Source organism: Sminthopsis crassicaudata, chromosome 6 (assembly GCF_048593235.1).
Source record: "Sminthopsis crassicaudata isolate SCR6 chromosome 6, ASM4859323v1, whole genome shotgun sequence".
In the NCBI taxonomy this organism is placed as follows: Eukaryota; Metazoa; Chordata; class Mammalia; order Dasyuromorphia; family Dasyuridae; genus Sminthopsis; species Sminthopsis crassicaudata.
Genome location: NC_133622.1, coordinates 179,058,674 through 179,202,852, shown reverse-complemented (window position 1 = coordinate 179,202,852; position 144,179 = coordinate 179,058,674). Strand labels below are relative to the sequence as shown.

At 41.5% G+C, this 144,179-nt stretch overlaps 3 protein-coding genes across 10 annotated transcripts in view; 2 read left to right on the top strand and 1 right to left on the bottom strand.

Moving 5' to 3' along the window:
• Positions 1–39,268, top strand: part of RBPMS (RNA binding protein, mRNA processing factor) — a 162,871-nt gene extending 123,603 nt beyond the window's left edge. Inside the window, exons 6-9 of one of the 5 annotated variants that reach the window (XR_012483498.1) lie at positions 14,538–14,668; positions 26,423–26,492; positions 32,683–32,788; positions 38,162–39,268. Coding sequence is in view for 3 of the 5 variants with exons in the window: in XM_074275402.1 (XP_074131503.1) it covers positions 14,538–14,668; positions 23,280–23,419; positions 26,423–26,492; positions 38,162–38,167 (347 nt within the window). In the remaining 2 variants the exon portion in view is untranslated. Of the gene's footprint in view, positions 1–14,537; positions 14,669–23,279; positions 23,420–26,422; positions 26,493–32,682; positions 32,789–38,161 lie in introns of all 5 variants that reach the window. The other 4 variants (XM_074275402.1, XR_012483499.1, XM_074275403.1 and 1 more) reach the window with 4 other exon arrangements.
• Positions 39,269–49,835: 10,567 nt separating this feature from the next.
• GTF2E2 (general transcription factor IIE subunit 2) lies at positions 49,836–140,625 on the bottom strand. Of its 4 annotated transcripts, none has more exons than XM_074272979.1 (8): positions 140,333–140,625; positions 134,831–134,994; positions 95,723–95,817; positions 78,134–78,241; positions 73,635–73,817; positions 72,023–72,116; positions 53,603–53,718; positions 49,836–50,272 (listed from the first exon to the last, which is right to left on the bottom strand). In XM_074272979.1, the coding sequence occupies exons 2-8, from the start codon at positions 134,988–134,990 to the stop codon at positions 50,153–50,155; spliced, it is 876 nt and encodes a 291-aa protein (XP_074129080.1). In that variant the 5' UTR covers positions 134,991–134,994; positions 140,333–140,625; the 3' UTR covers positions 49,836–50,152. The 4 variants fall into 4 exon arrangements, with proteins under 4 accessions (XP_074129080.1, XP_074129079.1, XP_074129077.1 ...); XM_074272978.1 differs by lacking the exon at positions 140,333–140,625 and adding an exon at positions 139,989–140,233; XM_074272976.1 differs by lacking the exon at positions 140,333–140,625 and adding an exon at positions 138,753–139,067.
• Positions 108,774–118,614, top strand: SMIM18 (small integral membrane protein 18). The gene is made up of 2 exons (XM_074272985.1): positions 108,774–108,884; positions 118,142–118,614. Exon 2 carries the CDS (start codon positions 118,166–118,168, stop codon positions 118,499–118,501), a length of 336 nt encoding a protein of 111 aa, XP_074129086.1. The 5' UTR covers positions 108,774–108,884; positions 118,142–118,165; the 3' UTR covers positions 118,502–118,614.
• Positions 140,626–144,179: the final 3,554 nt, after the last annotated feature.

Here is a 144,179-nt window from a genome sequence, read left to right as displayed (position 1 = left end):
CAAAAAAGTGATGCTGTAACATGCCAATGAATTGGATTTAAACGAGGGAGGGCTGTGTATCACCAGCCTCACTTTCCTCCCCAGAGCCATCTGGGTCCGGGGGCCAGATATAGATCAGGATGACTCAGGTTGCTCTGGATGCAGTGGGAGACCTCGGTCTTTTTTAAGTTAAGGTCTTCACCAAGTCTCAGTCTGATTGAGGTAACACCCATTCAATCATTAAGGGTACGTAGCAATTAAGGTAAAGAATTTCTCTTTCACCAAGTCCAAAAAAAAATATCAGTGAATGAACCTAGTGAAGGGAATACCCTCAGGGTTTCTGGCCAAAGCAGAAATCACTGACTGCTATTTACATTCAGTCTGAGTCCATCCAGACCCCAAACTGTGACCCAAGGGGCTTGGCTTAGGACCTATTGGTGGTCATTTAGAACTGGATTGATTTTGGTTTAAGGCGTGCTCCTTAAGAAAGAAATCTAGCCAAAAAATCCCAAGATATTTTGGGAGATACTACCTTGGGAAGGTTCAGAGATGCAAAAGAAGTAAGGGTATGATATCTGTGTGGGTAGAGGGAGGGAAGGAGCGAATATGTACAATCAACAAGCAGGTTAAAAGACTTGGTTAATGGATAGAGTGCTGGACCTGGAGTCAGGAACATCCAAGTTTAAATATAGCTTCAGAGACCTTTTCTGTCTGGGATACAATGAGCAAGTAAAAAACTCAGTTTTTTTGGAAAAAACCAAGCAACCCCCCAAAAAATCACCTTTTTCTTCCTCGCTGGCAGCTAGATCAGAGAATATCTAGAGAATGCAGAAACTATTGGACTTTTTGTTGTACGTTTCTTCCTTTCCTCTTGCTTGCTTTGATGTATAGTGGAAATCCTATTGGGGATGTCTGAAAGGCATTTGGAGATGTGAGATTAGAAGTCAGCAGAGAGTTTGGTGCAGAATAGGTAAATTTGAGAATCTTCAGCATAGAAGTGGTAAATTCAAATAAAATCATCAAGTGATCTAGAGGGAGAAGGGAAGAGGACCCCTGAGCAGAGAGCCCTGAGACACCCACATGAGCATGATCTATATTCCCTGTGATCCAGGATCCTCATTATAATGATTGAACTTCATTCCAGAGGTGAGGGCGAGAGATGTGGAACATCACATGTGCTTTTAGAGCTGTTGTTATGGTTTTATGGAGCTGTTTTCTTTCTCTTTCTCTCTCTCTCTCTCTCTCTCTCTCTCTCTCTCTCTCTCTCTCTCTCTCTCCTCTCTCTTTCTCTCTCTCTCTCTCTCTCTCTCTCTCTGTCTCTCTCTCTCTCTCTGTCTCTCTCTCTGTCTCTCTGTCTCTCTCTGTGTCTCTGTCTCTCTCTGTCTCTCTCTCTCTCTCTCTCTCTCTCCTCTCTCTCTCTCTCTCTCTGTCTCTCTCTCTCTCTCTCTCTGTCTCTCTCTGTCTCTGTGTCTCTGTCTCTGTCTCTCTCTCTCTCTCTCTCTCTCTCTCTCTCTCTCTCTCTCTCTCTCTCTCTCTCTCTCTCTCTTTTTCCTATTTTAATACCTGTTTCAATGGAAGGCCCACTGGGCCGGAGAGGCGAACAAAGGGATGTATTCAGAAATGAAAATGATATGAAATCAAAAGTTATCACTTCATTTCCTTTTTTAAAAAGAAATATCCCCGAGTCTTTTGTCAGATTTCTTGGCCATTACAGGCTGGGTGTTAGGTCTGGCTCTGTCTGTCAGAAACCAGAGAGAAGAGAGGTTTGACAGCAGTGTGATGTGGGATGGACTGGGGCCTTCCAGGGGGGAGACCGTTAGATTTCACATTGGAAGCATCTGGTCCTATGGGGTGCATTTGTCTATTCTTGGGGTGTGTTTGCTGGTGAACTCATGCTCTGATGATGTTACTGGTCAGCCTTGTTTTTCTATTACATATATTTATAAAGACACCCCTTCCCCTGGAGACACAAAGGAGGTGGGGTCTTCCCTTCCAACAAGGACAAAGACAGTGGGACAAAACACTTGGGCAAAACCACCAGCTCCCCCATGGATCAATTTGGACATGAAATGTAATATTCCACCCTCACAAGCCCCTATAACTCCAGTGGGGAAAAGATGCACTTTTTTCATCTCCTTTGGGGACAGATTTAGTCCAACGTGATCCCCCCCGCAGCTGTTTACTCACCATACCAGAGACCATCAGCCCAGCCCAGCCTTCAGTTGGCTTCAGATTTGTGAAGAGTTAATATACTTTATATCTCTAAATGTTTCTTGTGAAGGGTGTGGCTCTACCCTTTGCCCTGTCCTGCCCCAGCCTCTGTTTTATTCCATGTCTTGGGCAGGGGGCATCCAGGCCCTGATGAAAGTGTGGAGCATGGGCCTGGGCAGACAGAATTGGCTTAAATCATGCATGATCCCTCAGGTTCAAACCGGGGCCTGAAGGAATGGGGAAATGGCCACAAGGCCAAATTAGAATTGAGGTCAGAAAAGCTTCCTTTGGCTTTTAAAATTCTAAACTCCTTCCCCCCCTCTACAGACTCCCCCTTGCCCCCCATTCACCCAGCAGGATACCAAAAGCAGATCATCTCTGACTGACCCCTCCCCTGCATGGCCACTTCCTCTGCTTGCTTTTAGGAAAAGCTGAGTGGTACATGCAGACCTGAGAGTTGTCTCCAGGTCACATGGGCACCCTGTCGGGGGCGAGCTCCCCCACAATGGCAGTCTCCAAGCAGAGGCTGGATAACTCGATGGGGGGGGTGGTTATCATTGGGGAAAGCTGCCCGATGCTGGGATTTCTTCTTGGAGTTTCATTTCAAGTCCACATTCTTGGGAAATTAATAAAATAACCATTTAAAAAACCAAATCTCCATGTTGTTCTGTGGGGAAGGAGCCATCCAGAGCCAGGCTGTAGATCAGGTTGCTATCCAAACAACCTCTTGAGAACACCTGGGTAGAGGGAAGGGATAATGGGATCAAGTCTCTCGGCCTCTTAATTTGTTATCCCAGGGAGGTCGTTGGGGATTGGGCTTGCCAAGCCTTTATAGCTATTGACAGGAAATTGCATGTGGGTGGTGGGATTTTATAGCTGAAAGGGACTCCATTTTGCAGATCAGGACACTGAGGCCCAGGGAGGGATCACCCAGGGGGTCTGCAAGCCCCGTGGGCTCCCGAGTCTGCATCCCTTCCATTGTACCGAGCTTCCTCCTCGGTTGCCCCTTTTGGTATCAGATGCATTCCTGGGACCCCGAGTGCCTTGGACCCCCCTTTGACTCGATGGTCAACTGTTGGAGCCCATGAGCTTTTTCTCAGAATCATGTTTGTGAATGAGTGAAAGCACATAGGTCACAGAGGAAAGCAATTAGATTGAAGTGCAATTGTCCAAATATTTTAAGAACAAGTCCACAGCCCCCGGATTAAGGACTTTTAAGCTTACTCTGCGTCTCTCAGCGTGGCCTCTCATGAAACTGGGTTTGGGTTGGATGTGGGAGCTCATGGGCCGCTAAATACCCAGGATATCCAAAGCAGTGGAGTTTCCGGGAGGGCAAAGGTGAAGAAGAAGCTCAGCAGTTCCCAGAGACTAGCACGGATAAAACAGCCGATGGGCTATCGCCCGTAGCATCCATCTTTCCCTCCTTCCCCATTCTCCCTCCATGATTTGACCAAGGAGTGAACGCTCCCCTGGCGTCCGTGACTTCCCTCACGCTGTAATGAGCTCCGTGGCACTTCACTTTATGAAGCTTATATTATTTGGATCTGCTCTGTGTGTTACACTAATTCCTTGTTTTCTTGGGAGGAAAACCCCAAGTGAGCCAGGGAAGATGGATGCATGTGGGGTGTAAGTGAACAGGGAAAGCCAGGACTCTCCAGGGGTCCGTTTTCTGCTGAATTGTCCAGGTTTTAATGAAGGGATATTCTGTTTGGGAGAGGGGGGAGCTGGAGGGGTCTTCTCATTTGAATCCTACCTCTCCAATTCATTTCACTTTCCATTTGACCTCCCAGAGTTGGAGTCGGGAAAATCTAGATTCAAATCTTGTCCCCCTGTCCATTGCTAGTGAATATGAGCAAGTCACAGTGCTTGGGACTTGGTTTCTTCATCTGTAAAATAGGCTTACTGATGTCTGTAGGTTCCAGGAGCCTACAGGAGACTGATTTCTTTGGTTAAAGGGAACTTTTTTGGTTAAAGGGGACTCTTTCTGCCAGTGCAGGTTGGTACCCTTGCTATATGTTACAGTCCTCAGGAGTTGCCTAGGGCATGGAAAGGTGACTGCTAGGGTCACATAGCCAGAATGTGTCTGAGACGGGACCCTGCTACCCTCCCTCTCTAAATGATGAGAATGACAGAGATTTACAGAATGTCATTCAGAGAGGGAGTGTCTGCCTCCACGCAGAGGAGCATCCTCGCTGTTACTGCTGGCGTCTGGGGGTCGAATGATACAATCTTCCTTTTGAGCCCCCCACTTCCAAAACACATCCCTCTCTCCTTAAGCAGCAAGCACAAGAGTCAGTACGAAATTGGGGTTTTGGGTCTCACCCAGATCATAGGCCCATTGCAGCCAGGAGGGAACAGTATTGTACATGGACGGGGCTGTTCCTGAGACTAAGAGATGGCTCCCCACCCAGGCAGCCCAAAACAGATGCCTTGTTCTGTCTTTCCTGTAGAATAAGTGGGGTCACATTTCAGTGCCCCCCAAAACCCAGATCCTAGATGGACAGGCAGCGTCACGAATTGGGAAGAGCTCTAGAAAGACTCTGTATTTGAATTCTGGTTTTTCATTTGCTACCTGTGCAAACATGAGGCAAATCAGCTTCTCAACCTCAGTTTCCTCATCCGTCAAATGAGGGAACGAGCCAGATGATCTTGGATGAACTTTGTAGCTCTAAAGCCATGACTTCATGTATACAGTGAATGTTTGAAGTATTGTTATAGTGCAGATTGTTTGAAGGAGGTAGACCTCAGGCTTTATTTTTTATTAATTTATTTATTTTAATACACATTGCTTTTTGAATCAGGTTGGGGGATAAAAATCAGAACAAAAGGGGGAAAAAATAGAAAAAAGAATGAACAGAGGATGTGACTTACATTCAGTCTCCTTAGTTCTTTTTCTGGATGCAGATGGCATTTTCTGTCCAAAGTCTATTGGGATTGTTATGGATCACTGAACCACTGAGAAGAAGCAAGTCTTTCACAGTTGATCATGGCACATTCTTGTTATTGTATACAATGTATTCCTGGTTCTGCTTGTTTCACTCAGCATCAGTTCATGTAAATCTTCCCAGGCCTTTCTACAATCAGCTTCATCATTTTTTATACAGCGATAATATTCCATTACCTTCATGCACCACAACTTGTTCAGCCATTCCCTAACCAATGGGCATCCACTCCTTTTCAGGTGTTTGTCACCACAAAAGGAGCTGCTAAACATTTTGCACATGTGGGTCCTTTTCCCTCCTTTACGATTTCTTTGGGATATGAGCCCAGTAGCGACACTGCTGGATCAAAGGGAATGCACAGTTTGATAGCCCTTTGGCCATAGTTACAAATTGCTCTCCAGAATGGCCGGATTCTTTCACAACTCCACCAGCAATGTATCAGTGTCCCAGTTTTCCCACATCCCCTCCGACATTTATCATTATTTGTTCCTGTCATCTTAGCCAATCTGACAGGTGTGTAGTGGTATCTCAGAGTGGTCTTAATTTTCATTTCTTTGATCAGTAGTGGTTTAGAGCATTTTTTCATATGACTATAGATAGCTTTGGTTTCGTCATCTGAAAATTGTCTGTTCGTGTCCTTCGGAGGAAGCTTTTTCAGAGTGTTTTTCGCTGTTAATGGGCTTGAGTAAGTGGAACATGAAGGAAATGCTCTCTCGCTCTCCCCCCTCTTCCTTTTTCTCCTTTTATCTCTCCTCTCAAAAACATGGGGCCCGCTGCTGCTGCTGCTGCTGCCCTGGAGCCTCCCTCTGCGTCCTGGGGCTGTCGGATGAATAAGCAGATGAGTTAGGACCATATATAGCATCGTGTCCTCACATCCCCTGGCATGGTCTGAGGAGCAGCAGGAAACCCGCCACGAAGTCAGGCCGCCTGGATCCCGGGCCCGGCTCCTTCCTCGGTTCTCTGGCGGAGTCTCCCAAGCTCTCCATCACCTCAGGGATCACACGAACCCTTGGGAATGTGGCAGCCGTCCCTGTGGGGCTCCGGCCCCGTGGTGGCCGAGAGGAGGAGGGACCTGCTGGGATGGAGAACCCCAGAGACCCGCCCGGTGTGCCTAGGAAGGAGCCTGGGTGTGGGCTGCCCTAGCTCAGATGCTTGGTCCTGAGGGACATCGCCATCGGCGGATAAGCGAGCGGTGTCCAGAGCCAGGATGTGCTCCAGGCCGCCGCAGAGCCCCCACGCTGGTGGGCGTGCAGGCCGGGGCCCGGGCCGCCGGGCAGAGCCGGACTCGAGGCCCTGCTCTCCCAGCAGAGCTTCAGGAATCCGAGGGGTGGGAGCAGGGCCGGGCCGGGGGGGGGGTGTGGATGTTGGCTGGCCCTGCCAAGCACTCGCTGTTTATCTAACTGGAGAGTGAGCGGGGCAACCTATTAATCTTCTGCATGATTCCCGTGAAGCTCCGGGCCTCCTGAGGAAGCCCTTCGGAGTTGGAAGGAACTTCAGAGACCTTCAGGTCAGCCTGCTCCTCAGCAAAAATCCCCCCATGATGGAGCCAACAAGTGCGCCTCCTCCCTCGCTAAACCCTCTCCCCGTGAAATCAGATTTACGGTGAGAGCTGGCTAGCATTTAAGATTTGCAAAGCTTTTTTACAAACATTGGCTGGCTCATTTGATCTTCACCACAATCCTGAGAACTGGAAGGTGTTAGTATCCCCATTTTACAGATGAGGAAACTGAGGCAGGCAGAGGTTAAAAAGGACTTGCTTAGGGTCACTCAACTGGGAAATCTCTAGGGCTGGATTTGAACTCTGATCATCCAGAGTCCAGGCTTTGTGGTTTTCCAAAGTCGGGGTCATCATGTAGCTTTGGAGCTGGAAAGAGCTTCCTTTCCTCCCCATTTTACAGGTGAGAAACTGAGACCCAGCAGGTTAAGTCACCCAGAAGAAGAAGGAAGTCTGACACTAAGCAAGACTAGAGGGGTCTGAGGGCTGACAGTCAGTGCTGCCCCCTTGAGCCCAGATCTCCCAGGAGGCATAGCACGAGTTCTGGGCCCGGAACGCCCCTCCCTGCAGCTCCCCCGTGATGTTAACTAGGAGGCAGCAAGCCCTAGTCTCCGTACTTAAGGGACCAGACTGTTTCTTACAAAAATAAACAAGCCGATCCCTTCTCCAGGAGCCAGTGCACCACATTCCCAGAGCCCTCCACCTGGCACGAGCCCGCGGTGGATGCCAGGGCTGGAGGAGGAGGAGGAGGAGGGGCTGGCATTCTTGACCTCCAGCTTCCCACCTCCTGCGTGACCTCTCATCCCGGGAGGTCTCCCCCTCCTCTGGGAATTTGATGATGCTAAATGCATTCCAGGGCCCTGAGAGCAGAAGCCGGCTCCCCGCGGCCCTGCTCCTGGGCCCTGCTCATGCCAGGCCATGGCCAGTTTTCGGCAACATGCGGGCCTGAAAAGGAACCAAGGGCAGTCCCATTGGACCGTCAGCTCACCATGCACAGGTTTTGAATTATTTTCCCTTCTGCCAGGTAATTTATGTGGAACACAATTCTCTTTTCATTTTATTTTAAAACTTCTTTATTTAAAAATGATTTCCCTCCAAATTATATAACCTTTCTAGAAGCAGTGTGCTGCAGTAGGCAGTCGGCCTTGGAGGTATGAAAACCTGTGTTCGAGTCCAGCCTCCGGATGAACTGTCCCCCTCCTGTTTTTGCTGACGGGGTTCCCTTACTAAAGACACAACAAGTCTCCCCTAAACACTACAATACACTGAGAGCTCCTTTATCAAAAGCAGTCTAATCGGTTAATATTCCGTTGGAAGCCGGAATCCCCCCCCTGGTGAGAGGTAACTGCTCTTCCCCCCCCCCCCTTTAATAATATCCTTAGGATATAGTGCACGTAAAAAATAATCAATGATTAAAGGATATGATCAGTTTTCTCACTGCCGTGGCACAGTGCCAGATTGTGTTCCAAGCAGCTCCACCAACAATGTACTTGTGTGCCAGTGTTTCTCTAAGATGAAGCTATTCACTTGTTTTCCTACGATAGATATAAATTTCTGTAGGAAGCATTTCCAGTCGTGCTATAATGTGATGAAAGACAGCCACTGGTTCTTCTGTTCTTCTTATGCATCAATGAGTTGAGAGCCGACGTTGGGCCCTTTTCACTTAGTCAGGAAGCATTTATTATTGTCATTTTCCAGTCCTGTCCAACTCTTCATGACCCATTTGGGGGTTTCTTGGCAAGGACACGGAAGTCGTTTGCCATTTTTTCTCCGGATCATTTTTTACAGAGGAGGAAACTGAGGCACACAAGCGAAGGACTTGGCCAGGGGTGCCTGGGCCGATTGAACTCAAATCTTCTGGGCTCCAGGCCCGAGCCTCCATGCACTGCACCGCCCAGCTGGCCAGGACCTCTCTGCTAGGCCCCAGCAGTTGGGAGTTGCACGGTGAAGGAGTTCCCTGTACTCTCCAAATCTCGGTTCTTTTTTTAATGAGAACCCCTGTTTGTCTACTATAATGAGTACTAGTGATTTCCAGTCATTACGTTCTGGGTACAGACAGAGAAGAGAATGAATCTCACCCTGACACTGTTGGCCAGCTCCATCCTGGCTCTAACAGTAGCTCTCGGGAAGCGCAGTTAGGTGGGGACTGGGCTGGGCCCATCAGCCACCATCTCTCCTCCTGCAGGAAGCCTTTCTCCATCCTCCTCCTCGTGCTGCCCCTCTGATGAGGAGCTCGGGGGATGCTGTGTCTGTAGCTTGTTCATACGAAGCTGAAGGCTTGTTGTTCCCTGCCAGACTGGGGGAACTCCTCGAGGGCACGAGGTTTGTGTTTGTCTCTCTAGGGTAGGAAAACGCCTTTCTATGGGCCTGCAGAAAGAACGCTTGGATTGGACTCTCAGGGTCTGCATTCAAATCCCACTCTTGTGTGACCCCAGAAAGGCTCCCCTCCGGGGCCTCAGTTTCCTGATCTGTAAAAGATGACGAGCCCTAGCAATGGGACCAGATGGTGCAGCTCCATCCTGTCCCGATGGAATCCCCTTTGGTAGGCGCGGGAGCGTGGCCTGAGGGAAGATGCTGGTCACAGACTTCCCCATCTCTGACTGCCGTCATGTCCCCAGAAGCTTGGGCCCGCCTCAGTGGAGATCTCCAGCTGGGTTCCTTCCCCCTGCTCCCTTTGTTTCCCTCGGGGCTCCCCTGTGGAGGAGAGGGAGCAGTTGGATCATCTCCACATGGAGTAGCAAGTGGGCACATGCCCCGGGCACAGGGTGGCCAGAGCCTAAAGGGAGCCATCCCAAAGCCTGGGCCTTTGACTTAAAACAGTAATAGTCCAAATCCTGGAAGTGCGTGGGCCCGTTGTCTCGTTTGACCTGTCGATGTATTGACTGCCGTTTCCCTCTGTGTAAACTGAGTCTGTGGGTCTCAGTGACTTCAGAGCCCCTTCTGGCTGTGACTCCTTGGAGCCTGCAGCCTATCCCCCCTCCTGAGGAACCATGATTGCCCCCAGGAGCCGTCCAGCGCTTTCTGAGGCCTTGTTCAGGGGGCAGGCCCGAGACCTCCCCTGGCTAAGAGGCCAGTTTGTTTTTCTAATTTTACGATGGATTCTTTTTTCATTAAAAATAATTGGAGTGGAATTTTTCATCCGGCCCAGGCTTTCCCAGCCGTTGCTGTTACTGTTTGAGGAGAGGGTTTTTTCCTCCGTTCATCTGTGGCTGTCTTCACGTATCCCCTGTTTTCAGGAGCTTGGAATGTGTTTTGCAAAATGTCACCCACGAATTCCCAGTCTTATTTTAGCCTGCGATGTGTAAGAAAGTGGGGGTACTTAGTAGGCAAATGGGCGGATGCAGGCCCCCAAAGAGAGAATTGCTGTCTCCAGTGTCACGCAGCCTGTGGCTGAGGGGCCCACTCGGACCCCCCTTTTCCTGGGTGGGTGTGAGGACATCGCCAAAGTGGCTCATTAAAGGTCCAGGTGAGGGTCACAGGGCCGTGTATCCCTACAGTGACTCCTTCTGGGTTGATCCAGCCGATTTAACGTAGCCAGACAAAGTACCATGTGCCGGTGGGGTGAGAAACAAGAAGTGGCCAATACCAGCCCCGGAAGGACGAGGGGAAGTGTGAGGGCGAGGAAGTCATTATAATGGGGTGGAAGCAGCGACAACCAGGTTATACAATGATCAGTTCTGATGGACGTGGCTCCTGTCAACAGTGGGGTGATTCAGGCCAGCTCCAATAGACTTGTGATGGAGAGAGCCATCTCAACCAGAGAGGGGGCTGTGGGACTGAGTGTGGACCACAACATGGGATTCTCATCTTTTTTATTGTTGTTTGCTTTTTTCCCTTTTTGATATGATTTTTCTAGTGCAGCATGATAAATTTGGAAATACGCTTAGAAGAATTGCACGTGTTTAACAGATATTAAATTACTTTTAGGGGAGGGAGGGAGAAAAACTTGGAACACAGGGTTTTGCAAAGGTGAATGCTGAAAATCATTTTTGCACGTACTTGGAAAAATAAAAAGCCATTAAAAAATAATAATGGGATAGAGGGGGCAGTGAGGTGGCGCAGTGGATAGAGCACAGGGCCCTGACGTCAGGAGTTCAAATCCAAACATAGGCACTGGGCAAGTCCCTTAACCCCACTTGCCTGGGCAAAACAAAGAGCCAAACAGGGGGCTCGAGGAGAGGGGTTAGATCTGGAGGACTGCCTGGAGGAGGTGGCCTTTGGATTGGGCTTGAGGCCAATCCAACAAGCGAAGACGTTCCGGGCACAGGGTGCAGTGCAGCCGGTTACCCAGCTGGGAAATGGGGCTTTCCCCATGATTTCTGCGTGTCCTCCGATATTACGCATAAATTAGAAAGTTAAACAGCTACATTTTCCCCCAGTGGAACACTTGCACACACTTAGCCAGGCCAGTTTGACGGGACTGAAGTTAACTAGAGACCACATTGCGTGTTTGCGGGCCTTTATCTCCACGTGAAGAAAACAAACTGTAGGAGGTCATGAGACGGTGGGAGCCGAGGCAGGATTTGAAGCCGTGAGAGGTGTCCCTGTGAGCCCGACCTTGAGGGCTCTCCTGTCACCTCGTTTTCAGTTCTGGGGCAGAAATAGACTTTCCCGAAGACACTGGAGCCGGTCAGGGCTGGGTTAAAGATTGGCTCTCGGTTTCTCGTTAGAGACCAAATATCCCAAAATAGCAGGGAGGCTAAAATTAATAATCTGTAGCTGGAATATCTTTGTTTTGGGAAGCAGGAGACTTGGCTCTCCCAGCTGGTTTCCACTGGATGCAGCTCCCCTGAGAGGAGCCTGCCCCGCTCGGGGTGCTGGCTGTGTGGGACTGGGACCGAGAACACGATGTCCTGGGCGCCGGCCCCGCCCCCGACCAGTGCTTCAGCCCGGCGGGGACCCGGGCCCGGAGCGGAGAGCCGAGCTCCCGGGAGGTGGAGGCCCTCCCCTCCTGACTGCCCGGCCTTCCCAGACACACTGGCCTCGGGCACTCCGGTCCATGAGCCGGGGCTGGTCCTGACAGACAGTTCTCAGCCCCCGGACCGATGACTCTGACACTGTGGGCTCCTGAAAGGCGCAGAGAAGGCTAGGGGGCTGTCCCTTCACTCCACGACTGCCCTGGCTCGGTCTCCTGCTTTCCTGATAGACCAGCACTGGCTGGCTGGCCGGCCCCCTCCAGGCCTCCCGTCCAGCCTCCCCGGGAGCCTTGTTCATTCATTCGGCCCTCCAGGCTGCAGCCTTCCCAGTCATACGCCCACCCATTGATTTCTTCCATGTGGGTTCCCTCTGAAAATCCTGCTCACCCCAGACAATTCCAGCCTGGAACGGGGCCCCGGATAATGCGAAGTCCTCGGAAAGTGGAAGACTTAGTTGACCTTGAGGGGTGTCCCTCTGAAGTCCTCTGGTCCAAAGTCACGTAGCTTGACCCAAGTCCCCGCCCTCTGCAGACCTGCTCAGGTTCCCTCGTCTAAGCCGGGGTCTGCCAGGTGACAAGAGCTCGGCTGGCCCCCTCTGCCCGGAGTGCCCGCGTCCAGAACCACAGACCCGGCCTTGCTCTTGTTGAGTGGTTCAGATAGTAACCATGGTGTTACAGCTAAAAGACCTACTGTGTGTCAGGCTGCGCTAATTGTATCATGCGTCTCATTTAACCCGCACAACCACCCAGAGAGCTCCGTCCTGTTGCGATCCTCATTTTGCAGTTGAGGAAACTGAGGCAGGTGGAGGTACTGCTGGGAAATGTCCGAGACTGCGCCCTTTCCTGCCTCAGTTAATTGAGCGCCTCTAACAGGCTCTGGAGCCCCCGCCCTTCCCCTCGGCCTTGGCCTTGTCCCGGGGCAGCTCGTACAGGCCTTGGGCCTTTCTGGGCCGCATCCAGACCAGCAGCGGGCAGCGAGAGCAGCGCCGTGCTCCCTGTGCCACGCCAGCTTGGCAGCTGCTGCCGGTCACTGCTGCCTGTGGCCCAGGCTTCCCCACAGATGCCCGCACTTCTCCCTTGCTGGCCGGAGCTGCCGGCCGGTGTGCTGCTGCAGGACAGAGTTCGGTCAGTCAGGCCTGTCTCCGGCCACCAGACTGATCTCTCCTGATGCCATTTCCTGCCCTCTCTGTTCCAGCTGGGTCGGCTTGCTCGTCCCACACACCCACATTCATTCCCTTTGCTCGTCTCCCCCTTTCCTTCTCCTCTTTTTGAGATCCTTCACTCCATCCTCAGCAGCTTCAGAACCACATCGAGGCCCTGCCCTCCCCTTCAGATTACCTAGTATTTACTCTGAGTCACACGGCCTAGTACATAGTAGGTACTTAATAAATGTTTAGTCCGTAATTACTTAACTTTTATTAAGTACCTACTATGTGCCAGGCACTTGATACAAATATGAAGAAAGAAAGACCATCTCTACCTCAGAGAGCTTACAGTAATGGAGGAGGCAGCACATCAAAGTGGAAAGGAGGAGGGAGGACTGGGGGGAAAATCGGGCAAAGAAGTCCCAAAGTGCAGCATCTGGGGAGAGATGAGACTGAGCTGAGTTCTCCCTGTCAGGCTCGTACACCCCAGGAGAGCAAAAATGGTTTCTTTTTTTGCCTTTGTGCTCTAGGGCCTTGCACCGAATTGCCTGCCTCAGTTTCTTCGTCTGTTAAATGGGGATAATAGTAGCTCCTTCCTCCCAGGATGGTTGTGAAAAATCAAATGAGATACTTGACAGTGTTTTGTGATCCTTTAAGTGCTATGTAACCTCTAGTTATCATTGCTGTTATTATTATTGACTACTGGTTGTGACCTGGCCACTCAGTCCCTCCATGAGGGACTCCACCCCTTGGCCCTCAGTGTCCGGAAGTCGTGGGGGTCGGATGATGTCCCTTAGGTTAGGGACCCCTCCTTGGGCTCTGGCCATTCTCTCCGGCTGCCCCCGGGCCTAGAATGCTGGCCCGCTTCCACTCCAGCTACTGACCTCCCTGGCTTCCTTTAAGTCGCACCTACAATCCCCGCTTCCATATAGGAAGCCTTCCCCGGTCCTTTTAATGCCCAGCGTCCCTCTGTCGGCTACTGTTCCGTCTACGTTTTGCCGTTGGACCACCGGCTCTGAGGAGAAGGGAGGCGGGCGGCTTTGCCCAGCCCTCCCTCACTCGCGTGTCATGGCAGCACCTCCCTGAGGTCCTGGCCCTCCTCGAAAAGGACAAACAATATTTTTTCCTGTATCCACCGTGCCTTTTTCTGACCCTAAGATCCTTGAGGGTAAGGGGCCCTCTTTTGCCCCTTTTTGGTGTCCCCAGCACTTAGCGGGGTTATGGCATATAGAAGGTGATCAATACATGTGGACCGATTCATTAATTAAGTCCCTTCAAACTCTAAATGGTCCAAATATCAAATATGGCGGCAGTAAGTGGGATGGTCCTCCTTAATTTTTAAAACAGAATCGATGCTTTTGGGTTTTGTGTGCAGCTTTCCCTGCTCCATACCCCTCTCCCTTCCCAGCCTGTGCCTTAGGAGGCCTCCCATCATAGAGCCAAGGAGGACAAATGGAGCGTCACTGGGTCCGATGGCAGCATCCCACGCCCATGGGCCAGGGCTGGCCTCCAGGACTGGCTTCCGTATGGCCGGACTGCTCCTTGTGGCTCCCCCTGAGACCTCAGCCCTCCTCTCTCCTGGTCCCCCGAGTCGTTCTTCCTCTTCTTTCTCTCTTGCCCCATCCGGGGAGACTCCGTCTCCTTGCTTGGTACCTCCAGGGGAGCTGAGAGGAGGGGCGCCTGAGAGCTCGAGCCTCTGGAGGCTGGCGGTTGGCAGGCCCCTCGTGGCCAGAGAACCTCTCGCTCCCGAGGGTTGCGGTCGGGCGGGCCTTGGACTGGGGAGGCTGGTTCTTCTTTGGCCCTTGCTACCAGTGCCCACTAACCCTGTCCTCCTTCTTCTTCTCTTGCAGATGAGCTCACAGTGCCTGCACTTTATCCCAGTACCCCCGAAGTGTGGGCCCCGTACCCTCTGTACCCAGCGGAGTTGGCGCCTGCTCTACCCCCTCCTGCTTTCACCTATCCCGCTTCACTGCATGCCCAGGTAATTCGGACCCATCGCCACGACCTGACTCACTCAAGCACCGGTCCCCTCAAACTTGCCTCCCTCGAGTGCACAGTATACAACTAACCCTGTCCCGCTAACAGATCCACCTTCAAGAAATGATGGCCTTGCCCCTGGCCTGAAGCCATCCCCCTCCCGGGGCTTGGGAGGCCGGGCCGACAGAAGGGATGTCTGTCACCCACTGCCTGATACAGTTTCCGACACCTTCTTCTCCCTAATGAGCTCACCTTCATTCTCACCTGAGGGGCTGGGACAGGGAGGAGACTGCCAGGGAGCCCGAGGCCGTCCCCAGGACAGGAGCGTCGGCCACACGGGGTACACGCACATGAGGTCCCTTCTCCTCCCAGACCATTTCCAGAGCCATTGAGGTCCAGAAAGTGACTTGGCTGGAGAAGGATAGGACTTGGGAGTGCCCCTTAGGTTATTTCACAGAGTTTAAAGGCCAGGCTGGTGGTCATGATGATTTTGGGGTGCCCCTTAGGTTATTTCACAGAGTTTAAAGGCCAGGCTGGTGGTCATGATGATTTTGGGGTGCCCCTTAGGTTATTTCACAGAGTTTAAAGGCCAGGCTGGTGGTCATGATGATTTTGGGGTGCCCCTTGGGCTATTTCAGAGTTTAAAGGCCAGGCTGGTGGTCATGATGATTTTGGGGGGATTCTCTGAGATACTGTAGACATGTCTTCTCAGGGCTGCAGTCAGACCACTTTCCCTTCCATTTCCTCTTTTTTAGTTTGAAACGACCCACTGGTGGCTCTCGTTAGTAGCCAGATTGCAGTATCTCACCAAGGCCCCTGTCCCCTCCCTCTGAGAGAAACCTAGCCCTCCTGGCCCCGTGAGCACACTGCCATCCCAGGAGGAAGGACTTCCGTGGGTCACACAGGGAGTGTGAGGTGGGCCAGGCGGAAGCCCCCCGATCACGGCCTGCCTTCCCTTGTCTGCTGACCGCCTCAGAGGGAAAGCTCAGAAGGTCCTCAGGCCCTCTTTCCTCCTTGGCCCAGCCCTCGATCCCTCTCTGGCCCACCTCTTTGTCCTGGGGGATGACTCCAGGCTTGCCCCCCATGGGTCACTGACTCACAGAATCCTGGGAAGAGCCTTAGGCCTTGGAGTTTTCCTCCTGCAGTTACAGATGGTTGTACAGACAGCAAAGCCTGGTCTCGGCCCCTGGGGGCTCCCCAGGCCTTTGGGGGGCTATCTCAGCACCGTTACTTTCCTGGCTCCCCTGCTCTGCTGGAGCCCCTAGCCTTCTAGGATGCTCAAGGCTTCTCTCCTGGCACCCACAACCCCCCAGTGACAGAAGACATAGGGCTCTTCTAGAGGGAGGGCTTACTGACCATCAGAGGAAGCCCTCAGAGGCCCGTGAGCTCTCCCTCAGAACTGTGGCTTGTCTGTCTCTAGGGACTGTGGGAGGGCTTTGGATGAAAAAAATCCTAATTTGGACTGGAAACATGCACGGCGCAGCCATCCCAGCAGCTTCCGGGGCCTGTCCTGGGCCCACTGTTTGTTTTCTCCAAGTAGAGATGGTTTGTGTGGACAGCAAAGGGCCTGTGCCATGAGTCAGGGATGGACTGGCTCCCCCCAAACCGCCCTGAGGTTCCTGGGCCTTGGAAGCTTGCTGAAAGCGGCAGTCTGGTGCCCTTCCCCACCCAGCCCAGGAGAGACGTCCTAGGAAGGACAGAAGCGGAGGCTGGGAGGCCCCTCTTTATTTACCTGGAGGTTCGGATTGACCCCAACCAGGCCAATCTGCGCTCCAGTTTTTCCATCTGTGAATAGATGATGGTCCTGGGTACCGACTCGGGTGCCGTGGATCTGGACTGGAAGCTGCAGCTTCCTGGGAGGCCTAAGGTACTAGGAGCATCTTGTTCTTGTATCAGTGCTGAAATACAGACCCCCCCAGGCCCTGCCCCAGAAGGTCCCCCCCTCCCCCCCCCCCCGTATGCCCAAGCCCTGCCCTCTCTACAGATGACCCCTCCTCACTTTCCTGAGTCTAACCTTTCCTCTCTTCAACTTCCCTTCATTTCCAAACCTTCTTTTCCGTCCCCTTCCCTTTACCCTTGAGTCAGGTGAGAGCCCCCTCCTGCCTGTCCAAGCCGGCCCCTCCATATCTACAGCTGATCTCCCCCCCTGCTCTCCATCATCCCCCTTTCCTCATGCTCTTTGAATCTTGCCAGCCGATGTTCCTCCTCCTCTCGTCCGCTGCCAAACTCCTTGAAAGAACTGTCCGTACTCTTTATTTCGGAAAAATTTTCCATGTTGTCTGTGTGTTTTGTTTTTACATTACAAACATTTCCAGATTCCCGCATTCCCCAAGAGTTCTCTTGTAACAGAATAAAACAATTAGGCAAAAACTAATAATACGGTGCCCTCATCTGAACATCTGTCTTAGCCCTGCTCACTTTCTATTTTTTGTGTTTTCTTTAATTAGCAGAAATTTATTTACTCTTCCTCCCACTCCACCCCCACCCTTACCCCGTTGGGAAAAAGAGGAAAACAAATTCCTTGTTTAACAAATAAGCCCAGGCAGGCAAAAGCAGTTCCCTGGGAACCTGTCTGCCCCATACATGTGTCACGTTCCGTGCCCTACATCCATCCCGTCTCCATTGGGAGGAGGAGGCACGTTGCATCACTGGCCCTTCAGAGTCCTGGGTGGTCACTGTGCTGAGCACTTTTTGCAACTTCCACGATTATTTGTTGAGATTGTGACCAGCTGTGCTTCTGGTTCTGCCCATTTCATTCTTCATCAGTTTATGCAAGTCTTCACAATGGTTCGTGTTTATAATATTATAGTAGAAATTCATCTCTTGATTTTGCCCCTCCGTTTGGTATCAGTTCCTACAATCTTTCTAGATCTTTTTGAAATCATCCTTTTTCCTTATTTATTAGCACAGAGTACACCATCTCATACATCCTCTTAGGCCATTTATCTGCGTTCATAAAATGCGGCCTGCAAGAGTTCTGGAAGCTGTCGTGAGCCGAGTGAGTGACCAAAGTTTCAGTCTCTTCCTCCATAAAATAGAAGAGATAATGGTACCCTGGTGATACCCGTGGCCTCTTCCCCCTTTGGGTTATTAGGAGGCTCAAATGGCAAATTATACACCAGGTATAATATACCTGTATATAGAATGATGTTGCTTTGATCGTCACTGCCTTGATTTCCCCACAGGCTTATTCTGGCTTTTGTGTCTTACCAGTCTGCCAGGGCTACTTTCTCCAAGGTGGCCTGTGGCTTCCAGTGGCCTTGTTTGTCTCTCTCTCCTCCCTTGACATCTGGGACACTGTTTCCCCGATCTCTTCGTAGCGTTCTGATTCCTTATGAAATCTTATAATCCTGTCTGTCTGTCTGTCTGTCAACAATCTGTCTGTCCGTCTGTCTGTGTCTCTGTCTCTCTCGCTTCTCCTCATTAGAACAAGAGGGCGTTTTTCTTTCTTCAGTGCATACCTTATCTGAAATAAGACTACTCTCAGGGACTTTTCCACAAGCACATTCTTATCTAAGATTGCTCAAATATACACAAAGTCTGAGATTATCCATTATTCCATTTTCCATGTGTGTGTGTGTGTGTGTGTGTGTGTGTGTGTGTGTGTGTGTGTGTGTCTGTGTCTGTGTCTGTGTCTACATGGAAAATGTATATATATGGAAAACACACACACACACGTAAATAACTTTTCCCTATATATGAGCTGTCGCCTTACTCTGGTAACTCCTTCCAGGAGTACCTCTGGGGATGTATCTTCATTCACTGCCTTGACTTCATTTGGGAAATGACCTGAGTCATTTTTAAAGTGGCCCAAGCCCTCGAGATCCGTCTGCCTCTAGACTGTTTCCCCAGCCTTATTTCATGATGACCTCTTCCCCCTGGCCAGACTATTTTATTTGCTCTTTTCCACCTTGGACGTCCCATCTCGAACCTCCCTGTATTTACCCACGCTGCTCTCCTTTGTCATCTCCGTGTCTCGGGATCTTCCTTCAAAGCTCAGCTTAGGTACCACATCTCTTGTGAAGCCTTTCCTGATTCCTGCCTTCCCCTCAGTTGTCAATCTTATGCTCTCTCTTTCTCCCCTTTTCCTTCTTCCTTCACCTCTTTCCTTTCTCCTTCCCATCTCTCTCCCTTTTCTTTTTTCTCCTTCCTGCTCTCTTCCTCCTTTTTCTTCCTCTTCCCCCCATCACCACGCACTGACTTAGCTCCTTTCCCAAGGAGAATACAATGGCCTCACGGGCAGCTCTGTACTTTTCGTGCCATCTCTGGCACCCCGCTTAGGGTCTGACTGCAGTAGGTGCTTAATAAGTGTGCATTGACACGAATTGAGTTAAAGCCTCGAAGGGAGACTTCTTTTTGCCTCGGTGAAATGGGATTCCAGCATCCTCTGGCGTTCAGGCGGGACAGGGCTGGCCACAGGGCGCGTGGGCTGTGACACGGTCTCTTCGTTGCATCACGCTGTTTTCCGGGCATCCGAGTATATTTTATTGGCCTCCGTTCACGGGCACACAAGAAAGTCCCTGGAAGTTCCCGAAGTCTTTTTGCTACTTTTGGAAATTGGAGCTTGAGGGAAATGGAAGCAGGCTGTGAACTCGCCTTTGAAGAAGAGTGATGGTGACAGGGTGGAAAAGACAGCTCCCCTCCCTGTGGAATCATGTTTTATTCAGGCCCCGTGATGCCGTCCGCGCCCGCCCAGAGAGCCGAGCGGCGGCCTCCGAAGTGGAAGGCCGCGGTGGCTGCCGGGGCTTCCTGCTCCCAGGCACTTCTTTCCTGCTCACTGAGCCCGGCTCCCCGGCCCCGCTAATGGCCCTCGACAGCAAACATAGTTAAAAATTAACCAAGGAAAATATTAAATATGGATAACCAGCACCGAGCACGGCCTCCGTGTGCCACAGGGGCTTACACGCTCGGGTGCGCTCAGCCGGCACGCCTCGTTCCTGGGTCTCTGTCACGTCCTCATGGATTTTCTCCGCTTCCGTGCAAGCTGCTGCTGGGTCAGCGTGTCCAGCTGGGGCGGGCCATGAGGCGAAGGGCTCCCGAGCCAGGCTCCTGGGACAGGTCCGGGCCCTCGTTTCTCAGAGCAGGAGAAGGAGGCACAAAGCGAGCAGCCGAGTCCATGGTCAGTGCCCTTCCCGCTGTACCCACCACCTCCGTGGATCCAGCCTCAGGGATGGGAACCCTGGAGAGGAAAAGGAGTCCTCAAGGCCCTTCCTCGTGTCCTCATTCCTGGAGTTGAGGACAAGGCAGCAAGGGAAGTCTGGGGGCTGGCTGGAGAAGGGATGTTTGGATGTGAAAATGCCGCATTCATTCTGAAGGAGCAGAAAGGGTTTGGTTCAATCCAGCAAGCATTTATTTAGCACCCTCTGTGTTCCCAGCTTAGCACTAGATGTACAAGCATTACTGAGGGCTCGCTCTGTGCACAGCTTATCCTAGGTTAATAGGAGCCGGCGGAGGGAGTTGCTCCAGATGTTGCTGGGGGAGCAGACTCAGGACGGGGAGGACCTGGCAGTTCAGGGCTGGAGCCGGAACTTGAGGCCAGGTTTTCGTCCCTGCACTGTGCCCCTGCTCTCTTTTTTCATTCTTATTCCAGTGACAGTAATGACACCGGCTAGCATGTGTGTAACATGGGAAGGTCCGTAAAGCACTCTGCAAAGATCCTCTTATTTGGCCATTCGAGCTGCGTGCACCTTGTTTTATTCACGGCCCGTGTGTGAGGGAAGCAGGCCCTAGAAGCAGAATGAGGAGAAGTCAAGTACAGTGCCTCCGAGGGCCGGGCTGAGATGTCCGGGGGCGGTGAGAGAAGGGGACGAGCCTTGACTGCTGGGAGGACTCCAGTCACTCAGTGCGGGGTTAATGAGGGAGGTCTGTCGAGAAGAAGGGGGAGGCCTGGGTCAAAACTAGGGAACACGAACAGCGGAGGCGTGGAATCGGGAGGAAGCAGCAGCCCGAGTTTGGTTTTTTCAGACTGGCAGGACCCAGTGCCAGTTCTCCTGGATCACTTAGAGAGAGGGCCACCGTGCGGTTAGTAACAACGGCTGATGCACTTGCAGGTTCCCAGGCAGAGGACCCAGGGCAGGCGGCATCCTTTCCCTTACACCTGGCTGGTTACAACAGTGCTGTCTCGGTGCGCCTGGGGGAGCAGTGCATGCTGGGCCTAGAGCTGGGAAGTCCTGAATTCACATTTAGCCTCAGACACTTAGAAGGAGGACTGTGGGCAAGTCCCTTAATCTGAGCTGCCTCACTTCCTTAATCCATAAAACGAGGATCCTCCCAGCACCTCTCCTAGGGTTTTGTGACGATCAAAGGGGATAATAGTCGTAGAACCCTTCACACCGTGCCTGGCACCTGGTAGGTTCTTAGTAAGTGCTTGCTTCCTTCCCTCACTGCAGCGAGACCCGTGCGGGTGGGACTAGAGCTCTTCCCCTCGTCACCGTGAGAACCGGGGCCTGCTCGAGGCCGAGAGAGAAAGCAGGGAGGGAGGAAAGGGCCTTTCTGGGCCTCCTTTGCTTTGCCCTGCCAGGTCAGGGTTGAGCTGGCCCCTTGGTTTCCCCTTGGGAAGCTCGTGATGGGTGGAATCGATTCCCTTGGAGGGGAGACGTGAGCAGCACAGTTCAGTCCGCGAGGAGGGCAGAGCAGCATTTGCTGTGAGTTCTTGGGCATTGGCCATTCCTAAAGAAGCGGGTCTTTCCCGGGGGTGACTGCCCTTCCGGCCTAGACCGGGCCTCCCTGCCCTGGGGCCGAGTCTCCCCAGTCTGTCCATGTGGCCCTGGATGTCACAAACACTGGTCCCTCCATTGACAGACCTACAGAAGCAGCATCTCCTTGGAGGCAACGGGGACGGCAGTGGAAATGTCTCCTCATGGGGAATGGACGTTTTTAGATGTTACTTCTACCTGGATGTGAGCAGGTGAGAAAAGGTCGTCCACCTCCCATGCATACGGCAGCCGGTGGTTTCCTCCTCGGGAGAAAGGCGTGGGGCAGTGGGTCTGAGGAGGCGGGAGCCCGGCCCCGGAGGAGAGCCCGCGGCCTCGTGCGCCGACGGAAAGTGCCCGCACAGCGGGGACCAAGAAGCTCCTTCAAGCACAAACCAGCCTCGAGTCCCCGTTTGGACGAGTCCGAGCCTCCCAGGATCCCCAGAAGGAAAGGCACCTCGAGGTCACTGAAACACCAGCTCCTGACTCGGTGTGTGCTGAGCCATTCGTGTTCCACCCCTGCCTGAAGACGACTTCTCCTGAGGGAGAACTCGACTCTCCCAAGGACATCCGCTCCAGGGGTGGGCAGCCTCTACTCATTGCCCCTAGTTTGGCCTTGGCAGCCGTTTGGAAAATCTGTTAAATGGGTCTAGTGTTATGTTCCAGGGCCTCTGGGGAACTGCAGGGACAGCGAAAGTATGCCTTGTTTTGGACAGGAGAAGAGACTAGAGCTCAAGTGTCCTTGGTGTGGTCATTCACACGCCCTCAGGACAAGGGGCACGGACTCCTCTGCGCAAACCCTCTTCCTTCTTGCTGCTGGCTTCCAAAGCCCCCTCTGGCCCTTCCACCTGGCAGCCCCCACCTGCGCGACGTCCCCTCCTAGGCCTCCTAGCCAGGTGCTGCTGGGAGAACTGCAGGGACCAAGAACAGCCCTTCTACGCATGGGCAGCAGAGGTGCTAAGTGCCGACAGCTGGAGATGAAATCTATACCCATAAATCCCACCCACTGCCCCTGGAGATTTTATAATTGTTGGAGGAGGCCTCTGTTTAGCCCATTCCTGTTCCTGAGGAGGGGAAGCCGAGGCCCCTCATGGGGTCCCAAAGACCATCTAGTCTCGGCCTTGCATCTTACAGAGATGGAACCTGACCCAGAGAGTGTGCCTGAAGTCACACGGCAGCCCATCCCTGCCCTGCCTGGAACACCGCCATCTCTTCGGCAAATGTCTCCTCACCCGCCCCCACAAGGCACCGATAGAGAAACCCTGCGGTCCCATTGTGACATAGGTGGTCCCTTTTCATCTTTTCATCCCCGTACGCCATTACCTTCTCTTTCCCTCTGGACACCCGGCCACCAGCGTGCTGGCGTGCTTCCCCAAGCTTCGGGGATTCCAGGAGGAGCTTGTAGGTCAAACCCTGGCGCCCACTCCCAAATAAAACTCCTGACCCTTATTCGAGGGCCACCCTCAGCCTTCCTGCGGCGCGTCCCTGCAAGGGCAGAGGTCCAGCAAGCGTTTTCGTCAGCTGCTCTGTGCTGCTCACTGGAGGGACGCTGGTAAAAAAGGAAAGGTAGCCATTCACCATAGCAGACGTGGTGCGGCTCAGACCCGGCCCCTGAGAGCCATCGCGTCTCCTGTCCCCGAGACCCCTGGGGCTGGCGGCAGGGAGGCAGGGGCACCCCCAAAGGGCATCGTGACCCAGGAGGGCCAGGCGGGGACGGTCAGGTAAGAGTGCCCGGGATCACACTTCCTCACACAGAAACAAGACCGTCTTCTTCCTCCTTTCTCTCTCTGATGCCTTGATCACATCTGGTGCGGGGCACCTCAGCCATTTCTCAGGGAGGCACCAGTTATCACAGCCCTGCACCAGCCCTGCCCTCCGATGCACCTAGAACCCCGTCCCCATTCTCCTGTGTGTCACCCCTAGGTCCCCTGGCCCCAACCTACTGTAGTAGGGGGTCTGTCCCCTCTCCCCTTCCTTCACCACCTGTCCCAGGAAGGCCACTCCAGCTCTGCTCTTTGCTTAATGAGCAAGTGGATTCAGATGCACAAAGCCGTGAACCACGGGTAGGTACTCGCTTTCTTTCTTTCTTTGGTTTTAGCCTTCATGGGAGACTCGGACTCTGATTCCTGTGGGGTGCCCTCTCCAGAAGTGTTTAAAACCTGCCCATGATGGTGTTAAATGGGCGTGGGTCTCTACAGGTGGATCCCAAGGGAAAGAAAGGCCAGCTGTGGGCCTCTTCCGGGGCCACTGTTTGGCCTCCTTCTCTGGTCCTGTTAAGGTTTCACTGCCATCGTGAGGCTAGAACCAAGCCCAGAGGCTCATCTCGGCTGCAAATGAAAGAGCGCCTCCATTCTTCCCCCGGGAATTGTGGCTTAGCTCAGGATGCAGAGAAGGGCCAGCCCAGCTCTGACCTCCCCTGTTCTAAGAGCCCCACTTCTACCCAGGATCCTCCAAGGTTTAAGAGCCCTCCTCAGCTCTGACCTCCCCTGTTCTAAGAGCCCCACTTCTACCCGGGATCCTCCAAGGTTTAAGAGCCCTCCTCAGCTCTGACCTCCCCTGTTCTAAGAGCCCCACTTCTACCCGGGATCCTCCAAGGTTTAAGAGCCCTCCTCAGCTCTGACCTCCCCTGTTCTAAGAGCCCCACTTCTACCCGGGATCCTCCAAGGTTTAAGGGTCCTCCTCAGCTCTGACCTCCCCTGTTCTAAGAGCCCCACTTCTACCCGGGATCCTCCAAGGTTTAAGGGTCCTCCTCAGCTCTGACCTCCCCTGTTCTAAGAGCCCCACTTCTACCCGGGATCCTCCAAGGTTTAAGAGCCCTCCTCAGCTCTGACCTCCCCTGTTCTAAGAGCCCCACTTCTACCCGGGATCCTCCAAGGTTTAAGGGTCCTCCTCAGCTCTGACCTCCCCTGTTCTAAGAGCCCCACTTCTACCCGGGATCCTCCAAGGTTTAAGAGCCCTCCTCAGCTCTGACCTCCCCTGTTCTAAGAGCCCCACTTCTACCCGGGATCCTCCAAGGTTTAAGGGTCCTCCTCAGCTCTGACCTCCCCTGTTCTAAGAGCCCCACTTCTACCCGGGATCCTCCAAGGTTTAAGGGTCCTCCTCAGCTCTGACCTCCCCTGTTCTAAGAGCCCCACTTCTACCCGGGATCCTCCAAGGTTTAAGGGTCCTCCTCAGCTCTGACCTCCCCTGTTCTAAGAGCCCCACTTCTACCCGGGATCCTCCAAGGTTTAAGGGTCCTCCTCAGCTCTGACCTCCCCTGTTCTAAGAGCCCCACTTCTACCCGGGATCCTCCAAGGTTTAAGGGTCCTCCTCAGCTCTGACCTCCCCTGTTCTAAGAGCCCCACTTCTACCCGGGATCCTCCAAGGTTTAAGGGTCCTCCTCAGCTCTGACCTCCCCTGTTCTAAGAGCCCCACTTCTACCCGGGATCCTCCAAGGTTTAAGAGCCCTCCTCAGCTCTGACTTTCCTTGCTCCAAGATCCCTCCCTTTCCTGATGTTCTGTAAATTCCGAGTGCTAGACTATACTTTTGAAAGACGGCTCTAACCAGTTGAACCAAGTCAACAGGAGGGAGCAGTCATTTTTATTCCTGGCCTCCCCACAGGAGGATTCTCCATCCCCTCCCAGCTTTCTCCACTCCCCTTCTCTAACTTGGGTTTCGGTCAGTTCATTTATCCCACCACCTCCCAGAGCCGCTTCCTGTTCTCTTTGTTCCTCCAGCTGGTTCTTTGAGGAGGCTCTGGTTGGGCAGTCAGAAGGGGGCTACCTTTCCTCCAAGGGCAGACTGACAGGGGGTCTGCAGCCCCTGACCCATGGCTCACACAGATAATGGAGCAGTTAGGGAAAGTGCCCTTGCCCTCGACTCCCCCCAAATCTGCTGACCTGAGACCCCTCCTATGGAAGGTCGAGCCCCACTAGGAGTGCTGTCCCAGTCCAGGAAGTCAGTGGGCTTCCCCTAATAACCCTTGGTGGACTCAGAGGTCCCTTGCTGCAGAGTGGGGAAGGACAGAGAAAATTCCCTTTAGTCTCCTAGCCCTGGAGCTGGCCGCCTGCTGTCCGTCTTTAAGATTGTATTCCTTTCAAACCCCATGAGATGGGATGCTGCCGACATCAGTGGGTGGAATGGACATCCTGCCAAAGGCAGTAACTGCTTCCTTTTCAGGGAACAAACGACCCAGGGAGTTGGGGGCTGGGGTCAGAGAGAAAGATAGTCACAAATCCCAAGACAGGAGCAGTCCTGCAGAAGGACCTCTGGCTCCGCCCGCCGCTGGCTGTCTGGGCGACTGACGGACTGCCTCTTTCCCGGTTACTTACTTGGGTCCCTTCCAGGAAGCCCTAGCTTATCAAAGTGGATGCATTTTTCCATGATAAAGCAACATCCTGCTTACAGAAATCCCCTCACTTCCCTCCTCCAAACAGGCAGCCCCCTGGTTCCCTGCCAGGCCATCGCTTTGGGAAAATGGTTTACGTGAGCTAGCTGTCAGCCCTTCTATTCCTCAGTGGTGACTCGGGAAGTGGATAATTCCCCTTCTCTTAGGATCAAGGATGCCTGTTTTTCCAAGACAGAGAAGGGGCACAGATAACTCTGAGAGTGCTTTACCACCCTGTTAGGACCTGTCTGGAGAAACAGATGAAGAAGCCCCCTCCTCCCCATTGCCCTTGGTTTGGCTAAGAGAGCCGTCCCAGAATTTGAGGGACTCCAAGGTGCCAATAGGAGTTGGTGGAAAGAGGCCTGGGGTGGCAAATCAAGAGTTCGGGGTCCAAGTCCTTCCTCTGACTAACTAACTACTTGTGGCTATAAGTCCTGTCATTTCTCTGGCTCAGTTTCTATCTGTAATAAGGTATAAAAATAGTTCCCCTGCCTCTCTGCCATGAGGGAAGAGCTAGGGGAGCCTTAAAATACCAGGGAAGCACAAGGTGCAATTAGTATTGGGGGGGGGTCGCTCCTGGCTCAGGGCTGTTTCTCCCCCTCCCACCCTGCCAGGGACCCAGCCGGGGCAGGGAGGCTGGGCAGGGGCTCCGAAAGGTAGCACAGCCTGGCTCACGTTTCACTCTCTTTGCCCCTTCAGATGCGCTGGCTCCCTCCCTCCGAGGCTACTTCTCAGGGCTGGAAGTCCCGTCAGTTCTGCTGAATACTGTGTAAGTAGTGCCCTTGCCTCCTGGGCCAGCCTCCCTGCCTCCCTTTGGCCATCTTGTCCCTTTTCTTGAAGCAGAGGCGCCTGGGCAAAGCCAGGCCTGGATGCTTCTCATCTAAAAGATATGGGTGGGTGCTTGTGAGTGCAGCCTGGTGGATGCCAGCTGCCCTGTCTGGTTCTGGGCCCAGGGCACAGGTTGTAGGGGAGGCTGTTAGGGATGCCCATCAGCAAAGAGGGAAGAGCTAGGCAGCTGTCCCAAAGAACCACGGTTGCCCTTGAAGAGGTCTCACATGGCTCAGCCATTCATTTGGCCAACCTTACTTGAGCTCTGGGCCCCTGGGAATGGAAAGCAGCAATGAAGCTGACTCTCCATTCAAGAATCTTCCGGTGCACAGAGTCCTAGTACAGGTCTTACTGTCCATTTTTGTTGGGGTTTAGTCTGGTTAATGTCCCATGAGCCGATCTTCATGGGGTGTAATTGGTTCTGGGTGTGTCCCTTTTTTGGGAAATGGATGCAGTCAGCAGACTCTGCTGGTCCTGTTGCCAGGGCTTTATTACTAAGTGACTTTAAAGTATTAGCCATCATCCCAAAGAGATCACTCGGGTCCCTTCCCCACGCCCCTCATCGGGCCCGGCAAATGGTGCTGTGGAAGTCCAGTTAGCCAGATCAGCTAGGAGAGGTAAGAGAAAAGTCAGCAGTAATTCCAGATCATAAATCGGGGTCACTGAAGGAGGATGGGTCCCCGACAGAAACAAAAAATGTTCAGGTGGAGTTAGAAGGAATTCATTTTTTATGTGTTTTTTAAGTGTTGGAGGAACCAATGAGATAAAGAGAAAGAGATGCAACCAGATATTAGTGATGGACTGGAGCTTGGGAAAGATGTGAGGGCCAGGTGTATAGATTTGGGAACCATCTGAGAAGAGAATAATCAATCCGTTTCCATGGAGCCGACCAAGGTGATCCATGTAGAGAGGCAAGTGAAAGACAGGTTGGAACAAAGTTTTGGGGTAAACCCTCTTAAGGGGGTGGAAGATAGGTGATGATTCAGCCAAAGAGACTAAGAGGAGGCAGTCAGGGCAGTAGCAGGAGAATCAATCCAATCGAGGATGGATTTAATAAAGGCCAGTTATGTGCAAGGCACTGAGGGAACAATGTCAGAGAAACCAGGAGAGAAGAAGGGGTTGGTGGGCTTGATAGCGGGCCAGTATGATGAGAAAAAAAGAAATCAGACTTCACAGTGGAGGGTGATTCTTGATAACCATGGAGTTAGGGCCAGCTTAGTGGTAGAAGTCAGAACATAAGGGATTAATAAGGGGGAGGTGAAGAAATAAAAGCAGGGTAAGTGTCATGAAGGAGCAAAGTTTATTTTGAATTGAGCTAGTGTAAAATATGTGTCTTATGTAAAATATCTTGTAAGTTATGGGTGACAGGCTGTTTGTATATCCTCTCAAATCCTGATTTTGATCTGCAAGGACTGAAAATGTTGCTGGGGCAAGGAAGCAAGCATGAGGTACAGCTGCTTTCTTTAATGGGCATTTTTTTTTTTTTTTTTTTTTTTTTTTTTTACTAAAAGGGCAGGAAGAGCACATTTTGCTGTTTGAGAAGGAAGAGCAGTGGTTCTGGGAGGACCAGAGTTTTCATTCAGCATGCCCCAGGGAGAACAAGAGTTCTTACTTCTGATGGGAAAGAGGACTGTTTTTAGCCTTTTTCTGTTGAGAAACACTGAATCAAAGAACTGTTTTGGGACTGTGAGACTGTTGTATACTGCATGTGTCTTGTCTGAGAGAAATATGCATTCGGAGTTCTCATCCCAAGTTAGAAATGAGTCATCACCTCTGAGGATTACATTTCATTGGAATTGGGATGTAAAGGATGGGCAGGAATTCTGTAGGGAATGGCCAGGAGGGTGGGGTGCAGTTTCCAGGTGTTGGGCACAGAGGCAAAAAAAGGCACATAAGGATGGGCTTGGCCAATGTATGGACGTTGAGAGAGGAAATGGCAGCTGGATTCTGGGAAAGAGTAGTCCAGTTTGGTGGGAGCTACTTCATGAAGGGGAGGAGAGCAAACTTAATTTGAAAGGTACAAGGAGACAAGTTGGTAAGGACAAGTCTAGGGAGTTTCTGCAGGGAATCTCAACAACTGTGCGGGTAAGAAGATGAAAAGAAGGGAGATACTGGAGTCAGGGAGGCCATTAAGGCCAGTTCCTTTACAGATCCACAGATGTGGAAAACTCCATGAATTTTTAGATTTCTTTTTTCCTCTATATTTATCCATTTTTCTGGTTGTTTTTTCTCTTCCTCTTCTTTTTTTCTTAGGAAAAAAAAAAATATTTGTTATAGGAGATGCTGCAGGGCGGGAGATACAAGAAAAAAGTCTAGGTGATGTAAAACAAAAGATATATATTTTAGAAAAACTATTTCATACTCTAGGAGAGAGGTGAAGGCCAAGAAGTAGGTGTGAATGGAGAGAGAAGGGTGCATACAAGCCATGAAGTGAATAGAGAATCAATAAGACTCGGTACCTGATTGGATAGGGGGGAAAGGTATGAGTTACAGTGAAGGATGGGGAGACTTGTGGTGCCCCCGCAGAAACAGGGAATTTTGGAGGTGCTTTTTAGTGAGGAAGAAGATGATATCAGGTTTTCCAATCTGGCTGCCTCTTGATCCGAGTTCCTTTCCCATGAGGGATAAAATTTCTCTTTCACAAATCTAATTTAGTAACTGCAGCTGAAACATAAATATTCTGGTGGAGCTGTGGGAAGACAGGCATGCTAAGTCATGGCTGTGAATGGGTCCATCCAACTATTTTGAAAAGCAATATGGAATTATTCAAGAAAAGTTACCAAATTGCATCCTCCCCTTTGACCTAGTGATCCTACTAATGGGTTTATGGCCCAGGGAACATGCTAGCAGGAAGACCGGGTCCATCTGTGCAAATACCTTGACAGCTGTTTGCTTGGGAGTAGCAAAAGCGGGAGACATGCTACGTGACCAACCATTAGGAAAAGACTAAACTAACCGGGGCATGGGAATATAATGAAATCCTGCCTTGCCAATAGGAATGACCAGCAAGAGCGTTTCAGACGAAAATAGAAAGATTTGTGTGAACTGAAAAAGCCAAGAAAACTGGAGAACTGTGAATATCCCGGCCAGCACCACCTTGAAGTCACAGCCCACAGCCTTCCTTTAGCTCAAAAATCGCTAAACTACAGAAATGCCCTGGGCTCTATCAGTCTCAGTACTTGGCATTTGTACTTAGGGGTTTTTTGGAGTGTTTGTTTAGGGCTGTCCACTCTGGGAAAACAAAGTTTATCAATTAAACACAATTCCTAAATCAAGACTCATTAGGATGAGTTGGTGCTTTGGTCTTAGTGACTCAGAGGAGTTTTTCTCATTCCCCTCTCCTTGTCCAAAGCATAAAGCCATGGAAAGAATGTTGGGTTTGGAGTCCAAAGACCTGGGCTTGAATCTCAGCTCTTCCACTTAGTCTTTGATCGTGAGCAAGCCCCCTAATCTCTTGGGCCTCCTCTATAAACTGAAAGGGTTGGACAGTGTGGAGCTCTGAGGTATCTTTCCAGAATATCTCTGCCCCCTTTTCCTGATAATTTCAAAAAATGGAGAAACTAACCTTTTGGGGGCATTCTCTACAATGTCCAGCCTGTGCTGACATTTATACCTGTGAGTTTCTGGATTTTCAAGGGCAGGGTGAGTTGGAGAGGAGAGATATTAGAGGAAGCCATTGCTTATAGTTCATTAAGAAGTGCACAGTGATGACGTGAACGAAGGGGACAAATACAACATGACTGGCAATTGCAACAGCCTTTGCAATCTCCATTTCCCCCAAAGTCAAAGATTTGAGGAATGAAGCCTGAAGAAAGGCCTGTTCACTAAATGATGCAGAGAGCACCTTCAGTCCTGTCATGTTAAATGACTTTCATGAGCCTTAAGGCACTGAACAGTATAGAGGATGGGAAAGGTGTGGTCAGATAAAAAATTCCCCTGGATTGATTATTAGTAAGAATTATTGATCTCTGGGAGTCCTAGATGACTACAAACTGACGTCCTTTTAAGTTGCATTAAAAGAGGAAGGGAAGTGGTTGCTTCCACCACTGTTTTCCTTGATTTGACCTCATCTGAATTTTTGTATTGAAATCTAAGCATCACTATTTTTTCAGAAATTTATCTAGTTTTCCAAATCATTGATCAGAGTAAATTCTGAGTGAATATTATTGCCTTTTTTTTTTTTTTTTTTTTAACTTTAATTTTACTTGGTTGCTTAATGCAAAATGCCTGGTATGGAAATATATTTTGCATAATTTCACATCTATAAGGGCTATCATTTCTCATCTTCTCAGTGGGTAGGAGAAGTGGTGAAAGGGAAAAGGTAGGGGCTAAGAAAATTTTGAGTTGAAAATAATTTTTTAATTAAAAAAATCAAAGTGACAGAGAACCATAATGGAATATTATTGTGTCATAAAAATATAATGAATATTGATTATCCAGAGAAGCAGATAGGAAGATAGATAGATAGGATAGTGAATTGATGTGGGACAAGAAAAATCACATGCACACTGACACCAACAGTTTAGTAAGATCAACGATAACAAAGAATTGAATGCGGTATTATTATAGTAGCCAAGCTTGGTCCTAAGGAGACATGGAAAAAGTCTCATATACTTCCCTTCTTCCTTTACAGAGATGGCAGACTTTTGGGGTAGAACGCTGCATTTAATTTTATTGTACTATAGTCAGTTAAGGATGTGTTTAATATTGCTGCTTTCTTCTTTAGTTGTTTTATTTTTTCCCTGAGGCTGGAGTTAAGTGACTTGCCCAGGGTCACACCTAGGAAGTGTTAAGTGTCTGAGACCAGATTTGAATTCAGGTCTTCCTGACATCAGTGCGCTATCCACTGCACCAACTAGCTGCGTCTGATGCCATGTATATCTAAAAAAAGTATACTCCTTTCTAGTCCCATTTAATCATTACCAGAGATGCGTCCTATTAACTGAAGAATTCTGTTCAGTTCCTTTTTTCTTATCTTTTGGTTAGATTTGTCTAGGTCTAAAAGGAATACAGTTGTATTATGGAGACCCTCAGCTATTATAAGTTTCTTATACTTTTACTTTCTCTGAGATGATTGACAACTAAGTCTGTGGTTCACACCTTTATTAGATTGTATGTTGTTTTTTTATTATGGTATTGCATTTTTAATATATTTTTCAACCTAATAGTATTTCATTTTTTCCAATTACATGTAAAAATAGTTTTTAACATTCACTTTTGTAAGATTTTGATTTCCATTATTTTTCTCCTTCCCTGCCTTCCCTCCTCATTCTCTAAGACAACAATCTGATATGTGTTATATATGTACATAGGTTGGATGCTTTTGAGGGCAGGGGCTCTTTTATAACTCCTCACATTTGCTTATAAACATATGGGACTTTTTGTTAATTTCAAGTAAAACCAGGAAAAGAGAAAGTGGATTACCTGAAACTGGTCTTTTTCCCCCTCTGATCTCACATTTGACCTATAGGAGCTAATAGATATTAAGGAATTCCAGATATATTGGGTTGTTTCTTTATATTTCTTTGATAAGTTTCTTTGTATTTAACTTGAAAATATTTTGTATTGACTTCTCTGTGTCCTTGTCTTCCCACAGTAGAATGTAAACTTTCTGAAGGCAGGGAATGTTTCATTTTTGTTCTTGCTTTCCCAGAGCCTAACGTAGTTTGGGACACACAGCAGGTGCTTAATAAATGATTTTTAAAATTGAATTATGACACAGTGCAGTAGAAAGACCGCTAGATTTGGAGCCAAAGTACTTGAATCCAATTGCTAGCTTAGAGACATAGTCTGAATAGTATGTATACTCCTCTATGGCCTATGTGACTTTTCCTCTTCTGAGTCTGTGACCTTATAAACATGGGGCCCAACTTCCTCACTTTACAGAAAAGCAACCTAAAAGCTAGAGAAATTATTTGGCCAACGGCACAGAGGTTCTCAGTGGCCCCTCTGGGATTCGGACTCGTGGTTCTCTGACAGTAAATGTAGAGTGCTTCCCCCATGCTTCGGGAGTGTTTTCAGACCCCTCCAAATGTAAGCATCCCTGGTTTAAGACCAGGGGATCCTGTGGTGCCTGGAGAGGATTGCCCTGGTGACTTACGTTCACAGGTACATCTCTTCCTCCTTCCCAGGTACCAGGTGTGTGATGGCGGCTACACTTTGTCTTGTGGGTATTGATACAATCTTTGGCAGTGGCTGCTGGTTTCATGAGCTGTTTTGTAAGACTGCAGCTTACTGGTGAGTATTTGGAGCGACCAGCCAGACCATTCCAAAAGGTTTTATGAAGGAGAAACTTTTTAAGCTGACTTCTTTCACACAGCCCTGCACTTGGTAAAAAAGGATACGAATATTGCCTCAAATGCTTTCTAGCAAGATGTTTAACAGCTTTTTAGCCTTGGTATCTTCATCTATAAAATGGGGATAGTAATAGCACCACCTTGGTTGTCATAAGGCTAAATTGAGATATTTGTAAAGTTCTTTGCCAACCTTAAAGTGCTATATGAATGCTAGTTGTTATTAGACCTGAATTTGAATCCTGCCTTACTACTGGCTAGCTCTGTGACCCTGGCAAGTCCTTTGTCTCCTCTCAGCCTGCTTCCTCCTCCTGTACTGATGCTCAGAATTCCTATCAGGCCCCCCTCTCAAAGATGCTGCGATAGTTAACTGGAGTGAGATAGCGCTGGCTATTATTATTATTATTATATTAGATTATATATTAAATTATTATATTATGTTTCTTCTTGTTATCTGGTAGATTGGACTCAGACTTGTCCCCAACTGCACCAGTGCAGGTCCCCCTCCAGCCTGCTTAGGATTTTCCCATTGCAAAGACAGTTATACCTTACTCACCATAGCCCAGGGACTTCTGGTAGCCAAAGTTCCATGGTTTGCACACTTTGATTCACAAAATACTTAATACCCGGAATCTTATTTGATCCTCACAATCACCCTGGGAGGTTAGGACTGTGGTTATCAGTGCCCTTTTTGCAAGTCAAGAAACCTGAGCCGTGGAGGAAGGTGAGTGATTTTTCTCCGGGTCTTACAGCTAGTAGTTTTTCTTCTTCAGTTCTGCTCAGAATTGCAGCCAGTCACCATCGCTGTGGATTTGGACAGTGTCATCCTGCATTACTCTCCCTCCCAGCATCATAGAACTCTGCCAGTTTGATAAGCATTCTGTTGGTGCCTTCTTCCAAGTTATTGGTAACTGGGTAGAACAGCACAGGGCCAGGTGCTAGTTCCCTGGGGCACTCCACTGGAGACCTCCCTCCAAGAAGCCACGTCCTGGAGCCATTACTGGCAGCGCTTTGGGCTGAAATCATTCAGTCAGTCCCAAATCCATCGGGGTTTTTTAAGCTTTTTTAAACTCTTTACTAAAAATCTGGTTGAATATTTCCTGTGGCATTTTGCCAGTTTACTGTTATAGTTACCCTGAATGAGAGGGAAGTGGGAGTGCAGTCTGGCCCAAGGTGGCCACCAGGCTGAGCCTTAGTGGGTGATGCTGCCCTTCGGGAGATTTGTTCAGCCCTTCCCGCCATCCCCACTTCCCTTACAGGAATACACTCTAGAACTTTGCCAGTTGTGCTACATTTCCCATCCTTCACGTTCCCTCTCACGTCCTGGATAGCAGATGGCTGATTGTGTCTGTGTGCTCTTTCAGTACTTGAGGGTGGGGTTCATCCGCATTCCTTCCTGTGCTGGGGAGTATATTGGGAGTGGGGTGCTCAGGGAGCAGGCAAGGAGTCTGCCAGAAAGGAATGAACTCCAAAACATATTAGCTTTATAACTGTAGATGTTGGTGGAGAAACCGCTGATGGCAAGCCGCTGTGACTCCTCAGGCCTCAGTTTCCTTCTCTATAAAATGAAAAGGTTCCACCTCTGGATGCTATGACTTCTCTAGCTCTCAGTTTTCTCCTCTGTAAAAGAAGGGGTTGAATGCTAAAATCAGTATTGAACTAGAAGGCTGCTGAGGTCTCCTTGTACCTCTGTCTGTGAATCTTTGATTTCTTTCTCACCTTCAAGAGAAAAGGCCTCCTAAACACTTGGGAAGACATGGCTTTCAGGAAGCCAGATGGAGCAAAACCTCTCCCTGCAAGAGAAGAACAGTCTCTTCCCAGGTTAACATTCACAGTGTGGAAAGGGTTTAACAAGAATTGATCCTAAGTTATCAGGTGCTTGCTGTGAAGCAGGTGGGAAGAGCCCTCCAGTCACCCCGAGAGTGACCTCCATGGGATCAGGTGTGCAAGGGGCTGCTGACTCAGGCCACCTCACTGGGACAAGCAGGGACAGCTACCCGGCCACAGTCTCTTCCAGCCTGAAATCCACAGAAGACATGTAGCATTTTTTAAAAAACTGACCATCCTATTTGCTTTTAAGTCAGAAAATTGAAATGGGACTTTGAGGATCCTTCCAGCTGGAGAGTGTTGGGATTACTAGGTGAGAACTGAGGTTGTCTGGATGGTGACAAGGTGAGAATTCAGGTTTTCTGGACAATTACAAGGTGAGAACTCAGGTTGACTTGATAGAGGGGGCAAGCTCATTGGCTGGGGTGGTTCTTCCCAGAAGCCCTTGCATTATCCCACGCCCATTCTCTGGGAGGATAAAAAGAGACAGCACTGGGCGCAGAGAGCAGATCGGCCTGAAGAAGGATAAGAGTTGGAGGAGATTCAGAGCCAGGATTCAAGAGAAAGACTCTGAATTGCATCAGGCTTGACGGGGCTCTCTGCAGGAAGGGAAGTCACTTCTTTGGACAAGAGTTAACAGCAACTGCCTGGAGACAACGGTTCGCTACAGGAAGAAGAATCTGTCTTAAAGATTTGAGTAGACACAGCAGATCTCTTCCCAGAGAGCGATCCAGCAGCTTCTAGAGACGACAGCTCACTACAGGAGAGAGCTTTGCTGTTTGGGCTGAGAATCAAGTCTTGAGTATAGAAGGTACAGAAGAAAAGAAGAGAGAGTGAAGCTGATGACCTTGTACAGCTCTTCCTCATTTAAATCCAATTTATGTGCAAATCCAAAGACATCACCCAGACCATTGGATCATCTTTACCTACCTCCCAAAGTCCAAAGACAAGCACATGATGAAATAGCAGGTATGGCACAAGGAGCTATAATCATCATCCTGCCCACAGGTAGCCCAAACTCTAGCACAGACTGAAGCAGCAGTAGGATTCGGCAGCCCCCTGGGTGACTGAGGAGCCTTTTAAGGATTGCTGCTCCCCTTCTGACTTGAGAAGGGGGTTAGAAAACTTGCCCTAAAACAGTCTCCTTTACTCAACCCATGGCAGGAGTCTGTCCCACCCTATGGTCAAAAATAGTACAAAAACTTTTGTTTTTGTTGCATGTTTCCATGCAATGTGTTACACAGTCATGGGCAATATGAAATCCAGTAGATCTGAAGGATGAACGACTCTTACTGCTGGAGAACTGAGCAGGTATAATATCTGGGTATAGCAGCCCCAAGTGAAAGGAAGCAGGCAAATGAAGGCCAGCTGACTCAAGTCACAACTGGCTGCATGTGTTTCTGGAGTGGTTGCAGAGAAGGGGACTGCCACGAAGCTGATGTAGGTTTTGCAATCAAAATTTAATCTAGTCAGCAAGCTTGTATGTCTACCAAAAGGAGTGAATGACAGTCTCCTGATAATGCAATTGCCACTTGCAAGGAAGACTCCACACCACCACCATTAATGCCTATGCTCCCACTATTGCAAATCCTGATGAAATCAAATCAAAATTATATAAAGACCTAGAACCCCTCATCAGTGTGCCAAAGGAGCACAGGCTGATAATTCTGGGTAATTTTAATGCAAGAGCAGACGTGGCAGGGAATCCTTGGGAGGAATGGAATTGGAAACAGCAACAATCAAGACTTACTTCTGAAGTTTGTACATCTTCTGTTTATTAAAATGCATAAAACTTCACAGTTGCACCCTCACAGAAAACCTTTGCTTTTACACTTTTTCATTGTAAGGAGAAGAGACAGAAAGGGGATATGTGAGTGAAAAAGGCAATATGTGATAGAATGATGAATACATGACCACTGGAGGGAAGAACAGCTGTGTGCTTGCTCAGTGCCTTTCGTATGCTACATTCAGCAGTGGGGTCAGACACCTTCGACAGGGACGACAGGGTCATGCCGGCAAATTTAATGGCTGCTGTTTGAGTTGTCTTACCGAGATTCTGAAGACTCCTTGGCAGGGTAAGAGATCAGACACTGAAGCCCTTTCTTGACTGAAGTGCCAGGCATTCGAACCCTACTGCAGGGATGCAGGAGGATCTCTGATGGGCTGGCCCTGTTGTTCGGATGCCAGACGTGCTTGCCTAAAAGACTTTTGTAGAGAGCTCACACAAAGGAAGCACTCAGATTATGGCCAGAAAAGCAATACAAGGAATTCCTAGGGTTTCTGAAGAAATTTGCAATAAATTGTGAAACATGGGAGACAACAGGCATAGGACCTCTCAGCTTGTCATACATGTATGAAAGACGGCGCTGTGCTTTGTGAATAAAGCACAATTGCAATAGTTCAAAAGACATCTGAGATGTGCAATTTATAAATTCCCCTTCCAAATGGTTGAATGGACTATTTGTGCCCAACTTATATTATTAGAGCCTTCTGAGCTCCTATTGATCTGATCAGGCACAGTCAGACACACTGCACTGGCACTTCAATAGTGATTTCATTTTGGTCTTCTTCGAGAATTAAGGACAACTATTGTCATCTTTTCTATTTATAGTTTGCCTTTGCATCCCCAGTGTTTAACAGTGTTAAACCATGGCAAATAGTAGGCCCTTAATAAATGCCTATCGACTGACTGATAAAATTGTATTCCTTGTATGTGTATATATACATATATACACACACATTATTTGTGTGTGTGTGTGTGTGTGTGTGTGTGTGTGTGTGTGTACACTCTTTTCTTGATTCTCTATAGGCAATGATAGTATGTTAAAAAGACCTCCATTCAAATTCAGTTTCAGACACTTAATAGCCATGCGACCCTGTTATTTTCAGTTTTATTTTTTTATTCTGATGATGTTTTCATGTATTCATTCGTTCATCTCCTAATTTCTTGAACCATAAATGTACCTCTTAAATTTTCTCTTTCTTAATAAAAGTGTCCTCTGATACAAATTTGCCTCCAATTGCAGTTTTGGCTGCCTATCCTATAATGTGATATCATATATTTATGTTATCTTTACCATTTGTTATCGTTCTTGTAATTTTTTGTTTGTCCTGAACATTTCTCATAGCCTTTATATAGCATTTGAAGGTTTGCAAAGAGCTTCTAGGAAGTTGGTGCCATTATTATCCTCATTTTACAGACAAGGACATCAAGGCTGATTTAAGTGATTTACTTGTCCAATGTTGTGTGTTTCTGATAAGAGGATTTGGATTCAGGTCTTTCGGACTCTGACCTTGCCCAGTGCTCTGTTCTGTTTCTTGTGTGATCCCTTGAATGCTTACCTTGTTTTCTGACCAACCCCAACCAACACCAGAAAGGAAAGATGGAATAAATGTCATCTCCAAGCAGGTAGCAAAAGGAACACTGGGTGGACGAGCAGGCAGCGATCTGCAACTTCTTCCTAACGTGATTCTTGCTTTTCTATTTCAGGCTTGAATGAAGCACCACCTGGTTTTGATTCCTCCAAGACTTTGCCACAGCCTCTATCACACATCTGTACTTGTCGAAGAAAAAGTATAATAATAAATAAAAATGTTTTTTCTCTTTTACACTGTATAATGTAAGAAATAGTGTTTCTGTGAATGCGTGGTCTGCCATCCATTGCTGTAGAGTTTAAAAAGAAATTTTAAACATCACGTAAACACGCAGCAGGAGAGAGTGTTTTTTTATGCTGAATATTATAAGGATGCCTGGATTTTCATACACTGGGTTGGATCACAGTTTTTGTGTTTGACTTTTGAATGCTTAGAATAATAAGAATTTTTATTTTGTACCCCTTTTAAAGCTGCATGTTTGGGGGAGTTTTTAAAAATCTTATCAAGCTCTTTTGTATTGTGAGTTTATGTATTTTTGTTGTTCTGGCTCAAGTCTCGGGGAAGATCCCACATGGTGTGCATGTCAGACACAGAGTTGTATATAGTTACGGAGTTAGCTTTTAACTCCCAGTCCTGTTAGCATATTTAGGTAAGGTTGTCTGGATCCTTGGCCAGGGGAAGTTTCTTTTCTTGGTATATTCCTGGCTAGCTGAGCTGAAGTTTTCTGGGTCTGGGTCTGAGAGTGAGGGACCTGTGCCAGTAACAAACCACAGGGCCAGCCAGACTGAATTGGGGGTGAGGGCAGGAAGTGCCTTGCTCTTCCATGTGCTATCACACCCCTTAAGGAGGAGCACCTGGGGAAGAAAGGGAAGAGCTCTTGCTTTCCTTAGGATCAGAAATCTTGCTCAGGTTGGAGAGAAGCTGACCCAGCCCTGTCAAGTCTCCTGCAGCAAGGTTCACAGCTCTGCAAAGGGATCCTGCAAACACTAGGCTAGGCTTCTGGGTCTTTGGCAGCCCGAGCCAAACATAACTGTTTTCTATTCATAAGAAAATGTCAGCTCAGTAAAGGAGGAGCCGCTGTAAACTGTACGGAGCTCCATGTCTTCACACTCTTGTCAAAAGAGACCTCAGAACCAATTCATCTGCTTTTGGTCCTACGTTTGTTTTGCATTACTTGTCTGATACTTTAGAGGCTAATAAACGTGTTCACCATTTTATCATAGGTGTGTTCATACTTGCTTTATTATTGGGTTGTTGGTTTTTCCTAGCACTGCAAGCAAGGGTTGGGAATTATAAGAATGACAGTCAAGAAACCCAAGCTTTCTCAAGTCACAAAAATCACAGTGGGGAAGAATGAGGAGGTGGAAGGTATCCTTCCTGTGTTAAAGGAAAACTCAGAAACTAAGGATACCTCACTGCTCTGCAAAGATCTGCTGGGACCTTCATGGATGGATCAATGGCTCATGGGTCATAAGCCTGCCTCCATAGGAAGCTAGCTGTCACCCCCCGCCTGTTACACTCTCTTCATAGCATGTTTAAAGGCACTTTTCAATTGTGACTTTTTTTGAAGAAATAAAATTTTGCTTCTAGCCGTCACCCAGTTGCCTTAGCACATGTTTTTGCATGGGACGACACTCCAAGGCAGCCTGCCCTGTGGACAGATCAGCAAAGCTTGGAGTGCCAAGGAAGGGTTGGGTACCAGTGCGCACTGGCAGCACAGGCGGGGTACAGAATGCAGAGAGAGCATTCTCTACAAAAGCTTCCTCAGGCTGGGGCCACTTAGCAAACGTGTCTTTGTCGGGTAGCGGGAGCTCACCCATCTCCTTAAATGCAGCATCTCTGCCGATCCTCAAAACAGCCTGGCAACTCGGAAGTACAAGGGCTGGTCTCTCTTCACGGGAAAAAATGCAAGCCGCAGCAAGTTCAGTCCTGAACAGTCCTGCTGTTGCAGTCACATAGTGTAGCTGTTGCTGCTTTTGTCACAGACCACAGTTCCTAACCCAAAGTTTGGACGATGATCTCAATATTATTGGTTTCCTTTGTGGCTCTGTTTACGGTGTTATCACCCATTTGAAAAATGTTATTCTGAGATGGCTCCCTACCCTTCAGAACTCTCAGGGGTCCATGACAGAAAAGGTTCATCCCTAACATCCACCCTAGAAACGAAAGGGTCACCAAAGCGGCCATTCAAAGCCAAAGGATGCCTCATTGCTGGCTCAGATGCATGGGTGGAGCCAACCTCCTCCTCCGTGGAGCAGGCTTACCCAAGTCTCGTGTGGTGATGTTTCCATCCATTTGTACAGAATAAATTTCACTTGCTGATAAAAACGAGGCTCTTCCTTTGTAGGGATGACCACTGCCACATGGCTCACTTAAAGAGCACCAACAAGTCTTGGGCACCTGTTCTATTTCTGATAGTCTCGGACCAGGTCCTTCTTGCTCCAGATGTCTGCTTGGAAGCTCATTCCAGTTCTCTGGACACGTGGGACCCTCAAAGACCCGTCTGCCATGCCGGGCCCTGCTTGGCTCGCTTAGCTGATAGCACACAGGCCCCGGCCTCCCCCCAGCTAAGCCTGCTGAACATGTGCTCCCCATCATCAGCTTGCGGCCTTGGGTCAGCAGAAAGTCAGAATGAAACATTGTCCCTGAGCTGTGGCCACAGCCGCAAGTACAAGGCCCCATCTGTCCCCTTGAGGAAAGCTGAGGGCAGGCGAGGTCCCAGCTCAGGGACCTGCTCCTTTATATCCTCCCCAAGCCGTCTCACTAACCTGGCCCGGCTACCATGGGTGCTAGCCTAAGTGACCTCTGGTCAGATCCCCAAGCATCCACTACCACACTGAACGCACAAATCCTCGGGCCAGTGGTGGGGACATAAAAGCAAGCTAAAGATTGCCTGGGCCCCAAGGAGCCCACTGAAGGACACAGGATTTAAAAAAGGTAAACCTTATCCCAGGAATGGGGGGCACGGTTAGCAGTCAGGACCGGGGTTCTTCACATAGGGCTTCAATATAGAAATGTAGTCCCACATATTGTATGCATTTAAAATCCCAAGATTTTCTCAGGCTTCTATGTCTGCAGCAGACTGATTGCTCAAGGGGCCCTGCTGAAACCCAGCACCAGAAGCTGACCCAAACTCTTTTTACCCCAGAGCGGGTCCGGGAAGGACGCTAAGGAAAGCTCTGCCTGGCTCTAGCGGACCAACCTCATCACACCCCTCCCATGGCCAGAGCCAGTCAGCCCAGTCTGGATGGGAACCACACAACTAATGAACTGTGACGGGGAGGAAGGTGCTTGGTGGGGAACCAGGAACTTGAGCCCAGAAGGGAGGCCTGTTGTGGGCATCAGATATAGTTAGCTACGTCTCTATTAGCTGGAATAGGCGCCTTGCTCCGAAGGCTGATGAAAGCTGCTGTCCTTCCACACAGTCCCCATTATTCCAGGTCATTTTCACCCACATCCCTCTTCCCGGTCTTGGGAGTTTTTTACAAACAGGGCATTCCTCAGGCTGTTTGTGGCCCTCCTTTTCCCATCACACTTTTTTGGGGAGGTGCTTTCTGTGACATTTCTTACATGCAGCTCCCATGCTCTCTCCCGCCCTATAATTTGGGTTCCTTAGAAATTGTTTCATAATCATAAAGCATTGGCTGAGAGAATAATTGGCTTTGAGAAGTCTGTGTGTCAGAGAGCAAGCAACTTGGGATAATGGAAGGCATGGCAGAACTCCCCAACTCCAATTCTGAAAGTGTCTTTGGTTCAGATTTCCTTCTAGTTTGTCTCAGAATTTTTGCTCTTTATTTAAGCAGAGGACCATCTTTGTGTTGGGGGAGGGGTTTCAAGCTCTCTGCTTTAGGGAGCACCTTCTCAGTCTATTCCATTACACTGGGAGTTCTTTGGGAGATGACACCGTTTCCTTGCTATCTTTGTGTTCCCAGCACCCCGTACAACACATGATGTGACTGGTCCCTTTTAACCCTATCTAGAGTTCTGAGACGACCCAGTAGTGTGGCTGACAGTACTGAACTTAAGCTTGGCAGCATCGGGATAGCTCCAAATTCTTTATCCTGATTCAAACAACATACTCCAGGTCCATGATACGATTCCTTTCAAGATGTCCACAAAAGACACAGAGCCTTTGTACCAGCAGTGTGAATGAGCACTGATCTTTCCTTGTCCTACCATAACTGGAGATTCAAGTTTCACCAAATTGGGGAGTTGGAGATTATTTAGATTAATTGCCTTAGTGCAGAGTGCTGGAAGATAAATTTACATCTAGCCTTGGGCATTTTCTACCTCTGGAACACTCAGCAAGTCACTTAATTGCTGTTTGCCTCAGTTTCTCCATCTGTAAAAAGGGGATAACAAAAGTACCTACAGCCCTGGATTGATACAAAGATGAAATAACATTTGAAAGTGCTTTATTATAGCTAATAATAGTTCCTATTTCCATCGTGCTTTAAAATGTGCAAAATGCTTTCCTTAATCATCCTATGAGACAGTCTATAATTCAGTCATTTTAATTTGCGACTGACTTTAAGATCCCATTTAGAATTTTCTTATCAAAGATGTGGTCTAGCTTTTCATTTCTTTCTTCAGCTTATTTTGCAGACCAGACAACTGAGGCAAATAGGGGTGACTTGCCCAGTCACACAGCTGTTAAGTGACTTTAGTCACATTTGATCTCTCCAGGCCAGCACTCTTATCTACCTGCACCACCTCATTAGTAAAGTGTTAATTCTCATTTGGAAGGAGAAAGTTACAGACCAAAGTGAATGCCAGAGCAAGCTGGGATCTTCCCAGGACCCAATTGGGGATAAATAAGCTCTGACAGAAGGAAGACGGGATAGCAGGCCATGAGGCAAGCTTAGCTGATTTCTGGTGGCCTCTGTCTTTAGTGATTTTTCGTAGAAAAACTTGAGGGTACTGTAAGACAGGAATTCTGCACTCTCCACTGGAGGGGGTAGCCCCCCAGTATGCTTGGTATTCATTCACTCCAGACATCTTGGATGCTTTGCCATCCATCCTGCTGCTGCATTCCCCTCTGCTCCTTGCAGTTCTCATTCAGGAAACACTGAAGAGATGCAATACTACCACTGCTTCTAGAATGGCCGTGACGCTGGACTACTACAATCTTACTCACCATTCCTTGAACTCCTTCCGTGACTGTTTCTCCCCACATAGATTGTCTCTATCACAGAATGCGAACTCTTGAAGACCGGAGTCTAGTGTCTAACCGCAGGACTGAGGGAGTTTAACCACAGTTTTTCTATTCCAAGACATCATACAAAACCTCAGCTACCTCCAGAGTGCTTTCCTATCTCTCATCTTTAGATAACTGCACCTACGGGGCATCTCAAACTGGATGTCCCATAGATACCATCAACTTCTTATGTCCAAAACCGGAACCCCTTCTATGTTCCCCAAGCTTTCCTATTACTGTTAAGGGGACCACCATCTTTCTGTCACCGGGCCTGCCACCTGTTTTTGTGGGGGGTTATTTGTGTGTGTGTGTGTGTGTGTGTGTGTGTGTGTGCGCGCGTATTTTTTTTTATTAATTTTATAACATTTTTTGATAGTACATATATATAGGTAATTTTTTCTTTACATTATCCCTTGTACTCCCTTCTGTTCCAAATTTTCCCCACCTTCCCTCCACCCCCTCCCCTAGATGGCAGGCATTCCCATACATGTTAAATATCTTATAGTATATCCTGCACAATATATGTGTGCAGAACCGAATTTTGTTGTTGTTGTTGTTGTTGCAAAGGAAGAATTGGATTTGGAAGGTAAAAATAACCTGGGAAGAAAAATTTTAAAAATGCAAACAGTTTACATTCATTTCCCAGTGTTCCTTCTCTGGGTGTAGCTGACACCTGACTGTTTTTGACCCCTTTCTCATCCACTATATCCAGTTATCAAGTGTTACCAATTCTGCCTTCCTAATAGCCCTTGTATGTGCTCTCAGATTGTGACACTGACAACTCCCTGGGGCAAGCCTTTATTGCCTGCACTAGCCAACTACAGTAGCTGCGATTAAGATGGTTTCCCTGCCTCAAGTCTCTCCTCATTCCAATCTCTCATTCACTCAGTTGTGCTCATCTCACATGCCAGTAAATGCTTTCTGCAAATTGGACTTTAGCAAAGAACAAAGAAATCACCAGAAAAATGGGCTGGTTTTCAGAGGCAGAGGAACTAGAAACCAAATTGCCAATTAATTATGAAGCAAGCTGAGAGAATTCCAGAAAACCATCTACTTTTGATTCATTAACTAAAGCCTTTGATCACAACACAATGTGTCAAGTTCTCAAAGAGATGGGAGTCCCAAGTTACCTTACCTATCTTCTGAGGACTCTGAAGCCAGTTAAAATGGAACATGGAACAAATGATTGTTTTAAGACTGGAAATAGAGTATGACAAGGCTGTATATTGTCATCATATTTAACTCATATGCAGAGTTCATAGCGTGAAATGCCAGGCCGGATAATCACAAGTTGGGAGGAATATCAACAATCTCAGGCGTGAAGAGGAATTAAGAAGCCTCTTGATACAGTGAACGAAACTGTAAAAGCCAATTTGAAGTTTAACCTCAAAAACCCCCAAGGTCTCGGCAACTGGCCCCATCATTTCTTGGCAAAAAGAGGGAGAAGAAATGGAAGCAATGTCAGATTTTATATTTATGGGCTCAAAGTCACTGTAGATGGTGACTACAGCTATGCCATTAAAAGACACTTTCTCCTTGAATGGAAAGCACTGGCAAATCTGGACAGCAGATTGAAAAGTAGAGAGATCATTTTGTTGACAAAAATCTGTATAGTCAAAAGTATGGTTTTTCCAGCAGCAATGTATAGTTGAACACTGCAGAATTGGAGCTTTCAAACTGTGGTGCAGGAGGAGATACTTGAGAGTTCCTTGGACAGGGATCAAACCAGTCAATATTTAAAAAGTTAATTTAGGCTATTCAGTGGAAGATCAAATCCTGAAACTGAAGCTTCAATATTTTGGCTACATAATGAAAAGACCAGACTTCCTGGAAAAGACCCTAATGTTGGGAAAGACTGAAGGCCAAAAGAGAAGGGAGAGTTGCTATAAGATGGATAGACAGTGGACAGACTTGAGAGATAGTGGAGATTTTTTGAAGGGCCTGGAGTACCCTGACGCCCAAGAGATCATAAAGAAGTGGACAGGACTGAACTTCTGAGCAACAGTGACACGATGAGACCTGCACATGAGGATTATCAGCTAGGGGCCTAGGCACTAACAGAACAGTTCAAGGAAATGACCTTCTGGTAACCATGGGAGTTGGGGGAGCGGACAGTTGGAAGACATGCCCTTAAGGAAGAACTGATGGGATCTAAAATATTATGTAATTATCTCCCTCATTTGGTAGATGCTGAAGTCCACAGAAGAAAGATGAGTTAGTATCTTGAGGTGACTGGGGTAGTAATAGGTAACAGAAGTCAAATTCATATCTAGATCCTCCTACACTTTGGTCCACATTGGAGAGTTGTAGTAAGGAAGGCAATTAAGATTGGCTCTGCTGGTTAGGCAGAGATAATGGGCAAGAAAGGGCAGCTGAAAACATATTGATTTGATTCCATATAAAGGTAAACTAATAACTAGGCAGAAGTTCCCCTTTCTAGAAGACTAGCCGGCTAAACAGCCAAATTCATCAGATGCCCTATGAGTCCTAAGATTCTGAAGTCTGTATAGATTGTCTTGGGGCCAGTCCTTGATGGACTTCTTACAGGAAACTGGGATGAGTCAGTCTTCCTGGCCACATGTCATCCTGAGTCACATGGGGGAAGGACATCTGAAAAGAAATGATTCAGACAGGATTTGTATCCCTCAGTCTATATTCAATGATCATTTCAAGGGCTGCTGTTTAGCAATGATTAGTGGTACAACTTTAATTAGCCTGGCTTCCTCCGGAGAGAGTACTCATTGCCCTTCCTTCATTATCTGTCAGCAGCTACTCAGCGCACGTAAACCAGTTTTAAGGTAAATTGAAAAATTTAAGGGTGGATATACTTGCAAATGATTAATAGAACTGCCTGTCTCTAGTCTCTTCACCCTCCATTTCTCTACTAATGCTGTTAAAGTGTTCCTAAACAAAGCAACACTCGTCCTGCTCAGAAAATGCTATGGCTCCCTCTTCCCTCTACAAGATACAAGTTTCTTTGTTTTAAGGACATTTAAGGTCTGATTCCAGACTACCATTTGAGTCTATTTTGCATTATCCCAGTCCAGGAAAGATTTAAATAAAACAGAATTCAGGGAAACCTGCAATTCACTTAAACTTAACGTTTCATCTCCTACCTCCGTGCTTGAAGGGCACTCCCCCCTTCCTTGCTTCTGGAATTGTGTCCTTCGAGGCTCAGTTTGGGTGCCAGGTCCTGCAAGATCTTTTCGACCCAGTTGTTGGTGCCCTCCTCCCCCCTCCGATACCTTCCAGGAGAAGGCACATTCTTGGAGTACAAGGAGTACTTTGCACCTTTGTTTTTATACTCTAAAGCCAAGCATATTACCTTGTACAGTTCCCTATTGGTCCTCTCCAAACATGTCATCTTCCCAAAACCTGTATCTCTGAAAGCTACCTTCCCTGAAAGGCAGATGACATAAGGAAGAATAACACTTTAATACCCTGCGTGCAAACATCTGCTTTGAGAAAAAGGAAGGATCAAATTAAGCCAAGACTTATTGAGGACTTGTATGTCAGGCCTCAATCTAAAAGCTGAAGAATGGGGCTTAGGAAAACTGAAAGCTGCCTCCTTTAAGTGTTCCATCCTGCAAACAACAGGAATGTCTGTGCTCCTTGGTATTCCGAAGTACTTTCCTGAGGGGAGGTCTTTGCTCTGCCGAAAAAATGACTAAAACTCATTGAAAAAAGCCAGGAAATGGGCTTTGCTCTCTCTGCATAGCTCAGCTCCTTTAGGGAATGAAAGTCCAATATGAGCAGCCTCCAAGAAACAAAAGAAATGCCAGTGACCTGAATCCAAGCAGCAAAGCTGGAGTAATGGGCTGCCGGAGGCCCCCCTCCCGCACCCCCAGCCTTTTAAGAGCACTTCCTCAGCAGGTGTGGGATGATCTTGCTTTCCCCTGTGCCCCCACCACCACTCGGCTGCACTGACGGGAAGCGACAGCCACGGCCCCCATATGCTGGGCTCAAGCACATTCTCCCTCCTGTAAAAGCTTGGAACAGCCAGAATGAATTATTAATCCAACTAAAAAAAAAAATAATAAAAAAAAAATAAACCACTCTCAGGCTTGGTTTTCCAGTCGGCCACCCTTCAAATGGCTGGAGAGATTAAGGACAGTTCAATAGTAGCTTTTAGTGGCTGCAGGGCTTCGAATGTGGTGCGCCACCCAGAGGAACTGGAGGCGGCCCTCACCTGTTAGATTTCATCCTAAAACACAAGGGCTGTGTGGGTGGGTGTGCGCATGTATGTGCACCGTGTGACCAGCATGGCGTCAGCTCTCCCTCCCAGATCCACAGGACCCTGGGCCAGTTCTCTGACCCTTCTAGCTCTGTTTTTCTCCTCTCCCCCCACTGCTCCTGTGTGGAGGGCAGGACTCAGAAGTGCAAAGCCAGATGATGCCTCTGAGATGCAAAGACACAGAAGATGACAGTAGAGACAAGATTTCTCTATGGAAGAGTGAGTTTCCACTTACCACCTTATTTAAAACCACATTACATTTAAGCACATTACAAATTCTATTCTAGAATTAGATTTGGTGGGGAAGTTTTGGAAAAAAAAGGGAAAAAAGGAGCCGGGGGATACCTGAGTGAAGCTCAGTTTTGCCTTGATGAGCTCACCTATAGTAGGCAGTCCCTGTAGGAAACTTTCTCTCTAAAACAAGGGGTTGGACTGGCTCATCTGCTGTAGAAGGTTTTACAAAGGACAGAGAAACCGTTTGGGCACAGGATGAATCGAGCTGTTCCTTGTGGTCTGAAGGGTCCCGGCTATCTGGAGGACCACATAATAAAGCTGGGGATGCAACATAAAGCTGGCAGAGCCTCTCTGGAGTCAAACTGAACAACACAGAAATGCTTCACCTTTTCAAGGAGAAGAACTATCAGGTTAAATAGGATGCAAACAAGTCCTTCTGTAGTAATGTCTTCACAGTCATTCGTTTGGAAGGGTATTTTGATTTTTAAAAATGGGTGCAAATAAATCTGATTAAAACAATGTCCAACGTATCTCTAGAGGGTCTAAGATGAAGCATGTCTCTTCCCTTCCTCCTAACAGAGAAACCACAATGGATCACACCCACATTTCTGCATGGACCACTTTTCTCTAGAATATTTTATTTGTCTGTTTTTAACTGGGGGAGAAGTTGATGGGAGTGGGGGTAACCAGGTAGTGCCAGTTCCCTTTATCCCTCAAAAAAAACCCCACCTAAAACAAGCAAACAAAAAAAGAGAAAAGCTGTTTGAAACATTCACGGAGAACAGAAGGAAATTCAAAAGAAAGAAAGGACAACAAAGAGGACCACTTCAAAAGTAATGTTAAATTTATTATCTGCATTTTTAAAAAGCATATGGAATGCAATAATTCATGGCTTCATGGACAAACATCTTTTTTTGTTTTACTTTGTATATGGATTTTGTGTTTTTGATGCTTGTTAAATTTAAAATTAAAAAATAAAAAAATAGAAACCCAAGAAAAATACATACAAAATACAAAATAGTCATCACTTCCTTTGAATCAAGAAAAACCATCATAGTATGCAGAGATTTAGAGTTCAAGGATCTGGGTTAGAATGCCGGCGCTGTCACCCACAACCCATATTACTTTCACCAAAATGAAGTCGTTAGATTCAATGACCTTTGGGATTCCACTCATCTTTAAATCTACAGTTCTGTGATTCATGCATGCTTCCAGTACAAATTCTTCATGTGGAATGACTACAAAAGTTTGGGTGCTTTCTTCATTAAGCTATGCTGTTTCTATAAAAAAAGTGGTTAACTAATTCAATATCCCATACAAACCTGAATGATAAATTCCCGCTTTTGTTTAGCTCAGAAAATTCATATGAATACAATGTCACTTGTCCAGAATGTTTCCACTTTCTCCTTCAATACAAGAGAACTTAACCCCAGCAGACTCTAGGAAGTGACCTGTGGCAATCCTAGTCATACCATGTCACCAGAATTGCAGTACAAAGCACCAGCATGTGGCTTTTGAATTAGGGGCCACAGAAACCAAAGTCTTCTTACAAGTGGCTCAAATTCCTTCTTTCTTCAACAATCATCTCCTCGTGTATCCTTAGGAATCCCAAATAGCATCATTGCCCACAAAGCTTCATTAACAGTATTGGAAGCAGGGCCACGGCTAGTGAAACAGAGACCAGGGAGAAAGTCTAAGGAAGAATCCACAAGGAAAGTAGGAACAGTGAGGTCAAGACACAAAGCAGAAGGGAGCCCTGAGCCTGCCCAAGGGCCAGTGAAAACCACTTTTTTTAGATACAAAACTGGACACAGTGATCATTGACTAGACAATGCTACATCAGACCATGAAGTCCTAAGCCTGAAACATCTGAGGAGCTGTGGTTCTAATAATCCAGTCCTTTGGAAATAAAATCCAAGGGTTTCAGCAATGCCTTCAAGTTGTCTTTATTGCTTTAATTTTCCAACAAGCAGCAGTGCTTGGGTCACTGTCCTGTTCAAACTGGACTGGACAATGAGGCTTTCCCAGGACTGCAGTTTCCCCATAAATGGGAACCCTTCCTAGAGTTTAACTAATGCTGGAAAGAAAAAAATAAACAAACAGAATTCACTACTCCCTCAAACATGTTTCTACAATGATTTTATTATAAATAGGTTCTCTTATCAATTCTAAAAACAAAAGGGATAAAAGGAACCATGAGCAGAAGCAGTTAAACATCAGGTGTTGACAATGCCAGCAGGCATGCCTTTCAAAGGTGAACAAGGAAATTACCTTGCAGTCAATCAGAGCAAGGTCGGAGGAGGCTGGTATCTCACACTTGTTCTGTAAACAGTTGTTTCCTCTCCACAGTCAGGGAAGAGGGGCCACCTGCCAGCCAACACCAGCCTGAGCATCCTCAGTCAAGATCCTCTGTGAATGCAGCTGATGAGAAGGGAAACCATTCACTGTTTTCCAGGAGCAATGTCAGAGTAATCCTTCAAGACACCAGCCAAGTGCTCATTGTGAGTCTTGAACCTTCGTTTCTTCTGGGATACTGGCTTCTTCCTCCGCTGAATGGGAGCCTGTGAAAAAAATGGAGATTGATAGTGGCTCTCATTAGCATGCAGTCAACCTGTGGTGGAAGAGGGGTTACAGTCTGCTCAGGATCCCCTTTAGCCTTGAGAGCCACCGTGCTTCATCTCACTGTATCTCAGAAAGCTCCTGGGCAGTATACTAGATCTCTTTTGAGATAGACATACTAGTCTGTATGCCATAATGGATACACCAGGTCCCAGAGTGAATTAGCCAGAGAAGTGGAAGAGGAAGGGCCAATCAGAACATCCTGTTTTCCACCACTAAAAGATGAAGTTAAAGCTATGAGCAATTTCACTGCTGGTACTTTGACCTCTGGTAGTGTGAGTGTATGGTGGTAGGGATTCTCTCTGCCTTCCCCAAATATTTATTTCTTGCTCATAAGCTCTCATGAGCTACATGACCTCAGTCTGGTCCTTTTACTTCTTATTGCTTCATCTCTTCGGTCATCCATTACATCACATGACATGTCATTCATTCTCACACTAGGACGAGCCCTTCTCTTTTTCTTGTCATTGTCCTCTGCTTATCCTGCTCCGACTTACATAATTTACCCATGCCTACACATCTCCCTAAGGCTTGTGGTGTGAACTCGATTCTTTGAGATTGTAGATGTAGGCCATATCATGACCCCTGTGAACACTAGTCTTTGAGAGAGAGGATTTTACAAGCATTTAGGAATTCTGGAAGTCCTATACCCTTTCCCAATTGTAATGCAGTCTAGGCCAGGTAGTCACCCACCAGACACATTAATGAAGCTGACAGGTTGCCAGGCTCAACAGCATGCCCCTGGAGGAATCACTGTCCTTCACACTGGCCAGGAGGAGCAGTCAGTTTGGCTTTATTCCTCCTTCCCCTGTCAGACTCACCAAGGATGTTTCTGTCCTTGGTTAAAGATGGGTCCCCTCACTTTACACCTTCCCAGCGATCAGTACTTGGCATGTCTCTGCCTTTGCACAACACCTTCATCCATACAATTAAATGTATGGCAAGACCTGCATGGGTTCTGTTCTGACTCCTCACTGGTGTGCATAGATGACCCTGAATTCTTGGAGCTAAGGCCCAAGCACTGTGAGCTCTGGCTCTCCCACACTAGAGATGCTCAGAACAGGATTCAGTGGGTCAGTCCTAGGCAGCACCCTGAGGCAGGCACATTGGTGAGAAGACTTGCCCTGGGAGACACAAGTTCAAGGTTGTGCCTTGGATCTGGGCTGAATCTGGTCAAGAAAGGCCCTCCAGGGATGTAGGAAAACAGGGACACTGATACATTGGTGGTGGAACTGCGAATCCAGCCATTCTGGAGAGCAATTTGGAACTATGCTCAAAAAGTTATCAAACTGTGCATACTCTTTGACCCAGCAGTGTTACTACTGGACTTAGATCCCAAAGAGATCTTAAGGGAAAGGGATCCATATGTGCAAGAATGTTTGTGGCAGCCCTCTTTGTGGTGGCCAGAAACTGGAAACTACGTAGATGCCCATCAATTGGAGAATGGCTGATATGAATATTATGGAATATTATTGTTCTGTAAGAAATGACCAACAGAATGATTTCAGAAAGGCCTGGAGAGACTTACATGAACTGATGCTGAGTGAAATGAGCAGGACCAGGAAATCATTATATACTTCAATAACAATACTATATGATCAATTCTGATGGACATGGCCCTCTCCAACAATGAGATGAACCAAATCAGTTCCAATAAAGCAGTAATGAACTGAACCAGCTACACTCAGTGAAAGAACTCTGGGAGATGACTATGAACCACTACATAGAATTCCAATCCTTCTAATTTTGTCCCCTTGCATTTTGGATTTCCTTCACAGACTAAATGTACACTATTTCAATTTCTGATTCTTTTTGTTCAGCAAAACAACTGTTTGGTCATGTATACATATATTGTATTTAATTTATACTCTAACATATTTAACATGTATTAGTCAACCTGCCTTCTGGAGGGGGAGGGGAGAAGGAGGGGAAAAATTGGAACAAAAGGTTTGGCAATTGTCAATGTTGCAAAATTACCCATATAAATATCTGGTAAATAAAAACTATTAAAAATTAAAAAAAAAAAAGAAAAGGAAAGAAAAGAAAAGGCTTAAAAATAGACCCAAAAAATAGTCTATAGACAGCTCTTAAGTTTAAAAAAAAAAAAAAAGAAAGAAAAAAAAAAAAGAAAGAAAGAAAGGCCCTTTCAAGTCAGACTACCAGACACATGCATATGCCAATGCCCTCCTAATCAGAGTGGGAATGGAGAGGCTAGTGAAAATGTTTAAGAGATGAGAGAACCACATCATGAAGAGTAAAGATGTAGACATGGCAACTAACAAAAAAGGAAACATTCTATATTTACAGACATGAAAAAATGTGCTGATGGGAGAAAACTACTTTCATTTTTCTTCTTTCTGGTTTATTACAAAATCACTGCAAACAGCTAGTGAAAATAAGGCCAACAAAGGGATCATGAGTTCATCTTTCAGTCCAATAGACAATCATCTGAGCCCCAATCAAAACAAGGAGGGAGTGGGCTGGGTGGCTCTTGGGATACTGCCCAGTACTTTTGAAAAACCTATCCCTGAAACAAAGTATCATTTTTTTAAAAAAATGTAATAGTTTTTATTTACGAGATATATGCATGGGTAATTTTACAACACTGACAAATTGCCAAACCTTTTGTTCTAATTTTTCCCCTCCTTCTCCCTCCCCACTCCCCGATGGCAGGTTGACCAATACATGTTAAATATGTTAAAATATAAATTAAATACAACATATGTATACATGTCCAGACAGTTGTTTTGCTGTACAAAAAGAATCGGACTTTGAAATAGTGCACCATTAGCCTGTGAAGGAAATCCAAAATGTAGGTGGACAAAAATAGAGGGATTGGGAATTCTATGTAGTGGTTCATAGTCATCTCCCAGAGTTCTTTTGCTGGATATAGCTGGTTCAGTTTATTACTGCTCTATTGGAGCTATCATTTTTTTTTTAAACAATAATATTCTTTGGATGATGCTACTAATCTATTGTTGGCAAAGGTATGAACTGGCTCAATTATTCTGGAAAACTATCCAAGATCAAGGAAGAAAATTCAATGAATGGAATTCAAAATTCCATTCCTGGGCATAATGGGCAATGTGGTCAATCATGAAGAGTCCTCAGGTAGCTAAAAACAACTTTTCATCCATCCATCCATTACTTTCTCCAGAGAACATTTTAAAATACCTTTTGGAGGACATGAACTAAGGCTTCACTGATGCTTCTTCACCAAAAACCCACCTGAATTTAGTGCTACTGAAATACTTCTTGTAGATTATACATACCACTTTCTTTGGTCCAGACTCCTGCATAGAAGAAATACCCTGTCGCTTCAGATATTCTTCAATTTTCTCCTCATCCATAGAATCCACAGTGATGCTCCTCCAAAGTTTCTGAAATTCTGCATGAACAAAGTAAGTATCATTTTACATCTAGAGACTGCAGGCTGTATTCAGGACATGGTGAAAATCAAGATTCAGACATAATCATTCAGTTCAGAGTTGAAATTAAAAGAAAAAATTTTTTTTATGGAAACAAAGAGGCATTGATAGGTCTCTAATAGCTACAAATTGGGATACTTGAATAGAAAAACAGAAAAGAGCCCAGAGTGAGGAAAATCTTGGTTCTCTAGAAAAGAAATGCTTGCAGGAGACTACCCAAAATGGGAGAAGAAAAGGGAGCAATCAAACCTTCCCTATATCTAGAAATCGGCTCAGACTAAATTCTAATCAGGAAACCTAAGGGAAAAAACCCTCAGTAAGTTATTTTTCCAACCCAAGCTAGCAGAAGGAGATGAAGTCAACCCAGGAACACATGTATAGACTTCCCACACAGCATGGGAAGAGGTTTGGCAGAATCCAAAGGGCCTGACCTTGGGCAGAGAGCAGGAACAGGTGACAGCTCTGCTGCTTATCACCCAATGCTTGGGCACAGAATCAGTATGGATTAAAGGAGGAGACCTCCAACTATGGGTGGTAATCAAGGGCAATTTGTGGCAGTGGGCCCTCAGCCATATCTGAAGGGTTAAGCACAGAAGTAAGTACCAGCTGTGCGGCTCTGATGTTGGGAGAGTAGTGGAATAGTATATCCAGCCCAGAGAGGGAAGGAGTCCCAAACCAAAGGGAAATCTCCAGTTATCACTATGAACCAGCAGAAATTTCCAGCTGCCTGACAAGAGCTGGAGACAGCTTTAGTCTACTGGCATGCCAATCAAAGACAAGCCCACAGTAATGTTGCTTAGATTCAAATGCATGTCAGAATCTTCTCACACTCACACTAGAAGGGCAGCAGTCCCTACTATGCCTGTATGAGATTGTTTTCAGTACACTAAAAGCTTATAGATCCCCATCCTGACCTGGCCCTAGAATGTAGCACAACACACTTAATACCCAAGGAAAACAGTAGCAAGAAGGAAGACGCAAAACAGGTCCAAATACAATTCTAAGCCATTCCCTACAGAAGTGTTTAGAGCTTGGCCCTAATTAAAACAAAGGTAGGAAATAAGGATGGAAAAATGAGCACTCTCTCCCTCTTCCCTCCACCAAACCACAACTATTGGCCAGAATGAATAAATTTAAGTTCCAGGAGCCAGTCAGGATCACACAAGATTTAGTGGACCCAACTAGCAAGGAATGGAGAGCTCAGAATACAATCTTTAAGAAGGAAAAAAGAAAAAAGCTTATAATCAAGATTAATTTATCCAACAAAAGTATAATCCTACGGGGGAAAAGTGGATCTTTAATGAAATTGAGGGTTTCTAAGCATTCCAGATGAAAAGAAAAGAGCTACAGAAAAATATGAAATATAAACACAGGAATCAAAAAGATAACAACATAAACTTAAAAAGAGTAATCACAGAAGGAACTAAAGAAAAATGAACTATTTACACTCATAGGGGAGATGATTCATGTATCCCCTCAGATCCCTATATTCATCAGGGGTCTTGAGGGAATCTAATACAACAGAGAATCTGGGAATAGAATTTTCTTTTTATGGGTTAATGACTCTAAAACAGGAAAGAAAAGGGAAAGGAATATTGGAGAGGGAGGAGAGTGGGAAAAATTATTTCATATAATTTGGATGTACATGAAATGTTCACCCTATCAAACAATGAAGAAGCACAAACCTGAATTTCATCAGAACTTCTCAAAGGAAGAACACACATGCACACATGCACACACCCCCCCCCCCGACCAAACAAATGCCAAACACACATATGATACACTACACATACACATACAGAGCTGGGTGCAGAAATAAATTTCATTCAACAGAGAAATAGGAGTAAAAGGGAAAATAAGGAAATGGGAAAATAAGAGGAAGATTAGATGAAGAGAGAAATTAGTTACAAGCAAAAAAAAAAAAAAAACCTAACCACAAAGATGCTTAAAAGGAAAGAAATAAAAGACTGGATTCTGGGTGGGGGAGAAAGAAGAGGGGCAGGGGACTAGAAGCAAGCTGTATCTAATCTAGGACTGACAACTCTCCTCTCTCACCACGCTCTTTTTCTTTACAAAGAGTGGAAAGGTAATTCTGACCACTGCAATAACCAAGCTTGATTATAAATGAGTCATATTGAAATATATTCTCCTCCACTCCTTAGTTCTCCCCCCTCCCCACCCCTTGAAAGAGAGGAGTATACATGCTTTTTGGACATTTTGCTCGACTATGCATATATAAAACAAGGATTTTACAGTTTGTTTTCCCACCCCAGAAATAAGGGGTGTTTTTCATTATCTGAAAACAATTATTTAAATTTTAAAAGAAGAAACACTTGCTCTACCTTTAAGTTCTGCTAAGTAGTGTATCAGCAGTAGTCTATTTTCAAAGGTTAAAGCCAAAGCTCTTACTTTAATTCCATCAAACAACTTTTTCAACTTAGTAAAAGTGGCAGGCTTCTACCAAAACACCAAAACCAAAAACCAAAATAAAGTAAACCCTCCAAATCCTGGTACATGTGTATTACATCCCCTTTCCCTTTTGCAATAGAACTTAGTATTGCATGGTTAAATAGATGAAGTTAAAGTACTTTTGAGGGAGCAGAAGACTCTTAAAACTATTTGGCACATATCAGGATGCTTAATAAATGAGTATTGACTGATAAGGAATAGAATCTGGGCTCATTTTTGAAGATAGGATGGGGAAACAGAATCAGACAGTATGTTTTCTGACACAGAGATGTATGAAATGGTGAGGAAGAAAGGCTGAGTTTTAAAGATTTTAAAAGTGATAAATGTACAAGAAATAAGAATACTGCTTTGTTCACCCCCAATTTATTATAAAGTCAAGTAGGAAGCAGACATGTTTATTGTGTCTACAAGCTGGTGTACTTCCTTTAAAGCTACCAATGACCTCTTAATGGCAAAATCAACAGCCTTTTCTCAACAATTCTCCCTCAACTTCAGCTCTCTGCAGCCCCAGACAAGCTGATTACCCTTTCAGGAAACTTTTCTCTCTAGTTCTGGAGAGACTCCTGAATCTTTTCTTATCAGACTGAATATTCATTGCTTAATTACCATTGCTGGATCAGTATCCAGGTATATCCCTTAAGTCTCAAACCAGGACCCTTAAAAAGGGTCTCCCCCTATAGTACCTCACTTCTTGCTTTCACTACTATTCATGGGTCCAATTATTTCCATATAGGCAATTACTCAATCCATACATCTAGTCCAAACTCACCCTGGAACTCCAGTTTTTATTATCTCTTGGAATTTTTGAACTGGATGTCCAAAAGGCATCTAAAAATTCAGTATGTCCAAAGCAGAACTCAACTTCCTGTCCAAACTGCCCTTGACCTAAATTATGCTGAACTTTCGAGTATATCATCATCTTTCCAAAATGTAGGTCACAACCTTAGTATCAACCTCAATTGCTTGATTCCACTCACTTCAGATAGCTAATATAGTGTTGAGTCTCATCATTTTCTTCATAATAACTCTTCTTTCTGCCCCCTTTCTGCTCACAAACCACCATTCTGGAGCAGGCCCTCATGACTTCATACTATATTGCCTGCTGGTTGGTCTCCCAGCTTCAAGACTCTCCATATTCCAGTCTTTCAGTTAGCTACCAGTAATCTTTCTAAAGCGCAAATTGCAGGTATAGTCCCTGTCACTTTCCCTACCTGATGCACTGTTCATATATGCTACCTCCCCGATCAGAACATGAGGCCCACAAAAGGTGACTTTTCTTTCTGCATCCCCATCACTAAGCACAGTGCTTGGCACAGAGGTGTTAGTAATTGCTTTGATCACTAATTCACAACCTCCAGTGGCTTCCTAATGCCTCCAAAATTAATATAAAATCTTGTTTGGCCTTTAATGCTCTTCAGGACTTACCCCTTCTTGCACCTCACCTTCCTCCCCTCCATGAACTCTATGATCCATCACTCAACAATGAATTTTCATTGGTTGTCCATCTTACCTGGACCAGTTTCCCTTCTTCTCTCTGCTGTCCAATTCAAAAGCCGTGATCTGCAGGCCTTTCCTGGCCCAGCTCTCACCACAAGGTCTACCCTCTAAGATCACCCTCCATCTTGACAATGCTTCTATCTTTTACCTAAGTAGATGTCTGAAAGTTGTTTCCCCCTTTAAACTGTGAGCTTTGATATTGGAGACCTGAATTTTGCTTTTCTTTGTATAACCAGGGCCTAGCACAGGGTAAGCTTAAATGCTTGTGAACAAATGACTGCAACTAAAAAAGAATTTACTCTGGCCATGTGTCCAAGGCAAGATAGGGTTATTTTAAAGAAGACCACTGGACATTATTAGGCCACTTTCCATTTTGGCTTTTGCTTTCACAAAACTTTCTTTTTCTGAAACCTTCTGAGAGAAGAGTTTCCTGAAACCTCCCCAACTACTATATAGACATGTCAAAGAAAAAAAATCTACCTGTAAAGAGAGCTAAGCAAGTTTTTCACTCCGAACTATCATCCATAATGAGCCTTGAAATCAGATCATTCCCTGAATCTTCAGGAATGTCTTATCCAGGCAGTGACTGGTACAACTCACTCCTCCTTTCATTCCAAAGTTCCAACTTTATAATCAGCAGGTTTTAGTGCACAAATTAAATATAAATACAACAACACATTTTGCTGGGACAGACTCTTCCTTCTTTTATTTTCCAATAGGTCTCAAATGAAGCCTAGAATTGTCAAATTACTCAGATTACGTTTAACCTGGAAACTTCTATGTTTCTTACTGGATTAATGCATAACACTGAATGTTACATTGATTGACATAGGCCCCATTGAAACACAGCCTTTACAAAATCTAAGATCAAAAACACTGTAAAATGAACATGCTGGCCCTTTTAGTAGTGGCTAGAAACTGGAAATTGAATGAATGCCCATAAAATGGAGAATGGCTGAGTAAATTGTGATATATGAATGTTATGGAATATTATTGTTCTGTAAGAAATGATCAGCAGGAGGAATACAGAGAGATTTGGAAAGACTTACATCAACTGATGCTGAGTGAAATGAACAGAACCAGAAGATGACTATATACTTCAACAACAATGCTGTATGAAGATATATTCTGATGGAAGTGGATATCTTCAATATAAAGAAGATCCAACTCCTTCCAGTTGATCAATGGACAGAAATAACTACACCCAGAGAAGGAACACTGGGAATTGAATGTAAACTGTTAGCACTACTGTTTATCTACCCAGGTTACTTATACCTTCGGAATCCAATACTTAACGTGCAACAAGAAAATTGGATTTACACACATATATTGTATCTAGGTTATACTGTAACACATTTAATATGTATGGGATCGCCTGTCATCTAGGGGAGGGAGTAGAGGGAGGGAGGGGAAAATTTGGAAAAATAAATACAAGGGATAATGTTATAAAAAAAAATTACTCATGCATATGTATTGTCAAAAAAATTTTATAATTATAAAATTAATTTTAAAAAGAATATATATAAAAAAAAGAAATGACCAACAGGATGAATACAGAAAGGCCTGGAGAGACTTACATGAACTGATGCTGAGTGAAATGAGCAGAACCAGGAGATAAACTTCAACAACAATACTACATGAGGATCAATTCTGATGGACATGGCTGTCTTCAACAATGAGAGGATCCAAATCAGTTCCAATTGATCAGTAATGAACCGAACCAGCTACACCCAGTGAAAGAACTCTGGGAAATGAGTGTGGACCACAACTTAAGCCATTACACTCTTTCTGTTATTGTTTGCTTGCATTTTTGTTTTTCTTCCCAGGTCATTTTTACCTTCTTTCAAAATCCGATTTTTCTTGTGCAGCAAGATAACTACATAAATATGTATACATATATTGCATTTAACATATACTTTAACATATTTAACATGTATGGGACTACCTGCCATCTAGGGGAGGGGGTAGAGGGAATGAGGGGAAAAACTGTAACAGAAGTTTTTGCAAAGGTCAGTGATGAAAAATTACCCATGCATATGTTTTGTCAATAAAAGCTATAATAAAAAAATAATAGTAAAGAAAAAAAATGAACATGTTGTTATAAAAAGCCAGAGGGAACAATGGTAGGATTATGGGACTCAGGAGCCCAGGGTTCAATTTCCAACTGTTTCAAATAATTTCTGTATTACCTTGAGAGATCACTTCTCATGATGCAGCCTCATTTTACTAATATGGAAAATATAGAGGCGAAACTAATGATTCAAAAGGTACTAAGTCTAAAGTTCTATATTTCTCAAATAACATAACTGGACACCTAAATAACCTGCTTCATAAAAAACTTGTCTCTAGTGCACGATGTTATGTCAGTTTAAGGAATTAATATCATGTTGATCCAATCTATTCAAACATTTATTAATCACCTATTATTGTGAAAAGAACTGGAGATGGGGCAGCTAGGAGGCGAAGTGGATAGAGCACCAGCCCTGAATTCAGGAGGACCTGAATTCAAATCTGGTCTCAGACACTTAACACTTCCTAGCTGTGTGACCCTGGGCAAGTCACTTAACCCCAGCCTAAAAAAAAAAAAAAAAGAAAAGAAAAGAAAAGAAAAGAAAAGAATTGGAGGACAATAAAAGGGCAAATAATATTGGGTTCTTTCCCTCAAGAAGTTTATAATCTAGGAGAGATGTTAAGATATAGTGCAGATAAAAAGATATACCTAAAAATATGAGATATACATACATAAGAAGAATAAATGAATAGTCTGAAAAAGTATTTCATGTGGTTAATAATTAGAAATCCTTCTTTTGACAGCAGTTGATATTCTTTGACCACTTATCTGCTTGTTGCGGATTTCTATATAGAGCCACGTATCTTAAGACGGTAGATTCTGATCAGAGCTATTTGATATATATAAAATTTCTCCCAATTGACCACTTCTCTTTATATCTTGATTGCAATTATTTTTGGGGCAGAAACATTTCAATTACACAATATATATATATATTAATCTTTTTGATCATTTCTAGCCTTTGGTTAAGGATTCACTCTTTGACCATGGCAGTGATAGGCACCTTGATCTTGTTCCCTTCCCATTTAGTACTGGGGTCAGAGTTTACTGTGGCTTGTGATCAAATGAAGCTGCTAGTCTTAACCTAATTTCTACCTATTATTTTCAAGTTTTCCCAACAATTCTTATCATAGTTCTTCTGTAGAAATTTCCCCCCCAGGTTTATCAAATATTGTAAACAATTATTTCTGACTCTTCCTTTTTTGGTTTGTTTCACTGACTTGAATCAAATTGTTTTGAGGGAAACTGCTAGCTGGAGATTGGCCTATTAGTGTTCTCCCTTCAGACCACCTAGTTTGCACTGTTTTCCTAGGTCATTTAGACCTTATCTTCCAAACTAATCTTGTTCTTCTTTTGTTTAACTCTGTAAAGTATCCCCTGACACAGCACTAAATCTGTTTAGTCATTTAGGCAGCACAGTGTTTATCATATTCATACAGGCCAAACAGTGAGGGTGACTTTCTCTTCAGTGATGTAAGTTTTTCTTCCTTTCTTGAAGGAGCATTTTGTACCCTCTAGACCCTTAAGACAGGTCTTAAGTTTGCCTAGTTAGATTAACTCCCTGATATTTTATTCCTTTTGTCATTCTTGAATGGAAAGTCCTTTCTCTATCATTCTCTCTATCATTGCTCTTCAAAAAAGCTATGGGTTTTTTGTTGACTTGCTTTGTATCCTAAGATTTTATTGGAACAATTATTAACTATCTTAGTTTTCTTTACTGATTCTCTGGTAATTCTGTAATGGAATATTACTGTGGTATAAAGGAGGACAGATAAGAGGAATACAGAGAATTATGTGAAAACATAGGACAAGATACAAAATGAAATTAAGCAGAACTAGGGAAATACATAATGATATCAACAAAATGAATGGAAAGAACCAAAAGCAATCAAAGCTATGAGATTATGATAACATAATTTGGCCCCAAAGAAGACATGAGAAAATATACATTTGTGCTTTCTTTCTAAAGGCAGGAGCATGCCCCTTGATCCAGCAGTGTTTCTACTGAGCTTATATCCCACAGAGATCTTAAAGGAGGGGAAAGGGACCCACATGTTTGTGGCAGCCTTTTTTGTAGTGGCAAGAAGCTGGAAACTAAATGGATGCCCATCAATTGGAGAATGGCTGAATAAGTTAGGGTATATGAATATTATGGAATATTATTGTTCTGTAAGAAATTACCAACAGTATGATTTCAGAGGCCTGGAGAGACTTGCATGAATTGATGCTGAGTGAAATGAGCAGAACCAGAAGGTCATTGCATATGGCAACTTCAAGATTATATGATGATCAATTTTGATGGAAGTGGCTCTTTTTAACACTGAGATGATTCAGACCAGTTCTAATCTTGGTTTTTTTGTTTGTTTTTTTCCTTTAATTTTTTTATTATAGCTTTTTATTTACAAAATATAATTTATTTACAAAATATTTACAAAATCATGGGTAATTTTTCTTTTTTCTTTTTTAAAATTAATTTTATAATTATAAATTGTTTTTGACAGTATACATGCATGAGTAATTTTTTTATTACATTATCCTTTGTATTCATTTTTCCAAATTTTCCCCTCCTTCCCTTGACTCCCTCCCCTAGATGACAGGCAATCACATATATTTTACATGTGTTACAGTATAACCTAGATACAATATATGTGTGTAAATCCAATTTTTTTGTTGCACATTAAGTAATGGATTCCGAAGAGAATTCCGAAGCTGGAAGTGAGTTGGATCTTCTTTATGTTGAAGATATCCACTTCCATCAGAATACACCCTCATACAGTATTGTTTTTGAAGTGTATAGTGATCTTCTGGTTCTGCTCATTTCACTCAGCATCAGTTCATGCAATTCTCTTCAAGCCTTTCTGAATTCATCCTGCTGGTCATTTTGTACAGAGCAATAATATTCCATAACCTTCATATATGGGTAATTTTTCAACACTGACCTTTGCAAAACCTTTTGTTCCAACTTTTCACCTCCTTCCCCCTCCCCCCCTCCCCTAGATGGCAGGTAGACCAATACATGTTAAATACAATATATGTATACATATATATATATATATATATATATCTTGCTGCACAAGAAAAATCAGGCTTAGAAATAAGGTAAAAATAACCTGAGAAGGAAATAAAAAATGCAAGTGAATAAAAACAGAGGGAGTGGTAATGCTATGTAGTGGTTTACCCTCATCTCCCAGAATCTTTTTGCTGGATGTGGCTGGTTCTCTTCATTATTAAAGAAATGGAACTGATTTGGTTCATCTCATTGTTGAAGAGAATCATGTCTATCAGAATTAATCATCTTATAGTATTGTTGTTGAAGTATATAATGATCTCCTGGTCCTGCGCATTTCACTCAGCCTCAGTTCATGTAAGTCTCTCCAGGCTTTTCGGAAATCATCCTGCTGGTCATTTCTTACAGAACAATAATATTCCATAACATTCATATACGACAATTTATTCAGCCAATCTCCAATTGATGGGCATCTACATAGTTTCCAGTTTCTAGCCACTATAAAAAGGGCTGCCACAAACACTTTTGCATATGTGGGTTCCTTTCCCTCCTTTAAAATCTCTTCGGGATATAAGCCAGTAGTAACATTGCTGGATCAAAGGGTATGCACAGTTTGATAACTTTTTGAGCATAGTTCCAAATCGCTCTCCAGAATGGCTGGATGTATTCACAATTCCACCAACAATGTATCAGTGTCCCAGTTTTCCCACATCCCCTCCAGCATTCTGCATTACCTTTCCCAGTCATTCTGACAGGTGTGTAGTAGTATCTCTGTTGTCTTAAGTTGCATTTCTCAGATTAATAATGATTTGGTGCATCCTTTCATATGGCTAGAAATATTTCTTCATCCAAAAATTGTCTGTCCATATCCTTTAACCATTTATCAATTGAGGAATGGCTTGATTTCTTATAAATTAAAGTTAATTCTCTATATATTTTGGAAATGAGGCCTTTATCAGAATCTTTGACTATAAAAATGTTTTCCCAGTTTATTGCTTCCCTTTTAATCTTGTTTGCATTAGTTTTGTTTGTAAAAAAGCTTTCTAATTTGATATAATCAAAATTTTCTATTTTGTGATCAATAATAATAATAATTAAGTTCTTTGGTCACAAATTCCTTCCCCTCTCATTCTTCATGTCTAGATCATGAAACCATTTTGGTATATGATGTTAACTGTGGGTGCATGCCTAGTTTCTGCCATACTAATTTCCAATTTTCCCAGCAGTTTTGATCAAACAGTGAATTCTTATCCCAAAAGCTGGGGTCTTTGGGTTTATCAAACATTAGATTATTATAGTTATTGACTATTTCACTAATCAACTAGTCAGTCTATTTCTTAGTCAATACCAAATGGTTTTGGTAACCGCTGCTTTATAATATAATTTTAAATCAGGTACAGCTAGGCCACTTTCATTTGATTTTTTTTTTCATTAGTTCCCTTGAAAGTCTTGACCTTCTGCTCTTCCAGATGAATTTTGTTGTTATTTTTTCTAAGTCATTAAAATAGTTTTTTGGAAGTCTGATTGGTACAGCACTAAACAGATTAGTTTAGGTAGCATTGTCATTTTTATTATATTCACTCGACCTATCCAAGTGTACTTAATATTTTCTGATTGGTTAGATTTGACTTTATGTGGAAAGTGTTTTGTAGTTTTGCTCAAATAGTTCCTAACTTTCCCCTGGCAGAGAGATTCCCAAATATTTTATATTATTGGCAGTTAATTTAAATGGAATTTCTCTTTGTATTACTATTGGATTTAGTTAGTGATATATAAGAATGCTAATGACTTATATGGGTTTATTTTGTATCCTGCATCTTTGCCAAAGTTGTAGATTATTTCTAATAACTTTTTAGTAGAATCTCTGGAGTTCTCTAAGTATACCATCATATCATCTGCAAAGAGTGATATTTTGATTTTCTAATTACCTACTTTAATTCCTTTAATCTTTCTCAACTCTTATTGCTGAAGCTAGCATTTCTAATACAATATTGAATAGTAACGGTGATAGTGGGCAACCTTGTTTCACTCCTGATCTTATTGGGAATGGTTCCAGTTTATCCCCATTACATATGATGCTTACTGATGGTTTTAAATAGATGCTACTGACTGTTTTAAGGAAAAGTCAATTTATTCCTATACTCTCAAGTGTTTTTAGTAGGAATGGATGTTGAATTTTATCAAATGCTTTTTCTGCATTTATTGAGATGATCATATAGTTTTTGTTAATTTGGTTATTGATATAGTCAATTATGCTAGTAGTTTTCCTAATATTGAATCAACCCTGCATTCCTGGTATAAATCCTATTTGGTCATGATGTATTATCCTGGGATGATTTTCTGTAATCTTTTTTGCTAATATTTTATTTAAGATATTTGCATCAATATTCATTAGGGAGATTGGTCTATAATTTTCTTTCTGTTTTCAATCTACCTGGTTTAGGTATCAGTACCATGTCTGTGTCATAAAAGGAATTTGGTAGGAATACTTCATTCTCTATTTTTTCAAATAGTTTATATAACATTGGAGTTAATTGTTCTTTAAATGTTTGGTAGAATTCACATGTAAATCCATCTGGTCCTGGGGATTTTTTTCTTAGGGAGTTGATTAATAGCTTGTTCTATTTCTTTTTCTGAAATGGACTATTTAAGCAATTTACTTCCTCCTCTGTTAATCTGGGAAAATCTACATTTTTGTAGTAATTCCTCCAATTCACTTAGGTCATCAAATTTATTGGCATAAAGTTGGGCAAAGTAATTCCTAATTATTGCTCTAATTTTCTCGTAATTGGTGGAAAGTCCTCCCTTTTCATTTTTAAGACTAACAATTTGATTTTCCTCTTTCCTTTTTCTAATCAAATTTACCAAAGATTCATCTATTTTGTTGTGTTTTTTTTTCTCATAAAACCAATTCTTAGTTTTATTAATTCAATATTTTTTTGGTATTTTTTTTTTTACTTTCAATTTTATTAATTTCTCCTTCTAATTTTAGAATTTCAAGCTTAGTATTTGGGGTTTTAAAATTTGCTCTTTTTCTAGCTTTTTAAGTTGCAAGCCCAATTCATTGATTTTTTTTCTCTATTTTATTCAAGTAAGCTTCTAGAGATATAAAATTTCTCCTTATTACCACTTTGGCTGCATCCCACAAATTTTGGTATGTTGTTTCATTGTTGTCATTCTCTTGGGTGAAATTATGAATTGTGTCTATGATATGTTTCACCCATTCATTCTTTAGGATGAGATTATTTAGTTTCCAATTACTTTTTGGTCTATTTACCCCTAGCTTTTTGTTGAATGTAGTTTTTATTGCATTGTGATCTGAAAAGAATGAATTTACTATTTCTGCCTTTCTGCATTTAATTTTGAGTTCTTTATGTTCTAATATATGGCCAATTTTTTTATAGGTTCCATGAACTGCTGAGAAGAAAGTGTACTTCTTTCTCTCTCCATTCAGTTTTCTCCAAAGATCTATTATACCTAACTTTTCTAGTATTTTATTTACCTCTTTAACTTCTTTCTTATTTATTTTGTGGTTTAATTTATTTAGTTCTGAGAATGCAAGGTCGAGATCTCCCACTATTATAGTTTTATTGTCTATTTCTTCTTGCATCTCTCATCTTCTCCTTTAGGAATTTAGATGGTATACCACTTGGTGCATATATGTTTAATATTGCTACTGTTTCATTGTCTATGCTTCCCTTCAGCGACATATAGTTTCCTTCCTTATCTCTTTTAATTAGATCAATTTTTGCTTTAGCTTGATTTGAGATCAGGGTGGCTACCCCTGCTTTTTTTTTTACTTCACCTGAAGTATAATAGATTTTGCTCCAGTCTTTTACCTTTATTCTGTATGTGTCACTCTGCTTTAAATGTGTTTCCTGTAAGCAACATATTGTAGGATTCTGACTTTTGATCCAGTCTGCTAAATGGCTCCGCTTTATGAGAGTTCATCCCATTCAACATTTACAGTTAAAATTAATAATTCTTTATTTCCTACCATCTTATTGTCCCCAGATTATAATTTTCTTTTTCTTTTTCCCCTTACCTTCCTCCTCAGTATTAAACATATGAGCACCACTTGCCTCATGAAGCTCTTCCTATTTAGAATCCCTCCCACCCCCTTTGAGACCCTCCCCCTTTTCTTATACCTTTTCCTTATTTTGCAGTATTCCCTTCTATTTAGCCTACTCTTTTCCTTTTCCCTTTTCCTCTCCCACTTTTTAATGAGGAGAAAGAAGCTTCTCTGTAAATCAAATATGTCTAATATTTTTTCGTTGAGCCAAATCTGATGAGTAAGATTCACACAATGTTCTTTCCCCTCCCTTAATTCTCTCAAAAATAATCTGTTTCCTTTGCTTCTTCTAATGATCTTGTGATGAAGAGAGCCATCTACCCCAGAGAGAAGACTATGGGAATTCAGTGTGGATCACAACATAACATTTTCACTCTTTTTGTTGTTGTTTGCTTGCATTTTTATTTTCTTTCTAATTTTTCCCCTTTTTGATCTGATTTTTCTTGTGCAGCAAGATTATTGTACAAATATTTATGCCTATATTGGATTTACATATATTTTTACCATATTTAACATATTTTGGATTACTTGTCATCTAAGGGAGGAGGTGGGAGGAAGGAGAAGGAAAATTGAAACAAGGGAAAATGTTGAAAAACTATCCATGCATATGGTTTGTTTTTGTTTTTTTTATTATAGCTTTTTATTGACAGAACATATGCATTGACAATTTTTCAACATTGACCCTTGCAAACACTTCTGTTCCAATTTTTCCTTTCCTTCCCTCCACTCCCCTCCCCTAGATGCCAGATAGTCTCATACATGTTAAACATGTTAAAGTATATCTTAAAATACAAGATATGTATACATAGTTATACAGTTCTCTTGTTGCACAAGAAAAATAACCTGGGAAGAAAAACAAAAATCATGCATATGTTTTGAAAATAAAAAAAACCTTTCATTTAAAAAAGTAAAAGCAGGAGCTGAAATTTGTGGGATACTGAGTCTATATGTCAGAAACAGGTGGGAGTTTTTGATTTAGCTTTTCTGATTTTTTTTTTCCCCTTTGTTATCAGAAACAACTCTCTGGGGGAGGGGGAGGTAATAAAAATGTAAAGCAGTATTTGAAAATGAAAATGATATTAAAATCACTGTACACCAAGGTCAGGTCAAAATGAGTTCATGACCTAGGAATAAAGAATGAGATTACAAATAAATTAGAGGAACATAGGATAGTTTACCTCTCAGACATGTGGAAGAGGAATGAATTCATGTCCAAAGAAGAACTAGAAATCATTATTGATCACAAAGTAGAAAACTTTGATTATACCAAATTGAAAAGTTTTTGTACAAACAAAACTAATGCAGATAAAATTAGAAGGGAAATAAACTGGGAAAACATTTTTTACAAGTCAAAGGTTCAGATAAAGGCCTCATTTCCAAAATATATAGAGAATTGACTAATATACAAGAAATCAAGCCAATATCCAATTGATAAATTATGGTCAAAGGATGTGAATAGACAATTCTTGGATGAAGAAACTGAAACTATTTCTAGTCATATGAAAAGATGCTCCAAGTCATTATTAATCAGAGAAATGCAAATTAAGACAATTCTGAGATACCACTACACACCTGTCAGAATGACAGGGAAAGGTAATACAGAATGCTGGAGGGGATGTGGGAAAACAGGGACACTGATACATTGTTGGTGGAACTGTGAATACATCCAGCTATTCTGGAGAGCAATTTGGAACTGTGCTCAAAAAGTTATCAAACTGTGCATACCCTTTGATCCAGCAGTGTTGCTACTGAGTTTGTATCCCAAAGAGATCTTAAAGAAGGGAAAGGGATCTGTATGTGCAAGAATGTTTGCGGCAGCCCTCTTTGTGGTGGCCAGAAACTGGAAACTATGTAGATGCCCATCAATTGGGGATTGGCTGAATAAATTGTGGTATATGAATATTATGGAATATTATTGTTCTCTAAGAAATGACCAACAGGATGATTTCAGAAAAGCCTGGAGAGACTCACATGAACTGATGCTGAGTAAAATGAGCAAGACCAGGAAATCGTTGTATACTTCAACAACAATACTATAGGATGATCAATTCTGATGGATGTGGCCATTTTCAACAATGAGATGAACCAAATCAGTTCCAATGGAGCAGTAATGAACTGAACCAGCTACACCCAGCAAAGGAACTCTGGGAGATGACTATGAACCACTACATAGAATTTCCAATCCCTCTAATTTTGTTTGCCTGCATTTTGGATTTCCTTCACAGGCTAATTGTGCACTATTTCAAAGTCCGATTCTTTTTGTACAGCAAAACAACTGTTTGGACATGTATCATATATTGTATTTAATTTATAGTCTAACATATTTAACATGTATTAGTCAACCTGCCATGGGGGGGAGGAGGGGAAAAATTAGAACATAAGGTTTGGCAATTGTCAGTGTTGTAAAATTACCCATGCATATATCTGGTAAATAAAAACTATTAAAACAAAACAAACAAAAATGAAAATAACGTTAAAACAAAGAATATCAATTTTTCCCCCTGAGGCAATTGGGGTTAAGTGATTTGCCCAGAGTCACACAGCCAGGAAGTGTTAAGTATCTGAGACCAGATTTGAAAATTCAGGTCCTCCTGATTTCAGTGCTGGTGCACCACCTAGCTGCCCCTATCAATAAAATTTTAAAATAAATTTAAATGTATCTTTTCAGAGAGACTATGGCAAAGTGGACATAAAGCACTGAGGAATCAGAAACTATAAAAAATGAGAATACTTATGGTGCCTATTTTAAAAGAATGTGCAAATTCCATCCTGCAAGGGGGCAAGGAATGATAGAAAGGGCGGGGGCTGATACCCCAGACAGAAGAGATCATTGTTGGGCTCTTCAGTACCTAAGTGAGATATCTGAAGCCAGTTTGTGGCTGGCACAAATTGGGTAACTGACATTTATTGTGCATTGCAAAAACATCCCCTATAACTCTAGGTCCATTCCTCCTCCCCCTTAATCACTTCAGATATACCCAGGTTCCTTCTAGGAATGATGCTTCTGCCACCTGCAGGTCAGAAAGGGGCCCACATGTGCCCAGCAGCTCTGGGGATGGATCCCAGGAGACTTGACTTTTTAGGAGGAAGATGGAAGTGAGCTGTGACAACAATGATGCCAAGCTTCCCATGCCTAGGCAGATCAGTGGCACCTAGAATTGACTGTAAAAACTGAGCTGTGTGTTGGTGAACATAGCATTGGAAAATGTGTCCATGGTGACTTGACAAATGCTTCACAAGAATGATGAAAACACTTTTCTTTACATAAGAACAGATTTTCCAGTAGCTAGGAGTGAGTTCGGTGATCAAGTTAAACACATTCATTTTACAGAAAGAGAAACTAATTTAATTACATTTGCATAAATGTAAAAGTCCATTTAAAAAGGACACACACATTCTCATTATAATAGAAGCTTTATGAAATGCTATTGAAGCATAAGAAATTATGTTTCTGAAGTACACAGAGAAGCAAAGATATGTCTACATGAACAAATTAAAAAGCAAAGGTAGCAGCACCCATTTTGTAAACAATTACTACAACAATCACACAACAATCAAAAAAGAAGATGCAGAATTGTAAAGAACATGGTCCCAGAAAAGAGTTACAATAAGTAAACACACCTTCTCTCTTCTATACAAAAGTATATAGTGGTACGAGAGGTACACTGAATACTCCATATATTCAGATTCTATACATGTGTATTAGGGTCAGTTTTGCTAATTTTTTCCCCCTTTCCTCCTTTTCTTAAAAATATTCTTTATTATATCTGGCCATCTGGCTCTTTGAGAAGAGACAGGACACTGGGGGGAATTTGAGCAATGTAAAAACAAAAATACTATTTCATAATAACTTATGAAAAATGGAAACTATTACTATGTAATATAGAAAAGACATTTGTTTATATGAAAAAATAAGATGCATATAGTACTGCAAATAATAAAGAGAAGAAAGAATAGGTGGAGATATTCTGCCAAGAGATGTTTTTCTTCATTTGATGAAGCCTACCTTGAGAGGCTAAATACTGTTCTGCCTTTCTGTTATTGCTGTATTTGCATGAAATAACAAGTTCTTAAAAAGAAATTTTAAAAATTAAAATAAATTTTTTAAAAAAAGATTAAGCTATTGCTAATAACATTTGATTTGCTTTTCAAAATGCTGTCAGGAACAAGAAGATTTCTCAATGAAGAGAATTACTTTTTGATTTCTGATCAGCCAAGTACTTTGTGTGGGACAAAACACAATCATGGTATTTGTGAATGGCAGACTTTACTTGCATAGCATAATTCTTCCCTTCCCCTTGAAAGCCCATCCTCATCATCCTCATCCTCATCATTATATTAAGGATTTCAAATAAAAATAGAGACTCCAGCTGTCTAACCTTGAATGAGGAAGCAGAATATAGGCAGGTAGAACACATAACCAAAAAATTGTAAATGTAAATGCCACAAGGATCCTGAAGTCCTTTTCAAATTGAAGATTTGCCAATGCATCTGCAATGCTCCTTCAATGTCACAACAAAGGTGAAAAATAATTACCAATGTTCTTTAAGAAAGTCTTAATGTTCACTATAAAGTAGTCCTTTCCTCAGTGATTCCTAATTCTTCCCAGAAGTTATTATTCCTGCATACCAGCCAACAATCTAATTTTCTGTCCATTTTTCTTTATGTCAAGAGTTTTACAATTTTTGTTGTAATCAGACAGCTAAAATTAAAATGATAAAGAAGTTATGCTTATAACAAACGGCAGGGAAAGAGAGTTGGAGGCAGAGTACAAAAAACTGGTTTGAATCCTACTTCTGACACTTGCTGACCCTAATGGGAAAATTCATTAAATTCTGTAACCTCAGCTTGTTCATCTATTCTATCTAAAGATAGTGATACCTACAGACAGAAAGATGGTATTCTGTGGATAGAGGGAAATGTGAGCTCCTCTGTGCACTGCCTCCACTACGAGGATCTCCAACTTGACTACCTATGTGGTCACAATCACCTGGAAGTTAAAATCTTGAGAAATGAACTATGCCCGGTAGTTGGAGCCACATGTGTCCATGACAATGAAGAAGACAGTACAAAAAGGTCAGCATTCCCACCTATGGTGCACAAAGCCCAACTCTGACCCCCATGCCCTTTCCCCAAAGGCTAGCTTACCTTCATCCACTGTGAATTGACAGCTCTTATCATTAAAGAAGAGGATCTTCTTCTTATCAGGACGAGTGACAAAGATGATCTGGTCCCCTAAGGCCTTCAATTTAAAAATACAGAAAAATTATTCTCTCATGCAGTCAAGGTGAGCAATAGCACACTTCAATCCCAATGCACCCACTGGTTCAAATCTAGGCATATTTGATCATCACCCATCTCCCACCTCCACAGACCTTGAGTGTGTAAAACTGACAGGGAGAACCTAAAGGTCGGTCAAGGTGTACAGCACAGTCCTCTTAAAAGCTCTATGAAGAAGAAGTCCTAGTGTCTAGAACCACCTTGTACAGACAAGGAATAGGAGCCTGAGGATGTTGAGGGATCTGCACAGACAACTACCCTCACAAACATCAAGACACAACTCATATGTTAGCATCAGCAATAACACTTCCTGAGGCTTTAAGGCCCAGAGAGTATATTCTACAGATATTATCTTTTGATCAGTGCCCAGGGTGGCATTTTAATCCAGGCCTCCCTCCTGACCCTAGGCCCAGGGGTCTTCAATATTCTCTGAGAGGAAATATTCCAATTCTTCCAAAGAATTGCAATAAATATTTTTGTTCATATGAATTCTTTTTTCCTTAGAGGTAGAGACCTAGAAGTGTACTGCTGGGTCCCAGAGTCTGCACAATTCCATAGCTCTTTGAAGAGAATTCCATATTGTTCTCCAAGAATGTATGGACTAGTTTACAGCTCTACCAATAGTTTATTGGTATTTTTTTCACATCCACTTCAGCATCTGTCATTTTTCTTTTCTGTCATGTGAACTCATCTGGCAGGTGAGAGGTGGTATCTCAGAATTGTTTTAATGTGCATTTCTCTAACTTATTATTTAGAGCATTTACTCAAATGATCAGTGATAGCTTAGATTTACCTGAATACTGCTTGTTTATCTCCTTTGACCATTTATAAATCTATGAATGGCTTGTATTTTTGTAAATTTGACTCAATTCCTATAGAGCAAGTATGACTTTGATTAACTGAAAAATATTCTTTGAATTCTAGCCAAACTGGTTTATTAAGACCTTTCCTACTTCTGAGCCTTTTCTCCCTTACTGTCCAACGATTTACCCATTCTTCTAGGCCTGATCATATAAGCAACTCTGTCAGAGCCCAGAATGCAATGTACATAAAGGTTTCCTCTGATCAAGAATGCCCACCTCCTCCTCCACCTGTTATGCTCCCACTTTGACTTCCTTGATAAAGAGCCCTTCCTACCACTAAGAGGCCAGATTCTTATTCTAACCAGCAGCAAAGAATAGTTTGTGCTAAGAGGCGACTCTAGTGTGAACTGAGTGCATTCCAGTCCTGGTCCAAAGGCTCTGAAGTCATGAACTTTCAATGTCTGTCTCCTCCTCACCCCCACCCCTTACCAGGTATCTGGCATAAAGCACTGTCACCAGAATATTCCCTGTCCATCCCTTCCCCCTACACACCCTCAATAACTTCTATCCCCTTCAATGGAAGTGTGATTAAAATCATGAAAACCAAAGCATCTATTATCTCTGACAATCAAGTGCATAATCATCACATCATCATGCAGACCCAGCAGGACAATTACCTTGATGGCTTTCTGGGCATTGGGCAGCCCCTCCTCGATGTCTTCAAGAAGAATTCCTCCTAATCCTCTCTGGTCATGCTTATCTAGGAGCCGAAGCAAGGCTTTTTTGTCTTTCAGGTTATACTTGGGCTTGAAGGCATATTTCCCATCAACTACCTCAATTTTGGGATTGTTGACTAGTGCCTATAACAATGAAAAGAGCACAAGTATGTGCAATGCACACATGGACTCTTCAGTTCTGCTCAGGACAACATGTTATAACTAAGTAGTAGCATGGGCCATTCAATGGCAGACTGCCCGGCACACACCTCCAGGGAACCAGCCCACCACCATCACTGCTTGGCAGCCGATTTTGAGAATGCTGACCTCTGTCCATATTCATTTTGGAAGACTGAAAGACTCAAAAGGAAGTATTTCTCATGCTCCCACCCCCCATAATAAGATGCTGATCTCTTATGGACATTTAAAATGCGAAAAACATGACTCTGCGAGTCTTTCCTCACTAGTCAATTGGTACTAACAGCTGTAGAAAAACGGGAGAAGAGTAAAGTTCCTGGGATACCTCACTGATGAGGACACTCCCTCTAAAAGTGCAGATCTCAATCCAAGCTCATCTTCTAGTTTAGCACTAAATTAAAGTTTAGCCTGTAGAGTACTGTCACTAGACACTATATGATACTAATCTAAGTTCATACCAATTTAAGGCTGTACCTTAGTTTAAGACAAACCCAATTTTTTTAGGAATTTGACCTTCTAAGAACAACTCTGTTTCAGAATCAGCAGGTAAGAAGTGGTCCTTGAAGTACTCTATCACCTGTTCATAGAATTGCTATTCCAATACTGGATCAGATATTTAAAAGTTCAAATTATGTTGTTTTCAGTTCTAGATTTCCTTCCCCTACCCTCCTTCCTCACCCACTGAGAAGGCAACAAATATAAAGTCCATTACAAATATGTATGTCAAGCAAAACAAATTCCTGCATTAGTTATTCCTTCCCCTTTACCCCTATCCGCAAAAGAAAGAAAAAGAGAAGATAATGTGCTTCAGTCTATAAAGTCCATTAGTTCTCTCTCTGGAAGTGGACAGCTTCCAATACCAAGTCCTTTAGAGTTAGAGTGCGTCACTGTGTTGATCAGTTACTAAGCCTTTTCCAAATTGATTGTCTTTAAAATATTGGAGTTACTATTCTCCCAGTTCTCCTCATTTTACTTTGTGTCATATTATACAGGTTTTCCCAGGTTTCTCTGAAACAATGCCCCTTCTTCATTTTTCATGGTACAATAGTATTCCATCCCATTTATAAACTAAAATTTGTTTAGTCATTCTTAAATTAAGGAGATTTCCAATTTTTAGCCACCACAAAATGAACTGCTATAAATATTTTTGTATCCATGGGCCTTTTTCTTCTTTCTTTGATCTCTTTAGGATATAGACCAAGGAGTGATATTGATAGATCAAAGGGCATGTTTTATAGTCCTTTGGATTTGGCTCCAAAATATTCTCTAGAGGGAAAACCAGTTCACAACTCCATCAATAGCAAATTAATGTCTGTATTTTCCTTCATTCCTCTAGCATTGTCATTTTCCTTTTTTGTCATCTTCGCCAATCTGATGGTACTTCAGAATTGTTTTAGTTTGTCTAATTTATATGATTTAGAACATTAAAAAAAAATATGACTACTGACCGATTGCTTTTTTTCCCTCTGAAAACTGTTTATTCACATATGTCCTTTGATCATTTACCAAATGTAGAATGGCCCATTCTCTTAGAAATTTGAATCTGTTCTCTCTATACATCTTTGAAATGAGGCCATTTTCAGAGAAACTTACTGCAAGATTATCATCTCCTTTAGTTTCCTGCTTTTCTTCTAATTTGAGATGTGTTGGTCTTACTTACATAAAACCTTTCTGACTTTGTAATAAAAAATGAATCATTTTAACTCCTGTAAACCTACTTCTTCTTTGGGCATGAATTCTACCCTTTTCCATAGATCTGATGGCAATTTCTTCTCTCCTACTCTGCTTATGATTACCACCCTTTATGTCTAAGTCATGTACCCATTTTGAGTTTATCTTGTACATACAGTGTGAATATTGGTCTATATCTAATTTCTGGAAATGTCATTCTAATTTTCTCAGCAATTTTTGTTAAACTGTGAATTTTGTTAATTTTGTGAATTCTATAGGTTTATCAAACACAAGATTACTACGGTTATTAATTTTTGAATATTTTGTAGCTAATCCATTCCACTGGTCTACCTCTTTGTCTTATCCAGTGCCAAATTGTTTTAATGATTACTGTTCTGTAATATAGTTTTGAGATCTAGCACTGCTAGCTCTGCTTCCTTTACATTTCTTTTCATTAATTCTCTTGATTGTCTTGACATTTTTTCTCATCCTCACATCCCCCAAGGAGGATATAATTAAGCACAGATATAGATATATAATATACATACATATATACACATATATTAGACAAAGACATCTATAATTATACACACACATTCATATTCATCTATTTAAGGCTGTACTATGCTTGTTTGTCCTCATTTTCCACTTTAAAAAAATTCCTAAGTCCTCACATGATCTATGTTTCTGAAAGTGTTATATTCAACTGAGAAATAGGTATGCTCCTTTCTATTCGTATTCAATATTCTCCAGGTAGTTAGCATATCCAACTTTTCTAAAATGTATCTCTTTTACTTTCTTATTTATTTTTATGGTCAGAATTATGTATATCTGAAAGGAATACTGAGGTTCTCCATTATTATAGTTTTTATTACCTCTATCTCCCTGTAATTTATTTAAGTTCTCCTTTAAGAATTTACAAGCTATAATATTTGTGGAAATACATATAGAAGAATTGTATATGTTTGACATATATTGGATTACTTGCTGACTGGGGAAGGGGGTAGGGAGAAAGGAGGGAAAAAATTAAAATACAAGGTTTTGTAGGGGTGAATGTCAAAAATTGTCCATATATATATTTTGAAAATAAAAAGCTTTAATTAAAAAAAAATGCTACATGCCATTTGGTGCATGTGTTCAGTATTGATATTAATTCATTTTTGCAAAATATAGTTTCCAGGTTTATCCCTTTTAATCAGGCCTATTTTTGCTTTGTTTGAGATCGTGATTGCTATCCCTACTTTTTTTTTTTTTTTACTTCAACTGAAGCATAACAGATTCTGTCTAGCTCCTTGTTTTAACTCTCTCTGTCTCTTGTAAATGAAATATTGGTGAATTCCGTTTTCTATTTTAAGACTGAGTTAACCATCAGAAATGCTAGAGAGTCCTCTGTTTCATTAAATATATATTTCTCCTCATAGGATTATACTGTTTTGCTAGCTTTAGCAATTGCATATTCTAAGCTCTTTACTCCTTATGGTGGTGGCTGCTAAACTCTGTGTAATCTTGATTGTGACGCCTTAATACTTGAATACTTTCTTCCTGGTGGCATGGAGCATTTTTTCCTTGATCTAAGAGCTCTAGATTTTGGCTGAGTTTCTGGGAATTTTCATTTTGGATTTGTTTAAGGGATGGCTGGTAAAATCAATTTCTACTTTGTCCTTTAGTGGTAAAAGATCTAGCTAAGTTTTATTTTTTTTTTCCCCTGAGGCTGGGGTTAAGTGACTTGCCCAGGGTCACACAGCTAGGAAGTGTTAAGTATCTGAGAGCACACTTGAACTCGGGTCCTCCTGAATTCAAGGCTGGTGCTCTATCCACTGAGGCACCTAGCTGTCCCATCTCCAATTCTTTTCACAATAATAGGTGATTAATAAATAGCTGCCCCCTCTAGCTAAGTTTTAAAAAATAATTTCTTGAAATATAATGTCTAGACTCTCATGGCTTTCATGTAGTTCAGTGATTCTTAAAATTATCACTCCTCAATATGTTTTCCAGGTAAGGTGTTTTTTCTATATTTCACATTTTATTCCTTTTTTTTTTTTCAGTCTTTACTTTGTCTCATGAAGTCATTTAACTTCCATAGTCAGTTTCTTTGCCACTACAAAAAGGGCTGCCACATACATTTTTTGCCCATATCATTAAGTTTTTTAAAAAAAAATTTTTTTCTCTTTAGCTCTCCTAGAAATTTTTATTGGACTTGTGTCCAAGCTGCATTTTTTTCTGAGGCTGTGCACAGTTTTTTTGAATTATTCTCTTCTGTCTTTGTGTCTTGAGATTCCCTATCAGCATAATAGCTCTTTTTGGTAGATTCTGTTTTTGTTTGCTCACTTTAATAGTTCATTTATTAGATGGAGATCTAGTACCTTTGTTACCTTTCTTTTTCTTAAGTTTTTATGATCATGTAAGAACCACAGAAATTACAATATTTATTTACCTATAAATCAATAACCTTTGAAATGTTCCTTACAAAAAAATCTGTAACATTTATTTCAAGAAAAAAGCAAATATTTGCATCAAAATCATATACTTGGTTATGTCAAGGATTTCCTATTTGTTTCTGACTTGCTTTCACATAAGCCTGTTCCACTTACCTCAGACATCAGCCATTGTTTCTGCTTGAGTCCTATGTCCAAATGCTGGGTTTCGTCCAAAATTTCTTCCAGAGTCAGTGGATGTGTGTCACCTCTCTGGTGTCGGGTCTAAAGGGATAGAGAGGAAAAAAATAGCTTTTAAATACATGATGTATTCTATTGGATTTGTTTCCTTTTCACCAACTAAAAAACAATTTATTTTCTTTATTCATCTAACACACCATGGATTTACTAAGTGTCCATGTCAATCGTCTGCCTACAGAAGCGATACTTACTAAAAAAAGAAACAAACAAAAAAGACACAAACACAGAGAAAAATCAAACTATTCATTCTTTGATCACAGAGGGAAAGACCCTCCAAAACTAGGCTCTAAAAGTCAATTAAATGAGAAAAGTTGAATGCATATGGATTTGAGGTCAGAGATACTGAAATAAAATTAGAGTTGGCTGTTTTAGCCAAGGCATTATTAAATATTCCAAAGAGTAGTAAGAGGATAGCTATACAACACAGTGAAGTTTAGAGAATCAAGGAAAAGGAATAAAGATGGAAAAAGAATGAAGAAAACCCATGTTCTATCAATCATAATACCAATAAGCAAAATGTGTGTGTGCGTGTGTATGTGTGTGCACATGTGCAAACTAGACCTGAAATTCTGGGGATATAAAAAACTATTTCTTATCCTCTAAAAGAAAACTCATACACACAGGGGAGTGAGGTCAAGTGGTAAATCACATAAGTGATAAAAGTCCTGAGGTGTAATCTAAAAGGTTATATTTACAGTAATGACTTAATTATTGTCCCCAAGGAGGTAAAAAAATCGGCTTGGAAAGTCAATGTTGGGAATTGATTTTAAACATTGGGAATAATTTTAAAATCTTGAACAGGGGAGCAGAATTCATAGTCTAAAGGAACATCAGCTGACAGATAAAAACATAATTTATATATACCAGATATGAATATGTATGTATCTAATATGTAGTTTACCTTATAGATGTGTATTATATTTATACAATATATGTCTTTACACATACAAATACATACATATTTTATATATACACACACATTCATACATATATATGGGTATAGATATGAGATATTTCTATATGTATAAATATGCACCTATATACACAAATACATACATCGATTCTAAGAAGCACTACCAATTAATCAACAAAGCCATAAATTTCTGAAGATCTGTTTCTATTCCAGGCGCTGAGAGTACCAAGAAAGATGATACTACAGTCTCTCTCTTGAGATCAGATCTTTTTTTTTTTTTTTTTTTGAGATCATATCATTCTTAACCATATCTTTACTCCCTTCTTTCTCCAACTAGAACCAAGCCCAACTCTCTAAATACACAGAAAGAACATAGTGCACTGAATTTAAGTGAGAAGTACAATCAGGGTTTCTAAATACCACGGAAGGGCCAATTCCCTGCACCCCACAGACAAAAGCATCTGATTAGTAGGGAAAAATTACTACCCCCCGATATTTAGGCAAAAACCAAATAAAAATCCCCATTTATTCAGAGAAACAAAGAAGGAAATGTGCCAACAGTGGCCAGATCTCTGAAGCACCCAGAGAGGACAAAGAATGAATGCTTCAAGTGCTAAGGATTAAAAAGTGGCCTTTATACTAAGATTGTAAAATTCCACAAGGTGGAGCTGTTTCCTTATCCAAAAAGACAACTCTAGTAACTCTAAAGCTCGATTCCCTTGTAAAAGCAGGAGTGTTTTTCTTCATTGAAGTTAAAAATAAAAAAATTTCATGAATTCCAATGATCTTTTTATCACTTTATAAAAACTACTCTGTTGATACTCTTTTCCTTACCTTGAAAACTAAATTTTAATGGTTTAATAACTGATATTAAATGTCAATACAGATAATTAAATGTTCCTTTCTACTTACATTTAAACTCAACTACTAAACTACTGTTTGAGAGTTGATAGTAGGTAAAGCGTTTGTCATTTTGTCCCCAATGTCTAGTTCAGTGCTAGAAACAGAATGAATACTTCCTATGCTCCTTCTGGATACCCACTCTCCTGACAGAGAAGCAGGTGACAGACTTGGGATGCAGACTGAGACACTGGCTGATTTGTTACAGCAATTTGTTCTCTCTTTTCCAGTGGGTGCCAGGGAATGCAGATGGGAGAGAAATTGGATGTGCATTATTGGCAAGGAAAAAAAAGAATTAAAAAATTTAAAACCAAAACCAAAAAATAAATCCTTTTCAAAATGTTGCCTCAGAAAAGAGTTAAGAACCATTTTTGCTCCCTTCCTTGCATTAGTGTGGCACTGTGTACACTGCTAACTTCTAGCTGGCTGACCTACTCTCAATTTTTGTTCTTTGTACAAGTATCAGGAATCCAAATATAAAGAATCAAAACTGTTCTTGCCCTCACAAACCTGACATCTTCTGGGGAGAAACAACATACTTGTGAAGGCATATTAAAAACAAAAGAAAAGAAAAGAAAAAAAAAAAAACAATCTTTTTTCATTCAAGTAAAAAGATTAAGAAATAAATACTTCTCCATCCTCAAATCGTTTTTAGATTTTCACTTTTAGGAAAATTAAGGCCCAGGAAAGTTTACTCATGATAGACTTCACACCTAAGAGCTGTCTGCCTTTTCCTATTCATAAACATCAGAGTAGGACACAGGAAGGAAGTCCTTTCAAACCTGGAGCTGAAGAAGGGTCAAGGAAGAAAGCATCAGCCCCAGGATTGTAGTGCAGAATTAAGCAGCAATTATTCTAGGATGAAGGTGATCTAAATTGTGCTTTGTAATATACACTGTAACCTCCCACAGAAACTCCCACAGAAGGCAGTGCTTATCTGGAAGTAAGGAAAGCTTGAGGATGGGTTTCATCGGTGTTGAACATCAAGAAGGATGGTTTGGATGGACCCCACAGTGGGAGAAAAGTAATAGGACTGGAAAGGAAAACTGGATGCAGGTTGTAAAGTGCCCTCTAGAAAACTTGGAGTGTCACGGGCAGCTATGCAATTCAGGAAAAATCACATTAGCAGCTACTCAGCTAGAAGATAAACTCTTTCATGAAGAAGGGAGTATGGAGGGACTACTGCAGCTGTTCCAAGGAGAAAAGATGAATGAGAGGAATAGCTCCAAGAAAAAAAGGGGAGATTCAAAGGAGAAATGGTTGCAGGGAGGATAATAGGTTGAAAGAATGAGAAGTTGGAAATGACTCAGGTTACCAATTTAGACAACTAGAAGGAAGATGATGAGCTTTGACAAAAACAGGACCAGGTTTAGATGTTGAGCTTGAAATGCACGGGTGACATGGGACCTGAAATATTCAATTGTCAGCTTGTTACAAGACAGGGTTGTTGTTTTGTTGGGAGATTTTTTAGAGAAGAATAGTTGGAAAGGTGTTAACAATCATGATGCTGTCCCCCAAAAGAAAAGAGCCACTAACTTTTTTTTTTAATGTGCAGAATAGAAGAATAAGAGGGACGCAGATAAGTAGAACAGCTTTGAAACTAACAAATTGAATTTATCATCTACTCAAGAGGGTACAGTCCCAAGAATGAAATTATTGAATCAGAGTAGGATTTTAATGTTACTTGATCACCACCAGATTTTCTTAAGAAGATTCTAAAGTCGGAATTTCCACTAGCACTGAATTTTGTGGCTTTTAATTAATTTTTGTTATTTGGTGAATCGAGATGGCATTTAATTCAAATCAGCAAGTATTAAATACTTATTACAAACCATGCACTGACCTGAGAGAGCAGTTGGTCAGTCAACAGGCATTTATTAAGCACCTACTATGTATCAGACACTGTGCTAAGTACTGGGGGATATAAAAAAGCAGCAAAAAGACAGACCCCGCCTTCAAGGACTTCACAATCCAAGAGGAATGCTGATTAATTTCTAAAGGCAAGGGAGAAGAGAGGGGCCACGTTGGAGCTCTTCTGTAAAGGAAGCTAACAATGCCATAAGAAAGAGATGCAGAGGGCCTGTCTCCTGCCTGACACCTTCTCCTCAATCTTCATATAAGGTCAAGCCTGTTAAAATTTCAGCTATGTATCCTCCAAAGCTTTGTCCTAGGTCCTCCTCTCTTCTCCCTCTATACTCTCACTTGGTGATCTCATCAGTTCCTATGGATTCAATTATAATCTCTAGGCTAATGATTCTCAGATCTATTTGTTCAGCCAAAACATTTCTGTGGAACTTTAGCCTCATTTACCTCAAACTGGATATTCTACAGACATCTTAAATTCAACACATCCCAAACTGAACTCATTATCTTTCCCTCAAAACTCCTAACTTCCCCCGTATCCAGTGAATTTTAAAATTCTATCATTTCTACCTTTATAGCACCTCAAAGTGAGTAAAACTTTGCCAGGAGTCAGGAAGATGTGTGTGCAAATTCAGAAACTTATTAGCTGTCTCTGTTTCTTCAATTGTAAAAACAGCGCCTTCCATCCAGGGCTGTTGAGAGGCTCTAATGAGATTCTATTTGTAAAGCACTTAGTACAGTGCCTGGCACACAGTAGGCATTATATAAATGCTTATTCCTTTCTCCTTTCCTTCTCTCCTCTGATACTATCCCCACCCTGCTGCAGGCCCTCATCACTTCACTCACTACTACTTACTACTGTAATAACCTACCTGTGGGAATACCTCCCTCAAGTCTCATCCCATTCCAGTCCTCTCCATTCACCTGCCAAAACGATCTTTCTTAAGGCAAGTCTGACATCACTCCTCTACTCAATTTACCCCCTGACTCCTTATTACCTCTAGGGCCAAATACAAAAAATGTTCTGCTTCATTCAAAATTCTTTATAACCTTGCCTCTTCCTACCTTTTCATTCGTCTTACATGTTATATTCCCCACAACATCCCAACCCCTATAAACTCTGATTCAGCCACGCTGGCTGTTCCCACTGCCTAGAATACTCTCTTCCCCTGGTTTCCTTAGAGACTCAGTTAAAATCCTACTCTTCCCCTCCCCCCCCATGAGGCCTTTCCTGGTGCCCTCCTCTCTCAGATTCCCTCCCCCCTACTCTCTTTCTTGTCTATACCTAGGAGATTTACACCTTTTCTCCCCGATTAGAATGGGAGGGAGCTTCTGGGGGGTGCAGAGCCTGTTGCTCAGCACAGTGCTTCTTATTTTGTAGGCACTGACAGACTGACTAGTGTACTGAGAGAGAAGGCAGGAGTGCGGTGTCCTAGGGAACAGACAGTGAGTACATATGATAACAATGGTGGGTGTGGAGAAGGTAGTTAATATGAAAATAAGGTAGTATGTGGGGTCCTCAAATGGCAAGCAGCCTAGAAGTGGGGAAAAAAAAAAAAAAAAAAAAAAAAAAAAAAAAAAAAAGAGTACCATGGAAGGTTTTTAAGAGGGAACATAGGAAAATGTAGGTTTTAGGAAGATCCATTTGGCTGTTTGGACAATAGAATCAATCAATGGCAACCAAATACAGCTAAACACCTCAAAAATATAATTTTGGTGAATTGGATTATTTAAATTGTATCTCTTATTTTTGACTAGAGAGGATAAACACTGCATTTTTTAGAGAAATTCTTCATAATGGATTGTCATCTTGGAAATTATTGATAGTTTTTAGATTGCTTTCATATGAGTGAGATATTAGTTAGTTTTTAACAGTTATTTATTTATATATTAGATGGCAAGTTATGTTACCATAAATTGCTATAAAAATTTCCCCCATTACTTTATCTTCTGTTATATTACTGGGGTGTTTTTTTGGAGGTACAGAAATTTTCAGTTAAATTAAACTTCTCTATCCTATTTTTAATAATTCCTTCTATTTGTTGAATAGGGGGAAAAAAAAGTCCCTCTCACAACTGAGAATTCACACCATATAGTATTCTATTTTAAGAAAACTTAAGTAAATATTATGTCCCTAGATTATGTTAATATTTCTGGGGGTTTTTTCCCCCAGAATTTTAACTTTAACTCTGACCAAACAAAAAGTCAGTCACTCCCCAACAGAAAGGAAAGAAAAATATATATGAAACTTCAAAACTATTACACACACAGCTTGTTTTTTATAATATACAATAAATTCAATTTATCAGTTCCAAAGTTCCATGCTTGCCTGAACTACTTTTTGTTCTCTTCCACTAATTTGCTTTTCTTTTCCCTTTTTTATTATTTAGGGCAGGGATGACCATCACTAACCTTTCTCCTCTCTAAATCTCTCTTCCCTGGTAACCAAAAATCATAACCAGGCAAACCAGAGCTTCCCCTTATCTTTGTCAGAAAATTAATATTTTAGGGTCTTTATGCTACTATATTATACTTCAAACTTATGTACTTTCCTCCAATGTGTATATTTACTTACTTATAAATCATAAGCATATGCTATTCTGCTAATTATTATGAACATGATAAAATGTACACAGAAATAAATGTTTACAAGATGAAATAAAGATGGAAATTAGGTGAGCCAAGAGTCAATTGGATCAAATTATGGCTCTACTATTTCTCCCTGTAATTTGATTACCTTTTCCTTAAAGATGATTTGTAATTTGCAGCATCTATATCAAGTATTGATACCATTTCATTGTCTGTAGTTTCCTGTTGTTCTCTTTTAACCTTGCTCATCTATTTTTACTGTTGCTTTATCTGAGCTCAGACATTGAGTTCATCCTGAGCATGGATTCTGCTCCAGTGCTTAGTTTAACTCTGTGCACATTACACTTTGTTTCAAATGTGTAAAAGGCACACTGCTACACTCTTTTCTTCTAATCCATTTTGTTATCCTCTTTGCTTTTAAGGGTAAGCTCATCCCATTCATGTTTTTAGTTATGACTTAATTGTGAATTTTCTTCTACCTTATCCTCTCATACTTTCTCTTCTCTTAAGCTTGCATCGAAAATGCTAAAACAGAAGAAATATCATCAAGCCTTTTCTACTCCCATCCCAAGATCATTGGTTTTCAGATTTTCTGACTTTCCATCTAATCATTTACGATCCAATCTCAAAAGTTAAAGTTTATTTTGCTTGCAACTTATCCCTCTCTCTCCTAACATCTTGTTCCCAGGAGATTTTAATGTATTTCTATCCCAAACTCTGCACGCACGCACACACACACACACACACACACACACACACACACACACACACTCACTCAATGCTCCTCTGTCAGACAGATAACAGCGAGACTCATGAGATGTCCATTCCCCAGCATTTTGCTCTATAACAGTAGATTCTCGTTTTCCCATAACCCAGTTAAAAATACTACTAAGTTCTCCCCGACACCAATTTTTGGGCAGCTAATTTGCCCCTTGCCATATTCCTATTCCCTTCTCTTTTCTTTCCTCTCTTAAAACCATCAACCTATCAAAAATGTTTTTTTTTTTTTTTTTTTTTTTTTTTAAAGTATCTCAATAGCTCCTGAAGGCATGAGGATTGTATGATGGAACACTTCTCTTTCCATTCCCTTATGGAATATACGCACTGGATCCTCTTTAGCATCACCTGCTGCTCACATATATTGACCTTTCCAGGTTTTTCTTCACTCCGCAGTCTCCTCAGCTTTGGTCTTTTCATCAGGCAAGTCTCAAAGTTCTTCAAACCATTAATAATTCATTTCCTACCCATGGATTTTATGTGCCCTTGAAGGGTAAGTGGTTCTTAATTTTCAACCTCTTTCGTTTGCCTTCTAGAATGCTAGACTCTGACTGTAGTTCCTTGAAACTTGAAATTCTTCTCTGGCTGTTTGATTCTGGCTATGATATCCTGGGAATTTTCAATTTACAGATACTCTGTTATATTCTTTATAATTTCTTGATTTGTATTGAGGCTTTTTTGTTTGATCATGATTTTCAAAGAATCCAATGAGTTTTTAAATTCTCCCTCCTGCATACTTTTCAGTCAGTTGTCATTGATACCTCCTGATTTTTTACAATCTTTAGATCTTATTCTAAATCCTTCTTATTGTCTCATGGAGTTATTGAGTAGCTTGCTTTATTCTAATTTTCACTACTTAGATATTTTCTATTTTCAGTTTCAAGATATTTTCTAAATTTTTCCACCTCAACTCTTTTATTTTATTTATCCTATCATTCTTTACCTCCTCTCTTCATTTCTTTCCAGAACTCAGGTAGTCCTTGTAGCTAAACTGCTTTTTCACAGGTAGTACTATTTTTCAAGGTTTACCTCTCAGGCCTCTTTTGACCAGCATTATTTCTTCATTATGTTATTCAGTGTCTTCTTCTGGAATTCACATTTCTCACCTCAATTTCTTCTGATACTGTGCCATGGACCGGTTTCATACCCTCCCATACTTCTGGATAAGACCCAGGGGTTCTGCCATTGACTTCTACTCCCCCTTCTGTCTGTGCTCAGAACTTTGAAAAGTTTCAGCACTTGCTTGAGATCACTGAGGATAAGCAAGTTGAGGTCTTCAGGACCCTACTAAACATCGTCAATCTGTGTACATTAGGGCTTAGTCCTCCCAGAAGTTCTTAAGGAATCCTGTGATTTCTGGGCTTCCCCAGAGTGCTTTGGTCAGAAAAGTGGAGTGTAACTGTTTGGAGTGCTACAGGGTCTGGGTGGCTCTCTGACCAGCTGCCATGCAGACTTCTGGCTATTTTACCTGAGCTCTTCTTACTGGCATTCATTCCAACATGTTGGCAAGCCACCCCTCTCCCAATACCCACAGATTTCTGGCTGTCTCTCTGGGTATAGGTTGGATGAAGACTGAATGCAGTTGTTTCACTTTAGATTTTTTGATCATAATTTCATTTGATGCCTTCTGAAGCAGGATTACATGTAGGAGAGCTGGGCTCCTTTATAATCTTTCATGCTGCCATTGTAATTGCAAATCAAAATTCAGTAAACAGTAAATTATGATTTCATAATGATGAATATAATTCAAGCAGAGTAGATAAAATTATTTTAATAATTTTCAATATAAAAAGTCAGTATGGAAGGGTAGAGTCAATGGCAGAAAAATTTTTGCCATGTTCAATCAGGATATCTTTTTCACAACAACCCAGAAAATGTACCAGACTAAATTTTGATAGGGAAAATAAAGGGGGGGAGAAAGTCACAAGGAGTCATTTTTTCAGCTTCAGAGCAGCTTAGGAAGAGGGACAGAGAGATTTATGGTGAGAGGCCAAGAACACTGCACAGCACAGCAGTGGGGTGCATTCTAATTGTCAAGAGATGGCAAGGGAGCTGAAGCTCAACCCCAAAACAGGATGCACCAAGGTAGAAAGATATCCCGGGAGACTCCTGAAGCAGTCCTAGGAAACAGATTGAGGGTTCTTTAGATAATCTGAAAGCTATGAACAACAAAAAAAGAGCCTTGATATCATATTCCAAGAAATTAACCAAAAAAAAAAAAAAATCCTAAAATGTTAGAACTAGATGGCAAAATAAAAATTGAAATAATCATACCAGTAGTTACTTCCTGAAAGAAACCCCAAAATGAAAACTTGCAAGAATATTATAGTAAGAAATCCAGAACTCCTAAATCAAAGAGAAAATAGTGCAAGCAGCCAAAAAGAAAGAATTCAAGTACTGTGGAGTTACATTCAGGATCACACAAGATCCAGCAGCTTCAGGAACAGAGGGCTTAGAATGTGATATTCAAGAAGTCAAAGAAGCTAGGATTATAACCAAGAATAACCTACCCAGCAAAACCAAGTATAAGCCTTCGGGGCAAAAAAAAAAAAAAAAAAAAAAAAAAAAAAAAAAAAAAAAGATATTTAATGAAACAGAATATTTCCAAGAATTCCTGATGAAAGGAAAATCTAACATTCAAACATGGGAGCTAAGAGATGCATAAAAAAATTAAACTTAAGGGAATAAGCTATAAGGTTGACCCTGTTTACTTTCTTATATGGAGAGAAAACACGTAGCTCCTAAGAACTAAAAACACGTAGCTCCTAAGAACTTCATAATTACTAGGGCTGTGAGATGGCACCTACTTAAGAGTTCCTGGGAATGTTTCTATGATGTTAGGATGATGTAAAAAAAAAAAAAAAAGAATGAATGATAACAAAGACGGATAACTGGGAGAGAGAGGAAAGGAAGAGGAAAAATGAGGGAAATTATCTCATATAAGTAGCACAAGTAAAAAATTTTACAAAATGGAGGAGGAAAGTGGGGGAAGCAGGCAATACTTGAATGTCATTCTTATCAGAACTAAATGGAGGACAGAATACACATATACACACAGCAAAGTTCTAAAATTCATCTTACCCAAAGGGGAAGTAGGAAAAAAAAGAAATAAAAGAAATGATTGGAGAGGACCTGTGATATAAGAGGAAGGACAGATTAAGGGAAGCAGTGTCAAGAGCAAAACAAACTCTTAAGGAGAGGACAGGGTTAATTAAAAAGAAAAGGATAAATACAATAGAACAGAATGAAGGGAAATACTCAGCAATTATTGCTGTAAAGGTGAATGGATGAACTCATCCATAAAATGGAAAAATATCAGAATGGATTAGAAACCACAATCCAACAATATATGTTGTTACAAAAAAAGCCATATACAAAATTGAAAGCTGAACACCGAGTTAAAATAAGGGACTAGAGTAGAATTTATTATACTGAAACTGAAGTAAAATAGGAGTGAGTGGCAATCGTAATCTCAGAAAAAACAAAAGCAAAACCAGATCTGATTAAAAGAGATAAAGAAGTAAACTACATTTTACTAAAAGGTTCCATAAAGAATTATTCAATAAAAATTAACACATATTCATCAAATGGTATGGTATTCAAATTCTTTGTGCAAGATATTTTCACAAAAACTAACCAGGGCATAAAAATCTCAAAAATAAATGGAGAAAGGCAGAAATATAAAATCTATTCTTTTTTTGATATAATGAAATTGTAACATAATTGGGCTTTGAAGCAAAGATTAAAATTAATTGGCTAAATAATTTAATCCTAAAGAATAGGTAAATGCAAAAACAAATCAAAGAAACAATAATTTCATTGATGATAATAATGGAAAAATATACCAAAAACAAAGTATGCAGCCAAAGCATTATTTAAAAGAAAATTTATATTTCTATATTTATATTAACAAAAAATAACAGATTAATGAACTGAGTATAAACTAAAAAAACAAACAAAACTAGAAAAATAAATTAAAAGCCATCAATTAAACACCAAAATAGAAATCCTGAAAGTCAAATGAGAGATGAACAAACTGAAAGTTTAAAAAAAAAAAAAAATTGAAAGAACAATAGAAGAAATAAACTGTTAGGTAAATTGATTTTTTTTTAAAAAGAGAACAAAACTAAACCACTAAGTATCAAAAATGAAAAAAGGTGAATTCACAACCAATAACTGCTTCATTTTTTACAAGAATTTTACAACTAATATGCCAATAAAGCTAAATTAAATGGATGACTATTTACAAAAATATAAACTGTCCAGATTAATAGAACAGGAAATAAGAATACTTTAAATTCCAATACTACATAAACTGTTGGGGGGAAAAAAAGTAAAGGAGTCCTCTCCCAATTCCTTCTATGGTACAAATATAGTCTTAATAAACCAGGGAAGTCAAAAGAGAGAAAGGAAACTATAGGTCAATTTCCATAATGAATAATGATGTAAAAACTTTAAAATACTAGGAAGAAGATTACAGTAGCGTATCACAAAGATCATACACTATGACTATGCTAGATTTATACCAGGAATTCATGATTTTAATATTAGGAAAACTATAAGCTAGATTGACTATATCAATAAGAAAAAAAATCAAATATATAATAAAGACTTGGTTTTATCATGTCTCTTTTTCTCTCCTCAGGCTGTTCTACTTCAATTCTTGCTTGCTGCCACTGTTTGTTCCAGTGAAATGTAAACTACTCAAAGGCAGAGGATAGGATATTTTGGTGTATCCCTTAGAAAAATGACTTCTCCATTCCCCAATTGGTATGTGGTCAAAGGACATTAACAGGCAGTTTTCAGATGAAAAAATTAACTTTATCTATAATCATATGAAAAAATGCTCTAAATCACTACTAATAGAGAAAAGTAAATTAAAACAATTCTGAGGTACCACCTCACATATATCAGATTGACTAATATGATAGAAAAGGAAAATGATAAATGTTGGAGAGTATGTGGGAAAATTAGAATATTACTGTTTTCTTGGTAGAATTGTGAACTGATTCAATTATACTAGAAAACAATTTAGAACTGTGCATACCCTTTGATCCAGTAGTACAGCTACTAGGGTCTATATTACAAAGAGATCATTAAAAAAAGGGAAAAGGGCTCATATGTACAAAAATGTTTATAGCAACCCTTTTTGTGATGGCAAAGAAATGGAAACTGAGGGGAATGCCCATCAACTGGGGAATGGCTAAAAAAACTGTGATATATGAATGTAATGTAATACCATTATACTATATAATACTAATATAGAATATTATTCTATAAGAAATGACAAACAGATTTCAGGAAAACCTGGAAAGACTTACATGAACTGATGCTGAGTGAAGTGAACAGTACCAGAACATTGTTCGCAGGTACAACAACATTGTGTGATGATCAACTTTGATAAGACTTTACTCTTCTTAGCAATACATTAATCTAAGACAATTCCAAAAAACTCATAATGGAAAATGCTATCTACATCTAGAGAAAAAACTATGCAGACTGAATGCAAATTAAAGCATAGTATTTTCACTTTTTTTTTTTTTCTTTCTTGTGATTTTTCCCTTTTGTTCTGGATTTTTCTTTCACTTATCACTAATGAGAAAATAGGTTTAATATGCATACATATATAACTTTTATGAGATTGCTTGCTTGCCTCTTGGGGGAAAGGTAGAAGGAGGGAGGGAGAAAAAAAAATTGTAAATCAAAATCTTATAAAAGTACATATACTGGGTCTGTATCCCAAGGAAATCATAAAGGAGGGAAAAGTATCCACATGTGCAAAAATGTTTTGTAACAGCTTTTTTTGTGGTGGCAAAGAATTGCAAAAATGAGTAGATATCTATCCATTGAGAGATGACTGAATAAGTTGTGGTATATGAAGGTAATGGAATATTACTGTTCTATAAAAAATGATGAACAAGCTGACTTCAGAAAGGCCTGGTAAGATTTACATGAACTGATGCTAAGCAGAACCAGGAATACATCATCCACAGTAACAGGACTAATGTGCAATGATCATTAGTTTTTCTCAGTGGTTCATGATCCAAAGCAATCCCAATAGACTTTGGATAGAAAATGCCATCTGCATCCAAAAAAAGAACTAAAGAGACTGAATGTAAATCAACACAGGCTATGTTCAACTTCTTTTTTCTGGGGTTCCCCCCCCTGGGTTTTTTTTTTAATTTCTCCCGTGGTTTTTCCCTTTTGCTCTAATTTTTCTCTCCCAACATGATTCATAAAGCAATGTGTGTTAAAAATAAATTTAAAAATGTATCTAAAAAAAATTTACTTTGAGACTAGTAATCAAGGAAATAATATTACTGCTGAAATAAAAATGAATGTTGAAAATTATCTTTACATGTAATTAGAAAAAATAAAATACTATCAAGTGAGGAAAAAATTACTTGCAATAAAAGTGCTTAATACATGTTATTGAATGAAAACGAAACTCCTTGCCTTTTACTAACTTTTAATCTGCTACTAAAAACAGGGAATGAGTTGAAAATATGAGAATTATCAATAAAAGCAAAAAATCAACCATTTCTGAAAGAAGACATGCTCTCCCATGAAGTTAATGAACTTGGATGCCCGTATCCTATATTAAGCTATAGGGAATGATGATGAGAATAGGTACACAGGAGCTCTTCAATGAGAATAACAACAAACCTAAAAAGACAAGAAGCATATGCTCACTGGTAGAGACCTGTTATGTCTTAAAGGAAACTCCATCTCAAAGGTGAACTAAACAAAGAATAGCACTTTACGAGGCAAGTGGGACAAAATAAAGAGAAGAGGTCCTCTACACAAAGGTAGAAGGGAATTACTACATTTGAGATAGCTAGATGCTAATAGATTCCCATTTTAAACTGAGGCAAACAGAAGTGAAATGCCTTCTCCACAGCTGCACAGCCAATCAATGTCTGAGGCTGGATTTGAACCTGAGATCTTTCTAACTTTAGGCCCAGAACTCCGTATGTGTTTCTGAGCCCCCTTAATATTAAGAGTATGACAGACAGAAGTAGTGAGACCACAGGATCACAAACTCAGAGAAGGAAAGAACCATGTGGCCATGGTCATAGTAATTGATCAGAAAACATTTACCAACACTTTATCATGTGCTAGGTATTGTGCTACGGGCTGGAGAGACAAAGGCAGGCAACAGCAAACCTTGGCTTCAAGGTGCTTCCGATCAGATAGGAGAGGCAACGTGCATCAACAGTCACAGCCCAGATATATGAAAGAGAGATGAAAAATAACCTTAGTGCGAGGTGTGAGAAGTTGGGAGTGGTGAGAATCAGGGCTGGTCAGGAAAAGCCACCTGCTGAAGGAGTAATTTGAGCTGAATCTTGAAGGAAGCTCAGGAATCCTAAAAGTGGGCAGGATGGGAAAACATTCCAGGCATAGGGAACAACCAATTCAAAAACCCAGAGATGGGAGATAAAGCATGGTAAGCTGGCTAGTAAGGCTGGAACATAGTGTGGCTGCAAGAGAGTGATGCATAAGAAGACTGACAAAGCTGGGAAGAGCTTCAAACAATGACATGGGTGATGCTACAAGTCATAACAAACTAGCTGAGCTCAGTGCCCAGAAGAGGACAAGGATTAGACACGTTCCAGGAAAATCACTCTGGTAGCGGCTGAGAAGTGGGCTGGTGTGAGGAGAACCTAGAGGTGGAGCCCAAAGAGGAGGCTTGGGAGACAGTCCAGACTTGAGGCAAAGAAGGTCTGGATTAGTGGGGTTACTGACCAGAAAGGGGAAACAAGATATTGTGAAGGGCAAAATGACTAGACAAGGAAAGAAATTAAAAGTCACAAGCATAGTCTCACTTGGATCAGGGACAGTGGTGTCCCTGATAGTAACAGCAAAGTCTGGAAGGGCATGGGGGGAAAGAGAGTGAATTCAAATTTGATCCTGGTGAGTTTCAGATGCCTAGTGGATACCCAGTTCAATAAGTTGAATAGAAAGCTAGTAATACAGAGATCTGGCAACTATCAAGTGTCCTGAGAGGAACAGGATCTCTTGGAAGAGGCGTCCCCATTGGGGTGGGGTAAATCTGAGGACTATGGGGTCAAAAATAAGAGACTAAACTGAAAGCAAAGGAATGTATTACTAATCTGCTGATAGCAGCTTCCACAACAGATAAGTAAAGAATCTTAAAGGAAACATTTGCTAGGTAACAAGCACCATTTGTTATCAAAACTGGAAGACATTCTCTTTGGGCTGGTGACCAAATGCCTTTATAATTATCAAAGAAGTTCATTTAGATAAATCTGCAGATATTTCTCATCCAAGAGTTATCGACACTGTGCAAATTTGTCTCCCAAATCCCTGCCTATCCTGCTACATTTTCTCTCTCTTCTAATAGTGATTAAGGCTTTCAATATTGAATACCAACTTATTGGGGGATGTTCACACTGTTAATCAAGAGGTCATTAAAGGATTGTGATTCCTATTTTCTCCTTTCTCCCCACCTCTCCCTGAAACATCTGCATAGAAATTGAAACCAGACCCTTTGGAACTGCGAGGTCAGCAAGAGACACAGTATGGGGATAAAAGAGAAGATGACCCAGGGCAGAGCCATGGGGCTACATTCACAGCTGGGGGCATGGTACCCGAAGATGAGTGAGCACATAAAGAATCGGAAGATCAACCTAGAGAGGACAAAGAATCGCAAAGAGTCAGAGGGTGCCCAAGACTGCCAAAAGCTGCAGCGCAGTCGATGAGCAAGAGGACTGGATTCTCTCCCTTACCCGCAAATTGATAGCTGTCTCAGAAGGAAGTGGGCCATGAAGATCCCTGCATACCTGCTCTAGCAAAACCCTCCATTCTTACCAGCCTGAATAATGACTTATATAATAAGGGATAAGATCAAATCATATCTCCTACCCCAGAACTGCATAGAAAGTCAATTAGAAGTCCATGGACAATAGAAAAGGGTACCCCAAAGCCAAGCCAAATATCCAGCCAAGATCTCAGCTCCAGAGTTAGTAGCCATGACTTTCAGTCCCATTTTTGCTTCTGATTGGAGTATCAGTGTAAGAAGCTGTGTCCACAAGCAACAAGTGCAGATAGATCCTCTGGGAAAGACTGAGGAGTGTCAGCATAAGGGGCAGTGAAGGAAGGAGAAAGAGTGCCACAGCATCCAGATTTTGCTGTTCTTCAGACATTTTACCTCCTGATTTCATGACTTTTCATTGTCAACCCCTCCCTCCTTACTATCCTGGCTTCTTTCAAATATCTAATAAAGTTCCACTTACTGCAAAAAGCATTTCCTAGATCTCCTTACTATACTGGTGACTTCCCTTGCAATTATTTCCAATTTATCATATTACGTATCTCTCCCTCTCAACACAAATATATTGGGGGGGGGGAATGGGGAGTGACACAGAGAGACTGATCAATCTTGTTTGTACATAGCTGTCTGTATGCTGTCTTTTTTTTGAAAGTAATAATGTTACTACAAAAAATAAGACTATTGTCACATTTTTTAAAATGCAAAAAAGAAGTGAAGGAAGCACAAACAAGCAGGGCAATTCTGAAAGTTATATGCAAATCTCATTACATACTTTTCTTTTAAACAAGCTGCATGAAATGGAAATTCATGTAAAATCCTTTTTGTGTTCAACTGTGTGTATGTGCATATAGAAATACTCTTTATTAGAGCTTAAAGGTATTTTAAAAATGTTTTCTAGAAAGCAAAAAAAGAGAAGGATGAGGACTGAAAAAAGGCAATATTAGATTGCCATTTAAGAGATGCCTGGTAACTAGTGGCAGAACTGGGATTTGAATCCAGATCCAATATTCTTCCAATATTCTCTCCTTTGCACTTGACCACCCCTACTACCTAAAGCACATAAAATCAATTCAAGTTCTTAAGTAGAACAAATATACTTGCAAATCTTTCCCAGGGCTGAGCACAAGAGTTACCAAGGTAACTCAGAATGATATGTACATCTTTATTTCTGCATTTTCAGCACCTACCACAGTGCCTAGCATCTGGCAGACTCAATACTTGCTTGTTGAGAGATAGATTTAGGGCAGTGGTCCTCAAACTTTTTAAATAGGGGGCCAGTTCACTGTCCTTCAGACTGTTGGAGGGCCGGACTACAGTAAAAACAAAAGCTCACACTCTGTCTCTGCCCCTCAGCCCATTTGCCATAACCCAGCAGCCACATAAACGTCCTCAGCGGAGGCATCTGGCCCGAGGGCTGTAGTTTGAGAACCTCTGATTTAGAGGGATTAAAAGATCCAACTTAATAATAAAAAGAAATTCTCAATTTTAAAGTGAATTACTATCAATTTAGGAAAAATATTCTTAAGACTAGAAGTAAAAAAAAAAAAAAAAAAAAAAAAAAAAAAAGCAAAAACACCCCAACAAAACTAAGAATGAGTATTGCTTTTCCAAAAAAACACATCAGATACCTTGGCACACACCTTCTGTTATTAAGGCAAGTATTTAGTACCTTCATGTAATTTACAATCTTTGCAAGAACTCCAAATTTGTATCCTGAGCCTCCAGAAAGGGCTTTGAAGTTAAATGATCCATTACTACTGTGATCTGCAAGAGAAAAAAAAAAAAAAAAAAAAAAAAAAGACATTTTCTTAATACTTTCATAGTGGTTCATGTTTTAACTTTTGTGTATGACTTCTAAACAACTCTTCCCCAGATCCACCAGCATGATAGTTTTATTTGAGTGTTTACACTTCACTAAATCCATCCAATAATATATTGATTACAACAACAATCCTTCTTACCCACTAAGAGTAAGGACAAAAATGTAGATTTTTTCAAACAGTAATCTCAAAGAATACATTTGGTTGCTTCTTTTAAAATATTGCATAACAAAGCAATCTCATAATTCAGCCTCAGTTTTTCTACCCTCCCCCATGTTGAGTTTTATGCTGTTACTTAAGATGAACATCTGCTGATTCTTTACCATTAGTGAGTAATTTAAGCCCTGCAGGGTGATGGAATTTGGCCTGAACTACACACATAGCCAACAAGCAACATGAGTGAAAGGAGTGACCTGTCTTGAGCTGAGTTTAAGGTCCACTCTCTATTCACCTGGAAGCCAGACACATCTGCTGTCTTTGTGTTATAGTGCTTATCTCAAAAGAAGTTTTTAAAAATAGCATTTCCCCTCCCCAGAAGCAGTCCCCCAATCTACAATGGACAAGAAGTAGCTGTATGCATAATCCCCTAGACTTAGTAGTTCCTATACCTTGTCAGCCTCCCTTCATTCCACTCCTACACAGGCTACAGTATTAACTTCACATTGTGATGTATGTGGGAGGGGAATGGGGAGGAAAATTCATAAATGCTAGTCGAAGAACACAACCTACTCACACTCTCCTACACAATACAATTGCTAACCTCCCATACTAACTACAGGAAGACTGGGGGAAGGGGGTTCATAATTGCTTATCAAAGTGCACATCCTACTCACCAGATATCATTTAGTTCACAGGGGAGCTGGGAGACTCATGAAAAGAAAAAAGAAAAATCAACCCATTTGCCACTTGCTTAGTAACAATACTTTAATCACCAAAAGCAACAAATCAAATGAAACACTCGAAAGAGATTCCAAAGCTAAAGCAAGAAAGACAAAAAGGAGACATGAGGCATGAGCTGAAATTTCACCAAGAGTAGGTTAAGTAGGTTTTGGAGAGATAGCTCCCCTCTGAGAGGAAGCAATACCAGTGAACCCTGGAAGCCAGGACATCACATGCGTCTCTTTTCCCTAATCTCCTCATCCATTTCTCTTGCTGGATTCATTAACAAGCACATGACAACTGCTGGACAACAAAAGTACAGATCCCTCTCTCCTAGCTAAGGGGACCTGAGAGAACACCTCAGCTGCTATAACTGAACCTCAGGACAGATGAGCAATTAATAGAAACAACAGAAATGTGAGGATAACACACGTAAAAAGCCTCTTGTACTAAGCTAGAGAATACTGTAAAATATTACACCACCCTGGAATTAACTTGGCAGGATTGTGAAAAGAGGAAAATGCTTTATGTACAAACACAATATGCTATATTCTATACTCCAAATCTCTCTGCTTAGCCAAATACCTTTGGAAGCTCATCAGGCTAGTCTGGATGGAAAGATCACAAAAAACAAAGAGCACACTAGTACCCTCAGGATCTAACAGCTACCCACGAATCCAGAGCTTGGGACACATTAGGCTGCTTATCTCCAGTGAGGAACAAAGGAGCCAGCTTTGCCCAAGACCACTGGCATCTGCCCTTTAGCACCATTTAAGTAAGGGGCTGTATTCCTTTATTTATACACAAGTACAAAAATAACATCTACCAATGAATACAGTAATTAAGCTAGAGAAGAAAGGACTATGACTGTCAAAAAACACAAGCTCTTTGGTGACTAGGGTTTTTATCTCAGTCATTTGAACTAGTCACTAAGATCTGCTTCTATCATAAGTGAACTGAAATGTCATTGAATCAAACCTCCTTACTTTACAAATGAGGAATCTGACAACCAAAGGGTTTAAGCAACTTAGTCTAGGTCACCCTGACGGTGTCTAAGGTGGGATTCAGATTCAAGTCTTCCAGATACTAAGGTCAGCTCTCCACACCAACCTCCCACTATAATCAAGCCAAGTCAATCAGCACTGATCAAGTGCCTTTTATATGCCAGAGATACAAAAAAAAAAAAAAAAAAAAAAAAAAAAAAAAGCAAAAATAAAAGTGCTCAAGAGTGAAAGAGCTAATCCTGAACAGCCTACATTCTCAGCTTCTTCTTGGCCAATAATCAAGGCTTTACTGCATCTTCCAACGTCCTCATAAATAATTAATTCCCTGATTCAACATGATTATTTCTATTGATTAAGGAAAAAAATAGAAACAAAAGGAAACCCTTAGTTCTCCAACAAACCACTAAAGCCAAGAAGTTTTTTAAATTAGCCTTTCCCCATCTTCTCTTTTCCTCTCCTCTTCCGTACACACACACACACACACACACACACACACACACACACACACACACACACACCCCATATGCATGCACACAATTATTCTATCAACCATTTTGAGGTTTTTTCTTCTGCTTTAAATCTTAAATCAGTCTCATCTTTGTGGCTGAAACATTTGAACTTTGAGAGAGAAAATGGAGACAAGGACACATGGGGTAATGTACATCTTCAAACAGCCATAATGTCTGATATAAAACGGTAACAACATTCAGAATCCATCTCCTCAGAAAAGCTTTAATGTAGTGGTTGATAAGTAACAGATAAAACACTTCATGAAATAAAGTACCTATCCAAACCATTGTTATGATGGAATTTTGTTCAATCACATTGTTGAATTACAATAATTAAAAGCAAATAATTCAATGACCTAAAAGGGCCCTATGTAATCTCAAAGTTATTCTTACATTTCTCTAAATGGTCCATAGAAGCTGTGATGCACTACTCTGATTATAATAAATTTTCTACAAAGAATACTACTCTACATTCAAAATACTGGTTTTTCAACAGTGGAAAGATACTTAATAGTCATTCCTCCTAACTAAAGAACTTGATCTGTCTTTGTTGGTAAAGAAAGGAAAAATGAAATGTTTCAATTGGATTTACTGGTAACCTTATCATGCCACAGATATAAATCTCTAATTATATACCAGAAGTTCTTCTGGGATCTCTGAGTCCCAAATCTTCTCTTCTCAGTTTTAATAAGTATTATTTCTAAGTTCTCCTCCCTTCCCCATCTCAACCTAAATAATTATCTCCAGGACTATCCAAAAAAACAAAGTTAAGACATTCCAAAGGAGTATGGCTATTCAAGATGATTAAAAAACAAACAAACACAAAAAAACTGGACAGACGACCTCCTGCAAAACTGCTAGGAGGCTTCAAAGAAACAGAAACAATCCCATCCTCCAGAAACTTAACATTTGGTGGGGGCAATGTGAAAAGGAGACACACAACATATAAATGGCTGAACCTAATGCATGACAAGGCAGTTAACTGAGAAAGGAGAGATCTTCCAAGAGGAGATACAAAGCAAACTAAACCTTGAGGAACCATAAGGAACCCTGCAGACGAGAATAGAATACTGCAAAGGCATAGAATGAGAGGAGAGAATTCAGAATGCTCAGGTAAGCTAAGAGACCAATTTGGTTGGAATGCAGAGTATATGAAAGGGAGTCATGTGAAAAACAAATAATAATGCTAACATTTATAGTACCAACTATGTGCCAGGCACTGTGCTAGTAAGTGCTTTATAGATATTATCTCATTTGATCCTCACAACAACACTGGGAAGTAGGTGCTGTTATTATTCCCACTTTTACAGTTGAGGAAACTGAGGCAAACAGGGTTAAATGACTTGCCCAAGGTCATATAACTAGTACATATCTGAGGCTGAATTCGAACTTAGATCTTCCTGATTCCAGACCTTTATTTCACTGCACAATTTAGGTGCCCATGATAACAAACATTTTTATAACGTCTATGTGCCAAGTATTGTACTATGTGTTTCACAATTATTACCTCATTTGAACCTCACAGTAATGCTGGGGGGGTACAGTAATTATTATTACTCTCTTCTTTATAGCTGAGAAAACTACGGCACATAGCAGTTAAGTGACTTGGGGGGGAGTGTTGTCACACAATGAAGAATTGTAAGAGGCTGGATATGAACTCAGTTCTTTCTAACTCCATGCTGCCACTTTATCTACTGCATCACCAAGGGTAGGCTGAAGTCAGATCGTAAAGAATTATAACCGAAAGATTATGAAGTTTATACTGAATCCCTTCTGCACCAGGGGGAATAACATCTAGTGAGATTTATGCCATGGGAAGATGGTTAGGCAGTTGTGCAGAGAAGGGAGAAGGGGAGGTATGTTAAGCAACTGAATTGACAAGAGCTGGCATCTAATCAGTTATGAGGGAGAGCAAAGAATCAAAAATAACTCAAAATCTTAAGAGTCTCAGTGACTGAAAGGACTGTGATGCCTTAGAGGAAGGGCAGGTTTAGGGGAATGATTGCAAATTTAATTTTCTATAGCTTAATTTGGAGGTGCTGATGAAACAAACAGATGGAGACATATAGAAGGCAAATGGAAATGTAGGAATGGAGTTTAAGAAAGAGATGGGAGGTGGGACACACTCACATAGGTATATAAACATATCTGTATTTCAGAGTCATCACAGCTAGACTGAATCCATGAATGTCGACAAGATAACTTTGGACAAGATAAAAGTAGAGAGGGAGTGGCTAAAGAACTCTGGGGGTCACTCATGTTCAGAGTGAGGGAGGTTGATGACAATCAAGCAAAGGAAAGTAAAAAGGAATAATCAGACAGGAGGAGAACCAGGAGAGTATTAGAGTTGCCACAGAAACTAAAGAAGGGTTTACACTCCAGGAACATTTTAAATACAGTTCCATATTATTTTCCAGAATGATTAGACTAGCTCACAGCACCATCAAAAATATATTAATGTGCCCGTCATCCTAAGATGCTCCAACAATTATCATTGTTTATATTACATCATCTTTGCCAATTTTATAAACGTGAGATGAAATTATTTTTGTTAATAGTTTCTATATGACCTTGATTTTTCCCCCGTATCCTTTTCCTACTTCCCAAAGAACCATACTTTAAAGCAAAGATTTTTTTTTTTTTTTTTTAAAGAGAAATAGGGAGGGGAAAAAAACCAACCCACTTCAATGCACTGGAAAAAACAAAACAAACAAACAAAAAAACCCAAAAAACTACTGACATTAAACGCAATGTTCCAATTTGCCATTTTTTTTCTCTCTAGCTCATTTTATAGATAAGGAAACTGATATAGTGTTAAATGAGTTGCTCAGGGTCACAGCTAATAAGTGACCAAGGTCAAATCTGAACTCAGGGCTTCCTGACTCCGGGCTCAGTTCTCTATCCACTGGGCCACCTAGCTGCCCCACATCTTATTCTACATTTTAAGTCCATTATCTCTCTGTCAGAAAGTGGGTAGCATTCCTCAATCAGCTGTTTAAAGAATATTTTTCTTTTTTTGAATATTTATTTTGTTTCCTTTTTTCTAGTTATACATGTACATTAATTTTTAAAATACACATTTCTTTGTTTTTAATTATAGCTTTTTATTTACAATATATATGCATGGGTAATTTTTCAGAATTGACAATTGCAAAACCTTTTGTTCCAACTTTTCCCCTCCTTTCCCTCAGATGGCAGGTTGACCAATATGTTAAATATGTTAAAGTATAAATTAAATACAATATATGTATACATGTCCAAAGAGTTAATTTGCTGTACAGAGAGAATCAAACTTTGAGATGGTGTACAGTTGGCCTATGAAGGAAGTAAAAAATGCAGGCAGACAAAAAAAAAACACAAAACAAAACAAAACAAAAACCAACACAATGTTCCATATGGACCTCAACCTCTACGAAAAAGTAAGTGAAGGTAAAGTAAATGGAGGTACCTTCCTATATCTCTTCTTTGGAGTTAAGCTTACTTTGCAAATATTTAATTTTTGTACAATATTAAGTTTTTTGCAATATTTAGTTTTAGTTTTTTTCCCTGGCTCTGCTTATTTCATTTTATATCAGTTCATGCAAGTCATTCCACCCTTCTTTATATTCATCATTTCGTAGCACCCAGGAATATTCTATTACATTCATGGACCACTATTTGTTCAGCTATTCCCCAATTTGTAGACATCTACCTTGTTACCAGTCCTCTTGCTATCACAAAAAATAAAGCTACAAATACTTCGATATATATGGAACTTTTTTTTTTTTTTTTATTTTGGCAAATATTTCATGTCTCTCTGGTATAGACATGGAAACCATTTTACTTACATATTCAAAGTGCTTTCTTGAGTAGTAATTCCAATTCACAGATCTAAAATAATGCAATAATATGGCTGTTTTTCCAACATTGATTACTCTTAACACTGATTACTCAATTTGCTGGTCATGAGGTAATTATTTTATATGGCTGTGAATACCCTGAAATTTTTTTTAAATTTTTATTAAAGCTTTTTATTTACAAAACATATGCATATGTAATTTTTCGGCACTGACCCTTGCAAAACTTTCTGTTCCAAATTTTTCCCTCCTTCCCTCCACCTCCCTCCCTTAGACAGCAGGTAGTCCAATACATGTTAAATATGTTAAGGCATATGTTAAATCCAAAAAATATATACACACACACACACACACACACACACACACACATATACAATTACCTTGCTGCAAAAGAGAAATCGAGTAGAGGAGGAAATAAAAAACCTGAGAAAGAAAACAAAATGCAAACATCAACAGAAAAAGTGAAGATGCTATATTGTGATCCATACTCAGTCCCCACAGTCCTCTCTCTAGGTGTAGATGACTTTCTTCATCACTGAAGAATTGGAACTGGTTTGAATCATCTCATTGTTGAAGAGAGCCATGTCCATCAGAAATGATCATCATATAATCTTGTTGCTGTGTATAATGATCTCCTGGTTCTGCTCATTTCATTCAGCATCAGTTCATGCAAGTCTTCTCAAGGGTCTCTAAAATTATCCTTCTGGTCATTTCTCACAGAATAATATTCCATAACATTCATGTACCATCATATTCTCCACATATACCAGCCATTCTCCAACTGATGGGCATCTACTTTTCTAGTTTCTTGCCACTACAAAAAAGGCTGCCACAAACATTTTTGCACATGTTAACCCTGAAATGCTTTTGAGAACTCTTTGCTTATATTTGTTCTTATCTAACACCTTTATACACTTAAGTCAGAAGAGGGACAAAACATAGACCTCTTAAAGTGGTAGATAGATCTACACCCAGATAAAGGACTGTAAGAACTGAATGTGGATCACAGCATAACATTCTCACTCTTTTTGTTGTTGTTCACTTGCATTTGTTTTCTTACTCATTTTCTTTATACAGAAATGTTACCAAATGCCATTGCCCAACACCTTAAGTGATCAAAGGATATGAACAAATAGTTCTCAGCTGTTTTAATGTACATTTCTCCTATAAGTAGTCATTGGAAGCATTTTTTCTAAAGCTTAATATAGTTAATAGCTAAACTGTACAAGTATGTTAACGCAGCATCACCACTATAGGATATACCCCACAAAGAGACCAAAGAGAAAGGAAAAGAACTCTTGTGAATCCATACAAAAATAGATTAACCCTTTAAAATATTTATTTTGACTGAAAAACATGTATCCTTCCTACATCTGTTTAACCATCAATTAAAAAAAAAAAAAAAGTAAACCTATTTCTTGTAACAAAGATGCATAATCAAGTGATACAATTTTCTACTCCAAAAATTTATACCTCATTCTATACTCTGTGTCCTTCAACTTCTCTGTGAAAAGGTTCAGTCTGCTTTTATCAGACTCCCAAGAACTCTTGGTTATGGCACCGATTAGAATTTTGAAGTCTTTTAAAATGGTTGGTCTTTACAATGTTAACATTAATGTACAAATGATTCTCTTCACTCTGCTCAGTTCATACAAATCTTTCCAGCTTTCTTTGAAAGCACTCTTTTGTCATTTATTACATCACAATTATATCATATAATCATATTACTATGTAAATATTTACATCATGATATTATTACACCACAATATTATTCCATTACATTAGTAAAATTTGCTAAGTTCTTCCCCAAATTGATAAGCACCATCTCTTTAATTCCTAGTTTTTTGCTAATTCAGAAACAGCTTATATAGGTTATTTTTGTAATTATGAGCCCCTGTTCTATTTCTTTGATGTTCTGGGGATTCACAGAGCTAGCAGTGATACAGCTGGGTTAAAGAATACGCACACCAGTGACTTTATTGCACATATCCAGAATGGACCAATTCTCAATTCCACTAAACTGCATTTATCATCTAATTTTTCCAATCCTTCTTTCCAACAACTGTCATTTTAATTTTTTGAACTTTTCCAGTTTGACAGGTGTGACATAAAATCTTAGAGCTGCTTTTAATTTCTGTTTCTTTTAATAATTGGTAATTTGCAGCATTTTCAATATGATTGTTGATAAGTTATTTCAATTTCTTCCTTTGAAAACTGCTGCTTTCATTTTTTTTCGGTACAAGATTATTATATAAATATTTTATACAGTTTCACATATAATGATTATATTGCTTCCTTTCTGAATAGGTATGGGGGGGTGATAATGATTATTACATTGTTTGCCTTCTGAATGGGTATAGGAGGGGCTGGAAAGAGGGAGAGAATTTGGAATTCTTAAAAAAAAAAAATTAATGTTAAAAATAAAGGAAAAAAGAAAACTGCCTCTTTATATCCTCTGGACAATGTTTCCATTAGGAAATTGCACTTAAAATTTTGAATCAGTACTTTATATAACATGAATATAAAATCTTTATCAGAGAAACCTGATACAAAGATTATTTCCCAGTTACTCATTTCTCTTCTAATTCTAGCTATGTGGGTTTTGTTTGTGCAAAACTTAAAAAATTTTATGTGCTATAATGTTCTCACTGGTTTCAGACTAGAAGCAGATTTTATGAAGTGACAATTTTATGGGGACTTCACTTTTGGCCAGATTTGCATGACTACTTTGATCCCACATTTCTGGTGCCCACTGCACAGAGAAAGTCTATCCAGTGCCTCTCTCTCTCTCTCTCTCTCTCTCTCTTTTTTTTTTTTTTTTTTTTTTTAAACAGGTTGGGATTTATGCTGGGCTACCTAGATTTAAATTCCCTTTGAAATTTTGAAAGTGCTGACGAATTCTGCATTGCTTCAAAGCCCTTCTGCCAGGAGAACCTGCTCTACACATATGAAAGGAGCCCCACAAATATGCAGCCCAAGCCCTGATTGTGCCTGAGAACAATGCTGTTGCATTATTCAGCTCTCAGAAACAGGCTAAGATAGAAGATGGTAGGACAGGGAAAAGAGGGGGAGAGGGACAGGAAGCAGAAGAGAGGGTAAGAAAGAACCAGAACAAGAAGGAATAGGGGAGAAGGTGATGGGAAAGGAGGAAAATAATATAGAAATAGGGGGTAGGATAAGCCTTAACAGTAGACAGAGTTCTCATTCATGCTCTATATTCTTTGGTTGTATAGCTGTGTTCAGCCTATTCTCTTCATCTTTTTAAAAATACTCTTCCTCCCATTTTTTCCTCCTACAAATCTCTTTATAAAGAAGAAGGCATAAAGATAGGAGTGTGTCAGAGTTAAAAAAGCATATGTAAAGCACCTACTATGTGCCAGGTATCATGACTGATTGCAATCTATTTCTGTTGTTCTACTTCTTTTCATCTTGCCAAATCACAAAATTTTACCCTTTCTTTTTATTTCTCATATACCACCCTCTGAAAAAGGAGAGGGTTTTGCTTATGTCTATTTCTTCCTGGAATTTATCGTCCCTCTTAAAGATGATTTTTTTCCTCTGTCTCTCTCCCAACCCCCATTGAATTTAAGTTATTCTGAATCTCAATTGTGTGTGCTCTATTTATTACATTATGGTATGCTGACTATTTTTATACTTTAGGGCTTTCAAGTAGAAAAAGCAATTCTTAATTTCTTTTCCAGCTAAGACATTTTTTATTGCATTATTTTACATTTTCCATCATTTCTTTAGGCTTTCAATTTTGTTTTAACAGTTCTTGGTGCCGGATTTCTGACTAATCTTAAGTTTTTGGCTTTTTTTTTTTTTTTTTTTTTTAAACTTCTAACTCTTAACTGTATATTCTTTCCATTCCACTTTCCTTTAGAGGTCTCATTTTCTTTATATGTTATTTTTTAACTCTTGCTTCATTTCTTCCAGGAACAACCCAGTAGAATTTGTGGTACAATTGTGAATTTCTTTAACTCTTTGATTAAAGATGACAGGATTTTCTTCTTCTAGGTTTATGACTGAAGCATCCTACAATCCATAACATTTCTTTATCATCTGTGTTGGTTTTATATTATTTTATGTTATTATATTGCTTATTATATTTTTATATTATTATTTCAGTTTTCCAGCTTAACTTCCTGAACAGAAATTTTGTGTATAGGGCCAGGCTCTGTGCCCTTCTGGAAAGGCTAGTAAAGCCTTTTTTGTAGACTATTACCTGGGGTCTGGGGAATAAAAAAGAAAAGAATACTGTGTGCAGTTAGTGTAAGCAGCAGGAAAGTATAGGCCAGAAAGGTCTGATCACTGCTATCACTGCCCTGTGAGGCCCAATAACTTCTTATTTAGGTCTGGGTTCAGAATGAGGCTAATGCACACACCAGCCGCCACTGGTCAGATTCTGGTCTGAGTTTCCACCTGCCTGCTCCTGACATACAATTTCATGCTTCCCTGGCTCTCCTTCAGCCCCAAAACAAGATCTAGAGGAAGATTTTGCTACTTGGATCCTTCTCCTAGTACTAGGAGGCTCATGACCATAGATCAAAAAACACACTATAGTTTGGATTTCTTATTTCTAGATTTGGTGCCCTGCCCCCTTTTAATCTTTTACACCCCTCTTGGACACTACGAGTAATCTCCCATGAGCAAAAACACGAGAATATTTATACTGTGATCATATAATGTAATGGAAAATACTTTTGAAAGACTTCTAAACTGATTTGTGCAATGACCAATGACTGCAAAGAAGTGATGGACTAGAGCAGTAGCATCAAACTCAAACTGCAGGTCTAACAATGACTTAGAAAACCACAAACTAAAAATTACCTATATTGTAGTGTATTTTTACTTATTTTGTTAAACACGCCCCAATCACACTGTGTGAGTGATACCTCTGGACTTAATGGTGCAAAATGAGCCATATATTTTTAGACATGATCAGTAAGCTCAAGTATTTATTTGGTTTAACAAAATTTATTAATTAAAAGGGGAAAGTTGTGAAAAAAAGGAAAGAAGCATCAGTAAAACATCTAAAAATATTTAAGAGAAAGTAAGAAAGTTCAAAACAAACAGAATAACAGCTAAAAACTTTTAAAATTCAATATACATTTTTAGAAAAAATACTTGTATGTAAAAAACTTTAATCTGATATTCAATCCTTTTTATTTGCTCTTTGCACACTTAAATTTCATGATTAAAAAAGAAAATTTAACTTTAAATTTTTTTGAAAAAACAAAGAAGTCATCTGGAAGAAGAGAATGATGATTAATACTGCAAATGACAACTCAAAATTTGGGCAAGGCCCTCCCTCCTCCTAAAAAGGATAATGAGAAGGCCATGGGATTTAGCATTTAAGAGAGAACTAATCACCTCTGAGAACAGGATTGATAAAATAAAAAGGGTTTAAAAAGTAAATGGAAAGAACAAGAGGTTTGAACAGTGAGTTCCTCAAAGATGGGGTTGCTATTTGCCTTTTTTGTTATCCTTGTAACATATACAACTTCTGGAACATAGTAGGCACTTAAATGCTTGCAGACTGATGGACTGACTGACAAAATAGGAACCAGAATAATCTTACCATGTTTTGGCAGACTAGAAATGTAGAAATGCTTTAATTACGTAGTAGTCTAATGCTGGAATAATGCTTCCCCCTTCTGTCCTGCTCCATTCTGGAATCCTTTAGCAATACAATCTTCCAAATGAAAAGTTATTAGAGAAGGGGGTTCCTATCTTCTCTGCTCTCTCCCACTGGTTTTTTCCCTATTATAAATAAAAATGCATGCCTAAGAAAAAACTTCAGATCTTCAGCATTCATACAATTTTTTTTAGAAGAGTTAAAAAAAACCCACAGGAAATAAATATTTGAAAAAAATGAAAAATCTGGTAAAGAATCCTAAGAAGCTGATTAAAAAAATTGTTTGTAATCAATGACAACAAATTAATCTTTTCAACCAGTAAGAGAACTTTGGAAGTATAAAGATAGAATTCATCTTTTGTATTCCTGTCACTCAAAATCATGTTAGGTTTTATCTGCTATCATCTTCCATCAAAATGTAAATATTTTGGGTTTTAGAGTTTCTTCTTTATTTCTTACATGATCTCATGGTCAAGACTGGGAAAGCTTTCCTTCAGGCCCCTTCTCAAGCCCTCCAATATTCAGCAGCCAGCCCTGTTCCCAAAACTTCTCTCCCTTCTAAAAAACAGACAGATCTCTGTGCCAGGCACCTGGATGAAATAAGCTTCATTTATTTATTTGCATACCTGTAGACTCAGTCAGTCCTGTGTGCTTGTTTCCAGGCCTCTTACCAATACTGGCATCTTTCTTAGCCTGAGGGTTCCCCTACTCTCAGGAGAAATCTATTTTGCTGAGAAATTTATCTAATCATCAATTTAGTCCTTTATTTATTTTTTTTCTTCATTTTTCTACTATAAAGTAAAGCCAAGCTCAACATCCTAAAATGCAGGGAGGGACTGAGATTTTTGTTTGTTCTGATTTTAAGTATGCAAAAACCACACCCCACACTCTTTGAGCTCAATGACAAAACACAAACAAAAAATAGGGAGGGAAAAATTGGGATAAAACTGGGTACAGCAGACTATCATTTAAGTTTGTGAATGATTTCCTCTGGAGTGTGGTAAGGCTAAATGCAAATGAACAAGAAGGCAATTGTCAGCTGCATTATCATTTGACCAATAGGAGCCCAGCTCCATCTTGACTGTGCACCAGACTGCATTACCAACAGACCAGACCAACGCTCCATCAGCATCCGCCGAGAACAGGTAGGTCTTTATAATTTTTTATCATGGAGGAATTAAGGACCAGATATATCTGAAAAACATTTTATTAAGAAACCGGGCAAAGCATTTTTCGCAATGTATATGTTTAAGCTCTGAATTTTCTTACCCTGAAAGAGAGGCTTTTATTCTGTAAATAAATACCAAAGGCTGACTGTCTAGCCCGAACTCCCTCTTATCCTCTGTGCCTTAATAGAAAATTGATGACCATGCTATTATATGGGAAATCTAATCCTCCCAGCCCCAGGTCAGTAAACTGAAATGCATCGGATGCTTCCCAGCTGCTTGCCAATTTCACCTTCTGCAAGATATTTCATTTCAGCAGCATTATCTGTCCTGACAAAGGATTTCCTTGAAGAAAAATCTAGACTAAAAGCAAATATTGTTGAAAGATGGTTTCTGATATGTACAAATTATATTATACTGGGAAAAAAAAACCAAAGTAGACTACCTGTAGAAAATTTTTAAAAAATAAAATAGGAAGATTCATATGAAAATACAATCTCTTTTTGATTATAATACAGACAAAAGAGCTAATAGCTATATTATGTTGTAACCTAACACTTAAAAGCCTTTTCTGTTATTTAGCTAAAATAATTTTGTTTCTAAATGTATAATCCAAGTCAAAAGTTATTTTTAAAGAAAGACCTTTAAGTTATATTTTTATGGAGGGAAAAGAGGAAGGAACCAGTCAATCATTTTATATCCATCACATCATATGGGTGTAGGGATGGATAGGACTGTTATTAAAATGACCATATGGAATAAAAAGAAAATTTAATTTAAAAATTAAAACATGTCTTCACAAGTGTCAATTAAGGAAGGTCTAGTACCCTTCCCAGCATTACAGTAATGCTCAAGAATCAAAAGCCTCTGAATGATCAAGCACTCAATAAGGATTTATGAAGCAACTACTATATGTCAAGCAGGGTGCTAAGCATTGAGGATAAAGAAAAAGGCAAAAACATAGTCCTTGTCCTTCAGGAACTCACCATTTAATGGGAGAGAGTATGCCAACCATAAGGTCCATATAAGAGACAGAGGAAATATGAGGTAATCTCAGAAGGGAGTAGCCAAAGAATGGTTGTCTGGATTTGGGAAAAGAAAGAAAAGTCTAGTGCAGAAGGTGGTTAAGTGTAGTCAAAAAAGAAAGAAAGAAAGAAAGAAAAGACAGAGAGAGGTAGGACACGGAGGTGAGGAAGGGAACACTGCCTGCCTGGGGAACTGCAAGAGAAATAAACCACAAACTGGAGATAGAGGGCATGAGGCAGGAGTAGCCAGGGGGCTGTAGTGTCCCCTGAACATAGAATACATGGAAGAGAATAAGGCAGAAGACTGGAAGGGGAGGGACCAGATTAGGCAAGGATTTACAAACCACATAGAAGATATTTGGTCCTTTAGGTGATAGGGAGTCACTGGTGTTTATGGAATAGGGGTGGGGGACTCGAGTTGATGGGGACTGGAGATAATTAGTGTCAGAAATGAGTTTTAGGAAGATGGCAGCTGACTGATGGTAACTGAGAAAAGCTTTAATTCCATTTCATTACAGCAAGAAAATCATCTTTGTTTAGCAGACATAGCTTCAGAAAAGCATTTTAAAAAATAAAACTAATGACCCAACCATTGCCTTGTCCCTTCCCCAATAAATCTACATTTTGGTCTAAATTAGTACAAATAATGAATCCTATGACGTTATCTCATTCTTCCAATCCATACTGTTTTATTTGCATGGGAGTAGAACTAATGTCAATATTTTACATAATTATAACTTCCTACAGTGTGGATTAGAATATTTGCTAATATCACAACAAATGGAACTTAGTTGTATTTCATTGCAAATTATTTGAAAAAGGAAATTTTCGATGCTACTTCTCCTTCCAAGGAACAAAAGTACTTATTCAGCTGCTTAGCAAACGACCTATTAATCAAGTAGCGGGATCTGGAAACCAGATCTCTCTTTGCAGGGGTTCAGTCCAGCAGCAGGGTTAAAATACTCAGCAACCACTTTTGCCAATCACAAAACAATCAGGACATTGGATCCAAAAAAGTCCCAAATAAACAAGAAACATTCTCACCAAATACACAGGAAAGCTTATAAGAATAAAAGTGATTATAAATAAAATATCAACATCAGGAAAAGATTAATTTGCCATCCAAAATTTTCCAAATTGTAGGTAAAAGATAGTAAATAAGCTTCCTCTATTCCAAGCTGATGAAGTATGTAGTGATTCAGTTTAATCCAGACTCCTATTTTCCTTTCACAAAGACTATAAGCACTGCCCACTTGACCAATTATTTTTCAAAGAGGCATCTCAGACCATAGCTTTTTTTTTTTTTTTTTTTTTTTTTTTTTTTTTTTTTTTTTTTTTATGATGGAGGCAAAATGTATTGGAAATAAGAGACTGCCATTTAATAGGGAAATGGCTTTATCAATTGGGACACAGGGAATACCATTGTACTATAAGAAAAGACAAATGAAATGGGTAAAGAGAAATCTGAAAGATTTCTAAGGACAGATACAGAAGGGAAGCAACTAGAACCAGAATAATTTCTTCTGTAACATCCGCAACACCTACAATTCTAGCAGACTGAAGAACTTTCATTCATACTCTATCAAACATGAACCAAGAAAGACCCATGAGGAAGAGAGGAAGAGATTTGCCCAATTCCTGCCAGAGAAGTGCTGGCCACACAAAGAATGAGATAAAATTTTTTTGACATGGCCAATAAATAAACTTGTTTTGCTTGACCTATGCATTTGATATTTTGAGGCTTCTTTTCCTCCAGAATGGAAAGAGAAATTAAAATTAAAATAAGAATTTATAATTAAAATAAGAAATTTAAAGCAGCATCCTTAAATGTAAAGGAAAACTCAGCTCAACTGTTTTCTATCCAAAAGCCTGTCTAGACCAGTCAGTGTATAATGACCCTGTCCCCTCCCATGGAAATATTCTACCAAGGAATTTCTAAATACTAGAAAGATTAAAAGGAGGAGGGTGAAAATTATAACAGCAACTATGTCTACCCTACTCCTCAGATCAAAAAGGAGACTAGAAAGAAAGGGTGTTGAAGAACTGTTTACCTTAAAAAAATTAAAGACTCCTTTTTATATTAATTTTAAATATATCGGGGACAGCTAGGTGGTGCAGTGGCTAGAGTACCAGCCCTGAAGTCAGGAGGACCCGAGCTCAAGTCTGGTCTCATACACTTCCTAGCTGTGTGACCCTGGGCAAGTCACTTAACCCCAGACTCAGGGGGGAAAACAAAATTTTAAATATATCACATTCAAACTTTAATTTGAGAAATGAAAATGAAAAAATCCTAAAGATACAGTTTTATTTTGCCTCACAGATTTTACCTAATGCAATGAAGTAAAATTAAGTATTTTAAAATATTAAGTTTTCACTAATCATTAAAAATAATGATTCTGCAAAACTTATCTTTCTTTGTATAATTTTCTAAGTATACAAGAAATATATAAGATACAAGTTGAGATTCTTTAAAATGTCTTTTTAACGTTATTCCTGGAAGTTATCCTTTCAGTCCAACTTTTAAGAAAGAAATATGAAATTAAATCAAACTACTAACTATCCCCATCCCCTTTCCACTAAGCACAATGTGTGTTTCAGGGTACAAGCGCAAAGTGTGTTCCAACCATAAAAAAATGTCTAATACAATGCATTTCATTGTAATTTAAAATCCACAAAAATGTTTAAGAACCTGAAAAATCCTTCCAGAAAATCTTTCCAGCCTCACCACAATTTAACACAAGACATTAATTAAGCATGACTTCAGATGGAAGAATACAGTCAAGTACTCCCTCTATCTGGAGCTGCAGGGAAGGGAAGAGAGATTATAGATATCGTTTAAATTATAACTAAGCGTGTGTATTAGGACCCATGCCCATGCCTGCCTATCCACCTACTCAAAGCATTTCAAGCAGATTCAAGCTGTGTCCTAGGCCTTTGGGGACATATAGAAGATATGTAGGTACATATGGTCTAATATACATACATGTCTGAAAATACGATACTGACCACCCTTCCCCTACAAAGAAAAATCTGATACAGAAAACATGAATGTGTCTTCTGATCAAGGTTCTTTTCTTAATTTGTGACTATTCTGTTTTCCTTTTAAAAGATTTCATTTTAAAATGTCAAAAGCCAAGAATGAATATTAGTGCTTTTCCAGGCAACCCTTTCTACAATCCCTGCTTATTTCTCCTCCCAACAGGAATACCTGACACTCCCACAGGTGCACAGGTGGGGCTGCCCCTCCCAGAAACCAGAGCCATCCTCAAAAACTCTTCCAAAGGGGTCAACAAAATTCACTGTTCTATTCATTATGCCTCTGTCCTAAGTAGCCTAATCTCAGTTCTCAAGGCATAACACCAAACTGAATATAAATACAAAATAATTGGACATTAACAAGGATACAGAGACAAGATATTCATCAAGTCTTTTTTGAAAGAAAAATATAGCTTCTTTTTTCTGAGGAGGATTAGGGAGAAGAATTATTTTACCTGCTCTAACAGACTGACAAGTCTTCCTTTCTGCAACTTTGGGCCGCAATGAGAGGCCCAATGGCTTACACAGGGTCCCACAGACAGGATGAAGGGTCAGAGTTTAGACACCACAATCCAGGTTGGGTTTTTTTGTTTTTTTTTTTTTTCCTATTCAATAATGAGGCTTCTGTTATCCTAAAAATACCCACATAATAAATATCCAAGCAGCCCATGGCCCACTTACTTCAAACAGTATTTGATGTGATAAAATTCCAATATAATAAACTCAATTACCAGCATTAATGGAGGGGAACAAAAATATAAATGGCTCAAAATGGTTGTCCAAAAGTCAATTCCTATTTGGCTCAGAGTGTGTTTTTGTACTTCACAGAGCTACCCTCTATGGGCACTCAATAACTGTTAACTTCATTGAAGCCTGAAGTTTTAATTTGATACAGAGAGCAATTGGGGCCCTTGAACTGGAGGGTTGGGAAAATGCAGAGAAAAAGCCAAGTGCCAGGAGTCAGCAGGCTAAGTAGCCATTCTTGGGGTATCTGTGACCTCACTGAAGTGGGAATCATCAAGCAGCCATTAGTATGTGTCAATGACATGGGTTCCCCAACTGAAGGGGAAAGCCCTTAATGTAGCTCATACTTTTTTTTTTGATTCATTTCTCAACTGTAATCTTTCAAATGAACCAAGTTTTTCTAACCTTATTTTCAAAAAGGAAAATACAGTCCAAAAGAGGGTCTTTTTAATATTTAGTAATATAATAAAAACACAATTTTCCATCACCACCATCACTGTGGTACCTCCTCTTTTGGCCCCATAAGCAGTAGATAGAATGCAAGTCTCCCTGAGCTATAGAGACATTAATGTGACACTGGGCAGATCAATTTCCCCTCTGTCAAGAGGGGAATATTAAGAACGCTCATAATCCCAGAAATTACAATTCATTAAGACAGGCAGAGAAAGAGGCTTTTAGATTTACTTGGGGTCTCCATAATTTCCCCTCAATTCCCCCAAGAACCCAGAATCCCATGTCTTCAGTTTTGTCTCCCCCAAGAAGGGGGAATCACAGTCTGATTGTTCCAAGTCCTTCTCTTCTTTCAATATCTGCCAAAACATCTCCAAGAAGCCTTCCCTGACACCTCACTCAAAGTGGCCTCTTCTACTTCTCAAATGCTCTCAGAGCACTGGGTCAGGATTTTCTCTTTGCCTTTCTCAAATTCTGCTGTGTACTCATTTGTATATATACCATATTCCCTACTAAGATCCTTAAGGAGCTATACCATATTTCTATGTCAAGTGGTTAGAACAGTATGGGGTAAACACATTAAATAGGATAAATTAAGCAAAAAGCCTGAATTATAACCTATAGCATTACCCAAAAAGGAAACTTGTATTTTAAAAGTATAAGAAATAAAGTTTCACCGAATGAAACTCTTACAATGGATCTGAGGCAAGCAGTGCAGAAATAATGGGAGTGGGAGCAGGGAGATGGGGGGGGGGGGAGGAGGGAGAAAAGTACTTATTAAGGTCCTTCTGTGTGCCAGACAGCGTTCTAAATAATGGGGATACAAATATGCAAGTAGGAATGTACCTGAACTGAAAGTTTTTATATTCTAACAAGGAAAGACAGTATGTAAAGGGATTGAGGAAGGAGGTAGTGAGGAAGAAGGCACAGTTTAGAAATGACCAGGCCTGGTTTCCAGGTAAGCTAAGACCAAAACTTTCCTGACAAAATTCAGCATCTGAGGGCAGAGTTCAGGCTCCAGAAAGAGATTGATTGGAATACAATTACAGGGCTTAGAACAGCCAGGAAGGGAACTCCTTTCTTTGAGTTTTCAGTCAGTCAATCAACAAACAATGATGAAACACCTACTATGTATCAGATTCAGTACTAAGCGGTGGAGACACACACACACACACACACACTCTTTTCTTTTTTTCCTTTAAAAACTTTTTTTGTTTGTTTGCTGAGGCAATTGGGGTTAAGTGACTTGCCCAAGGTCACACAGCTAGGAAGTATTAAGTATCTGAGGCCAGATATGAACTCGGGTCCTCATGACTTCAGGACTGGTCCTCTATCCACTGCACCACCTAGCTCACTCTCTCATATATATGCACATGAGATGTGGGAGAAATTAGAGGCAGTCTCATAAGGAAAATACTAGAATTAAAGAAAATTAGAAAGATTTGCTATAGAAAGTGGTGTTTTAGCTGAGATTTGAAGGAAGCCTGGGAAGCTAAAAGGTAGAGGTGAGGAGCCTGAGCACTTCAACCTTGGAGGAGCCACTAGTGAAAAGATACAGTGGTGAAAGATGGTGCTATTCATTATGAAAAGAACAGGCAGGAGGTCAATGTCATTGGAATACAGAATTTGTAGTAAAGCATAATATGGTAGGTACAAGGGCTTAATTCAAAAACTTCTTGTTATTGTTCAGTCATTCAGTGATGTCTGACTTTATGTAACTCCATGGACCATGTCACACCAGGACCTTCTATCCTTCACTATCTCCTGAAGTCTATACAGGCGCCATTGTTTTCCATGACATTTATCTATGTCATCCTCTGCCATCTCCTTCTCTGTCTTTGATCTTTCCCAACATCAGGGTCCTCTTTAATGAGTTCTATCTTCTCATTGTATGGTCAAAGTATTTAAGCTTCAGTATTTGTGGGTTTTTTATTGAAGGAAATGAACTCCAGCCTGAATTAATTTTTTTTAAGAATTTAGAATTAAGAACCCAAGGTATCTTCCAAAGCCTTCTCCAGCATTACCATTTAAAAATGTTGCTGCTGCAGTGCTCATCCTTTCTTTTATAATCCAACTCTCACATTGCTGGAAAAACCACAGTTTTCCTGGCAAGATAATGTCTCTGAATGCTAAAACAGAAGACTTTCGATTTGATTCTAAAAGCAATATAGTGGGGGGAGTGGGGGAACAGTGTCAGAAGAGAGGGACACATTCAAGTGGTGGTACAAAGGCAGAATCACTAGACTTGGCAACAGATTGGATACAGGAAGCAAAAGGGGGTAAGAGTAGGTTGCAAGCCCCAGGGACTGGACAGATGGTGGTGTCCTCAAAGAGTTTGGCAGTGGGGAAGAGTTTGGAGAAGAAAAGATAATAAGTTCTGTTTTGGACACATGGAATTTAGGATGTGTACAGGACATCCGATTCAAGATCTCTAATTGATAGGGATATAAAACTGGAGGTGGTCAAGGGAGAGTTAAGACTGGACAAAGAGCTCTGAGATTCATCTGCACAGAGATTAGTATTGAACTCATGAAACTTGATGAGATTACCAAGTTAGATAATACAAAGGGAGAAGTTAAGAGGCAGGAACTGGCAAAAAATCTAGCAAAACAAAACAAAACAAAACAAAAACTGAAGAGCCAACAAAAAAGTGGGAGAAAATCAGGAGAAAGTAGTGTCACAGCACAAGCATCATATTAACAGGGGAAATCTATTACTGAACCCTCACAAGGAAAGTAAACAAAAACAGAAAGTCTGCTTTCAGTTTACATGTCAGAGGTGGGTCCCAAATCATCACTTAATTTTGAAAAAAAGGAAGAAGCAATCTTAATGTGGGGAAAAAGTGATTTATTAAGTAAAGCAGTTTTACTTCATTCACAAGGCAGAGGTAAATCTGGTTTACTTATGTCCCCAACACTCCAATAACTTGGGTATTCTGGCGGATAGGATATATATGTCACTTTGCAATTTTGCTGTCCTAACCACTGTATATGATCTAAATTATTTTGCCTTTGTGTATTGGGAAAGTTAAATTTTGAAATTATCTTGGAAATTGTATGTTTAGGCTACGGGTCTCCATAATTTCAAATCTGCCTCCTTACTTTCCCTGCCAAAGGCCTCAGAAGACATCGTCCAGATGTTCCAAGAAGGAGGCTGCACACGATAGGGAGTCCCTTAATTCTTTTAGACACTAGATATCATGTTTGTACTCTGGAACAGAAATGTAATAAATGAAACAAATGAGACCTCTAGGGACCTAAGTTTGTATCTTTTGAAAGGTACTTCCCAGGTTTTTCTAAGCACCATGATCAGCTAAACTACTTACCTGCAACAGAACTCAGTTCACTGATGACTACAGTAAACAACCACCACACATGTAGTTGTCCTTGCTGAAGGCCATGATTGCTACTTGTCTATTATGCCCGCTCAAATACTGTCCTCCTGACCCAGATCCTCTGACCCAGTAGTGTTGGATACAGAGAAAGACAGAGTCCCAGAGGCACATAAAAGAGGTAACCAGTGACAGGAAAGCCAAGCAGGAAGGGGTAAAGGGACTTCACTAGCTTTTTCCAAAGGCACAATGTTTTTAAAATGACAAACTGTCTTGTAGGTCAGTTTCTTCAAGATTATTCACTAATAATTCAGCTGCCTTTTCTTTAACAATTAAATTCTCCATGTAACTACCACAACTGTATCTATCAGGAGTATGTAGACGTGTGTGTGTGTGTGTGTGTGTGTGTGTGTGTGTGTGTGTGTGTGTGTTAGTCTGGCTGCTAATTAGAGTTCACTAAAAATCAAAGAATGTGGTTTACAGTCTATATTAGTAAAAAGTACCGAAGGATACCACTGATATAAGTAAGTTCTTTGCACTATACATATTTTCCAAGGATTTTTGGTGACATCCATATTCTACCTATAAATTTGCATCACATATAAGTTACTTTAACACATTTCTTTTTCCCTTTCTAAAAATCTTTATAGCCTCATTTGGACCAGTCACAAGCAATGGAATCACTAAGCATGGCAACTTTAAACATCACTCTCTGGAATGAGACCACTAGTACCACTAGTCCACCTACTACCACATCAGCCTACCAGTACATTGGCTTCCAAGTCCAAAAGGTTTACCCTTTTCATGATAACTGGAACACAGCCTGTTTTATCATCATGCTATTATTTATATTTACGGTCGTCTCTCTGATGCTCCTGGCCTTCATTTATGAGGTGCTTGATTGCTGCTGCTGTGCCAAAGACAAAACTTTGAGCGACTTGGAAAGTGAGCCAAGCCCTCTGCGAACCATGATGGACAACATCAGAAGGCGGGACACTGAAGTAGTTTAGTGCCCAGGAAGGAATACCAGAAAGATCCAAGACAAACCACGGGCACAAAGCTTCTCACCTTTACTAAGAGGGAAAGACAGAGGGGGAGTCCTGAGGTCCTGACCCACACTGGGGGGGAGGGCAATATCCATCTCAACCAAGCACGATGGGGAGCCCAAGGGGGTATTAGAGTTCTACCATATCAAGTTTTCAGTTATCCTTTTGTAAGAAAATGTTGTAGTACAAGTTAAATTTTCTGAATGGGATTCGCTGTATGTATCCATAGTAAAATCCTTATAAATAGAGTTCTGAAAATTCAAAATGGGTTTTTGTCATATTATCCCCCTCCCCAAACTCCCATTTTATTGAAAGTAAAATTTACTGAGGACCAGAAAACACAAGAGATTTTGCCCAAGATCAGACACAGGCCTTCAAGTTTTCAGTAGCAGATGCAGGATCTGAATCCATACCACCCAAAGCTAAAGTTCTTGATGTTTCCATTCCTTGTAATTCAGAATCTCTATGATCTAATACTAAGCAATACTAAGAACCAGAAAAATATATGGACACAGTATAACTGACATCCTGATATACATAATACTAACTTGTATTCTAATATTTCACAGCATAATAGAAGTACTATCCTCTTTTACATGTTCATCAATTAAAGAAAGCATCCAAGTGCTCACCTGCAATCAAAATTAAATAAATCCCACCAATATCAATCTCACATTGCCTATTCTTTAAAAACAAAAACAAAAACAAAAAAAAACACTCAACATTTTTTAACTTTCTAAATTATTATTTTCAAAGTTCTGACCTTGAGAGAGAATTGACACACGAAGTGCAACATTACTGAATATATCTTGAACCAATTAGTAATGAATAGCTAGCCAGAAAAGAGAGGGAAAAAATGTATTCCCTTCCCTTTTATTCAGAAGCATACTGCATCAGACTCAGCTGATGGGTTGGTCAATTTTGCTCCAATGCTTCTCCCTCATTTTTTTGGCTTTGTTTTTTAAACTAATCAAAGTTCTCTGGGTAGAAAATATTTGAAATGAAGGCAGTATTTAAAAATATGTAAAATTAAAAAGTAATAATAAATTCCTAAAATACTCATCAACAAGATTTCCCCAAGGACCTCATCTTATCTCTGCAGAAATACAAAATTAAGGTCAAAAGTATGTATTAAATGCAATTACAAACAGAATAGTGCTACCAAAAAAAAAAATCACAAGAGAGGGAGAATCTTTTAATGGATTAAAAAGCCCTAAACAAGTCCTGCAAGTTCAAAATGTAATGAAACTAATTCAGAGAGCTATACTTGCTTTTATTTCTTTGTAAATAAAGAAGTATTTAATTTTTTAGTGCCACTGTAGCAAAAACTGAAATGTCCTCCCACATTAATTTTTCCTTTTTGTCTTTCAAATATACAACATTTCTTTGTTCTTAAGGGCCATCTGTGAACACTTCATGATTTAAAAAAAATTAACCCTACAAAAAGGCTGTAGAAAACAACAAAAGGACACTGGCTTTGCCAAGTACAAGGATGAGAACAGTTCATCCAAATCTGCTGCTAGTCTCTCTTGTGCATGTATGATGTGACATCACATGATCAGCTGGCAGATTCTGAGCCCCAGTGGCCACATAAGTAAGGTTCCCCAGCTCAGCTCAAAGCATCAGAAGCACAACCCCAAAATGAAGCAAACAAGTCAAACAAGTCATGTTCCATTATTTTCCAGTTCTCTCCAATGGTCAAAGGAGAGAACAGAATGAATCAGATCCAGCAAAAAGAATATAAGCCATCACAGTACCAGGAAAAATGATGTGAACTGAACAAAGGAAGGATCCAATACTTAGATCATGGAAACCAGATTAAGGTGTAATTGAGAAATATAACAGCACATAGCAATTCAAATACAATAATTGCTAAGCAAAATCCCCAAAGACCCAAAATAGGGAATTAGTGACATCTGGGCCATATTCCCTCTCACCTTACATCTCCCTTTCGATTTCCTTCCTGCTGAGGCCTAAAAGGATCTAAGTTTTAATACTGTGAAAAGGCAGGAAGTGGAATTGTCTCCTTTTACATCAATATATCAACAACTCTGAAATTTCATCAACATGGTGTTTCCTCCACCAACTAGATGACAAGTCATTCTTGCAAAAAGTGATTCTTTTATGTGTTCTTCTATAAAGCCTCCAGAGACCCAAGCCAGCTATTGGCCTTCATTTCTAGGTACAGAATCAAAACCTTAATGCTGACACACACTCTTTTTACTTTGGGGGTGTCAGTAGAGCACTTGTACCTGTGTCTATGTCACCCCAGTTTTGCATCATTAATTTAGAGAAGAAACCAACCCTTTGACTCAAAAGATAGGAAAATGAAGGCTCAAAATAACCAAGGGACTTGGTCCAGATCACCCAGGTAGGAGATAAGTAGCTAGTCTTCTTACTAATACCTCAAACCTTCTCTTCAATGATGACAGCCTTTGGCCTCCTTGCTGAGGTCATTACCATTAGAGATAGGCTCCATCTTCTATGCCTACCAGGCCTCCCTCCCCTGCTTGCCTGCAGGGTGCCATGCAGCTTTGCAAATCTTGAAACACAACAACCTTCAAGGGAGCTGTCATAGTAAGCTGTCCCAAAGGCATTCAGGATGAAAAGTGGGGTTTTCACCTAAAAGAGCACTGGGATGCAATTTAACCACACTCCACAAGCTTGCAAATGCAATCTGGCCAGCCTGTCTGGAGCATCCTGCCACACTCCATGTGCAGTCCAAACCAGATTAAAATATAACTGGGAAACATTTTTTAAAAATAATATTAATATGTGGTTTAGTGGTCCTATTGCCAAAGCATTGGCTTACAGAAATATGCATAATATTTATATACTCATGCCTAAGCATTGTCTGTATGTCCCAGAGGCACAAGTCACATATATCTCAGATAAAAAAATACATCAGGTGTTAGAGCTGCATACAGTAGATCAAATATATATGCTCATTACAGGTGCACAACACACAGCATTATGTCAGGGTTAGCATTCCACTAGTGGGCACCATATGGATTCCCCTGCAACCTCCTTTAGTAGCACTCCTGATCATAGTAATACTTTAGCCCTCATCAATGTGATCACTTTTTCTATCTCAAGCCTCCATACTTTGTATAAGTGAGTCAATAATTCTGAAGCCTAAAGGCTAGAATCCTAATTCTAGACCTATGGATGAAAAGGACTATTCTCCAATGTCTGCTCCCTTGGCCCATTCCCACTTCCAAGTGAAATATTCAGTAATCAAAAGATGGCTTTTACACTGAATCCCTAAACTGTCTCAGTGCCAGCCAGAGCCAGGACCATGGTCTTTGGAGACCCAGTCAGGTTACTTTTTCATGTCATGGTCTCTCCTATTCAGAAGCTACTTATCCAAGAGGTACACTATTCTAAGACAGCATTCTCATTGACACTTTTCCCCTTGGGTACCCTAGTCATGGAGAGCACTGTATGACCTGTAGAACTGCAAACTTTGAATGGCCTCCCTTGGGACCACCAATGGGGACAAACTTGGAATTAGGAAACCCAGCTTCAGACATTGATTCTGTACACAAGCCTGTTTCCTTATTTGCACACTAAGAATAGTACTTACTTTTATAGGGTCAAATGAAAATGTATATAATAGAATTCGTAAAACCTAAAGCTCACAACATGAGTTACTGTGGTTATAATAAGGTCTCTAAGACACTCAGTCTTAAGACACAGTTTCATGCACACAGCAGGTAACAACTGATAACTACACAAGGTAAGAGAGAAGACGGGGGAAATGAATATACACATCTACACACGTAAATAAAGGACAGGAAAAGAAATATCAGGTAGTTGACAGAGAAAAAAGGCCAATCCAAAAACATTCTAGGTTCTTCCTATAATCAGATGTTATATATAAAGATAGATGTTTATATATATATATATATATATATATATATATATATATATATATATATATATATATATATATATATATATATATATATATATATATATATATATATATAAACCCAATCTGCACGGAGAAAACCTCTGTTAAACTGACTTGGTTTTTTTTTTGTTTTGTTTTGTTTTTTTGTTTTATTTTTTTTTTAAACATTGGTGATCCTGAGCTCTGGGGATACAGAGAAAGGTAAATACATGATCTCTTCCCTGAAAGGGCACACAGTCTAACAGAGATATGACATGCCAACAGCCTGGATAGCAGGGACCAGCAGGGAGGAGGGAAAAGCCTCCTGCAGAAGACAGGAATTGAGATGAGTGTTAAAAGAAGCCAAGAAAGCCCAAAGATGAGATGGCAGGAATGGGAGACAGCCCCTGAAAAGGCCCAGAACCAAGAGGAGGGTCAAGAGACAGGAGCAGAAAACTAACCAATTTGGCAGCCCAGAATGTTTTCATTTAAATCTAAATAAAAGATCACAGATGCAGGCTCCCACTGCTATCTCCAAGCACTGAATCTTCAGGATATTTACAAAGCACTCTAGGTCAATTATCTCTACTACCTCCATATCCTATTCCAGTCAGGAAATGAAGGAATCTTCATTTTGGGTTTTTATTTTACCCATGTGACCTTGGCCCCCAAAACATGAAACAGAGCTTTGACCCTAAGATATCTCAAGCCAAAATAAAACAACAATTAAACAATTAAAAAATCAATACACTGATCTTCCACCAGACACTGGGTCATATCCTAGAAAGTTTCACTACTGAGTCACCGCTATAGTTATTTTGTGCCAAGCCTGGGAACTAGTGACTACATACTCACCTTCTAGCAGTGTAAGGCTAGCAACAACCCTAAAATGATACTGTTTCAAGATAGAAATCCACTGGAGAGAAATGGAGAGCCCAAAACCAGGCACCAACTACATGGGCACACTAATAAATATCATCAGGATAGAAGAGAAAAACAAATCTCAATTCCAGATTCAACTTCATAAAATTTGACTTACAAAAAAAAAAAAAAAAAAAAAAAGAGTAAAAGTCTTGTATAGACTCCCTCCCCCCATGACAATTTTTGTTATCTTCACCGTCCATCTGAGTTTGCTTTTCCAGAATGTTTTTGCCAATTTCTCTATTTCTTTTAAAGGGTAGAAACAAACACTATTAAATGATCTAACCCTCAAAGGAGTGTTATGAAGCTTAATAAGTCAATGTTTATAGAACACTTTAGTAATGAAGAGTTATTCTGAGAAACTGTATATCTAAAAACAGCAATTTGTAACACTTTCACTCCTAGTGAGAACCAAAGTTTGGATACACATTGAACCTTGCATCAATGTTTTTTTTAATCTTTGTTTTGGGGTTGGGATTTTCTTTGGGAGGGAGAAGGACATCACACTATTGGGGCAAAACCCTTTGGGAACCTTCTCTACTCTACTCTCTTTAAAGGGATTGCCAGACTGCCTGACCAGCCTTACTTAGGCTGAATCCTCCTCGACAGCACTGAAGAACAGAGGAGATGCATCACTATAAAGTCATTTAAGCTATAAGCTAGAAAGGGGACAATTTCTCCAGTGGTTGTGCTGTCCAGTATTCTCAAGTGGTTGTATTTAGTCACATTAGCAAGGCCAATCTACCTGTTTATTTAAAAGGATATTGTTAGCTTAAAAATTAAATGTAAGCAGACTCTGTGGAGTTTGAAAATTAGTGTTGGATTTTATTTAAAATTCACAGTGAACTCGGAAGATTTTAAGAAATTAAGGTGAATTTAAGAATAACACACTCTGGCCTTCCAGGGGGAATACTAAGCCCAGAGCCAACATCATGAGCTGGCTCATATGGCTGATTGCTGGGTCAGCCCACACTTCCTATCCTTTACCTCTGCACAATGTCCCTTCTGCTGGCTCATGTTCCAGAAAGGATCCAAAGAGCCCTTCCACTTTGTTCCACTGTGATGGAGCCAGGGACAGAGGCAGAATCCACTTTAGAGCCTTTCCACCCTTAGGCTTCATTGGACCACTGTACTGTTTCAATCTCAAATCCTATTTTTGTTGGGGAGCTTGAAGCTCCTCCACTTATTACTGCTTAACCAAAGATTAGAAGGGAAAGGGCCTTCAAAGACTGTCAGAGGCAGCCTCCTCATCTTGGAGGTGAGCCTACTTACCACTTAGGTACTTTTCAAGAAGCTGCTGGAAGAGTACACAAAGAAGTGGCCTCAATGTCAGGAAAAGCTGTACTGGCAGTCCACTGGAATCAGTGAGAAAGGGCCCATGTGACCCTAGGTGAGTCTTGTCATCTCATGGTAACACTATAAGGGATAGCTTCTTCATCTGAAGTTCTGCCTTCTACTGAGGCAGAGTCAAAACGGCTGAGTAAAAACAGGGTCTCACCTGAGCTCTCCCCCAAACCCCTTCCAAATAACTTTAAATAATCACTCTAAACAAGATTTTTGAGCATCAGAACACAAAAAGGAGAGATCAAAGACTGCTTAGAAGGTCAGCAGGAAAGGTCTATATGTACTAGGGTGGGAGCGCAGGTCACAGCAGCACTGTCCCAGCAAACCAGGAACAGACCTCGGGAGCCTCTAAATCAGTGGCAACAATGGCAGTTTCTAGATCTCTTACCCAGACAGCAAAGACAAGTTGGAAAGTTAGCAGGGAAGGTTTGTCACACTAGAATGAGAGGGGAGCTAGCCTTGGGAGCCACTGCATCAGCAGCAGTGGCAGTTTCTAGTGATTTCAGTGCACAGACAGTAAGGGGGTTGAATAGCTGGTCAGAAGGAGAATACAGGAGTCTCCTTGCTAGCACCGAGGCAGGATTCTGTTGCTTTGTTCCTGTTCAGATCCAGGACACAGTCCTGACTCATAGTTCCAGGGTGAGATGGAACACTGGTAGACTAGAACTTTAAAAAGCTATAGGAGGAGAACCTCCTCACAGTTTCAAGGTAGAAGAGTGCTTGTGGTCACTCAGACCAGATCAAAGGCTAGGATAGTAAACCTTGGAAGAACTGAAAAGTCACAGATCCCTAGAAGATCCTTCTAGATTCCCTAGAAGGATCTCTGAAAACAGCTACTCAAGATAGTGTAATCTCCCCCCTGGAAACAGTCCTACTTCAACTTCAACAAAGAGGTAAGAATCAAGTAATAGGCTGGGAAAATGAGAATCTTTTTCTGACCATAAAAAGTTACTATGGGAACAAGCAAGATGAAGTTCCCTCTATCACTGAAAGCATAGGACTTTGATGGTCCAGCTTTGACCCTATCTTTGCTAGATTCCCAGACATCTTTTAACTCCTTCTTCAGTGCTTTCCCTGTTCCTGTTACTATATTGTTTTCTTTCATCAGAATGTGAATTCCTTGAAATTAAAGAATGCTTAGCATGTTTCCATTTTTATCCCTGGAATTTGGCACTGGCACATAGTAGATAAACACCTAATGAACAATAAGTAGTTTTTCCTTTATACTATTTCTTTTCATTTACATTATGCAGACATAATGCATATTCTCTTGAGTCTAATATATAACTTGGAATCAAACTAGTCATCCTAAACTTCTCTGAATTCTCCAAATTGATGTCTTATAATAAAATAATATTTCATTATAGCAATAAACATTCAAATATCTCCCAACTAATGGACACTGGTTTTGTTTCTAATTGTGGCAACAATGCAACTTTTCCTTCTGTCCTTAAGATGTATCAGTGGGCTATCTTAATCAAAGCATAGATAGCTCAGTTACTTTTCTCATATAATTCCAAAGTGATTTACAAAACAATCAGACCAGTTCTCAGCTTCACTGACAAAGCACTAATATACCCAGTCCTCCCACATAGCGTTCAATGGCAACCACTTCCATTTTTGTCTTCCTTGACAATTTCCAGGACCCAAGATAAAACTTGATTTTTCATTTATCTTATTATTAGATTTTGGAGCATTTCTTCATGATTATTCATAGTTTTCAACCCTTTGGAGAACTTCATATTCTTTGATCATTTAGCTAGTTGAATACAGTCCTTGATCTTATGTTTGTGTCAATTTTTCACTTGATTTATCATGGTTATGAAACATATCTTCTTTTATTCTCTATAGATTTTCATTTTCTAAATGTGACCTCTTTACTCAAAGCTTACAGTGGATGTGGTAGAAGATGCTGTTCTGAACTTAATTTCTATCAGACTGTTTTTCAAGTTTTCACTGATATTCTTATCAAGCATCAACAATATCATCGCAACAAAACAAAACCAAAAATAAAATGGAAAAAATGAAATAAAATAAAGCCCAGGTCCAGGCCATTTTCCCTGTACTATGAACCTGACAAACAAGAAAATCTGCATGTACTTTAAAGAACAGACTGGGGGCGGGGAGGGGGGGGGGGAACTGAATCTGAAATCCTGAATTGCTATCATTACAGTTTAAATAGACTTTTGTTGTTTGTTTTTGTTTTTAGTATATAATAAATTTAACACAGTGATTGCAAAGTTGTCCTGTTTGTCTTCCTCTCTAAACTTGTTTCTGTTCCCTTCTGTGTATTTTCTTAATGTTTTAGTTAACATTTCAGCATCGTTAACATTACATCTCTCTCCTTTCCCCTAAAATCCTCTCTCTTCAAAAACTAAAAGCCTACCCTCGGAATCCACATAGAAAGGCCAAATAGAATCATTCACTGATCATGTCTGAAAACTTACGTCTTGTTTTGCATCCTGAGTGTACCTTTTCTCTCTGAGGAAGGAGAAAACAAGTTTTGGTATCAGTCTCCAGAGACTATAGTTGATAGCTATGCCGATTGACATCTTCAAGACATTTAATGTTGGTCTGTAGTCACAGAACATATCGCTCTAGTTCTGCTCACTTCACTCTACATTAGTTCATTCAAATCTTCTCAGGTTTCTGTGAATCTGTCCCTTTCAATCAGCATGATTATGTAGCAAAACATCTTTATATCCTAATATGCTAAATCTCCCCTAGATTAAAGGATGCCTTCTTTGCTTCTACTTCTCTGAAAGGGTGTGTGTGTGTGTGTGTGTGTGTGTGTGTGTGTGTGTGTGTGTGTGTGTGTGTGTGTGTGTGTGTGTGTGTGTGTATACACACTTTCAAACCATCTAAACAACAGCAAATGGTTTAATCAAGAGGGTAACCTAACAACAAGCTTCTAAAAGTTTTCCAAAATAATAACTGGCACAAGTTGGAATGTATTCTATTTCCAATTTGAAAAAATTCAACTGCGATAACATCCTTCTACAATCAAGAAGAAATGGCTTAGATTTCAGTTGGTTTTTGATGCAATTTTTTTAAAAAAAGATTCAAACCACCTTTTTAATTCCACCAATTCCAAATACCTCCTTCAAATCCATAAAATGACAGTGTATAAAAGCAAGCCTGCCAAGATGTCTTCTATTGTTTTTCAAAGCTCTAAAAATTCAAAATCACATGAAGCAAATGCATTATAAAGTGAGTTAGTTGGCTCAGTGAATAGAGAGTTTGGAGTCAGAAAGATCTGAGTTCAAATCTAGCACCAGACACATAACTAGCTATTTGAACGGAACATCTTCTTCCCTCTAAATGACCATTTCAGGCTTCTGAATGCCCCACTAACAGCAGGACACATTCTACAAAGCCCACACATCACAAAACCCATCACATCTCCCAATTTCTTGTAAACAACCATGGGAATGGCTAAGTACATTGAAAAATGCCCCAGCACTTAAGAGGAAGAACCTGTCTTCATACTCTGCCAAAAGGACTTTGGACAACTGATTTCATTTCTCCACCTGTAAAATAAGGCCTTGGCAGCATTCTTCCAGCTCTTGGCCCAGAATCCTCCCATACTGCAGATTTCTAGTGCAGGCTTTTCCACAGCCCCCACCTGGCCTTTTCAGACTTAAGGATAATACTATAAATTCTAGTGATTACTTCTTATTCATTCGGTGGAGAGCTTGCTTTGTATATGTCTGTTTGCATGTAATCACTGCCATCAGATGGTAAACTCCTGGAGGACAGAGATCATCTTTGGCCTCTTTTTGTATTCCCAGTGCTTAGCACAATGTCTGACACATAGCAGGAATTACACTATACTCCTCTTATAGAAAAGCAAATGGAAATCTGGGTAGATCAAGGGACTGGCCCAGTCAGCTGCCCAGCTAAGTCAAGGGTCAGGACTCTTAAGTTCAATGTTTTTCGTAAGACATCTAGAGCAGCCTTTGAACCATAGGAGGCTGATTAAGGCATAAAAGCAGCTGCTTCTCCTGATTGTTAGCTGGGGGTGCCTGTTGTCCTCCACAGAACCCAGAAATCCCCAGGCCAAGACTAGGGTTCATTAATAAGGACATATGTTCAGACCTATCACACAGGAAACCACATGACAAGGTTAGAATTATGTGCCAGATTAGATAGTTTCCTCTTTTTTTGAGGGGAGAAAGGGACGGTTGTTGTTCTTTCATTATGGAGAGGCCCTGGACTCTAAGAAGGAAGAACTGGCTTCAAATCCTATCCCTGATTCTTGCTAGTCACTTGGGAGTTTCATTTTCCTCATCTGTAAAGTGGGGATATCAATAGCTACATTAGCCACCTCACAAGGTTGCTGAAAATCTCAAATGAGATTTAAGTTTGGCAAACTTTAAAAAAATTTAAATGTCAGTTATTATAAATTTTTTCTTAGATAATCCATATGATGAAATAAGCATGCTAGAAGTTCTGGGGTTCATGAACTTGCTTTTTTTTGTTGTTGTTTTACCGAGACATTTAGGGTTAAGTGACTTGCCCAAGGTCACACTTTAAGTGTCTCAGATCAAATTTGAACTCAGGTCCTCCAGACTTTAGGGCTGGTGCTCTGCTGTGCCACCTAGATGACTCCATGAACTTGCTTTTAAAACACCATACACGTTTCATAATAAATTGTTTCCTTGGCAGTCCAATGTAATTTAATTCATGCATTTAAAAATCTGATTCTGAGAAGGATTCCAGAAGTTTCACTAGCCTGCAGCCAAAGGGATCTGTATACAAATGAGATTTTAAAATTCTTGCTTTAAAACAACAAAATAGACTAAATCAAGAATCATTTGGCAAATCAAGAAGCTTAACATGCCAGGCACTATGCTAAGCTCCTAGAATACAAAGAAAAACAAGAGACAGTTCTTGTCCTTGAGGAACTTCAAATCTAATATGGGAGACTAAGTGCAGACAGCTATGTAAAAACAAAATTCAGGATGAACTATAGATAATTACAAAGGCAAGAGATTGGGAAAGGCGTCTTGCACAAGAAGGAACTTAAGCTGGGCCTTGAAGGAAGCCAGGGCAGCAGAAAGTCAGGAGCTGAAGGCCCAGAACAATGAGGAAACAGGCAGCCTTGGCTGAAATAATGAGGGAACAGAGGTTTGTTTGTTTTTTGGGGGGGCACTGTTTCCCAGAACAATGTGATATTGTGCTCTTATAAAGTCTGTATTTTGAGAAGAGTTCATCAATTCTCCATCAAAAAAATTCTCTCATATCTGTGAATTCTGTTCCTCCTCCACCTCTTCCTTGCTCCCAGGACAAGCACTCTAGTTCAGGCCCTTATTACTGGTTCCCAGTATAACTCTGAAAGCCTCCCAATTGATGTCTCCATTTCCAGGGTCTCCCCTTTCCAATTCACATTAGCTGCCAAACTTTAGGATCTCCTGAAAGCAAAGATCAGGCCACTAGCTTGTTCAGAATTTCAAGAGGCTACCCTTTCCTCTAGGGACAAATGCAAGCTTTCCTGCTCTGCATCTGAAATCTTTAACAATCTAGTTCCATTCTCTCTTTCCAGATTCATTATTCAAAACTCTCCATAACATCCAAAGCAATCCTAAGAAACTTTGGATGGAAAAATGCATTTGCATTCAGAAAGAGAACTATGGAGACTGAATGTAAATTGACACATAGTATGATTAATTTTTTTTTCTTTTTGTCGTGGTTTTTCACTTTTGTTTTGATTTTTCTCTCCCAACATGATTCATAAAAAAATGTGTATTTAAAAATTTAATCTGTTTTTAAAAAATAAATAAAATAAAACTCCCCACAACTTATCAAGCCAACTACATCCTGCCTGCTCCTCATACACCTCCATGCCTTGTGTCCTACACCCAGAACATTCTCAGAATCCCTAATTTCTTTCAAAACTCAGCTCAAAAACCCCATTCTACATGAGGCCTCTCTAGATCCACCACTTCACCAAATGACCTCCTATGTATTTTGGAGCTATGTATATGTGTACGTCTTCCCCTCTCCTCCTTATATAAATTCTCTGAGAAGAAGAATTGTGCCCAGGACATATTAAGTGCTTAATCAATGCCTAGTAACTGACTGGAGATAGCCTTTTCTCTTGGCATTCCTTTTGGGGAAGACAGATGACCAAAAAAAAAATTTTTAATTTTTTATTTATTTTATGGCAATATAGAATAATGCAGAGAAGACAATTTAATAAACACACACGCAAAAAAATGGGAATATTTTAGAACACAGGAATGCTGGTTCTTTCTCAATGATTTTACAATGTCTGCTCTCTACTTGACAATCAAACATCATCTTAACCTTTTACATATTAAATGTTGGAGCAAATGGGAATTCACTAAGCTCTTGAGGGTATTATAGTAAAACAAACATGCCAAGTTTCTAATATTTCCACAGATGACTGAGAAATGAACATGGAAAGATGAGAAAACGAACCACAGAGGAACGTAGCAAAGGACAATTCAGAAGGGGTAGAGTCTAGCAGGGCAACAACCCTGGAAAAACTAACAGGCACTTGTAAAAAAAATTGTTCATGAATACAGGTCAGTTTCATATTATTATCCTTCTTTCTGTTGATAAATATAACTTTTAAATAGGATGATGAAATCTATTTTAATTTCCAGACAGCCACTTAGAATTGTTTTCTCAATTTACTAACATAGTAACTGATCCAACTGACTCCCCAGGCCCAGAAGGATCCTTTTCCTTCCCCACAAACCCTCTCCTCCCTCACTCTCAAACCAGGATCCTTCAAGTTAAAGGAAAAAACAGTGATCTATTTTTTCAAAAATTAATTACTGCTATGTTTATTAGCTCAGAAAATCACAAGTCAACTATCTTTCTAAGGATCCTAAAAGTCACTGGGGTAAAAAAGATGCCGCAACATATACAAATGCAGCATGAAAATGAGGATCTGAACCCCCAGGAGCCTAAGGAAAAAAGAAGGGCCCATAGATGCCTCTAAGTTCACAGCAGCATGTTTGGTGGGAGTCACAAGGAAGTCTATGGGTTAGCTCATACTAAGAAAGGACAGCAATGAATCAGGGACTCCACTTTTCTCCTTGATCCCTATGCCCTACAGGCCCTAAACAGCTGATCATGGCAGTATCCTTACAGCTTGGAGAAATAGAGCACCAAGGGCTTGGCTTATTTTATGAAAAATGAAAAGAAATGACAGGAAAGAAAGCAGTGTATCCCCACTTGGCCACAAATGGCTCCCAGAAGTCCAGCTAAGGAAGATAGGCAATCCACCAAAACCACTCTTCCAAAAAACATTAAAAAGGAAACCACTCTCTTCTCCGATTCCCTCCACTTCAAAAACTGCAGAAACTTGAAAGCACTTCTATTAACAGATGCGGAGGGAGCAACCCAGAAACCAGAAAACCACACACAAGTGAATCCAACAGAGCAAGCAGAAAGGTCTATACAGGGTCTAAGTGTAACTAACAAGCTTGGCCCCTGCTCCCTTCCATCACCAATGGAGGACTACTGCCCATCCTGCCAGACCCTGGCCAGGTGCTGGCTGCCTCAGCTGCTTGTCATTCTTCATCTCCTTGCAGGTTAGAAAGGAAAAGACGGGAGACTGGGAAGGGAAAATGAGGTAAAGCAATAGGCACCATCAGATATCAAACTGTGGATACCCTTTGATCCAGCAGTGTTACTACTGGGCTTGTATCCCAAAGAAATACTAAAGAAGGGAATGGGATATGTTTGTGCAAGAATGTTTGTGGCAGGCCTTTTTGTAATGGCCAGAAACTGGAAACTAAGAGGATGCCCATCAGCTGGAGAATGGCTGAATAAATTGGGACATATGAATATTATGGGATATTATTGTTCTGTAAGAAATGACCAGCAGGATGAATACAGAGAGGCCTGGAGAAACTTACATCAACTGATGCTGAGTGAAATGAGCAGAACTAGGAGCTCATTATACACTTCAACAATGATACTGTATGAGGATGTATTCTGATGGACTTGGATATCTTCAACATAGAGAAGAGCTAATCCAATTCCAATTGATCAATGATGGACAGAAAAAGCTACACCCAGAAAAGGAACACTGGGAAATGAGTAAACTGTTAGCATCTTTTGTTTTTCTCCCCAGGTTTTTACCTTCCGAATCCAATTCTTCCTTTGCAGCAACAACAACAAAATTCAGTTCTGCACATATATATTGTACCTAGGATATACTATAACATATTTAATATGTATGGGAATGTCTGCCATCTAGGGGAGGGGGTGGAGGGAAGGAGGGGAAAAATTTGCCAACAAAAAGGAGTACAAGGGATAATGTTTTTAAAAATTACCTATGCATATGTACTGTCAAAAAAAATGTTATAATTATAAAATTAATAAAAAAAATTAAAGGAAATGACCAACAGGATGATTTCAGAAAGGCCTGGAGAGACTTACATGAACTGATGCTGAGTGAAATGAGTAGGACCAGGACATCATTATATACTTCAACCACAATACTATATAATGACCAATTCTGACGCACGTGGCCCTCTTCAACAATGAGATGAACCAAATCACTTCCAATAGAGCAGTAATGAACTGAACCAGCTATACCCAGCAGAAGAACTATGGAAATGAGTGTGAACCATTACACAGCATTTCCACTCCTCCCATTTTTGTTTCCTTCTCAGGTTATTTTTACCTTATTTCTAAGTCTGATTTTTCTTGTGTAGCAAAATAAATGGATAAATATGTATACATATATTGTGTTTAACAAATACTTTAAGATATTTAACATGTATTAGTCTACCTGCCATCTAGGGGAGGGGATGGAGGGAAGGAAGGGAAAAGTTGGAACAGAAGGTTTTGCAAGGGTCAATGTTGAAAAATTACCCATGCATATGTAAATAAAAAGCTATAATTAAAAAAAAAAAAAAAGGCACAATAGAAGTAAATGTTTTATAAAAATGGCAAACCAAAGGCTGTGCTCCCCAAGAAATGCACCAGCCCAGTGTCATTAAGTACACAATCATGTGAGCTTGGCACTGTCATCACTATGACCAGGCCAACACTAACTCAGATTTGGTAGTTAAGCTCGAGTTTAGATCAAACCTGACCATGACTTTTATGTGGGCCCGGTGGAAGTTCCTGCAATAGGAAGCCAGAGCCAAGCAGTAGAACAGCTAGAGAAGAGTAGCGCTGGAATCAATGCATCTGGGGGCCAGAGCTGGGGTCTAGAAAAGCCTCTGGGGGATATGGACCCCTTGGACAAGAAGGCAGTTAGTTAAGAGAAACCTAGGGATCTTTTCTCTGAATCATGTTTTTAAACCCATAAAATATGCAAGATTATTTAGGAAGCTAGCAATATTGAAGTGCTGACATCCAAATGATAAAACTCTGTTTCCAGAGTCCAATTAAAGAGCTCCTGGGCTAGCAAAAGGCTCTGATTGAGATTGCCCCAGAGTTGAAGTAGGAAGACTCCTTAAGCTTAGAGCAGGAGTAATGGTAACATCTTCTTTGAAAGCACTAGCCTAGGCCCAGAAGGGAAGAGTGGCACCAAGTTCCTGGGTTGTCACATTATTTGATACAGCTAGAAGAATCTAACCATCCCTGGGACCACCCCATGGGTCCTTAGGAGCAGAAGCATTGGCATTCTCTACACTGTGGTCCTCTCCAGGCCCTTACATAGGGCAATCTCAAGAGCATCAAAACTGCCTCCCCAACTAGGAGAACCAGTGAGCAGGATATAAGGTGGGGAAAGCAATGAGCAAAAGGAAGAATGCCTGAGGCATTCCTTTTTGCCTGCTCTCCTCTCATCTGGTCTTGAGAGCAAATATTAGTCCTCCAAGGTTAAATCTGAGCCCAATGCAGTCAAAAGGAACCCCATGGGAAAAGAAGAAGGGTGAATCCTTGAGGGTACATTAACAACCTGGACTGAGACCTCTTTGAACAAAAGCCAGCTATGCTCCCAAACCCAGCATTTAGAGTGATTGCATTGCCCCAGGAGACCATCTCTTCCTTGTTCTGAAAGTTCAGAATAATTTCTGCATAACTTCATCAATGAGCCCAGCCTAAAAGCATACCTGAAAATGGCTTCCATTTTAATTCTGAAAGGTAGGTCCCCACACATCCTAGGAGGCCCAAAGCAGTCACTTATTTTTACTAACCTGAATTTTTTGAGCCCGATGACCCTCCCTGTTCGAGTTTGGCTTTCTTCTTCTTTGATGAAGACGATGACTCAGAAAGTGCTGGACGTTTTTCTACTGATGGATTGGAGAGGGCTCGTTTTTTGAACAGTTCCCGTTCTTTTAATAAGCTTGGATCCATAATGCTGTGAAAATTTAAAAAAAAAAAAAAAATGATGAAAGAAAAAAGCCAAGAGAGTTCTCAAATGGATAGACTAAACTGATGCTGAAGATATCAGCTGTGATCACAAGCTAATTATTAGGCCAAAGACAAACCACTCAAATGTTGTTTAATGTCTGCCAAGTGAAGGAGGAGACTGAGACTAATTGATTCAGTTTTACACAATAACAATCAACAATTTAGATAAAGCATAGTAGCCTAATGCATATGCGCACAAGTAAGGACTGAGTATTGCTACAAACTACAAAATGGGGGGAGGGGAAGAGGGTTTAAAGAGGAGAGAGAAGAAGAGGGGGGAGAAGGGGGGGAGAAGAGAGAGGGAGAAGAGGAGGGGAAGGGAGGGGAGAAGAAGGGAGGGGAAGAGAGGGGAGGGGCCCAGGTCTTTACGCTAAGTTAAGACAAATACAAGAAAGCAGGAGTCCCCATCTCAAGGGGGACTTTTAACACTAACACCTCCAATGTCCTGCAATTTGATTCAAATACCCAACAGTAAGAACTTTGGGGAAAAATCTGTTCAACAGTAGTTCCTCTACAAAAACAAAAAAACAACTACCACAAAGCTGTGGGTTTTAATAACCACAAACTTCTGAGCAGCCAAGACACAACCAAGCTATTTAAGAAGATAAACCACTCATTAGCCACATTAAAGAAACAAGACTCTCCAAGAATGGTAAGTTTCTATAAATAGCTTCAGGTGGGTCCTGTGGTGTCCCATGATCCTTCACAAGGCCATTTCTGTGTCTCCTACCTGAGACCCTAGGATTGATACAGACTCCACATACACACTAGGGTTGCACAGGGATTTCCTGAAGGGAGCGAGAACAGATCCAATAGAGATCTCACTGTTTAGAGACCCTAGCCACACAATGCTAATCAGAGGAGCACCCAGAGAGAGCATATTAAGCTTAGTTCTTGTGCTTTCATTAGGGTCCTAACAACCTTCAGAAGCAGATACTATTACTGTTATCATCCCAGCTCTGTAGATGACAGGGTGATCGGTCCCAGCTATCATAACCCATAAGGAGCTGAGATTGGAACTGAACCCGGGTTTCCTTATCCCAAGTTCAGCTCTCAATCTCTTTTAGTTGCATCAGTTAAATTTACAAACTATCTACCAAGGGCCGAGCAGTCCCGAGGAACAGAACACGTGTTAATGTACGCAAGTAACATTTTAGAAGCAACCTTGTAGCCCAGTGGACAAAGCACTGGCTCTAGAGTCAAGAAAATCTGAGTTCAAATCTAGAATCAGACACTTATTAGTTACCGACCCTCTGTCTACTTCAGTTTGCTCGACTGTGAAGTGGAGATAAGGGAGGTGTCCCTTGTGCCATTGTGGTGAGCTGAAATGTTTGTAAAAGCCCTATATAAATGGTTGCTACTATTATTTTGAAGAAACCAAAGTAATACCTTGGTTCCCGTGCTATAAAAACTAATTTGTGACTAGGCTGCCCTGTTGGACCAGCCCCTCTAGAACAGAAAAGGGAAGCTCCTCCTGAGGTGGTTGGGGATTATCACTTATGTTCTATATCTGTTACAATGACTCCATCTTCTTAGCAGATCTTCACCCACTGACACCCTGACTTGACCCTGGACACTCGGGAGGCTCCTTTTCCCCCCTTCTAAGCACTGGCCCCTCTCCTGCAGCCGTCCATGCTCACCACCTCAGAAGCACGTTCAGCAATTCTGTCTCCATATTCAAGGGTTTGCCAAGACTTTTTGATTGACCAATATGTCCAGCATTTGGCTCTTGCAACTCTCCCCACAGCCACCCTAGCTCAGGCTTCATCACAAGCAATTGCCATAACTTCCAAACTGGAAGTCAGCTTCCTGTGCACCTAACTCAAGGAGCTGAGAGGAGTCACTATTTCTTTCCTCCCAAAGACCCAGAAGGCCCTGGTTTTATCCTCTGTCCCAGGGGCCTGACAGCCCCTGAGGGCCTGTGATGTGGCCTGCTGAGGCACCCAGGATCTATCAGCCTTCAACTGAACTTTCCTAATTTCTGCAGATCTTCTCCAAGGCAGGCAGGGTTGTCTCCAGGCTTAGCTTCTGTTCATTCACAGACACCAAAACCCTCCCACAGAAGTACTTGTGGGAAAGTAGTTTTGTTATTGTTGTAGTTGTTGGAGCAGGGAATTAAAGAGACTCTTCCTACTGAAATCTAGGGGCCAATGCTCCAGGATAAAACAGCAACTTCTCAGCTGGCCTTTCAAGTTCTTTCTTCGCTGTTTCCAGCATACTCCAATTCCACAAGCCCAGATTAAAGACTTCCTCCGAAGCTGGCCCTGCGCAGGGAACCTGGAATCAGGGAATCTAGAAAGGATTCCCAACAGCAAAGTTAAACTCTGCCTGGTAAAATGGTAAATTCCTGCCAAGATTAAAGGAGAGAGCGTAGGAAGTGGCAGCCCAGTCGGGGCTCCTGAGAGGCAGCCTTGTGTTCACAAACTATTCCTCCTCTATCTTGGGAGTCGTGTCTTTTCCCCATGTGTCTTAATATTTCTGTAACTGAGCACGATATACTTTACATGTAGTAGGTATTTAATAAATAATAATTTATTGAATTAAAGTTGGTACCCTTCCCCCCCTGCTCCTAGAGAGGTCTCACACCTTCCGCTTTTCCTCGCCCCCACGAGCGCCCAAATACTGATGTCGGACCGGCTAGATGCAGGTAACAGTTAAATGTCCCGGGCGCTGCCCACACAGGGCGCCCTGTCCGGGCTGACTGAAGGAAGGAAGGCCGCGAGCAGAGACGCGAGGCGCTTTAGGAAAGGAGACAACCACCTGCCGCCTCCCCATATAACCGGGACCACCAGTCGGCCTCGGAAAGCCTGACAACTCTTATTTAAGCGAGGGGAACGCCGCGTGAGCGTGCCCCAGACCACTCCGGCCGCCGCCGAGCTGCTGCGGAGGTCCGGAGAGGGCCCCACAGGGAGCAATCACGGACTCATGGCTCACCCTCACACTGCAGTGAGCTCGGGGGAGGGAGTTCGAGACAGGAAACGGGACGTGCACTAGAAACGAAAGTAGATTTGAACAAAAAGACTGAGTTTTCTGGTCATTTTGCGTAATTAATTGTTCTTTAACCTGGAAACTCAACCGTTCTAGTCTCCCCATCAGTCTATGGCCCCACAGACTGGTTCTGGGATAACTGGTGGCGCACCGGCCCCCGGCTCTACCCCGCCCACAATACACGTCCCACTCCGGCACCGTCACCGGCTCCGCCCCTTTCCTGGCAATCTCCGGCCTCATCCGCCGGCTCCCCCCCCCCAAAAAAAAAGTCCGAGCTAAAACCCCGCCTTCTACGGCAAGCTTTGCCCAGCCCCCTTCGTCTCTAGTGGGCCCGAGGGCCGGGAGCTCCGCGCTCCCTGCCTCCCAGTGCGGGGCGGCACTCAGACGCTGCACGAAGGCGTCCCATCCTCTCATTCGGACCCTCGCTGGCCGCCCGCGGGGAACAGGGTCCCGTCAGTCTAGGGGATTTGGCTGTTCTCTTATAAAACCGTAACCTGGGCGAGGATAACCGGAGACAGCCCGTACCTCAGGTTTGGAGATGCAGTCTAGGAAGGAAAGATAGAGGGGAACTGCGAGGGGCAGGGCTACACGTGGGGGCCGCACGCAAGCGCCTCGGGGGGAGGGGGGAGCAGGAAAGAGGAGAGCGCACGCGCACTGGGCCAGTCAGGAAGGGCGCACGCGCTCCAAGGGCCGGTCAAGATAGGGGCGCGCACCCACCTGCGCGAGGGGAGGGGGGAGGGGCAGGAGCCGCCTCGTTGTGGCCCAGCCGCCGCCGCTGCTCCACTCGGTCCCGGCCCGGACCAGCCCTTCGTGTCCCTTCAGCGTCTGCTTTCGCCCGTTCGTTCGGCCATCCGCCGTGGACCTCCGCCTCGGGGTCTCGGTTCGGACAGCAGAAGCGACGACCCAAACCTGCGGCTCCGAAGCCGCTTCCTACTTAAGAGTCTGGGGGGGGGATGGGAAGAGGCGGGCGGCCGGTGCGCCTGCGCCTCCGCTGCCGCCGTGCCAGCGTAATGACGTCATCACACGCGCGCTGGAAACCCCGGCCGTGGAGCGAAATAAGAAACGCATTGTTGTCCGTTGCCATGACTACGGCCGCGTCTTATGCCACAAAGACCTCTGGGCGGCCGCCAAGTGATCCGAGCTCTAATGCTAGGAGGGGAAGGTGCTAGGAAGGATCTGCTGAGCTCGAGAGAAAGACTTAACATGAATCCTCCCTGGAATCCCTAGCCATCCCACCAAGAGGACTGCAGTGGTGCCAAATGCTGCGGCCACTTGGGGGCGCTACAGTGGAAAGAGCGTTGTTTCTAGAGGCAGGAAGACCCGAGTTCAAATTCTGACTCCAGCTAGTCTCGGCTGTGGGCAATCCTGGACAAGCTAGTGAGCCCCTCCCTGCCTTACTTTCCCCAGCACCCGCTTATAACCACCGAGAGGCTGGTTGTGAGGCTTCAGCGAGTTCCGCTTGAACAGCTCATAGCCCACGTCCTGGCATACAGTAGACACCACATAAATGTATTTTATCTCCTTCCCTGAGACAGCCTGCACACCCAGGGCCTGGCAGCAGGAGAACGACCTTAAGCTGACAAGCACAACCTGGCAAACAGTAAGCACTTAATAAATGTTTATCAGCTCGCTGAAGGAAGCAAGGCTCCTCCCAGGGCTAGTGACAGCGGATCAAGTACGGCCTCGGCCACCTCCAGAAGGCGCCTGCTGACTCCGGCGGGCTGCTGCTACAGGAACTCCTCTGGCCAGCCTGGAGAAGGCCCTCCCCACCTCTGCTTCTCCTATTTGACCCCCCCCCCCCCCGCACACACACACTTTTGGTTTTTTGGTAAAAGTACAGTGACATCTTTTGATTCCTGCCCAAACTGGATTTAAGGGAGTTGGCAAGGACAGAGTGGAGGCGACGGGTGATCTCGAGACACGGTGGTCACCGGGACACGGTTGATGCCTCACCACAGCACCCGCCGTTGTGGCCGTGGGAACAGTGTCCTCCTCCGCCCTCTGCACTGAGGAAAGTCCGCGCTTGGGGTAGAGTCCCCTCGGGTACCCTCAGCCTGGCCTAGTCTCCCTGCGGAAAGGATTTGCGGGTGTGGCCGCGGACACGGGCGACCCCGAAGGTGGAAAGCGGCCCTCGCCCCAGAGCTGCTAGCCTCCCCTGGTCACAGCCACCGTGGGCCGCGCTCTAACGGAACTCTAACGCGGTGGTAGCACTTAGGTCCTCTCACACTAGCCATCTCTAGGCTCCACACGTTTGCGCCAGCTGCCTCCCCGCCGCTCCGGCCTGAAACACTCCTCACCTCCAAGTCCGGGGATGCAATCTTTAAGCAGCTTTCTCTGGTGTCTCCAGCGGCTGAGTGCCACCGTCAGGGGCCTCGGGGATCAGGCCAGCGCAACTGAGATGGAAGTGGGCCGGCGGTCTTTATCCCGGGATGTGCTAAGAGTTGAGTACTTAAGGACTTCCTTCGGGGGTGAGAAAAGTGCTCCAGGGGCCAAAAAGTATTTATCCTTCATTAGAAGGTTCTTCGGGATAACCTCCAGGTGATGGAGATAATGTAGAAAGCCACCTCCCCCACCCTTTAAGTACTGCTCTAATGGAACGGTGAAGGGATTAAGCAAATGGAACCAAAGATGGAGGAGTCGGCCTTCCCGCCGCAGTGGGAGATAAAACTAAGGCCTTGTTACCGCAATTAGACCAGGAAATGCCGCGGCTCAGGCAGAGAACTGAGGTAGCGGACCGAGAAAGGGTTAAACTAGAACAAAAAAGAAAGCCAGAGCCCTGGCTACAGACTGAGCCAGAGAAGAGCCGGGACGGCGCTTTGGGAGACCAGCTGTTCTTCCCATTGAGCACAGAAAAAGCCACCGCCTCGCAACTTTGCAGGAAGGGTTAATGAAGGCAGCTGATGCTGAAGGGGACGATAGAATGCTGAGAAACTCTGAGAAGACAGAAGGATAGAAATGTAATAAATGTGGCAGAAAGGGACATTTCCAAGCCCAGTGCCATAATCGGCCAAAAGGATGGAATATTCTTTGACCTTGCTTGTGGCAAGATGGGCCATGGGGTAGAATTTTGTAGGATCAGGAAGAAAAGTAAGACTGCGGCTCAGGGAAACTCGCACGGGGTCCCTTGAGGACCCCAAACACATACTAAGTAGATTAAGATCAGGCTTTGATGAGAAATATTTACAGTATTTGGTGAATTTGAGGGTTTTCACATTAGCCCGTGGACTACGGCACGTGTTGAGGTACAACCTAAGGCAGGAGATAGAATCGGACTTGCAGACTCTGCACCCATGGTTGTACATACTAAGATAGTAAAGTATGTGGAAGCTGTGAACTTAAATCCCTAAAGCACTCCCGTTACATTCTTTTGGCGAGGTGAATTTTATTCAGATGCTTGGGTAAGAAAAACCCATGTGTACTGTTCATACAGAAAACAAGCTATTCTTAAGAATGATTGACTCAGGAAAAATTGATTGGGCTCCCGAAGGGCTGATTTAAATTCAAATAGTAACAGCTAAGGAAGCAGGCTTTATGCACCGAGCCAAAAAAGACTTGAGCATTTTGAGGACAGTAATTACTATAATATTCAGAAAATTTTAAAAAACACAGTTCAGAGAGAGTGGAGCTTTATACTTATAAACTGCTAGGATCGTCTTTGGAGAGTTGGAACTCCCCTTTTCTTACCTCGTGGATTTTTCACTTCCACAGATGGGCTTGGTTGCCCAACCCCCTATGAGTACTTATAAAACAATGTTTATGTTTAGAATGGTTTGGGAAACTGCTGTCTTAATCACGAGTATAGATAGACAGTGTGTGATCTATGACCCAGGAGAAGTACCATCAGATGTATTAATTCACACTCCTGAAGTATATTCAGTATTAGAAACTCAAACTTTGATTTTAGGCAAAAGAATTCAGGGATATCAGGGACTGAAGCTTTCATAGCCGAGTGTCCTTTTCTCATTATCTGTGTGAGTGGCAGACCATTGAAAAAGGTTGGTAGACACAGATGTAAGTAATATAGCTATTCCATGTGCCAGCTGGACTGGTAATTGGTTAAAAAAATCACAGCAAATACCCATGTGTCAGGTATAAAAGGATCTATAGTAGTTAAAATTAGTGTTACCTCTTGGAAATGGAAATTTAAAACAGTAAAACTTATTTTACAGTGGAAAGGTCCCCCATTCTTTAAAAAATTCAAATTTCATTAGGCATAGGAGAGAAAAGACTTAACCAAGGACATTTACAAGCTTCTCTAAGTCCTTGGAATTCCCCTAAATTTATTAAGTTTGGGGAATGGAGAATATTTATTGATCCGAGAAAAGTAAATGGACACGTGGAGACAATAGCTCTTCAGCTTGGGCTTCCATCTCCTTAATTGCTTGAGGAATGGTCTTTTAGGATTAAGAATTTTATTTCTCTAGATAAGGATATGAAGAAATGTATATTTTCAGTGCCTAGCATTAATTCAGCTGAGCCTTATAGAGGATTGGAATGGACGGCCTCGCCACCTGGCATAAAGAACAGCACCACTTTGAATCAAAGGCGGGTGGCAGATGACTTTACTCCTGTGAGAAAAGTATCTCCAAGAGTTAATTAAGGTGGTATACTTTTAAGAGGAAACAGTATTTTAGATTCACAATACCATCTTTAAAAAGCTCTAGAGGCTCTAAGAGAGATTGAATTGGTTTTATTTAATATGGCTGAAAAAATAACTGAAAAGGTATTGAAATATCAAATTTGGTTACAAAAAGAGCACCCATAGAAATCCTTCATCAAGGAGACAGTATGAAGCGGGTGAACTTCCCAGAACAATCAGATAAAAAATTTAAATTTTACCCAGTGCTTGTGGTAAAAATTTTAATAAAAGCCATTGAGAAAGTAGTAAAATTATCTGGGACAAGACCTGGTAAAATAAATATCTCTCACCAATGCACAAATTGATGGGTGTTGTGAAACCATCCCAGAGTATAAAAATGTATTGGCTACAGCTCTAAGCCTTGCACGTGGGTATGTAAAAATAAATTTTGATTTGGTTTATTCAATAGATGTGGTACAAAGAATTGCCATAGCTCAAATAAAATTTGTAGTTTTTAATACATATTAATCAGCTCTTTAAAGAACTTTGAGAGCAATTGAGAAAGCGCTCAGATAAATATTATATCCTACATGTTCATTTTCAGAGTGGACTTTCAAATCCTATCTTTTACAATCAGGCTGCTAGAGTCTTTTATTTGCAAATTGTGATAACTAAAGAGGAAGCTAGGAGCATGGTAGAAGGCTACACAGCTTATTTTTCTTTTTACTCTCCTATGCTCCCTATAGGATAAAACCCTTATGGTTTGAAATTTAATGTTTTAAGACCAATGGACATTATGGCTTCATTCCAATCTGGAGAAGTGGCTAGACATGTGATCAACCATTTTTCCATTGTAGGAATCTCACATGCATTCAAGACAGGTTATGGATTGGCTTACAAATATTTTGCCTTTAGGTATTTTTGCATTGAATTTGACTTTGCCCATTCCATTGGCATTTCTTATAATCCTACTAGCCAAGTCATTACTGAACAGACTATATTCCCGAGATTTTCTCTTTTAAACAAGGGAATTTTGGGATATGCACAAGATGTGACAATACATATATGTGATTACTTGCAATTTTTAAATTTTGATTTTATATTTTAAACTCTTTTGATTTTACATTTTCAAATTCTTTTGATTTTACATCTTTAAAGTATTTTGATTTTACATTCCTGTTATTTCAATTTTACATTTTTAAATTATTTCAGTTTTACATTTTAAAATTATTTGGATTTTACCCTCAACAATGCATTTCTGGCATACACAGAAAGTGTAGCTAAGTGACAGACTTACTGACTTTTGTCTAACTTTTGTTTGTCTTTTTGACAAGAACTTTGTTTCCACTGTGATGTGGAAAGGCCTGGATGGCATTTGGAAAGGCCCAAGTCAGGTCAAAGTTTGGGGCCCCGGGTACGCTCTTCTTATTCCAGATGCAGACCCAGCAGCAGAGGAGTGGATCCCTACCAGAAACATCCGTGACTTGGGGATTCAAGAAAAGCACCAGACAACAGCCCAGAGGGACCAGCCAGATGTCAGCAGCCCTCCAGACACTGATGGCAGC

What these genes read in the sequence shown, in the direction of transcription:
- GTF2E2 (XM_074272979.1), bottom strand. Translation starts at nt 134,990, where the DNA reads ATGGATCCAAGCTTATTAAAAGAACGGGAACTGTTCAAAAAACGAGCC. An exon ending in ATCGGGCTCAAAAAATTCAG is followed by an intron (nt 95,818 to 134,830) that starts GTTAGTAAAAAT and finishes TTTCTCTTGCAG; the next exon opens with ATCACAGTAGTAATGGATCA. An exon ending in AACAATGGCTGATGTCTGAG is followed by an intron (nt 73,818 to 78,133) that starts GTAAGTGGAACA and finishes TCATTGTTATAG; the next exon opens with GCACTAGTCAACAATCCCAA.
- SMIM18 (XM_074272985.1), top strand. Translation starts at nt 118,166, where the DNA reads ATGGAATCACTAAGCATGGCAACTTTAAACATCACTCTCTGGAATGAG.